General features: G+C 39.2%; 1 protein-coding gene across 1 annotated transcript; it reads right to left on the bottom strand.

Annotated features, from left to right (window-relative positions):
- Window positions 1-27,446: 27,446 nt before the first annotated feature.
- EPSTI1 (epithelial stromal interaction 1) lies at window positions 27,447-140,847 on the bottom strand. The gene is made up of 12 exons (XM_043995904.1): window positions 140,293-140,847; window positions 104,411-104,469; window positions 100,319-100,402; window positions 96,868-96,941; window positions 96,075-96,158; window positions 84,633-84,706; window positions 68,131-68,227; window positions 64,149-64,181; window positions 63,414-63,497; window positions 39,109-39,182; window positions 32,903-33,002; window positions 27,447-28,000 (listed from the first exon to the last, which is right to left on the bottom strand). Exons 1-12 carry the CDS (start codon window positions 140,523-140,525, stop codon window positions 27,992-27,994), a joined length of 1,005 nt encoding a protein of 334 aa, XP_043851839.1. The 5' UTR covers window positions 140,526-140,847; the 3' UTR covers window positions 27,447-27,991.
- Between the last annotated feature and the right edge of the window lie 3,332 nt (window positions 140,848-144,179).

The raw sequence follows: 144,179 nt of genomic DNA, 5'->3' as shown, positions 1-144,179 counted from the left end.
CATAACCTACATTCCCTAATATATTTCTTTCTTTTTTCCCTCCCAAACAGTCATTTCTTATAACAAAGGAAAAAAGTGGGGGAGGAACAGTTTGTCAAAATTAACCAACATATTAACCAAATAGGATGCATATGCAGTGGTCCATATCCCTAATCTCCCATCTCTACAAAGAAAGGAGGAAAGGTAAATCTCATATTTCTTCTTTCTCACCAGTTTAGGTCACTATAAATTCATAGCATTCCATTTTCGTTGTTGGGCCTATGTGCATTAGATTTACATTGTTTTAGGTATTATGTATTGTTTTTCCCTAGTTCTGTTTATTTCACTTTGCTAATATTGGTTCATGTAAATCTTCTCAGATGCCTTTGTATGTTTATATCCATTGTTCCTTACAGGCTAGTACATTTTTATTTTATTCACATGCTACATTTTATTTAACTAGTCTCCAATCAATGTACATCCATTTGGTTCATTAGCATAATTTTTTAGCAAAATATATGTACATGACGATGGAAGTAATCCTAGAGAGAATTTAGTACATGCCCAAAATTTAGTAGATGAGGAAACAACACACACACATCACACACACATACATGCATGCATGCATACATGAAAGATGGAAAGAAAGGGGAGGAGGGGGCAGCTAGGTGGTGCAGTGGATAAGGCACCAGCCTTGGATTCAGGAGGACCTGAGTTCAAACCCAGCCTCAGACACTTACTAGCTGTGTGACCCTGGGCAAGTCACTTAACCCCCATTGCCCTGCAAAAAAAAAAAAAAGAAAGAAAGAAAGAAAGGGGAGAAAGGAGAGAGGGAGGGAGGGAGGGAGAGAGGAAGATCAAATTGCCAACATTTGCTGGATTATGGAGAAAACAAGGGAGTTCCATAAAAACACCTTCTTCTGCTTCATTGACTACACTAAAGCCTTTGACTTTGTGTTTAATCTCTTTTCAGTCATGTCTGACTCTTTGTGACCTTATTTGGGGTTTTCTTGGCAAAGATATCAGAGTGGTTTGCTATTTCCTTCTTCGGATCATTTTATAGATGAGGAATCTGAGACAAACAGGTTTAAATGACTTGCCTAGGGTCATACAGCTATTCAGTGTCTGAGGCCAGATTTGAACTCATGAAGATAAATCTTTTTGATTCCCAGCCCAGTGCTCTAACCGCTGCACTGTACCTAGCAGCTTTTTGACAGTGTGGATCACAACAAAATGTGACAATTCCTCAAAAAGATGGGAATACCAAGATCATCTTACTTTTCTCCTGAGGAGACTACATGCGGTTCAAGAAGCAACAACCAATTGGTTTAAAATGGGGGAGGGGAGGGGTGGAGAGCACAAGGTTATATGTTGTCATCTCATTTATTTAGCTTATGTGCTGAGTGCCTCATGCAAAATGCAAGGCCAAACGAATCAAAAGCTGGAATTAAAGTTGCTGGGAGAATATCAACAATCTCAGATATGCAAATGATATCACTCTGCTGGCAGAAAGTGAAAAAGACTTAAGAAGCGTCTTGATGAGGGTGAAAGAGGAAAGTGTAAAAAAAGTAGCTTGAAGCGAAGCATCAAAAAAAGCTAAGATCTTAGCAACTGGTTCCATCACTCCCTGGAAGATAGAGAAGAAATGGAAGCAGTGTCAGATTTTATATTCTTGGGCTCAAAGATCACTGCAGACAGCAAATGCAGCCATGAAATTAAAAGATGTTTGCTCCTTGGAAGGCAAGCTATGACAAATCTGGACAGCATACTAAAAAGCAGAGACATCTTGCCAACAAAGGTACTTATAGTCAAAGTTATGGTTTCTCCAGTAGCAATGTATGTCTATGAGAGTTGAATTGTAAGGGAAACTGAACATTGCAGAATTGATGCTTTCAAGCTGTGGTGCTGGAAAAGACTTTTTTTGGATGGAAAAGACTTTTGAGAGTCCCTTTTGACAGCAAGAAGATGAAATCAGTCAATACTTAAGAGAAGTTCATTCTGATTATTCATTGGAAGGTCAAATACTAAAGCTGAAGATGAAATACTTTGGTCACATAATGAAAAGACAGGATTCATTGGAAATGACCCTGATATCAGGAAAGATTGGAGGCATAAGGAGAAGGGGACAGCAGAGGATAAGATGGATAGATAGTGTCATGGAAGCAATGACCATGAGCTTGGACAGACTTCAGAAGATAGTGAAGAGTAGAAGGGTCTGACATACTATAGTCCATGGGGTCATGAAAAGTGAAACATGACTGAACAACAACAACAGAGAGATAGAGATAGGTCAATAAGCAGATATGTTGCATTGTGCCCGTTTATAGTATGTCAGTAATACAATCCCTATTTTATATACTGAGCTATTAAAGCTCTTCATTATTAAATAACTCATACAATCATGTAGTTATGGTGGCAGAAATCAGCATCTGCTCCCCACCTACTTGATTCCCCTCACTACGATGACATTTACAATAGTAACAGAAATTATAATATGCAGTACTGTTCCTTCTAGTCCAGCTGTATTTAGCACTCTCCAAACCTGTTCTCTTCTTCCTGCCTCCTTGACTTTTCTCATGTCTTTTTATAATTTATATCTCTATCCATTGCTATCCTTCCATTCTTCAAAGCCAAACTCATGGGTTTCCTCTTCCATGAAGTCTTGTGCTTCTAATCTTATCTCCACTTCCCCCAAGAAACACTTGATCTCTAAGCTCTCTCACAATTCTTTGCTTATACCTGACCTTGCATTTGCTCCTAAATTTTAATTTGTATCACTGCTGTGCTGAAATTGTATCTCACTCTGTTCCTCCTGACCTCCCTTCTACTTAGTATAGTAATTAAGTTTATAAGTAGCCAGTATAAAGGAACAATAGCAGGAAGTAAGATTACAAAGTGGAAGCCAGAAGTCACTTATAGACTGTCCTACAGATCAAAGGAACACAACAGTTACTTGCAAACTGTCTCATAAATTAACTAAAGTCACATCCTGAAATTATGTGCCAAATCAAAGGAAGTCAGGTAGGCCTTACTAAAGGGCTCTTTGGTCTTGCTAACTGCTTATGGTTTGTAAATCTCAGAGAAGCTCCAGACATCTGCAGTAAGACCAGAAGAACCCCAAATGTTGCTGATAACTTTAAGATGATGTGAGTATGTTAATGAACTAACTTTAAGATGGCATGGATAAGAGTTAGTTTATCCCCCACCAAAACCCATAAAAAGGAATCTCCAAATTCCTGCCCCCACCCCAGCATTGTCTGATCTTCATCGGGGTCCATGCTGCCTGAGTGCTCCTAATTCCAATCCATTATTATGTTAAATGCCTCTCCTCATCCCCATTCTCTTCAGTATGCTGCCTGCCTTCCTCCACAACCCCATCTCCATTCCCATCATGTCTAGCTCTGTATCCCTCACCACCACCATACCATTTGCCTGTGTACTTTCTGTGCCTTATTAAAGTAGCATTGAAGCCTTACTCCCCATTTGCTGCTATTATGGTCTTTCCCAGTGAATATCTAAAGAATCATGTATGCCTATAACCCCCATTACTCAACTCAGAGGAATCCCCTTCTGGTTTCATTCTATGTCATAAATTAATTAGCAATTCAACATGCCATTTGTGTTCCTTTCTTATCTCATCAGAGCACTAGCCCTGAAGTTAGGAGGACCTGAGTTCAAATCTCACCTTAGACACTTAATAGTTGTGTGACCCTGGGGAAGTCACTTAATCCCAATTGCCTTAAACATCCAGGGCCATCTCTTGTCCTGATAGATATCTTGCCACTGAACACAGACGGCTCTCGAGGAGAGAGTGAGGTTGATGACCTTGCACAGCCCTCCCTCACTTAAAATCCAATTCAGTACAAGTCATGACATGACCCCAATGCCATGGTCCTCTTATCAAATGAAGGACAAACAACAACAACAACAACCTCAAGCTCTCTGAGGGTAGGGACACAGTCTTATTTTATCTTTTTACCCCAGTATGAGATGTTTGCTTAATGTTTGCTGAATTGAATGGAATTGAGTGATGGCAGAGGTGAAGGGGAAAGACAACCATGAGATTCTACTAAGATGCAAATTCAGCAGGATGAGAAACATGTTATTTCAGGAGGCGCAAACTGCAGCTTGCACATACAAAGAGATTATTTCCTGGTAGATTTTAAGCAATAATTTATACATTGCAATTTAATTGATTCAACATACAGCCAAAAGGGTGAGAAAAGAACCACCTTGCTCAAAAGTGGCAAAATACCCCCAGAAGAATTGTCCTGGGTATGCTCCATCCTAAAGCCTATTAAAGCCACTTGAACAACTATATCCTAGGCATGAGTTTTCCATTTAATTTTAATAAAATGTTACTGAAGAAAAGTTGGGAGACACTGGCAATGAAGTATGTGCCCAGCTAGATGTGACATTTCATTCCATTTCTGGACACCTTTGGAGATAAATGTACTAATCCTAGCGCCTGTGAAATTTGGTCCCTGGTTATCCCAAAAATGAAATGTCATGTATAGCAACTTATTCTTTATTGCTTAATTTCTTCCTGCATGGCCAACAAATCAGAGTGACAAAGACAACAGCTATTTGGGAATGGAATGCCACATGCATTAAATAAAATGCAGTTTATTGGAAACTTCAGCCCTGCTCTTGACTAGAGATCAATGAAAATGTAGACTTGAAAACATTCCTCATTACTCCCTGAACAAGCATGATTATGGGTCTTTAATTTGGTTTTGACTGAAATAATAAAGCAAAATAGGGAAGTCACCATGAATATATTGCACTGTTGCAGCCTCACAGTCTGTGTAAACAATACATATCTCCCAGCAAACCTTTTATAGCCTAAATAAGTCTATAAGACAATGAGAATGGGAAGTTAGATTTAAAAGCTGGGTAGTGATCAGCAGAATAAGGAAATCAGCTCATGCAAGAGAGCTCATTCTTTTCATGATTGAGAACATCAGTGATTATTTTCCAATCTTAAACTCAAAAGATCTTCACGTACTCTGAAGCTTTCTAAGAAATTTGGTAATGTGTATGATGCATTGACTATCCTGCTTTTTCGAGTCATAATGGGAAAAGAAATGGAATTGGAATCAGAGAATTTGGGTTCAAATATCACTTCTGATAGTTGCTACCTGTGTGATCTTGGGCAAGTCATCTATCTTCTCTGAACCTCGCAGTTCATCTGTAACATAAGGGACTTGGACTAGATGTCTGTTTATATCCCTTCCAACTCCTAATCTATGATGCTTTCTCAAAAGTAGCTGTAGATTCTGACCAATTCTATCCTTAACTCCAAATCCCAAGGCCAAGAGAAAACTTCCCTTTTCTTCTTGAACGGCAGACAACAACTTCTGAGATTATTGTTGGAAATGAAGTCAGTCAGAGATTGTCATGTGTGGGAGGATATGCATATACGATCCATAGGCCATCTTCATCCCCCAAAGGAGATAGAAGGCAGTATTTACAAAGCCTATAGAAGATAAGATTACAGTATTGCTCTTGGTCCCCTCCTTCTCTGCTTTTTTTCCATTTAGCAGGGTTATTCAAAACCACCTCATATAAAGATCTAGTTTCTAGCAGAACTAAAGCTTACACTCTGTTGTTGCTGCTACTCCCCACTTTAGGGGGCTTCACACAACCTCATTTGATGCCTAGTCTTCTTTTTGTACTTGACTGGGATCTGTACAGAGACACACACCAGATTATATAATAGCAATTAACATTAAGGCAATGTTTATAGTTGTGAAATGTTTTACTTTACAGGCAATGTAGATGGTACAAGGATAGAGTACTGTATTTGGAGTCGGAGGCTCTGTTTCAGAGGACATGGTTTCAAATCTTAGTTCTACTATTTATTACCTCTGTGATTTTAGATTAGTCTCTCTGTCTCTGTCTCTCTCTCCCTCTCTTTCTCTCTGTCTCTCTGTCTGCCTCTGTCTCTGTCTCTGTCTCTCTCTCCCTCTCTTTCTCTCTGTCTCTGTCTCTCTCCCTCTTTCTCTCTGTCTCTGTCTCTTTTTCTCTCTCACTGTCTCTGTCTCTGTTTCTGTCTCTCTGCCTGTCTCTGTCTCTCTGTCTGCCTCTGTCTCTGTCTCTGTCTCTCTCTCCCTCTCTTTCTCTCTGTCTCTCTGTCTCTGTCTCTCTCCCTCTCTTTCTCTCTGTCTCTCTGTCTCTGTCTTTTTCTCTCTCACTGTCTCTGTCTCTGTTTCTGTCTCTCTGCCTGTCTCTGTCTCTCTGTCTGCCTCTGTCTCTGTCTCTGTCTCTTTCACTCACTCTCTCTCTGTCTCTCTGTCTCTGTCTCTCTCCCTCTCTTTCTCTCTGTCTCTTTTTCTCTCTCACTGTCTCTGTCTCTGTTTCTGTCTCCCTGCCTGTCTCTGTCTCTCTGTCTGCCTCTGTCTCTGTCTCTGTCTCTGTCTCTGTCTCTCTCACTCACTCTCTCTCTCTCTGCTGAAAGGTAGATAATAGAGCAAGATCTACTTAGAGATACTATTCTCTGTCTTCTTTATCTTTCTCTGTCTCTCTGGTAAAATGAAAGGTTGGGAGCAAATGACCTCTACAATCTCTTCTAGCTCCAAACCCCATGATTTTGTAGCATGGTCCACATAACATAGTAAATTGGATCTGTGAAAACACATTTTAGGTGTTACATTACAGGAAGCACTTAATTTCATAGGAACAGTAAAACACATTACTAGGTGAGACAATAATACTTCGTTCCATAGGAAAAAAAGTTATAATATGAAGTACCTTCATAGCTGACCAAAATTCAGAAGATGAACGCTTAAATTAGGCCTTAACAAAGACCGTTTTTGTATTATTTTAAAACCAATTTATTCAAAAGTCTTTATTTATATTCTAAATTTTTATAGGTATATTTCTATGCTATTGAGTTACTGGTTTTCTCATTGTTCTTGTTCTTAATTTCAGTTAGGATAATTGTTGTAAACATCTATTTTTTTGGAATCTCTCCAAATCATTTGCTTTAGGTTCTTTGTTGTATTTATTGTGAGATTTATCCTTCAGCATCTTTTTTTTTGTTTTCCCCTTCTTATTTTTTATCTTCATCATCTTATTCCTTAGATTTGAATTCAGATTTGAAAAAGCAAACTTTTCATTTAGACCAGAAAATTCAGATTTTTTTTTTCATTTTTACTTTCAGAACTTTAGTCATCTTTTCATTCAGGGGTTTTAAAAAATAATATTTCCTTTTTTCACCAGTTACATGTAAAGACAATGTTTACCTTCATTTTTATAAATTTTTGAGTTCCTAATTTTCTCTCTCCTTCCCTCACCTCCTCTTCCTTAGAACAATAAGCAATTTGATGTAAGTTATATATGTTTAATCATGCAAAACATATTACCATATTAGTGTTGTAAAAGAAGATACAGACCCAAAGGGGGAAAAAAACATAAGAAAAACACAGAAAGTGAAAAACAGCATGCTTCAGTCTGTGTTCAATCAATATCAGTTTTTTCTCTGAAAGTAGATAGCATTTTTAATCATGAGTTCTTTGGAATTGTCCTGGATCATTGTATTGCTGAGAAGAACTAAGTAATTCACAGTTGATCATCAGTTGCTGATTATGGTGTACAATGTTCTTTTTCTGCACACTTTGTTTTGCATCAGTTCATATAAGTCTTTCCAGGTTTTTATAAAATCTGCCTGCTCATCTTTTTTTTTTTTAGAGCAATGAGGGTTAAGTGACTTGCCCAGGGTCACACAGCTAATAAGTGTCAAGTTGTCAAGTGCCTGAGGCCAGATTTGAACTCAGGTCCTCCTGAATCCAGAGCTGGTGCTTTATCCACTGTGCCACCTAGATGCCCCCTCATCATTTCTTATAGCACAGTAATATCAGGGACTTAATGACTGCTTTATTGTTACTTTCCACATCTTCTTAAAATTTATAGTATGATTGTTTATGGACTTCCTAATATAGTGCCTCTAAAAGAAAAAGGAGAGGAGCAGTCAGCTACTTCAATAACATCCAAGATCTCCACAGGAACCAAATCTTGTAAAAATTGAGGTACATTTATTTATTTGAAGGTTCTACCCAACCCTTGAGAGAAGTTGCTACATCTCAGAGTTTGCATCTACAATGGGGAAGGGGGGAGAAGGTGGGGTCATGAGGCAAATCTCATTCTACTACATTCTCCAGGAGCCTGTGTGTGATTTCAGCAACTTCTAGTATGCTCAATTTAAAAAGGATAATAGAAATCTCATGGGAAGGAGAAAGATATAGGAGTGTAGACATGGAAAGAGAAGCTTTGAAAGAGGTGCTTTGAAAAAGGAAACTGGGGCTGCACTGGGGGAATCTGAGACATGGAAATCTCAGCCTAGTTCTGATTTTAGAGTTGTAGTAGCTGAAAGGGTGACACACACTAACTGCTATTGCAGTTCTGAAAGGTAGATAATGGAGCAAGCTCTACTTAGAGATACTCTGTCTCCTTAATATCCAGCCATAAGTTTAGATGAACTGTGACAATCTCTGGAAGGGTTATGATGCCTGGGGGCTACAATTGTATTGGATTGTGATTGTACCAAGTTTGCTTGGGGGTAGGATGTAGCATCTCTATGAGTATGAAATACCCAGTATACTAGCTATCTGTATCATGCTCTTATAATTTATTTAGCTTCATAATTTTAGTAAATATTTTTACTCATATATGTTGCTTAAGTTCAACACTTGTATGACCATCAATCTAGTTATTTTTTGGCAATTGAATATAACATTACGATATATTATGTCAATCAACTATATCAATATACCATGAACCTAGGAAGCAGTAAGTGGTTTGAGAACCATGGGGGCAGGATGGGGAAGAAGGATCCATATCATAGTATTCTTTTTCCTCTTTTTCTCAGATACTGGCTTAGCTTCTTGAGCATCAATTTCCATGTTTTCCTCTTTGATGTCATAGACTGATCATGTCAAAACATCCAAAGAAGTTGGGAAATGAGAAACTAATTGGAACTCTTTATTGTATAGCTTGACAAAGAAGAAAATTAGCCATTTTTTCAGTGTTTAGGACCATTTTTATTAGATGAAAGATTTTTTTTTTAAGTGAGGCAACTGGGGTTAAGTGACTTGCCCAGGGTCACACAGCTAGTAAGTGTTAAGTATCTAAGGCCGGATTTGAACGCAGGTACTCCTGACTCCAGGGCCGGTGCTCTATCCACTGCGCCACCTAGCTGCCCTGATGAAAGATTTTTTTGCAGGGTGATGAAGGTTAAGTGACTTGCCCAGGGTCACACAGCTATTTTATCCACTTTATCCACTGTCATCTAGCTGCCCCAAGACCATTTTTATAATATAAATATGGTCAACAACACTCCTCCCTTCACTTATCCCGTCCCCAACTTACCTAGGATTTCTCATTTGTAAGGAAGAGCCAGGGAAAATGAAATCTATCTGACATATTCCTTTCCATCCCATACCTGCAGTGAACCTGAGGGAAGAAAGATGACAAAGAGGCATTCTCAATTAGGATCTCAGGGTCCACAGTAAAACTTCACTCCTTCCAAAACTAGCTCCTGGAAAAGACAATAGCCAAAGACAATTCCAAAGGACTCATGATAAAAAATGCTATGTGAGGGGCAGTTAGGTGGCGCAGTAGATAGAGCACCGGCCCTGGAGTCAGGAGGACTTGAGTTCAAATCCGGCCTCAGACACTTAACACTTATTAGCTGTGTGACCCTAGGCAAGTTGCTTAACCCCAATTGCCTCACAAAAAAGAAAAAAAAAAGAAAAGATAAGAAAAATGCTATGTGCCTCCAGAGAAAGAACTGATGGAGTTTGAATGCATTCTAAAGCATGCTATTTTTACTTTATTTTTATTTTTTAGTTTGAGTTTTCTTCCCCAAAATGACTAATGTGGAAATATGTTTTACGTGACTGCACACAAGGGACAGCTAGGTGGTGCAATGCATAAAGCACCGGCCCTGGATTCAGGAGGACCTGAGTTCAAATCTGACCTCAGACACTTAACACTTACTAGCTGTGTGACCCTGGGCAAGTCACTTAACCCCAATTGCCCCACAAAAATAAATAAATGAAATACATGACTGCACATGTAGAACCTATATCAGATTGTTTACTTTCTCAGAGATGGGAGAGGGGAGGGAGGAAAATAATTTGGAACTCAAAATTTAAAAAAACAACAAATGTTGAGTATTGTTTTTACATGTAACTGAGGGAAAATAAAATATTATTTTAAAAAAAGAAAAGACAACACCATGATTGCAGAGTACAAGCAGCAACCCAGCTGAACTCTCCCAATGTTCCTCTCCAAACAACTTTAAAATAACTCCTCAAATCAAATTTAGGAGGAGCAGAGCCAACAAAATGTCATAGTGAAACATGTTTCTACCCTAAGACAACTTAGGAGTTTGACATGAGAGGTCTGTGACACCAGGGTGGGAGCCTCTTGGTACCCACCAGGAGCACTGGCTGTGGGCCTGTGAGGCAGCATTTCTGGGTCACTGTGAGGCTGGAGAAGTGTGATTGTGATCTGTCACAAAGGCCCATGGGCCCTAGTCACAGTACCAAGGCCAAGAGGACTGCTAGCACTTATGACTGCAGGGGAGCAGGGGTCCTTCCTGGGACAAGATCAGGAGAACAATGAGCACATATCTCCTTAGATCACACTACCTTGTAAACACTGAAAATTTGAAGAACCCCAGAACTAGCTCTGAAAACAGCAGCATGAAAAAGGCTGAAGCTTGAGACACTGTCTCCTCACCCCCAGGTGAGCAGAGTTCAATTTTAACATAAAGTTCTATGTCAACAAATAGGATAGAAAAATAAGTAAACAACAAAAAAGGAATTTAACCATAAAAAGCTACTATGGATGGGGCAGTTAGGTGGTACAGCAGATACAGCACCAGCCCTAGAGTCAGGAGGACCTGAGTTCAAATCTGGCCTCAGACACTTAACACTTATTAGCTGTGTGATACTGGGCAAGTCACTTAACCCTGATTGCCTTAAAAAAAAAACTACTATGGTGGCAGGGAAAACAAAGATATAACATCAGAAGAAGATAACAATGTTATAATAGCTACAAAAAATCCTCAAAAAATTCTAATTGGACCCAAGCCTAACAAAAATTCCTGGAAGAGTTCAAGAAAGAGAGATGAGTGTTAGAGGAAAAATTCGGGGGGAAATGAGAGTGATGAAAGAAAATTATGAAAAGAGAATTAACAACTTGGTAAAAGAGACACAAAAAATACTGAAGAAAATACCTTAAAAAACAGAAATAGTCTAATGACAAAAGAGGCACCAAAATTCCCTGAAGAAAATAATTCCTTAAAAAGCACAGTAAATCAAATAGAAAGGGAGGTACAAAAATTTATTGAAGAAAAGAATTCCTTAAATATTAGAATTGGACAAGTAGAAACTAATGATTTTATAGGACATCAAGAATCAATTTTTTTTAAAGTCAAAAGAATGAGAAAAATAGAAAAATGTGAAATAGCTCACTGGGAAAACAACTGACTTGAAAAATAGATGAAGGAGAGATAATTTTAAAATTATTGGACTACATGAGAGTCATGGTCAAAAAAAAAGACCCTAGATATCATATTTCAAGAAATTATCAGGGAAAAGTGACCCTAATATATTAGATCCACAATATAGGTTCCACAAATCACCTTCTAAAAGAGATACTAAATAAAAACTCCTAGGAATATCATTTCCAAATTTCAGAGCTCCCAGGTCAAGAAGAAAATATTGCAAGCATCCAGAAAGAAACAATTCAAATATAGTGGAGCCACAGTCAGAATCACACAAGATTTTGTAGTTTCCATGTTGAAGGAACAAAGGGATTAGAACATAATGTTCCAGAAGACCTTTGTATGGAATTATCCTAGACAGTAATCCTAGGAGCTAGGATTAAAACCAAGAATTATCTACCCAGAAAAATGAGTATAATCCTTCAGGAGGAAAAAAAAATGGGTATTTATAAAATAGAGGATTTTCAAGCATTCCTGAAAAACAAAAACAGAGCTGAATAGAAAATTTGACATTCAAACAGAAGACTCAAGAGCAGCATTACAATGGTAAACATTAAGGAGTAATCATACATTAAACTGCTTCCATTCCTACGTGGGAAGATGATACATGTAATTTCTATGAACTTTATGATTATTATGACAGAAGGAGTCTACATAGACAGAGAGCATGAGTATAAGTCAGTTATGTTGGGGTGATCTAAAAAATGAATGGGTGAGAAAAAGGGATCTGCTAGAAGAAGGGGAAGGGAGAAGTAGAATGAGGGAATTTTTCTCACATAAAAGAGGCTTGCAATTAAGAGCTTTTATAGTGGAAGGGGGAAATGGGGTGGTGGTGGTAGGCAATGCTTGAGCCTCACTCTCATCAGAATTGGTTCAAAGAGGGAAGAATATATATATACAGACTCAATTGGGTATAGAAATCTGTTACCCAATAGAGAAATAGGAGGAGAAAGGGATAAGAGATATGGGTTGGGGATAACTACAAAAGGGAGGGGAGATTCAGGGAGACAGTGGTCAGAAACAAAACAGACTTTTGATGAGAGACAGGATAAAAAGAAAGAATGGGATAAACAGAAGAAAATTGGATATAGGGAAATATATAGTTAATAATCATAACTGTTGGGGGCAGCTAGGTGGCACAGTAGATAGAGCACCAGCCCTGGAGTCAGGAGTACCTGGGTTCAAATCCAGCCTCAGACACTTAACACTTACTAGCTGTGTGACCCTGGGCAAGTCACTTAATCCCAATTGCCTCACTAAAAAAAATTAATAATAATAATAACAATAATAATAATAACTGTGAATGTGAGTGGGATGTACTCACCCATAAAACAGAATTCGATAGCAGAATGGATTAGAAACTAGAATCCACCAATATGTTGTTTACAAGGGACACACTTGAAACAGAAAGTCATACCGAATTGCAATAAAGGGCTAGAGCAGAATGCATTATGTGTCAGTAGAAGTTAAAAAGACAGAGGTCTTGATCTCATGATCTCAGACAAGCAAAAGCAAAAATAGACCTAATTAAAAAAGATAATCCAGGAAACTACATTTTGCTTTCTTCCTCTGAAAACTGCCTCTTTATATCTTTTGATGATTAGGGCATGACTTACTTTTATAAATTTGACTCCATTTCCCATATATTTGAGAAATGAGGCCTTTATCAGAGAAATTTGGTGAAAAGTTTTTGATATATTATATGTATACACACATATAAATTATTTGATATATATTACTTCATTGTCTATGGTACTTTTTTCGCAAAATGAAGTTCCCCTAATTATCTCTTCTAATTAGGTCTATTTTTGCTTTTGCTTTGTCTGAGATCATGATCGCTACCCCTGCCTTTTTTTAAACTTCAGCTGAAGCATAATAGATTCTGTTCCAGCCCTTAATTTTAATTCTGTGTGTCGTTGTGTTATAAATGTGTCTCTTGTAAACAATATATTGGACTAGAGAAATGTAAACTAAAACAAATCTGAATTACCACCTCAAGCTTATCAGGAATAACAAATGTCTAGTCTCCAAAATAAGAACTCATTATTTGCTAAAAACTGCTAGGAAAACTGGAAAATAGTATAGCAGAAACTAGGTATAGACCAACATCTTACAGTGTATGCCAAAGTAAAGTCAAAATGGATACATGATCTAGACATAAAGGATGATACCATAGGCAAATTTGAAAAGAAATGAATAGTTTACTTGTCAGATCTATGGAGAGGAGAAGAATTTATGGCCAAAGATGAGAAAGAGAACACTAAGAAATGCAAAATGGATCATTTTGATCACATTAAAGAGTTTTTGCACAAACAAAACCAATGCAATGAAAATTAGAAGGAAAGCAGAAATCTGGGAAACAGTTTTTATAGCTAGTGTTTCTGATAAAAGCCTCATTTCTCAAATATATAAAGAACTGAATCAAATTTATAAGAATACAAGTCATTCCCCAATTGAGAAATGGTCAAAGGATATGAACAGGCAATTTTCCAATGAAAAAATTAAAGCTATCTATAGTCATATTTTTAAATATTCTCAATCACTATTAATTAGAGAAATGGAAATTTAAAATACTCTGAGGTGCAACCTCATACCTGTCCATTGGCTAATATGACAAAAAATGGAAATGATAAATGTTGGAGAAGATGTGGGAAAACTGGAACACTAATGCACTGTTGGTGGAGCTGTGAACTGATCCAACCATTCTGGAGAGCAATTTAGAACCATACCATAAAACTATGCATACCCTTTGACCCAGCAATACCACTACAAGGTCTATATCCCAAAGAGATCATAAAAAAGGAAAAAAAGGCCCACATGTACAAGAATATCTATAGCTGCTCTTTTTATGGTGGCAAAGAATTGGAAATCGAGGAGATGCCTATCAATTGGGAATTGGCTAAACAAATTGTGATATGTGAATGGAATGGAATACTATTGTGCAGTAAGAAATGATGAGCAGGCAGATTTCAGAAAAACCTGGAAAGACTTAACGAATTGATGCTGAGTGAAATGAGCAGAACCAAGAGAACATGGTACACAGTATCAACAACATTGTGTGATGATCAACTGTGATAAGACCTAGCTCTTCTCAGCAATACAATGATCCAAGGTAATGCCAAAAGCCTCATAATGGAGAAGCTCTCCACATCCAGAAAAAGAACTATGGGGTATGAATGCAGAGTGAAGCATACTATTTTCACATTTGTTGTTTGTTTGTTTCTTCATTCTTGTGTTCTTTTCCTTTTGTTCTGATTCTTCTCTCACAAGGTAGAAATATGTTTAACATGATTGTAATGTATAACCTATATCAGATTGCTTGCTGATTTCAGGAGGGAGGAGGTAAGGGAGGGAGGGAGAAAAATTTGGAACTCAAAATCTTATTTTAAAAAATGTTGAAAACTATATTTATATGTAATTGGAAAAATAAAATAAAATACTATTTGTAAAAAGAAACTGTATTACAGTTAATAGTCATCTTTGTAAAAAAGAAACAAGAAATTCTAGAGGGGATGAGGAAAAATAGATACAATGCTAAACTGTTGCTGGGGTTGTGAACTGGTCCGTTCATTATGGAGAATAATTTGGAACTATGCTCAAAAGGCTCTAAAACTGTAAATACCCTTTGACCCAGAAATACCACTACTAGGTCTATGCCCCTAAGAGATCAAAGAAAAAGGGAAAGGACCTATATATACAAAAAATATTTTGGGCAGCTCTTTCTGTGGTGGTAAAGAATTGTGGAAATTTAGGGGATGCTCATCAATTGGTAAATGAATGAACAAATTGTGGCACATGATTATGATGGAGTACTATTATGCTATAAGAAATTATTAGGGATAGTTTCAGGGGGAAAAAAACATGACAAGACCTCTATGAACTGATGCAAAGTGAAGTGAGAAGAACTGGGAGATCATTGTGCATGTTAGGTAATAGCAATGAGAGTAATGATGATCAACCATGAAAGACCTGTCCACTATGATCAGTATAGTGATCCAAGTCAGTGCCAAAGGAATCGTGATGAAAAAATGCTCTCTATCTCCAGAGAGAGAACTGATGAACTCTGAGTTCAAACTGAAGTATAATTTTCTTAACTTTTTTTGCTTTTTTTTCTGATATGACTAACATAGAAATATGTTTTGCATGATTTTGCATATATAATTAATTGATATGCTTTTGCTTGTCTTCTCATTGGGTTGGTGAAAGGTGGGAGGTAGGGAAAGAAATTTGAATTCAAAATTTTAAGAGAAGAGAATATTAAAAATAATAAACTTGTTAAGAAAAAAAGATTGTAGCCAATGGCACTGACATACTCTCTCTCCATTTCAGATAGCATTCCATAGGGTAAGAGACAGGGTCCTCTTGTGATTTGTTGGCATGAACCCAAAGCAACCTAACAACCATTTTCTGATTGGCTTTCAATTCCTAGGTGGGCTATTCTGAATTCTCACCATAGGTGAGAAGGAATTTGTACCTATAGGGATTACTCACTATTACATCAAAAGTTTGCTACAGGGACAGCTAGGTGGCAAAGTGGATAGAGCACTGGCCCTGGAGTCAGGAGTACCTGAGTTCAAATCCACCCTCGGACACTTAACACTTACTAGCTGTGTGACCCTGGGCAAGTCACTTAACCCCAAATGCCCCACTTAAAAAAAAAGTTTGCTACATTATGATCCAATTTGGTTATAATATGTTTATGAGTCAATCATGAAATGGTGTTGAGTAAAACAACTGCATACAGAGTATTTGATTATGGTATTTGATTACCATAATAATAGCCAGGTGAGGAAGACATTAGTTTGCCTCATTTTACAGGTGAGAAAGCTAAGCAGCTTGTCTTGAATTCCACACCAAGTAAGGAACTGAGGCAGGGTTCAAACAAAGGTCTTCCCACTCCCAGTCAAGTGCTTCTCCCCCCCACCCCCACCCCATCATATTGGATTGATAAAAGTAGCAGGTTAATAGAAAGGTTCTTTATAGAAACATAAAATGCTAACACTGGAAGAAACCTTACCCTTCCAGACTAATCCCAACCATACATGTGACCGATGAGGAAACCAGCACCCTTTGAAGTTTATGATTTCCCAAAGGTTGCACAAAAAACTAATCACAGAGCTAAAATCATAGCTTAATTAAATTGTAAGCTCCAAAAGGGCAGAGGGTAATTGATTCATATCCCTAGCACCGAGCCCGGTGCTCTGCACACAGTAGGCATTTGGTCAACGTGATGTTTTTTCCAAGTAAAGTTCTACTGTACCTACCTTTCTTCCTGTTCTGTGACCGCATTCGCCAGGCATGACAGTGATTAAAAAATGAAGTCCATTCATCTCCCTTGAACTCACAACCCTGCTGTTTTAGTTAATAATGAAAAGAAACATCCCATCATCCCTCTGGTAATCAGGCCACTTCTCCATGATGCTCTTTTGGCATGAGTGTCTCATTTGGATCAACTTTGGCTCCTGTATGCTCTTTGCTGGGATTGGTAGGGATGAGTTTCTATTCTCTATGGTTGTTTTGAAAAATTCTCTACTCGTAGCCCTAGGAAGAATGAGGCTGGGGTATGGAATGAGAGTCAAGTTATTAGACAGCCAAAGTATAAACCCAGAAAAGGAAATGGTGTGTTACTAGCTGGCAGCCAGATCAGCTACATGACTAGTACAGAAAAGCAGGTGAGGGAATAAAAAGGAGGAAAATGAGAGGCATTGAAGTAAAAGAGAGAAAAATGTAGGGCGCTGATGTGCCACAAAGTGGGCATTAACAATTATTCACCAGAGGCACATATTATTTTGATGTTTTGATTTAAAAAAAAACTAAGTTTAAATCCAAATAAATTGATGCAAAAGACTTTTGGAAAGAATAGCCTCACAGCTGTTGAACAACATCACTTCTCCCTCTCTGGCAACTATGGGAAATCTTACATTGGCCTATGGATATTCCACCTAAAAGAAACTAAGTAAGTTTGGTCCCTCCTCTATACCACCTTCTCTTGGGATCGACATGTGAATTTCTGTTCATGGGGAGTCCTTGGCCTAAATAGATGAGAGTAGTCAGTGGAAGTGGCTACAGGGGCTGATAAATGTAGTTAATACTCACGGAAATGAATCATAGGATCACAGACTTTTATAGCCAGAAGAGACCTAAATGCCAGGGTACTTTTTTTCCAATCTTAAAATGAGATTGTTAAAAGCCTTGACCCAAAAGACACATTATGGATTACTATGAATACAACTACAAAACACACCATAAATTAAGAAATTCTTAAATAATAGGGGAGCCATTCAATAGTCACAGCTGGGTCATGGTAATAAAAAAATATTGTCTAAACTAATAAACATATTTTGTGCTATCCCTATTGAGTTGCCAAGAGGATACTGATTTTATACCATTTTAAAACTCATATGCTTTTCAAAATTTTTTTTGTTTTTATATTACCTTTCTCCCTCTCTCTCTCTCTCTCTCTCTCTCTCTCTCTCTCTCTCTCTCTCTCTCTCTCTCTCTCTCTCTCTCTCTCTCTCTCTCTCTCTCTCTCTCCTTACTACCCCCCAGAGAGCTGTTCACTATAAAACAAAAGGAAAAAGAGAAGGGATCAAAATAGTTGAACAAAACTAAAACTAACCAATGCATCAACTAAGTCATACCTCATCTGCTATGGTCCATACCTATGGTAAGAGTAGTATCTCCAATGAAGGCTAGATTAATTTTTCAAGAAATGGAACTAAAATGTTCTTGAGACTTAATTGGCCCCAACAACTAAGGCTTAGGCTGTTGATACAGTTTCTTGGTGGCTTAAATACAAAAGCTGGTCCATGAGGAGGCAGGAATTGTTGTTCCTCAGGATTCATAGAAGCAGAGAAGCTGTACTCAACTGAATGAATGTCAAATCCTTGCTAAGTATCTTTTCCATACTACAGAGAGGTAAACCTTCCTTTTTAAACTATTAGATTGCCTGCATCTCACAATTCCGAACTTGAAGTGCCAGACCAAATTGAATAAAGCCCAGCCTAAAATATCACCCATACTCCTTATCTCTGCAAACAAAAGGAGATGAAGGCCAACTTATTTCTTCACTGGGACCAAGACAGGTAATTAATTAATTAACTAATTAATTACTTAATTATAATTTTGGTGAGGCAATTGGGGTTAAGTGACTTGCCCAGGGTCACATAGCTTAGTAAGTGTCAAGTGTCTGAGGCCGGATTTGAACTCAGGTCCTCCTGAATCCAGGGCTGGTGCTCTATCCACTGTGCCACCTAGCTGCCCCTACAGGTCATTAATTTTGCAGTATTCATTTTTTTTTTTAGTGAGGCAATGGGGGTTAAGTGACTTGCCCAGGGTCACACAGCTAGTAAGTGTTAAGTGCAGTATTCATTTTTTATTTTTTTGTTTGTGTTATTTTCATTTACATCATTGTAGTCATGGTACATACTCTTTTCCTAGTTCTGCTTACTTGACTTTGTATCAGTTCATGTAAGTCTTTCCATCAAAGGAACACCCATCAATTGGGGAATGGCTAAACAAACTGTGGTACATGATTGCAATGGAATATTATTGTGCTATAAGAAATGACAAGCAAGATGATTTCAGAAAGGCCTGGAAAGACTTGTATGAACTGATGTATAGTGAAGTGAGCAGAACCAAGAGAACATTGTGCACAGAGACAGCTATATTGTTTGAAGAACTGTGGTCTTAACTATTCTTAACAATAAAATGATCCAAGACAATCCCAAAGGACTATTCATAAAACATACTATCCACCTCCAAAGAAAGAACTGATATTGATAGAACACAGACTGAAGCATGCTATTTTCACTTTCTTTCATTTTTTTCTTTTATTCAAGTTTTCTTGTACAAAATGACTAATATGATAATATTTTACATAATCATACATGTATAACCCATATCCGATTGCTTACTGTCTCAGGGATAGGGGAAAAGGAGGTAAGAAGGAATAAAAATTGGAAATCAAAACTATAAATAAAAATGTTTATTAGTTTAAAACAAATAAATATCAAATTTTTTAAAAACAAAAATATGTCTTTGCATGTTTCTCTGCTGTCATCAAATGCATAGCGTCATATAGTACAATGATAGGTAGACAGACAGACAAATAGATAGATGATAGATAGATAGATTCATATACACATATATATCTAATATAGACAGAAGATATAGATACATTGAAAAAGATGAATTGGAGGCAGCTTGGTGGCCCAGTGAATAAAGCACCGGTCCTGGATTCAAGAGGACCTGAGTTCAAATCTGGCCTCAGACACTTGACACTTATTAGCTATGTGACCCTGGGCAAGTCACTTCCCCCTCATTGCCCAGGCAAAAAACAAACAAATCCAAAAGGGGCAGCTAGGTGGCGCAGTGGATAGAGCACTGGCCCTGGAGTCAGGAGTACCTGAGTTCAAATCTGGCCTCAGACACTTGACACTTACGAGCTGTGTGACCCTGGGCAAGTCACTTAACCCCCACTGCCCTGCAAACAAACAAACAAACAAACAAATCCTACAGAAATTATAAGACCACAGATTTGGAGCTGGAAGGGACCTCAGAGCTTATCTAGTCCATCACTGTCCTTTTGCAAATGAGGAGTGAGGCCCAGAGACTTGCCCAAGGTCACACATTTAGGAAATATCAGAGGCGAGATTTTGTCCTGGGGTCCAGCACATTCCCCCTCCCCCATGTCACATCCTCACTAGAACCCCTCTCTCTGATGCTTTTTCCACATTGTTCTTTCTCTTTCAGGACGCTGCGGCTAATGGGATTATTAACCACTGCACAGTAGAGATGACATACATCACCAACAGCCTTTTCCAACAAGGAGCTTGTCCTCGGGTTTGTAGCTGCAGCTGTTCCTGGTAAAGCCTGGGAATCAGAACTCTCAAATGAATTAATGTATGCAAAGTGATCTGTAAACCTTAATGCTCCATATAAATAGCATCTATTCTAACTCTGGCTGCCATATTTACTCTAAAGGAGTCAACCTATCTGATTACTACACCCAAAACTGATCAGTAGCTATCTATATGAGATATTTTTGTTCGCTTGTTTCAGTTGTGTCTCTTTGTGATCTCATTTGTGGTTTTCTTGGCAAAGATACTGGAGTGGTTTACTATTTTCTGACAGATGAGGAAACTGAAGCAAACAAAGTTAAGTGACTTGTCCAGGGTCACACAGCTAGTAAGTATCTGAGGCCAGATTTGAACTCAGGAAGATAAGTCTTACGGATTCCAGGCCCACCACCTAGCTGTTCCCATGAGGAGCTAGGAAACTTTATTTGCAATTGCTTTGCCAAATAATCACATACTGCCTTGGGACATATCTTTCATTTCTGTTTTGGGCTTATTTAGGATCACTTTGCTAGTGATAGGTGGGCATGTGTGGTCACTTAGGTCAACACCCTTATTCTACAGATGAGGAATAAGAGGTCTGAGGCCTGCCCAAGATTACACAGAAGAGCTAAGAATAGAAATCAGTCCCTTTGAGCCATCCAATCTACTCATTTAAATTTTCACTTGTTTATCTCTCTACTTAGACTTTTTGACAGATTAGCATCAGACTGACCAGCAGCCCAGCTATTGACCACCACAGGGTGGAATTAGGGGCCCTGCCCCTCAACCCCTACAAAATGCATTTTCAGAAACCTGGAATCCTGCTTTCATGGGCTCTGGCCCTAAACACCTTCACTGATCTGACTCCCCATCTGCTTGCTTTCACAGATCATTCCTTTGGCTAAAGTGCCAAGTTATTCTGCCTTGGTCTCCTCCCTCCTACAGTACCTCAGCTCTGAGGTGAGAAGATAGTTTTACGCCCCCTGAGCACAGGGCCATATGCTCGCCCACACACAGTCTTTAGAATGGCACCTTCACTCAATAAAGGTTTGTTATTTGATTGCTGGGTCCTATGACTTTCACCCAATGAGGCCCTGTTTGGGGTATTTCTCTACCCCTAATCAATTCAGGTTTTTTTTTTTTCTGATATCATCAAGTCTATCTAGTTAGTAGTTTATGAAATCCCAAAGTGAACTTACAACCCAGTCCACTGCCTCCGTGCTTATCACTTGTGTAAGCTAAGCATGGAATTCACACCCACCAGTGGCAGAAGGGAACAATCCCTATGGCTCAGCTGTAATCAGAGCTTCAAGACAAATGAAAGAAGTAAAGAAAGGAGGGAGAGCACATAGCCCATGCTGCAGTGCGGATCAAAGTGGCACTGCCAAGGATATTAACTCATTGACATACACTCTTGTGTTACAAAGAGGTGTGGGCACTGCAGCCCAGGTCTCCTCAGCTCCTCTGCCCACAGCAGATGGTGAAACAACCGTAATGATATCATAAATATAATTGAGCTTTCCCCTCCATTTGCCTTTAGCTGCCTTTTTAGAAAATCCTCAATTTGTTACCATTTCATTCAGGGAACAAAGCAACATTTTCTCTTAACCCTTCTGTTCTGAATCTTTTTAAAACTCAGCTATTAAATACAGTGATGTTTGATTTGCAGCATGGAAAAGGATTCCTGCTTATTTAACGTAAGAACAGTTTAGTCTTACCTAGTCCCTTTGCTACTCTCCCATATGCAAAATAAAACACTCTCCTTTACCCATATAAATTTACTATTATGCTTTATTAATCGTAATTGCATTTAATGCTTAGGCAGCAATGTGGCTCTCATACTGGATTTGAAGTGCCATGGCTTGGATTCAAATCCTGCCTCCCCTGTTTTCTACCTTTGTGACCATGAGCAAATCACATCATCTTTGAGGTTGAATTTCTTCACCTTTAAAATGAGGGTTTTGAACGAGGTAATTTTTATGGTCCCTCCTAGTTCTAAATTTATTATCCAATGATAGTTCATGGTACACACACACACACACACACACACACACACACACACACACACACACATTCCTACTCCTTTCCTGCAGATATGCCCCAGCCTTCAAACTCCCAAAACAAATACCACCACCAGATCACAGGTCCCATCTGTTTTATATCCTAGAAGTTCATATTAAGCTTGTAGGGAGGACTTTCTGGTCCATTTTGGCACCATCCCTATGTGATAATTTGCTTTCGAAAATCAATTAAAACCCTTCAGCTGGAGTCAGTCACAAACATCCTCATTTTAACTCAAACTTCTCATTTTGTGAGACACATTTTCATTAATACCAGATGGAGGGGGAGGGGAATTAAGTCTAAATTTTCTATAACTTCAACTTATTTCCTAAATACACTAACAGCAGTTAAATCGTTTTTGAACAAAACTATTCGTAAAATGTTCCCAAAGACACTTCCTTAGATTTCTATTCAACCGAGAAGATGGGAAGTCCAAAAGCACTATTTTGACATGTACTGGGAAAAATAAACCACATTATGCGTTCATGTGTACTTAATAACTCAGCAGTGATCTGGGAGGTCCTTTACACCTTGACATCCAGTGATCTTGTCCAACACTGCCTACAGCAATGTGAGGTAGCGTATCAAATGTGCAGAGAACGTGTTCCCCTATTTTATTTTGCCAGATCGAGGTGATGGGTTGCTTTGCAATGCCAAGTGGCATTTTTAGAATCATGACACATACTTTGGGATTTCTCAACCAGAATTCATAGCAGGACAATTTGAAATCACTCCAGCAGGACAGATTAGAAAGAACTTAGAAAAGTGGCGGATCCCACCATGGACTTCCCTATTACTCCTTCTTTGGGTCTCTGCTTTTTTGTAGACACACAGAACGGCAAAAAGGAATTTAGCACCCTATGATACATACCGTATTTGCACACCTCTTAAAGTCAGTGTGTGCTATGGTATGCTTGAAAAACAGCATTCTTTGTAATAAAATAAAATGTCTGAATGAAAGCTTGCCAATTTATGATATATGTTGAAAAGTAGGGAAAGAAAAAAAATAATAAAATTTTTTAATTTTTTTTTAAAGTAGGGGAAGACCAAGTTTTCTGAAAGGCTCCAAAAGGCCTATGATTCTACTAAATAGCAGGCTGAGACAGATACGTTCTAACTCTACATCTACTACTTCCCTCCCAGGATTATTGTGAGGATCAAATGAAATAATATTTGTTAAGTGCTTAGCATAGTGCCTGGCACATAGTAGGTGCTATAAAAATACTCTTGTTACTGCTGTTGTTAGCCAGTGATAGTTAATGGAATTTAAGCATGCATGCCTGCAAACACAGATACCCTTTTCTCTTCCAGTCTCCACACCATAACCCCCTGATTATAGGGGAAACTGATTGTCAAGCATCGAGAAGCATAGAGGGCAAAGCAATGGAACAAGGAGCAAGTTGGTGGCCAGACGTGGCAGTTGTCAAGCTAAGGTGGCTGCCTGCCACTAAAAAAAAAAAAGCTGGCATACAGAAACACATTTAGAGTCCGTCTGGCTGCTTTTGTAACCTAGCCAGAGGGATCCGGTTTTGACCAAATAAGGAAATGACAAGGATTCAAAGCGGACCCAACATCTTACATGAGACTCAGCAAAACCAATGCTGAAAGCCTCAATGGACCAACAAGAGCCAGAGAGAGAACAGCTGCATTATTTGCGCCAGGAGTTACTTTGGCACTGCCCTTTCCACTCTGCCTTTGTCCTGTCCCCATGTCCTCACATGATTGGTTAGACTTCATGTTTTGGGGCAGGAATTCATGCTATTTCTTTATGGGAAGAGATTTTTAAAAATAATAATTATTACTTCAACAGTAGCTGACATCATAGATCTCTTAAATTATTAATAGAATAGTATAAACTCAATCCAAATGTTTAAGCAGGGACGGCTATGAGCAAAGACTTGAAAAGCTCTTAACACATAAGATCTGACTTGATGCTTATAACTTATTTGTTTTGTTTTGTTTTGTTTTTTGCAGGACAATGAGGGTTAAGTGTCTTTCCCAGGGTCACACAGCTAGTTAAGTGTCAAGTGTCTGAGGCCAGATTTGAACTCAGGTACTCCTGAATCCAGGTCCGGTGCTTTATCCATTACGCCACCTAGCTGCCCCAGGACTCCCATTTTAAAGATGAGGACACCAAGGCTCAAAAGTTGGACAACCTGATAGTAAAGAACAGAACCAGGATTCTACCCCATGTCTGACTCCAGTGCTTTATCAAATCATTCCAACTCAACCACCAATGATTTATTATGCATGTATTTTGTGTCATGCATTGTCCTAGAGGGTGGGGATTTAAGAGAAATGAAACCAGATCTGCCCTCAAGAAGCTTACATTACTTGCTAGTAAAGTGAGTTACTCTTCCTATAAGATTTTGCTGTTATTCGGTAGTTTTGCAGTCGGGTCTGACTCTTCATGACCCTATTTGGGGTTTTCTTTGCAGAGATACTGAAGTGGCTTGCCATTTCCTTATTCATCTCATCTTACAGATGAGGGAAACTGAGGCAAACAGTTAAAGGACTTGACCAGAGTCACACAGCTAGGAAGTATCTGAGAACAGATTTCAACTTAGAAAGATGTTTTCCCGACTTCAAGCCTGCCATTCTATTCACTGTGCCACCTAGCTGCTCTCTACCCGCCCCCCAAGACTGGCATATACTATATTGCCTTGTCTAATCATCAATGTAGAGTATGGAAGAGGTTGTTTGTTGCTGTGTGGTGTATCTTTGATTTCAGTGGGAGAAGGGCAGCTAGGTGGCACAGTGGATAGAGCACTGGCCCTGGATTGAGGAAGACCTGAATTCAAATCTGGCCTCAGACACTTAATACTTACTAGCTGTGTGACCCTGGGCAAGTCACTTAACCCCACTTGCCTCATCAAAAAAAAAAAAAAAACCCCTCAAATGTCAAATGATTTCAGTGGGAGGAACTCCAGGTTTAAAATTCCTACCAGATGCCAGTGCCTATCAATAAAGTATAGTTTTAGGAAGCTTCCAGAAGCACTAAGAAGTTAAGTGACTTGCTCACAGTCATGCATCTGACATATATTGGAAGCAGGACCTGAAACCAGGTCTTCCTGATTCTCTATCCACTATACCAGACTGCCTATCATAGGAGATCTATGGAATACAAATGGAAGGCTCATCTACCCAAATCTCAGCAAACATTTGAGCAAAAGTCCAATATTTAAGAACTGACTGGGAGGGCTTCTCTGAGTTCATGACAATAAGTGTATGTAGGAGAGCATAAGAAAAACACACTAGGACCATCTACAAATCACACAGCTTCCGAAAGCTGCAGAAACAGAAGTCTTACATTAGATACTCTAGTCTGAAAATCAGATTTGATGAGAGGGGTTAGGGGCAGAATGGGCAATAGAACTACCAGCATTATCACTTAATATCGCTAAATCAAAATAGCAGCAAAAACAGGTGAGGATAAAAATTTTAGGTCAAATCTATGTCTCGCATGTAATGGTAGGGCATTGACTAAGCAAATCAATCAAGCCATCCATTTAAAGTGATAAGGTAACTTGGGACCTGAACCAGAAGAAATCAATCTTTAGCACTGACTTCACTTCAAATCAATTAACCATAAGTTTTAGACTAAATATAAAAAGTTCTTGGAAATGGAACAATGTATCGTGGGAATCATATTTGGAGAGATCGAAGAAACTTGGTCACACCCTAGGAGTCCCTCTCTAAAATTTCAAGCTAGTTGAGAAATTGAATTATTCTAGAATTCAGATTCCTGTAAGACTTGAACAGGCTGAGTTCATTCCAGGTAAACTTAGGAGGAGAGGAAAGAGGGTGGAGATTACATGCACTTCAGTCTCCTCTACTCCCCTTCCTCTTTTTGGCCCAAGAATGACTTTTCCAGTTTTTAAGTGTATGAAGAATTTGCAATTTCCCAAGTTCCTACAGGTATCTTAGAGGAGTTCCTAGGTCAGGTAATGGCAGTATCTATATTGGGATCCAACAAAAGACTGGATGTAGATTCATGATGCCACAAGAATCCTGGTAAAGAGACTATGCTATTCCTATGGAAGAACTTCATGAGCACCTGATGAAGAGATAAAAAAAGACTTCTAGCAACCAGGAGCTGAGTCTCCTCCTTACCACATGTGCTCTCTATAAGTCTTACACCCACTGTCCTCTGAGCTCTGTATGTATTGATGAGAGAGGGTGTAACAAATATTTGGGGAATATTTTGTTATGGGCCTGGAGTACCTCAGAAGTTTTCTGGGGGAACTCAGGAAACCTTCTCCTTAAGAAGCTAAACCAGAAAACAGACACAGACATACCTAAAGAAGCCAGTCTCCCCCACCCCTAGAGAAGATAATCCCAGTAGGCATGGCTACTGCCTGAGTGGCACCAAGGGGACAGAAATAACTCCAGAAGTCCTCTCATTCAAGCCTTCACTCAAGCTTTCCTCACCCTCAAAGGGAACTTTCCACAATCAGATGATCAGCCTATCAGTCCCTCCACCAGTCCTCTATAAAAGTTTTTGCCTTTCTCCTGTTCAGGGAGATAGGTATCTCAGAGAACCAAGTCTCTGACCCAACTCCCCATGAGAAAAGTTCTCTCTTGGTTTCCTTTCTCTAGCGCCTAAATAAAATATTATTTTATTCTAATTGGATTTGTGTGCAAGAGGGAGTAATTTTTTAAAGAGGAATTCCTAAGGACCCCCACCACACCCACCATTTCACCCACGACATTTTGTACCAACTATACTATGTTAATAGATACCCTTTTCTAAAAGATACTTTAGGCTGGCTGACTAAATTGGTCCACAACTGACAACCTTAATAAAAAGCACATTGATGAGGGCTCGCAAGATATAAAGCATTAGAAAATACAACCCCTTAGCCCCTCAGGGATAACTCAGTAGCCAAGGTTTTGGGGACTTGAATTCATTGATTTGAGAAGGAGCTGGCATAGTAGCTCTAGAGCAACAAACATTGCATTTAATCTAGATGACATTCATAAGATTATATAAAAAACCATTTTTTTCTTTAATTTACTTGTAAAGAAAAGGCATCAACAATTTAAAAAACTATTTCTGAGAGTTAAATTTTTATTAATGAATTTCAATAAAAGGACATTAAAATAGGCTTGATTTTCTATTGTATACTCGAGTTCTTTAGCTAAGAAAGAATGCATTATAAAATCCCACGGGTTCTAGGAGCTTCTATAAGCTGACCCCCAATTTGGATGAGTATATAAAAACCCCCACTCCCCTTGTGGCTTTAAGTGCTAGCAACAGGGTAAATATTTTCTTTCTTCTATTCTTCTAGATCACTAAGGTTGCTATAATTATACTTCTGACAAGAGGCAAAACAAATTACAAAAATAATGAAACATTTCACTGTCATTAAAGATTAAATATGAGCTCGCTAATCAACTGCTGAAAATACCCATACATAATGCAAGGGACAAACTGGTCATTGCAGATTGCTCACTGAAGTGGGGGTGATGCGGAAGCCAGGGTAAAAAAAAAAAAATCACAATGGAGCTGAACAAGACTGCATTAGAAGAAAAAAATATCCCCAGGGCTTTCTCAAGGTCAGTTGACTAAGGCTGAATGAAAGTGCAGAATGTCTCAAACACCCTGAAAGAAAAAAGAAAAGGAAAGAAAATTATCCACAAAACAAATTCACATTGTGGTCCAAGGTGAAGGAAGTCCATCCCAAATGAAATCGCCCAAATACTTCAGGTTTAAATGATTACTTTTAATTATGTAAAAGCACCAGTAAAAGGACTTAATTTTCTAGTCTAGTTGCATTTGATTCACCCAATGGTCTATCTGCAGTCATATTAATCGCTTGTTGAGTGACACCTAGCATGCTGTGTTCTCAGAGATAGTCAAACATGGTTCATAAATAACAGTGTGCCCAAACAAAAATTGTCATCCAGTGGCACAGTTACAGTGAGGACTTTGGCACACTTGGTGCAGAGCAGTAAAATTTAAATGAAAATAATGCTTGAATACATTAGGTAGTAATGATTAGGGTGGGGGGCCTGTGGGGGGGGTTCTTTTTAAAGAATATCAAAAGAAGGGAGCATTCTGAAATTTATTGGACAGATTGGGGGGCGAGGCTTTGAAAATTGCACCAGGTAAAGTGTAGGTATAGGACCTAGAAATAGAGGGATGGCCTTGAACAACCTTTCCAACCTCATGCTGCTACTCCCCTCGTGCTCTACAGGAATGGAGGGAGTTCAACTTAAATGTTTGTTGGGTTTCTACAATGTGTCAAGTATGGGGAGGGGTACAAATATAAAGAACATACAGAGGGGGCAGCTAGGTGGCTCAGTGGATAAAGCATTGGCCCTGGATTCAGGAGTACCTGAGTTCAAAATCAGGCCTCAGACACTTGACACATACTAGCTGTGTGACCCTGGGCAAGTCACTTAACCCTCATTGCCCCACCAAAAAAAAAAAAAAGAACACACAGACCTTGAACTTGATAAGCTTAGTTCAGTAGAGGTAATGAGACAAATAAATAATTTTTTCCCAGAGGGTTAGACCTGTGATTTTATTTGCAGGGAATTCCTGGTAGAAGAGAATTCCATATGCATGCACACAGGTAATTGGACTGCAACTTATAATGAGAGAGAAGGGGAAAATCATCATACACCTACTATGTGCTGGGCAATGTGCTAAGTGCTTCATAAATATTGTCTTATTTGATCCTTACAATAACAACTCTGAGAAGTAGATATAACACCCCTTTTACAAGTGTGGAAACTGAGGCAGAGAGAGGTGAAGAGATTGGCCTACAATCAGTGTTTGAGGTCAGATTTAACTCAGGTCTTCCTGACATCTAAGCCTCTATTTTCTGTGCTGCTCTCAGTTTAGAGTCTTAAGAGTATTAGGGGTAGAAGTGACTTACTCACCATCACCCAGGTGCTATATGGACAACTAGGTGGCAAAATGGACAGAGCGCTGATCCTGGCATCAGGAAGACCTGAGTTCAAATCCTACTAGATATGTGACTCTGATCAAGTCACTTATTGGCCTCAATTTCCTCATGTGCAAAACAGGGATTATATAAGTAGCCCCTACTGCCCAGAGTTATTGTGAAGACCAAATGAAATTAAGAATTGTAAAGTGCTTGGCAGCACAGTGCCTGGCACATGGTAAGCATTATATAAATGTTAGCTATTATTCTTGTTATCACCATCCTCATCATCATTATGTCAGCGACAGCCACTAAAGCCATCTGGGTCTTCCTGTCTGCAAGGCCAGCCTTTTCATAAAAGGACCATAGCATTCTAGATCCAGAGTTGGATGGGATCTTCCCTGGCTATTCAAGTCCAATGATCTAAGTTTACAGTTCAGGAACCAGACACAGGGTGATGGAGTGACTTGCCCAAGGTCACACAGCTAAGTGAGTATCTGATACAGAAATGGGAACCCAGATCTCCTGCCCCCAAGGAGAGCATTCTCCACCCAGCATGTCACACAGCCTTTAAAATAATAAGCACCAAAAACAATGATAGTCATGATATATTCCAAAGAAGGGTTCAAAGGGCTGTGATTATTAGAAGTAAGGAGAGATCATTTCTGGTTGAAGAAATCTAGGAGGGCTTCCTGGAGGAAGGATGCATCTAGGTTTGGAGGACAGATAGAATTCCAAGAGCCAGAGGCATGAGGAAGGGTAGAAAGGGGGCATTCCAAGGGGAGTGACACAATCAACTGCACTTTTCTTCATACAGCCTGTTTCCTCCAAATAGATTGAAAGCTCCTTAAGGAGAGATACTAGCTCTTAAATGCATATTTATTCTATTCTTACTTATCCATTGTACCATCTAGCTGCCCTAGAAATAGAATGCCCGACCCCTAATCAGGAAGACTCATCTCTCCGAGTTTAAATCTGGCCTCAGACAGTTAATAGCTGTGTGACCCTGGTCAAGTCACTTCACCCTTTGTGCCTCAGTTTCCTCATCTGTAAAATGAGCTGGAGAAGGAAATCAGAAACCACTCCAGTGTCTCTGCCAAGAAAACCCCAAATGGGGTCACAAAGAATTGGACTCAGCTGAACAACAACAAAACACCACACACAGTGCCTAGAACAGAATCCTACATATAACATATGCAATGCATTTGTATTGAATAAATGAAATTTCATATTTAATTATACTCATTTTCAAATATCTCACATTATGGGGGGAAAGTAGAGCTCAATAATTAGCTTGTGATTCTGTGCTATTTTTAAAGCTTAAAAAAAAAATCCACCAAACTGAAGATTAGTATAGCAGTAAAATGAACCATTGTGAAATAAATGAATTGGAATGGGAGTTGGGGGCTGGGGGTGGAGGAAGGATCTCTTTCAGACAGCTAATAAAATGTATCTGAAATGCTGCTGGATTTGGGTTTTAAATTATTGGCATTCAGCAACATTGAATAGAAAGTCTCGGTAATCTTTCTCCTGACATCAGCATAGGAAGGAGTGACCTTCATTTGGAATTCCTGGGGTTAGAGATCTAAATGCTCTACAAAAGAGTCTCACTTTTTATTTACTCTTCATTACTCACCATAATAATAGTGCTGTGATAAATAGCATTAAAAAAAAAACAACTAAGTTAAGTTGCTTTTCTGCCATTTGAGGAATTTACTAAGTACTAAAAGAATAGTAGGAATTGGGGCAGCTAGGTGGCGCAGTGGATAAGGCACCAGCCTTGGATTCAGGAGGACCCGAGTTCAAATATGGCCTCAGACACTTGACACATACTAGCTATGTGACCCTGGGCAAGTCACTTTACCCACATTGCCCCGAACAAAAAAAAAAAAAAAAAGTAGTGCCAAGTGCTAGGGTGACAGAGACAAAAAATAACTCACTTCAATTCTACACTCACCAAAAATATACAAAACTGGACTGTCATCGGGGACTTGCATTTTAATGATACCAAGTCATTTGCTTCCATGATCCAGTGATGCATCTAGACAGAGGAGGTCTTCTACAATAACAATTGCTTCTCTGTCAGCATTTTTTTTATTTTTGCAAAGTAGCCTCCATGGATTTATACTGCACCTTTCCTAGAAATGATGTTTGCTCATTCCTCTCATGCACGTTACCCTGGTGAGATAGAGAGACATCTTCCTTCATTTTAGCATGAAGACCCCCAAACTCATGGTTCTTCATGATAATGGTTTTATTTTATTAGCTCGAACTGCCTTTCTTGGCAATCCCAGACAGCCCTAAGTATTCCCTGATTTTTCCCCTTGGAACTAGGAGCTAGAGGAAGAAGACAGAAAATACAACTTAACAAAGGGAAGCGGCTTTCGGATCTCTGTTGACCAATCCAAATACCATAGTGAGGGGCAGCTAGGTGGCACAGTAGATAAAGCACCAGCCCTGGATTGAGGAGGACCTGAGTTCAAATTTGGCCTCAGACATTTGACACTTACTAGCTGTGTGACCCTGGGCAAGTCACTTAACCCCAATTGCCTCACCAAAAAAACAAACAAAAAAAACCCAAAGACCATAGTGAGGTGTAACACATGAAAATCTTCTCATATTCATATGTTTTTATGGACTAAGACATACAAATAACAAGCGAAATGTAGAAACTATTTTGCTTACCTGAATTCTCCCTAAATCAGCATCCTTCTCACATAATCCATAAGCTTATTAGGCCCATTTCTAATTTCTCCAAAGTACCATTCACCTCTAATAGATGAAGTGGTCTCAAAACAGTGACTGTCCTCCTTAACTTTGATTTTCCAGTTCATCTAACTCTACAACAATTTTATACCCTTTCGTCCTCTTTGCAGATTTCTATTTGAGCAAATACATTTGTTAAGTTAGGGGTTCATTTAAAATTTCAGAGCTGATCCATGTACGTTTGGGCCCATGTGTGAGGTACTAACAAGATTCACATTCACTCCCAAGCTTTAGACATTGGGGCTTCGGTGTCTTCATTCCTCATGACACCTAAATATGACACACATAGTGACAAAGACTCCAGACTTTTCTTTTCCAAGATCTTTGAGAACATTTTTTTAAAGTTGCACAGGGTAGGAAGTTTCTCGATAGTGATTTGTTGCAAAAAAAAAAAAATTGGAATAACTATTCCCTCAAATGTTCATTTTCCCCAAAAGACTATGTTCCTAGATCATTCTGTCTGGCCAGTTTTCTTGGATGAAAATCTTCTGGAACATCCTTTAAAACATTCATTTATTTTTGTTTTACTTCTGGACAGTGAGTGACAGAAGAAAAAAAAATCTGTATTCAAGGCAATCAAGCTGAGAATGAAGGGCAGGTGTCATTTTTCATTCTGATAAACCAGTGCTGAAATCAGACCCTTTTATCCACCCCTATTTTCCCTCAGAAGCTATTGTGGAATTTATAGTGATCACACTTCATATTGGCTGACTGCCCATCACAGAATGCAGAGTAATATCTAGGGAGAAGGCTATATTTTTTTAAACAAATTCGCATTGTTTTAACTCTGAAAGATGATTGGATGTGGGGGGGGGAGGGGGAAGAGAGAATAAAAAGAAACTCACCCATCCTTTACCGTAATTCATATTTCCAAAGCCTCCAAATTGGTGGAGGCCACTTGGCTGACTTTTGCCTTGTATCCGGTCCAGAAAAGCATTATTTACCCTTAAAAACAATGAAAAATGCAAGTTAGTGGAAAGCCTGCTGCAGGCTTGGGAGATTTTGGAGAACCTAATGTGCTATGTGAACTGACCGTACAGATTGCTTTTTTCCCCCTAGCTTAGGAGAAATCTGTGGCAACCTTTTTTCCACATAAACCATCCTGACATGCTGATAACAGACCCATACACTGGAACTGGTGCCAAGCTTGGCTCGGAGCACCAGGGCACAAATGCTGAGTTTTATGCTCCAGCCAGCTTGTGGCATCCCCCACCCCCAACTCCAGCACAGCAATAATACTGCAGAGACAGCTACACTCACCCCTCGGGGGAGGTTGCATTGCCAAGTGGGAACCCCAGGGGCTGTCCAAGGACAGGAGGCAACACACGAGGGCATCCTTGGTTTTGGCAGGGACCAAAAATTGGAAAGGCAGTGGAAGCTGAGTGGAGAAGAACTCAACAGAACAGCTTCGGGGGGGGGGGTGTCTCAGAACAGGGACAGAGACACACTCCTCCTTTGGTACCAAGTCAGGGACGTTTTCAGGAAAGGAGGGCTCTGATGAGAGATAGGAAAGGAAGCCTAAGAAGGAAGAGGGGAATCCTGGGAATGGCTGTAGAACAAAGAGGCATCGACTTTCCCAGCTGTTTCTCCCCAGACTACATGAGACATCTCAGAACTTAATGCCAATATCAAACTATGCCTTATTCAAGTAATGCATGGGACCAAGTGAATGAAAGAAAGCAGTCTGCAGGACCTTAATATTCTTTAGCATGATCTTCTGTAATAGGGGGCTTTTAATTGATACAAGACAGTGAGTAAGGTGGCAAAAGTACAGAAAATTCTGGCTTATACGAATGAAACCCGAGTTTGAATCCTGCCTCAGACAGTGGCTAGCTGTGTGACCCTGGGCATTTCACTTAACTTCTGTGTGTCGGTTTCCTCATCTAAAAAATGGGTATAATAATAGTACCTACATATCCCTACAAATGAGATAACATACCAAAGCACTTTACAGACTTCAAAGTGTATAAATACTAGTTATGGTGGTAGTCACTGTTGTTCTTATTAATTATTATTATGAAATTCTCAAGTCAGACACTGGAAATGGAACAATTCTATGGTATGATCATCAAGAAATCAGGACTTTGTCACCTCTAATGCATAGGGCTGTTACAAATACTTCAATTACATAAATTCTTCAACTTCAGTGTTATAAATATACTTAAATGTGTAGGTTTTTTTTTCTTTTAAAAAGCTAATGGCGGGGGGGGGTGGCAGCTAGGTGGCACAGTGGATAAAGCACTGGCCCTGGATTCAGGAGGACCTGAGTTCAAATCCAGCCTCAAACACTTGACACTTACTGTGTGACCCTGGGCAAGTCACTTAACTAGTCCATTTTTAAAGTTTTTTCTATCAAAAAAAAAGTCTAACTTTACTCAATTTTATTTCCTTGTTTGCAAAAGAAATTTTATTTAAAAAAAAATTAAGCACATGATAGGAACAGATCATTTTGAAAGTACCCCTTTCAAAGTAGGATCATCTTTAACTCTTAGTATGCCAGAATTTTATGTCACCAACCACTTAATAGTCATTTTCTTTTCTTTTCTTTTTTTTTTTTTGGTGAGGCAATTGGGGTTAAGTGACTTGCCCAGGGTCACACAGCTAGTAAGTGTTAAGTGTCTGAGGCTGGATTTGAACTCAGGTACTCCTGAATCCAGGGCCGGTGCTCTTTCTACTGCACCACCTAGCTGCCCTTAATAGTCATTTTCAGTTCTCATGTCTATTGGAGCCCTTTTGAAGGAACTTTATGTTACCATTTTGTTCACAGTACCATAGTAATTTCAAAAAGGAAATAATTTGGGCTATTTCTGGATTATAGTTTTATAGCCAAGTAAAGATGAGGAAGGGAGAAAGGGGAAGGCCAACACTGACTTTAAAAAGGCATTTTTAATGGGGATCTGATGATACAAAAGTCTCAGGGGTAAAGTCAACAAAGGCAACCAGTCACCAACATCATTCTCAAACATGTAAGGCAGGCAGGCAGCTGGGAGGTAGAATGGAGGATTGAAGTCAGAAAGATCTGAGTTCAAATCCAGGCTCAGACACTTAGCTGTCCACCTCAAAAATGGGAATACTAACATCACCTAAATAATCGTAGGGTTGTTGTGAGGTTCAAATGAGATGACAAAATGTAAAGTGCTTGGCAAATTTAAAAGCTTTTATGTGTGTGTGTGTGTGTGTGTGTGTGTGTGTGTGTGTGTGTGTGTGTGTGCGCGCATATGTGTGTGTGTGCGCATGTGTGTGTATGTGTGTTTCTGTATATATATATATACGCATACATAAATATATAGATATATAAAGATATAGCGAGACATAAAAATTTATGTATTTGCCTATATATACATACAGACATATATACACACATCGGATATATCATATATACTATATTATGTAGATATCATATACCATATATTGTTTATACACAATATATTGTGTCTATATATACATTATGTGTGTGTGTGTGTGTGTGTGTGTATGTGTGTGTGTTGTATGCATTGTACTCATGTCAGTCAGTTCTTTTAAGTGAAATGTTTGTCAACATCGATGACGATGACAATGCCTCAGTGAAGATTTGGGAACTTTGAGTCAAATGATTTTATGGTGGCTAAATCAATGTCCAAGTTATTTTTCAGAGGACTGAAGGTCCTACTGAAGAAAAGAAGGTCAGAGCTGTGCTGGCCGGTCCCTGAACCATAGTTTGTTTGCAAGCAGTTCTTTTCTCTCTGGATTACAGCTATCCCTTCCATAATACAAGGGTGACTTGGATTCTTTGCATTAGAAAACTCATACTTTTGAAACCTCCTAAAACTAACTCACTTTAGTGAGTATAATTTAGTTAAAACAGTCAGTATTTAAGTAATCTGTCACAATTCTCCTCCCGCCTCCCATAGGGAAGGAGTGAGCAACACAGTACTAGATAAGACGAGAGGCTTAGGGGAATGACAAAAGGCACATCCATCTCTTCAGGAACCAAAGTTGATATTTTATAGTTAATGATATTCAGATCTCATACTTAGGTGGGTTTTTTTTTTTGTCATTTTATTCCAATCCCAGCCCCACCCCAAGCTGCACAATCACTCATAGTCTAGTCTGGCCTCTAACAAGCAACATGCATCAGAAGAATATGATTTGGGGGGTAAGGACTCATCTATATGGCAGGACTCGTAGGATTGTAGATTTTGACCTATAGAGACTTTAGAGATCACCTAGTCCTACCTCCTTGATTTTATAGAGGGCGGAAACTCAGGCAGAGAGGTAGTAAGCAGCTGAGTTGGGGCTCAAACTCAGGTCCCCTGGTTTCAAATATAACACTCTTTTTCAGGACATATTTCCTCTTTTCTAAATGCATTCTTCTCAAACTACAAAAAACACACTACCCTGGCCACCCAGAGACAGTAGTCCATCTACAATTATCACTTTGGAGAATTAAGTACAAAAAAAAAGACTAAGAAAGTATGTTCTTTAAGAGGAAGAATTGTCTAGTAAGGGCTTAAAATACTTGATAATTAGGAACCTGGATTCTCCTTGTAATTACAGAATCTTTCTCTGGATGGTAAGGACAAGCAGTTCCCCCTGCTCAGTACAAGACAATGGATCGATGAACAAGTATTCATTAAGCACCTACTATGTGCCAAGGACTGTGCTAGGCACAGGAGATATTAAAGACAAAAATAAAACAGCCCCTGACCTCAAGAAGCCTTCTTTCTTCTCTGTTCTATCAGGCAAGATAGTATGTATTACTATATATGGAAAACATACAAAATAAATCATAAATGCAAGAAAAATGAATCTCAAACTTCATCAGGGATTTGAACCGAGTACATCATTGGACCCAGGAAATATATTGACATTTCTTTTTTTTTTTTTTTTAGTGAGGCAATGGGGGTTAAGTGACTTGGCCAGGGTCACACAGCTAGTAAGGGTCAAGTGTCTGAGGTCAGATTTGAACTCGGGTCCTCCTGAATCCATGGCCGGTGCTTTATAGGGGCAGCTAGGTGGCACAGTGGATAAAGCACTGGCCATGGATTCAGGAGGACCCGAGTTCAAATCTGACCTCAGACACTTGACCCTTACTAGCTGTGTGACCCTGGCCAAGTCACTTAACCCCCATTGCCCAGCCCCCCCCAAAAAAATGGTATTCAAAAATATATAAGCACAATCAGTTCACATTGGTTTCCTAATTTTTTTATATAGTTGAGTAAAAAAACCTAATCTTTGGGTACTTTTGAAGATTTAGAAAATTAAATTTCACATTGGTACCTAGTTGGCTCCATTTGAGTCTTTTCTCTATGGTACTCCACTCCCTCTGAATCACAGTGTCACAGAGTGTCAGGCTCCCATGTCAGATGAGCTCATTATGGAATTCATTCTAAAAGGGTCTGGAGAAGCCCCTGGAGGTGTCTATCCTGGAACTCAGGTCTAAGGTTTCTTCTGTGTCAGCATCTAACAGGGAGACAGCCACTGTCCTTTTTGACTCTAATACAATTATACCCCAGGAGAAAACCTCCCTTGGGTCCTCCTCAGATAGACCACATCCAGCTCTTGCTAGAGCACTAAAGAGTGGAGATGCAGTAATTTCTTAAGCTACAGTAATGAGGCCCAGTGGCATGAATCATACTTTAATGACGGGATCAGCTGTTTAGAAAACTGATGGCTGGGTTTGTTATTCTGGGGGATTTCCTTGTGGATTAAATGTGGATGTAGGATTTAATTATAACCAGTGCAAAGAGAAGAATGGAGGGGCCAGAGAAATTTACTTTCAGACCCAACAGGCAGAGGATTCAGCAACACAGAAAATGAATTCAAAGAACCAAAGGCAGGGTTACCAAAATACACAGATGCACCTTCCCACCAGTGATAAGGCATTTCATTTTTTTTTTTTAAGTAAGGTGTCTGTTTGAAGGCCAGGTCCATAGAAATGGAGACTACCTGCTAAAAACTTGACCACTCTCTCTCTCTCTCTCTCTCTCTCTCTCTCTCTCTCTCTCTCTCTCTCTCTCTCTCTCTCTCTCTCTCTAAGGAGCTTAAAGGCCCCTCAGGCACAATCCAATTAATCCTCAGAGCATCCAGGAGAAATATAGGAGCTTGCTATCAGAAACTGGTTTGTAAAAAATACAATAATGGGTTTCCCAATAGAAAGTACTTTTGCAAGAAAATGAAATATAGCTAAGAGAAATTTGACTGGACTGACTTGAAATGTCCAGTTTTGGGCTAAGTGGCAGTCCATTGCATCGGTCCATCTTATGAAATAAAGTAACAGGACCTTGGTGCCAATATGACAATATCCATTTATCCTTAGATTAAACAACATGCCTTTTATTTTTTTTAACAGTTTTCACATTTGAGAGACCTTTAGTCTCATGGAAAGACTATGAGAAGGGGCAGCTAGGTGGCGCAGTAGATAAAGCACTGGCCCTGGATTCAGGGAGGACCTGAATTCAAATCCAGCCTCAGACACTTGACACTTACTAGCTGTGTGACCCTGGGCAAGTCACTTAACCCTCAATGCCCCGCAAAAACAAACAAAACAAAACAAAAAATTGATGGCATATCTATTTCATAAGAAATAAAAATAACAACTTAAGTGGATATCTCACATTCCAACAAGTCTTTTTTTTTTTTGATCTTTGTCAAAGGAGGAACTAGTGGGCTTTATTTATCACTGCAATTTGGAGACCCCATATTCTGAGGTTAAAGCAATCCTACTGAAGTAGAATGTGTAACAGTGGGAACTGCTATTTCCCAAAAGGCTTCAAAAGCATTCCAGTGAAATGTTACAGGGATACACACACACACACACACACACACACACACACTCCTCTTCAGGGTTCAGCTCAGGCTACCTACCTTGGAAAATTGACAATGGCCCATAACCCCAATAGCTGGCAGATGGTATTACCACACATACAAAAATCAATAATGTAGAATATGAAAAGCAAAGACAAAGTCCCTAAATGTGCTCCATCCTATTGTGGTATTTTCCTAAAGCATTAAGGAAACTTTATAGGCAGTTAATTTTAGCAAGAAGGCCTACTTTATTAGCCAATTATACCTCCTCTGTTCACGTTGCAGAGCTTTTGTTCTTTCCTCCTCTTGCTGCTGTCGTTTAAGTTCTAGTAATTCACCCTGGGAACAATAAAGTTGGGGGGAGAGGGGGAGAAACAAACAAATGGTTTTTAATTAACATAGTTGTTCAGGAGACAACCAAATTAATTACATATTTAACCTTAACTGGTGCAATATTTCATTTCAGAAAGTTTTACTTAACTTCAGTTTCTGTGAGAAATTAATTTCTTACATAATAAAGCAGCAGCCAAAATAATTACGGTTCAGTCAAAATAGCACCACTCTGTGACTTCCAAAATGTGAGATATAAAGCTAATGACTACTGTTGAAGAAATCAAGACACTGGGGCACAAGGTGCCACATACACAGAAAGCAACATCTGCAACATAAACTAGAGTCAGTTGTTTCTCATCTCAGAGAATGACTGTAAGGGACATACATCATCAGAGGCTTACAGAGCTTAATTAACCTCTCCAGGTGTGACCCCCAAATAACTTCACTTTGCATTTTTGTTTCACCTTTCTCCTGATGAACTCATACCAGCCTACAAACGTTAGGCCCGATTTCATAGTGAACCGAGGTGAGTAAAATATATTCCCCTTTGAAAATAAGGGCTCACCTATTTCAGGTAAGACACTTCTTTCAGACAGACCTCTAGGCTCCCTGGAGAGGTAATTTGTTGCAAATATGGCAAAACTTGACTAGAACTAAATTACTTGCTCTGGGCAGCTTGGTTGACTTCTTGGAAGTAGCAATTTATCTTATACAGGTGAACATTTCACTTCCAAGAGAAGTATTTCACTTACCTTATTCCACCCTAGAACTAGGTCTAAGATCTTATTAATCCCCACAGCAATTCTGTGAGGAGGGCATTGAGCATTATCCTCCTTTCATAGGAGGGAAGGATCCAGAAAATGATTTGGACAAAGTTGTGCACCAAGTCAGTGGCAGGGTAAGGTAGCTTCTCTGTTAGAAAGAATGCTAAAGAGTCAAATGATAAACATGATCTTGTGATCCAAAGGCACATGGGATGATTTTGATGAAAGGCATATTTCTTCAAGAAATTCTAGGATAGGAAGAGAAGAGGGACTAGTCAAGTGCTGAGGCAGAAGGAGAAATGCCAGGAGAAATGAAAATGGTTCCAGCACGGTGGTTGGACTATCCTTAATGGGACATGGCCAAGAGTCACATGGGATAGGCAGACATGCACGGATGATGTCTGAATCACTTGAGGGAACTTCCAAATTGACAAGAAAGACTAGACTCAAGAGGATTCTTAAACTCTTTAGCATCATGGACCCCCTGTGCATCCCTTATCAGAATGTTTCATAATTCATCAAATAAAATACAAAGGAAGCATTGTATCAAGAGAGTTTTCAAACTATCTTTTTTTGTTAAAATAAGTTGATGGAAGGGCAGCCAGGTGGCATAGTGGATAAAGCACCAGAACTGGATTCAGGAGGACCTGAGTTCAAATCCAGCCTCAGACACTTGACACTTATTATCTGTGTGACCCTGGGCAAGTCACTTAACGCTCATTGCCCCACCCAAAAAAAGAAAAAAGAAAGTGACTTTCCCAAGGCCGCACAGGGGGGTAAGAAGCAGAGACCAGATTTGAACCCAGGTCCAAATCCAGCACTTTTCCACTATAAACATAAGACTACAAAGATAGCACTAACATAAAACACTGCATGAGAACAGAGAGGGGAAGGGAGGGAGGGAAGAAGCACATTCCTCCTATTACAGAGACAAGAGAGCAGAGATAACAAAGCACAGAGAGAGAGAGAAGAGAGGAGAAACTAATGAGGCATCTCAATACAGGACTCCATAGGGCACAGGGGGCAGAAAGCAAGGCTTTGTGCATGGATGCTCTCCAGATGATTATTCGATAACCAGAAAAGTGTGTTTACTAGGAAAAGCCTGGTTTCCCTGTGGTACCTGAGAGCACGCCTGCAACAAATTAATCTGTCCTGCTGCACTGATGCCTGTTTCAGACAGCAGCATCCGCCATACGCCTGATGAGCCGCGCCTACCAGCCCCATGCTGCTAAAACACACAGACATGCAGCATCGATTTGGCCAGATATATAATAGGGTCCTTTGTTCAAAAGCTTACGCTTTAAAGAGGAAAAAAAAAGTAAATGCCCAGGAGGGATGGTAAACATAGGCATTTGAGGTCCCTGCAATATTGTCAGATGTTCTCTAACATCTAACACAAGAGAGGGAGGCTGCAAAAGTTTCTGACTATAGAAAGTTTAAAATTGTTTCTATGGACACAATTCTGAATCTTTTATAAGCTTCATGCATCTCATCACAGCATGCAGTACAGTACTCTGCACAGAGGACCAGAGCTCTTATAATTAAAATATCACCTTTGAGATAATTTAGTGGAAAACTTTTTAATTTGCTGCAAACACTGAATTCCATTCAAATATTCATTAATGTCGAACTATGTCGAAGAATATTTTGTTAGGTAGTGGGTGAGAGTGGAAACACCAAGATAAAAAAGACACACTCTTTGTCCTTACCAATCTCACATTCCACAAGGGAAAGGCATACAAGTGATTTCTTAAACTGTAATATACATTTATAAGTGTTTAAGACTTGCAAAGCCTTTTTGGTCCCAAAAGTATGATTCAGTGGGCAATTTGAGTGGAGTACATTGAGATGTATGATGGCTCTTCCCCAACTTTAGAGCAGATACAGATATCCTTTGGCTGCTTCTAATCAGCCATATAGCTGTGTCCATCCCTAATCATAGATGCTCAGCTGGACCTGAATATACTAAAGGGACAATTTCTGCCCCTCAGGCTTCTTCTTTTTGATAGTCTAGAGGCATAAAGACAGACACTAGAATTGTTAGGGAGGATGCCCTTTCTTCCTCTATTCTACTCCCACCAGGCTGCCCCAGCCTTGAGCTCATAGTTTGCCTGGGGCAACCAAATATCTAGAATAGAGCTACCTCAATCTCCGTGTCTCCTTTCCATTGGTACAGGACCTTGTTAGATCTCAAAAGGTCATTGGTGTCTCCCCCTTTCTAGTCACCCAAGCAGCGGGCTCCTGAAGCAGCAACAGCGAAAGCAGAGGTGGCAGCAAAATGCACAAAGGAAAAGAATCACTCACAGAGAGAAAAACCACCAGAAGGAAGAGTCCACTTGGCACTTACAGGGACTTACTCAGTATGGGTATACTGTAAAACAATTAATGAGCAGTCTTACTGCAAATGTCTCAACATGCCTACATCCTAGTTCCTCAACTGATTGATCATCCTGTGATTCTTTATCACTTAGTTTCCCCCTTTCTTTGTAGAAATAAGGCAGCTTGCTCCACACCTAATTCATGTTTGCACTCTAAGTAATATTTTACTTCCTCCTCCTTTTCCCCCCTCAGAGTAGAGCCCAAAATAGAAAATGGTAGATGAAATTGAATCGCTGAGTCTAGTTCCCTTATTGATAAGGTGGGCAATGAACCTAGGATAAAGAGTAAGGACAGATAAAATTTGGGTATAGGTAATGGTCACCAGCTCCTGTGGCTTCAGTTTAGCAATCCTCACCTAGCCAGGTATTCTCTCTCCACTTTGCCAATGAAAAAATGAAGTACAGACATTAAATAACTTGCCCCTAGTCAGAGAGTTACAAGGTGTCAGACCTCAAATTTGAACCCAGATCTCCAAAATTCAGTGTTATTTACACACTACAGACCACCTTATTTCTAAAAGACTATCATATAAACCTGAACACAACCAGGACAAGGTCTGTGTCATGATCATTTTAAATTAATCCAATTGAAGTTTGACCAAAAGAAAAGGCATTTGAGCTGGGACTTGAGGGAGTCTCTCAAGAAAGACATGAGAACAATGGTATTCTGAGCACGAGCGAAGGCACCAGGCATCCACAGATGATTTCTTTTAGACAAATAGCTTAGAATATTATATGTTCAAATGATTTAGCTCCTTCCAAGAAATCACCTAAGTTGTACTATTTGCTCATTCCCGTCGATCCTACCATTGCTAAAAATATCTTAGAAGCTCTTCTTTGGGAATTCCTTTCACAGCATCCAGTAAAATCTTTTTATTATCCTCAATGATAAACATTTGAGGAGAGATTTGATTCCTAAAACAGTCAATAGTTATTCAGAACTGTTTGTGAAATAATTCAATTTAACTCAACAACTATTTATTAAGTCAGTACTATATGCTAGGCATTGTGCAAGGTGCTGAGGATCAGACAAAAAATAAAAATAATTCCAGCCCCTACGAACCTTACATTCTTTTATTTTTCTTTCCTTCTTTTTTCTTTTTTTTTTTTTTTTAAGACTGGTTCTCCCTATTTCATCCAACCCTGGAAGTGTAGCAGCCACTGACATGCCCAAATCCAATTAACAGAGAAACTTTAGCCTGCTCCATTTTTCAATTAAATCCTCCTTGACTGCCTGGTAGTCTTTCCATCTTAGAAGCTCAACATAGGGGCAGCTAGGTGGCGCAGTGGATAGAGCACCAGCCCTGGAGTCAGGAGTACCTGATTTCAAATCCAGCCTCAGACACTTAACACTTACTAGCTGTGTGACCCTGGGAAAGTCACTTAACCCCAAATGCCTCACTTAAAAAAAAAAAGAAGCTCAACATATCTGTGCCAGACAGTACTGATACCTGCTTGGTTTCAACCCCACTGCAGCTCACAACTCCTGGACTCATGTGATCCACCAGCCTCGGCCTCCCCAGCAGCAGGGACTATAGGTATGGTCACTACACTGGCAATGACCTTAAAGGAATTCTGAGAGTGGGAGACACACTAACAATTTCCTAGCACCTGGAAACACTTTGGAAACACTGTTTAGTCAAGAGTTCTATTAGTGTTTGGACAAAGTCATGGGCTGGCATGGTAGTTTCTATTGGCACAGTCCTTGTAATGGGTATGACCACACAGCCCTAAAAGTTACACCTGTATCCACCTTGCTATTACTTCCCAGAGGTGGATGGTTTGATTGTGTGGAAGGTTCTATCCACTAATTAGGCTACAGTAGGGCAAAGAAATCCCAGTCTGACAAGACTGGAGAGGTCATGCCAGGGCTGCATCCTATCATGAGCATCAGAGGGCATACACTTCTGCTTTCTGCTACTGACAGTGACAAACACAGTTTCTTGGCATGCCAGTATACAGAGATATGACCAAAAAAAAAAAAAACCAAGAGAGTCCATGTATCCACAGACAGGAACATTTGAAGACTCAATGTCTCTGGTGCATGGCTAACCTCAAAATAGTAATCCAACAAGGACAAAGTTTTAAATACTCTAATTGAAAACATCAGCTTACAGCATTTAAAAATTATGTTTGAATCTCCAAGGTACACAGTGAAATGTGGCTTAGCTTGATTGATTGATTTAATGAAGATAGCCATCTGACAAGGGACAAGTTTGGAAATAAAGAAGTAATTGGTTCTTGTAGGGGGTATTTGCATGCAGAGAGGGGCACAGCGAATAGGGTTCCCCTCAAAGCCAAGAAAACCTGGGTTCAGATCTTGCTTCTGGCTGGCTGGGTGAATCAAGACAAGTCACATAATCTCTAGGTCTGTGGTATCCAACTCAAATAGAAACAGGAACTATAAATCTGCATATGAGAATCCCTTCAGGTTTACTAACAATTTTAAAATGTGATATTTTCTATGTTTTATTATATTTTTATTTACTTTGTTAAATATTTCCCAATTACATTTTTTTTAGTGAGGCAATTGGGGTTAAGTGACTTGCCCAGGGTCACACAGCTAGTAAGTATTAAGTGTCTGAGGCCGGATTTGAACTCAGGTACTCCTGACTCCAGGGCCGGTGCTCTATCCACTGCGCCACCTAGCTGCCCCCCTACATTTTAATCTGTGCCCACTCAAGAGTTTTGTGAGCCAAGTGTCAGCTGCAGGGCTCATGTTTGACATATCTACCTAGCATCTCAGCACAAATCCCTAAGACTATAAGTTACAGAAAAGATAGACTTGCATTGCTAGACAGTCCCCCCCCACCAAGGGTTCTCTATACTAATGAAATCACAGATCCGATACCTATTCCTAGGATGTCATTAAACTCTAGTGGAAGATTAAAAAATAAGAATAAACTACCAAGAGAAGATTTCTTCATGGGAGGTTTCTCAGACATTGCTTCAGAGTAATTCCTCAAACATCTGTGAATCCCTGCTGCTAACTCCCATGCTCTGATGGCTAGAACAGTCCTTGGTTATCCAGGAAAAGAGGGAAAATCACTCAAAAATAATTTTAAGATGTAATAAAGAACTCAGGCATTTACCTTTTGGTGTCAATTGTTTTATAATTATTAACAATAACTTGGGGCAGCTAGGTGGCACAGTGGATAAAGCACTGGCCCTGTATTCAGGAGGACCTGAGTTCAAATGCAGCCTCAGACACTTGACACTTACTAGCTGTGTGACCCTGGCCAAGTCACTTAACCCCAATTGCCTCACCAAAAAAAAAGGATAAGAACTGAAAAAAAAAACTATTAAAAAAACAAACAAATAATAACTTATATTTCTACAGCACTTGAGGGTTTTTTTAGTACTTTAATACTTTACATACATTATCTCATGTAATCTTCCAAATAATCTTGGAAGGTATGTGTATGATATTATTATCCTGCTTTATAGATGAGGAAACTGAGACCCAGAAAAATTAAGAAACTTGATCAGAGTGGATAAAGCACCAGCCCTGGATTCAGGAAGACCTTAGTTCAAATCCGGCCTCAGACACTTGACACTTACTAGCTGTGTGACCCTGGCTAAGTCACTTAACCTTCATTGCCCCACCAAAAAAAAATTAAAAAGAAAGAAACTTGACCAAAGACAAACCACCAAAAAATGGCAACTGTAGCACTTGTACCTATGTCTTTATGACTTAATTCTGTAATGCCCTTAGTAATTCTGTCCTTCCCATCCCATTAGAAGTAATGGACTTAGAGCAGCAAAACCATCTTTTTTTCATTTTTTATAAAAAATAAAAGATCATATCTTTTATCCAGGCCTCATCTCTACCAAGTTTATATTACCAGGTTTTCAGGGTGAGAAGCAAGCTTTCCTCTTCTCCTCACAGGAACCGTTTCTTTCTGTAAACATCTTTGTTTTGTGTCCTGTCTGAACACTATTTAGACAGTGTTCCACTTTCCCTGGGCATTATCTGTGTCAAATCAAAGGAGGAATAGATAAAGGTTTCTGATCTTATGAGAATAAGTAATGGGTAAGCGTTATGCTGCACCCAGCACTAGCCTGATGGGCATAATGAGTCTTCTTTGGCATGTCTAAAGAATGACCTTTCAGGAGCAGCTAGATGGTACAGTGGATAGAGCACCAGCCCTGGAGTCAGAAGTACCTGAGTTCAAATCCAGCCTCAGACACTTAACGCTTACTAGCTGTGTGACCCTGGGCAAGTCACTTAACCCCAATTGCCTCACTAAAAAAAAAAATTAAGAAAAAAATGACCTTTCAAAAAAAAATGGGAAAAAAAGGGGCAGCTAGGTGGCTCAGTGGATAGAGCACCAGTCCTGGATTCAGGAGGACCTGAGTTCAAATCTGATCTCAGACACTTACTAGCTGTGTGACCCTGGGCAAGTCACTTAACCTCAAATGTCTCACCAAAAAAAAAAAAAAAGAAGATGGAAGAATGACCTTTCACACACTCAAACAGTGATTAAGGGCTTTCTGTGGGAAGGTACCGTGGAATGGCTCTGGAATGGGGTTTAGAAGAAGAGGGTAAAGAGATGGGGGTCAATAAGGCGTACTCCCTAACCCCATGACCTTTACAATCTAGAAATTTGTCAAGAATCTGCTGGACATTCTTCACATTCCTACCGCCTTTTTGGATGTCAGCTTATAAAAAAGCTAAATCAAATTAAAGTCACATCATAGGCACTAACCTAATGCTAAATTGCCCTCCTTTTTTCAGGTGGTAAAGTGGAGAGAGTGCTGGCTGGCCTGAGGTCAAGAAGACATCTCCCTAAGTTCAAATTCAGACACACACACACACACACACACACACACACACACACACTCGCTAGCTGTGTGACCCTGGGCAAGTCATATAACCCTGTGTGCCTCAGTTTCTTCATCTGTAAAATGAGCTGGAGAAGGAAATGGCAAACCACTTAAGTGTATTTGCCAAGAAAACCCTAGATGGGGTCACAAAGAATCAGACATGACTGAAGTGACTGAATAACAATAACAAAACCCATAAAATACAGTTTGATAAGCCTTGCTTTTGTCATGCCTGGCTGAATTGGTAGCTTATAAGAGTCCCACGCTGCCATTATTTTCTCAAGGGAGGAGCCCAGAATTATGTGTTATGTAATATCGTCAATCCCCCTCTATTTCCTCACTATAAGACAAAGAAAAGTAAGAATAAAAATTAAAAATAGGAATAGAACATTCAAATTCATAAGGACCAAACATAAACACAAGGTCAATCCTGACCTGTATGAATAACCAGGTAAAGAAGCTCATAAGGCTAAAACTCAGGAGGCTTTTTTGATCCATTGTAAAATGAAAAAGTAGGAGACAGTGGGAAATAGGAGGCTAAAATTAGAAAATGGGTACTTAAGAGGTACTTAGGTACTTAGCTGGTAAGAGAAACCCAATTTAAAGGGACAGCACATGGGAAATAGGGGGAAAATCCTTACCCAACTGGAAGATCAGAAGATTTGCAGGGTTCAGCATTCTCCTTATGGTCGCCAAACTGTAAGGTCTAAAATTCTAGCTGTGGTGTCTAAAATCTAATGTAATGTCTAAAATCTAAATTAGAAGCTTTAGCAAGAATTTAGCCTTTTAAGTATTTATTAAAGTGTATTAAAAGTTAGTGAAGAGAGAGAGAGAGAGAGAGAGAGAGAGAGAGAGAGAGAGAAGGCGGGGTAAAACAGCCTTCATCTACCTATCTAAGAGCCAGCATCCATCTTCCCGCCAAGCCCCAAGTCTGGCTTCTCCCAAAAGCCTCCTGTGAAACAGGAAACAGGGCCATCCACACACAGCTCCAAGCTAATTGGTTGGTAGCTCTGATTGACATGACCCACAGACAGCAGACATCATTTCCTGACGCCAATCTGACCTTTAAAACCTCAAGAGGTCACCTCACACTTTCTCCTCATGGCGAAGCTTCCCTGTAATATCTTTCTCATCAGGTTAGTAGTGCTCTGATTCTCACAAAAGGCAAGTTCTCCTCGAAGGTAAGATTCATCTTGGGCAAACCCGAGCCAGGCCAATAAAGGAATCTTGGTTAGAGACAGATCCTTTTGTCTAAATAGTTTAAAGACTTAATTGATGAGATTAAACCACAGTTAGGTGGAAACTATTCTGAGTGAGGGGTTCACATTCCTTCTCTGATGTCCTCTTAACCAAGATCTGCATGACCTGAGTCACAATCCCCGAATTCATTTGAATATAACACACCTCCAAATCATGTCAATCAATTAGATTTGATTACTACATGATGGACTTCATACACTTAGAAGAGTATATAAACTGAGACTCCACTACCATTAAGGGTGTTTGGTCTGAGAGAGGTGGCCAAATGATCATCCCTTTATTAATAATCTATTAATAATTCAATTAAATTGCCCAGAAACTATGTCTCTCATATTTTTAATCATCACAGAGACAAAGATCTATGACAAACAATTACAGGATAAAATCCATTATAGAACAAACTCAGTCATTTGTAAATAGGATCAATAAATTATATAGGATCAATTTTTGTCTTCTTGAAGAATTTTTGTGAGGATCAAATGGAATAATAATTGTGAAGTGCTTAGCACAGTGCCTGGTACATAGTAAGTGCTATATAAATATTAACTATTTTTATCATCTTCATCATTATTATTACCATCAAAAATAAACCAGATAAGGTAGATGGGGCCAGCATGCACAAAGCCTTGAATGCCAAGTTAAAGAATATGAACTTTAGTTGACAAGAGGGAACCACTGATGAACTGCGTAGGAAAAACAACTACGAAAGTACAAGAAGGATAGGAAGGAAAGACAGCTAGAGAGCCATTCCTGTGAAGAAATACTTAGGGAAAGGATGACAACAGAAAGACCCTATATGCACTAAAACATTCAAGCAACACCTTTTGTGGTAGTAAAGAACTGGAAACAAAAAACAAGTGTTGATCAATTAGGGAATGGTGGAACAAATAAATGGAAATATTGAACCACAAGAAAAAAGGAACAGGAATTTGGAGAGCCTGGGAAGACTTAAATGAACTGATGCAGAGCAAAGTAAACAGAACCAGGAGAAGTATATAAATGGCAACAATATAACTGGTAAGAACAGAGAAACAAAAAAATAAATTAAAATTCTTAAATTGCAATGACCACATAATTGGACTAGTGAAGCATTCAGAAAACATGTCCGCTTTTCCTTCATGGCAGAGGTATGGAACGAGAAAACTGCTTGTACTGTCAGACATAGTTAATTGCTGTTTGGTTTTATCAGCTTTTTTCCCCCTTTTAAAAAAAAATTCTTTGTTTAAAAAGGGACAACTTTCATTGAAGTGTTGAAAATTCATAAATAAATGTGTTCTAAAACCAAAATGTATCAATAAAAAATGAAATTTTAAAAAGACTTGGGGGATTTCAGTTGACTAAAAGCTCAGATGAATCAATGATATGATGTGACTACCAGAAAAGATAATGATGGGGCAGCTAGGTGGTGCAGTGGATAAAGCACCGGCCCTGGATTCAGGAGGACCTGAGTTCAAATCTGGCCTCAGACACTTGACATTTACTAGCTGTGTGACCCTGGGCACATCACTTAACCTTCATTGCCCCTCTCCAAAAAAAAAAAAAATAATAATAAGATCTTAATCTGCAACTTTGCATAGAGTCAAAAGTTGAAGTCATGAAGATAGAGGAGAATCCTAAAGGAATAAATATTTAAAGACTGAAATTACCAAACCTAGGAGAATTACCTATGTTTTGATGTCAGAAAGAATAGGAGGTAGCGAAGGAGACAACAAAAAGACTATAGAAAAATCATGAAAACCAGAATAATATAGATCCTAGAAAAGGAGGGAGAAGAAAGTTTTAAGGAGCGAATGCTCAGTGCCAAATGCTGTAGGGAATGAAGGGACATGAGGATTAAGAAAAAGTCCCTCATTTGTCAACTGGGAGGCAAGAGGTTATCTTTAAAGGGGCAATTTAGTCATGTGATAGAGACAGCTAGGTGGTGCAGTGGATAGAGTGTCAGGCCTCTGGTGAGGAAAACTCATCTTCCTGACTTCAAATCCACTCTCAGACACTTACTAGCTATGGGACCCTGGGCAAGTAACTTAACCCTGTTTGCCTCAGTTTCCTCATAAGTAAAATGAGCTGTGGAAGGAAGTGGCAAACCACTCCAGTATCTTTGCCAGGAAAACCCCAAATGGGGTCACAAAGAGTCAGATACGACTGAACAAACTGAACCCAAGGCTTCTAGGAATCAATAAGCAGATGATAAGGTAGAGACCATAGACCAAACTTGGAGGAAATTTTGCAGTGAAGTGAAAGTTAGAATGCTAAACTGGTGAGTTATCAAGGTCAAAAGAAGGATGCTTTACTCTTTGACCTAGCAATACCACTACTAGGTCAGTATCCTAAAAGAGATTTTTTTTTTAAAGTTGAATTCAAAATTAGGGTGATGCCCATCAACTGGGGAAAGGCTGAACAAATTGTGGGATGACATTAGGATGGAGCACTATTGTGCTGTAAAGAAATGATGAGCAGGATGCTATCAGAAAGACTTATGAAAAATGAAACCCATCTACAGAGAAAGAACTGATGGTATCTGAATACAGATTGAAGTATAATTTTTTTTTAGTTCCTCTTTCTAAAGTTTTTTGTCTGTTTTTTTTCACAACCTAATGTGGAAATGTTTTGCATGACTGCACATGTATAACTTATATCGAATTGCTTGAGTTATTAAGGGGAAGTGGGGAGGGAGGGAGGAAGAGAATTTGGAATACAAAGTTTTAAAAATGGATGTAAAGGGGGCAGCTAGGTGGCGCAGTGGATAGAGCACCGGCCCTGGAGTCAGGAGTACCTGAGTTCAAATCCGGCATCAGACACTTACTAGCTGTGTGACCCTGGGCAAGTCACTTAACCCTAATTGCCTCACTAAAAAAAAAAAAATGGATGTAAAAATTTCATATATATAACTTGGAGAAAATTCTAAATCAATCGATTATTTTTTTAAAAGAAAGAAGGATGCTTTTTTCTTTGTTTTTGGATAGAAGAGACATGAGCATGTTTTCATGAGTCTTTGAGGAAAGAGTCATTGACTGAGAGATAGGAAATGTAAGAGATTAATGGCCCAAGGTCTTAAAGGATTTGGATAGGTTTAATCTAAAAAAAGGATTCAAAATACTTCTTCCTCAGAGGTAGAAGGAAACAGGAGAAAATGCAGACACAGAGATATTAGCTACAATTAGAGAACTTCAGATTCAGAAGGAAACACTGTGACTATCTAAACCAAACAATATACCACCACCCCCGCCAGCTTCCCCCCACCAAAAAAAGACAGAAAGAAAAGAATTTTCTCTACCACCAATCTGAACATAGGCCATCTACCCTTTGCTTCCCTCTCTTGAGGAGGAACCCCTTAATTCCAAAGGCTATCCAATACACTTAGGGCGCTAATTGTTAGGAAGTCATGTTTGTCTATTTTTCTCCTTTTTTTCCTCCCTCTACTAACACAAATTACAACTGCTTTGCAGTTCATATTCACTCTAGGTTAAGTATGACTTACCCAAGGTCACAAAAGCTACTGTTTCTCAGAGGCAATGCTTTACCCAGGTCTTCCTACCTCTGAGGCCTGTTCTGTATCCATGACACCATGCTGCCTGCCTCTAATGTATTTAAATACAGAATATTCCCAAAATCTTAGAATAGTTTTAAGCTTTACTAGCTTTTGGAATACCCTGTATGTACAAAATGAATACAAGGTCTTTTCTTCTGGTGGGGAAAAGGCACTAGCATCTGGGGATCACAAGGAGAGGAGTCAGAGAGGGCTAATATAGAAGGTGGCATCTGAACTGAGTTTTAAAGGAAATTAGGGATTCTGAAAGGTCAGTAATGAAGAGGGAGTTCATTCCAAGCATTGGGAAGAAGCAATACAGAAGCATGAAGGTCAAAAACAGAACATTTTATGTAAGGAACAGAAGGAAGGCCAAGACTGGCTAAACCAACACGATGGGGTGTGTGATATGACACAAAGGACAAGTTTAGAAGGTGTGTACACTATAATAAGACAGGAAGGACAAGTTAAAGCTGTCATGGAAGATTCTAAATGCCAAACTGAGGAATTTGTATTTGATCACGGAAATAATGGAGAGCCTCTGGAGCCGAGTGAGTAGAGGATTCACCATCGGACCTCTGCTTTAGGTAAATCACTTTGGCAGCTGTCTCAAGGATGAATTAGAGAAGCAGAGAGACAAATTAGGAAGCTGTTGCAATACTCCAATGAGAAGGGTCTGGTACATGTATGACTCAAGAGAAGGGGCTGGATATGAGCCCCAAGTGCTCTAACTAGACATAATACAAGGGGGAAAAGATGACTGTTACCTCCTCATGCCCAGATACAGACTGAGTATTATATTAATGTAGCCTAAAATCTGATTGTCTTTCTTGAGGCAGTCACAATGTTGACTGAACTTGCAGTCCATTAACCACCCCCAGGCCTTTTTCATGGGGGCTGCTTTGTTTCCAACCTCTTATATATCTATATCTATCTACACACATACACACATATATGTATATATGTGTGTGTGTACATATCTGTATCTGTAATGTTGGGAATATATTTTTGTACTCATGTTCAGTATGGCCTTACATATGTTTTTAGGGTTAAAAGCTATGGATATTACTGAGTGGCAATTAACCTGACCCTTATTAAGGGAGCTCTTGGCAGCTTGGATTGCATCCTTGTTAAATATAATCAGTTTTAATATTCCATATGCTTAAGGTGATAGGTATTAAATACTGAAAACAGAAGCAGAAAATATTAAGGAGAATAAGAATGAGTAGCAATCCCTTCATATTTTCCAGGTCAATTGAAGACCACTGATGATAAATTGCCTGAAAAGCAGTGTTTCAGTAACTAAAGACTCTACAAAATGAAATAAACTAACCAGTTTATGTGTATGGCTATGTAATAAATAATATGTTCAATCAATAACTGGAAAATATGTATGTATCAATATTTGTCTAGCCTCAGAAGGAAAAAAAAACAAGATTTATTAAGAAATAAAAAGCTTAATTTCACTGTTTTAAATAACTGCTCAACCTGAAAATTAAAACCCAGTATCTGATTTTCTAATCTGTTGAGCCTTCTCTTTGTGAAATGTTCTACTTTTAATGGCTTTCATTAAACCTCAGCAATAACTAGATCTTCTAAATATGTACACCAAACTGTATAAAATGCTGTACTTAAAATCCCCTGGAAATGGGTTTAAATCAAAAATCATATCACAGACTATTCAGTATGGATTCTGTTTTTCCTCAATGTCTAAGTTATTACTTACCTCACTGCCTCTTATTAAGTTGGGCCTATAGGGAAGTATATTAACTCTTTCAGGATACTTAATTGTCTTAATTGACAAAACCCATAAGTGTACTATTAGATGGCACATATTTGATTTAATTTCTACACAATAAATACTAGAGTTTCATTAGAACAGAACTAAATGAAATTAAACATAAAGGTGAGTTTGTTATAAAAAATAGAAGTGTTAGTAAGGAAAAATAACTCCTGACTCCCCACATCCAAGAATATAGGCCAAAATTTCTTACTCTTACTAGAATTTAGTGTCCTTCATAAACCAGTCCCAATCTACCTTATTATTCATTCATTCCAGACACGTCAGAAACCATGAGGATATTGAACACTTAATGAGTATTTCTACTTACACGCTAAAATGACCCCACCTCCACTATTCCTATCCAACAGGTATGATTTGTTCTAGTCCCATAGGATCACAGATATAGAGCTAGATGAGAATTCAAAGGTCCCCTAGTCCAAAATCTAAATTTTACATTGAGAAACTGAGGCCCAGAATAATTAAGTGCCTAGTCCAAGTAGTAGGATTTGAAATCAGGTACTCTGACTCAAGAACCAGTGCATTTTCTAATGTACTACAATGCTTCTTCAGACATCTTTTCTGTAAAGTCCTTCCTGAACAGTTAAGCCCAAAGTCATCTCTTGATCCTCTATGTTCCATTGCATCCATATCTCAAATTCTAATTGTCTTGTTTGTCATAAGTTTATATCATATTATATCTTGTAACTAGGCATCATGTGTTCTTCTCTCAATATAGTAGGTACTCAAATATTAATTCATTGTCATTGATTGGCATTAAAGAACCTCATTACTAAATTGATTCACCTAAAGAATCAGCGTGGACCCCAAAATCATGCAATACTAAAGCTACCAGTATATTCAATGAAGATCAATTATTTGGGGGCTTCTGCTAAAATGGCTTGAGACAAGATTAGGCCTAAATATAGCCCTCCCCTCCACTGCCTAAAAGTAGCAATAAATGCACCAATAAAGAAGATAACCAATAAAGCAGGAAAAGAATGGACTCATTACAAGAAATAGTAGTACACAAGCTTTAAAAATTAAATAATGAAAAGAAGATTCCATATACTGAATAAATGCTATGGAGTAAAACAAATTTAAATTTAAAATCAAATAGATGGGAAAACACCACCACTATAAAAATTATAAATGAACAACTGCAAGAATCTCTAGAATAGTTCAAAAGATCAATAAAAGAAATAAAGATGGAAATTTGTGCTTTCAGAGAAGTAAAAAGGATTTTTTTGAGGTGAGGCAATGAGGGTTAAGTGACTTGCCCTGGGTCACACAGCTAGTAAGTGTCAAGTGTCTGAGGTCAAATTTGTGCTCCAGCACAATAGAATCAGAACAGGAAGTAATTTCAAAGGCCATCTCATCTTACCCTCTCTTTTATAGTTCAGGAACTAAAGCTCAGGAAGAATAAATTATTTTTCCATTGTCACACAGGTACTAAGTTTAATGTTGAAGGCAAGATTTGAATTCAGTTCTTCTGACTACAGATACAGTGTTTTTTCCATTGTGTCATGTTGCCTTCCTCAAGAGATTGGCCTATTGAAACTCAAAAAATGAAGAAGGGGTGAAGGAATGTCACAGATTGCTATGAAAAAAAAAGAAGAAGAAAAATGCTGGAAAAACACCCAATATCTCTAAAAAGATGGTTACTTACCTTTTAAGTTAGAATGCACCAAACATTATGAGAATTATTGATCTCCCAGGGGAAAAAAAGGAAACTAAAATCCCAAATACCATATCTCTCAAAATCATACAAGAAAATTGACCACAAGTTAAAGTTAAGCTAGAATTTATAGATCATTAACTGAGAAACTCCAAGTTTAACTCACCCAGAAATCTTAGGGCCAAGCTCTAGAACTTCAACATTAAGCAATTCCTACAAATCTCCAGGAAGAAATCTTTTACAAACCAATTACAAAAGAGTAAAAATCTTAGAAAAGTATTCCTTTTCCAGAAGGAATGAAAGAATATATTAGAATAGGATAGTCCAAAAAGCAAAGAGTCAGTTTTTAAACATAAATAATATATCTTGAGAAGTGAAGCTTAATAGCAATGAAAAAAGATGAACTTTCAGAAAATGGGAGAAATTTGAATAATTTCTTCTAAATAAATCAGAGATGACATGCAAATCCATTAATTTTTAAAAACATCTTAGGGTGGGGCAGCTAGATGGCGCAGTGGATAAAGCCCTGGCCCTGGATTCAGGAGTACCTGAGTTCAAATCCGGCCTCGGACACTTAACACTTACTAGCTTTGTGACCCTGGGCAAGTCACTTAACCCCAATTGCCTCACCAAAAAAAAAAAAATTTAAAAAAAAAACATCTTAGGGTAAATAAATGCATCAAGCAAGATTAAATTGTTAAGTCAGGGGGCAGCTAGATGGCGCAGTGGTTAAAGCACCGGCCCTAGATTCAGGAATACCCGAGTTCAAATCCGGCCTCAGACACTTGACACTTAGTAGCTGTGTGACCCTGGGCAAGCCACTTAACCCCCATTGCCTACAAAACAAAACAAAACAAAAAAAAATTGTTAAGTCAATATAAATCTACACACACAGATACATACATAAATGTTAACCTTTTCTGGGACCCAGAGAGATAAAAATGAGAGGGCATGAGTGGAATTCACTAAAGGCTTGAGAAGAGGAGGGGGACATTTTTAAAAGTGTCTAAGAGGAAAGAAGAAAAAGTATAGGAAAAAGGGTTAAATTTTTATTTCTTTTAACTGTTCAAGACAAAGGAGACCCAAACAAATAGGTGAAGAAATGGGGAGGGGGGGGAGAAGTATGGGGAATCCAGAAATACTGCTAAAGACAAGTAAAGAACAAGACAGGTGTGTGTGTGCTTTTTTAATTAGCTAAAACTTTTTAAAAAATAATTGCTATTGCTATACTATTGGTTTTGGTTAAGCATATTATTATTTATTAATATTATATGCCAGCAAAGAATTGACCATGTGGTAGAGAAAACAAGGAGAGAGCTTCAGCATGACATTTAGCAAAAACCTAAGAAAGGACCCAGAAAACCCATGCTGTCTCTTATAGAGATAGCACGTGATCTCAAGGAGATCCTAAGGAGTTCACAAGACCTACACTGTCCTAAGAGGGAGAGCCAATAGTGCACCCAAGAGAGAGTTCTTGGCCTCTTCCAAGAATTTTATCCTCTTTTGATACAGGTGTGTCATTGTACATTGATCAAAGCTAATTGGATAGCATCATTCAATTCCATTGGTTGACATGACTTGAGGGTGGTCTACATTAAAATGAAATCTACAGATGACATCAGGAAGAAGAATGTAAAGACCCTCACTGGTCAAAGGTCAAAGACAAAGTCCATTATCTAGGTGTCCTTCACTGAGCTAGACAAAAGAATCTATCTCCATTTCTTTTGTTCTCTTGAGTTTGTCCCAGATCAAGGAGAACAGGACTTTCTGGAGTGGGAGAGAAAGCACTGAGAAACTGATCTCTGCCCCACCCCCAGAAATCCATTATGAATAATTATTTTCTCACACAATGGAATTCACATTTATAAGTCTCACCTTATCTGAGAACAAAGAGATCATTTATGGGTAAGGCTAATGAAGCTGAAATAAGAATCATCTTTGAGAATAAATAAGACTTGGATGAGAGTAAAAGTCAATAGGCTCATTGACATGGAGAAGAACATTGGAGATTGTCTGGAACAAAAATGTTATTTTTCCAATGGGTAATTTGAGATCCAGAGTGACAGGATACACAGAAAGTGAAAAGTAGAGGTTAGATTTAGCACAGAACCACTGACCCCAAATCCAGCACTCTTTCCATAAACCCGTATTACCTAATTTGTAAATGAGCATTATTTCTAGGAGTAACCACATGAGATCTTTTGAAATAAAGAGATAGGACATAGGAACTGGAGGGATCTGGAAATATGCCTCAAACTGAACTGAGCAAATACAATTGGAGCAGGGTTAGAGATCTTATTTTGGATGTATTATTTTTTCTGGGCAAAGCAGGGAGAGAAAATTTGGGAGTAAAGTCTTATGGGGGAATGGGCATCATATTATACCTGTGAACAGAGGATGACCTAGGGGTTTTATAGTAGATTTCATCTTGGGAGAAAGAGAAGAGAGGCCATTCTTCTCTTGGAAGGAGATAAACTTCTTAAACCAATTCCTGCTCCAGAAAAATGGAGACTGTTTCTAAAGACATCTGGCTCAAAGGTCATCTGAAGGTAGTTGAAGGAAGCTTAAGATGTGGAGGGATGATATCTGACCCCATGATGTACAGGTGATGAATAGAAGGTTCTAAATTTTTCCTGGGTCCCCCCAATTGTGGATAGAAAGCTCCATCTCCTTCATGAATATTTCAGAGCATGGAGATCTGCAGAAGAAAGTCCTTTAAACAGAGATGCCTAAGAAAATATTTGGAGCAATTCATAATCATACAAAAGTTCTTATCTGGTCCTAGAAATTTAAGGCATGTCTTCCATGAAACTTCACTTTTTTGAGGGTCAAACAAGAGAATAAAGAAAGAACACAAGCTCAAAGCCCATAAATGAGACGTTAGACTCAAATGTAAAGCATATCAATAGCAAAAGCAAAATAATAATATCATTAGGTACAGAAAAAGTCTTTGAGAAAATAATGCACCACTTTATGTCTAAAAATATAATAATAAAAACCCTAGGCATACATAAAGATTTGATGAAAGAATCCACAAACTTAATTATAAACTTTAATACAAATGTCCTAAATTTGCCAACAAAACGAAAAATAGCAAAATAGATAAGAAAACAGAAGCCAAAATTTTCCACATATTAGAAATACATTTTTTAAAAAAAGAAAGTGAATATGAGGAGTTGGCCTTTTTTTTAAAAGTATGCTTCCAGCAATTACCAAAAAAGCAGATGTCCCTATTATGATTTTGGATAAGGCAATATTAAAAATAGATACCATCAAAAAATAAAAATGGAAACTATGTTATGCTTAAAAGAACCCTAGAAAATGAAAATATTGTTAAATAGATCCTATATTATTCCAAAGAAAAACTAATTAAGATGCAAAAATGACATTGACAGTAAGACCATAATTGTAGTGACTAACTTTTTTCTTTTATGCCTTTAGAAATGTAACAGAAAGAAAAGGAAAATATAGATCTGAAAAGATTTTTTTAAATTAGGTTTTAAATGCCCATAGCAATTTCTGAATGAGACCATTATATGTATACATATTATATATGTATATATATTTGTATGCATATATTATACATATATGGATATGGATATATATGCATATATTCAGCATCACATGATGTCTTTACCAAAATTGATCATGTGTTAAGACACAAAGAAATCCTCAATAAATTTAGAAAGGCAACAATATCAAATATTTTTACAGATCATAACACAATAAAAATTAGAAGCCATAAAGGAAATATAAACAATCTAAATGGAAACCAAAGAAAGTTTGAATAATGAATGGGTCAAGAAAAAAATATAAACAAATTTTAAATAGAATCATAACAATGAGAAAAGATCCAAAATAAATAGGATTTAGCTAAACAGTCCTCAGAGAGAAATTTATCTTTCTGAAAACATTAATGAAATAAAAATAGAAGCCTAAGAAATTCACCATGCATTTTTTAAAATAGAAAAATCAATTAACCTCAAAATAAGCACAAAAGAAAAAATTTGAAAATAAAGAATAAAATTGAACATAAAATCTACTGAATTATGCAAGAAAAATTATTAAAATGTTCAAACCCGTTAACTGAATGAATGATCTCACTGCTGAATTTATATCCTTAAGGATGTCAATAAATGATAGAAATGTCCCGTTAATACCAAAATATTTAAAGCAAAACTATTTCCTGGAAACAAAATGTGTGTCTACTTACTGAGGAATGACTATGGTATATAAATGAAATAGAATATTCTTATGCCATGTTTAAATATAAAGAATATTAAGAAATCAGGGAAATATGGTAAAAATAAATGAAGTGGTACAGAGTAAAGAAAGAAGAACCAAAAGAACTTATACATATATATATATATATATATATATATATATATATATATATATATACACATACACACACACATATATATATACACATACATACACACATATATATACATATACCCATATATGAACACACATATATGTATATATGTATGTGTATGTATGTATATTATATATGTATAAAATAGTGTGTATATATATAAGTGTGAATAAATATATATTATATATATACAGCATCGCATGATATATATATTTTATATAATATATAATATATCCATATATATTATATATGTTTGTATATATAGTGTAAATATATATATAAAATAGTGTAAATAAAAACAACACTAAGGGGGCAGTTAGGTGGTACAGTGGATAAAGCACCAGCCCTGAATTCAGGAGGACCAGAGTTCAAATCACTTACTAGCTGTGTGACCCTGGGCAAGTTACTTAACCCCCAATGCCCCACAAAAAACAACACTAAAATATACCAGAGATTTAAGGTCCAATGTAATGGCCAATGACCAAATAGGTGGCACAATGGATAGAGTGCTGGTCCTGGAGTTAGGAAGTCCTGAATTCAAATCCAGCTTCAGACTACTAGCTATATGACTCTGAGCAAGTCACTTAACCTTGTTTGACTCAGTTCCTCATCTGTAAAATAAACTGGAGAAGGACATGGCAAACCACTCCAGTATCTTTGCCAAGAAAACCCCAAATGGAGTCATGAAGCATTAGACATGAGTGAAACAATTTAACAACAACAAATAATGGCCAATGTTGGCTCCAAATACCCTAGTTAAAACATTTTCTTCCTTTCTGTTAAGAAATGGAAAATTATAAAGACAAAGTTTTTCAGTCTCTCAATCCTTTTGTTGTTATTGTTGTTGTTGTTTTGGGGTTGTTTTGCAGGGCAATGAGGGTTGAGTTACTTGCCCAGGGTCACACAGCTAGTAAGTGTCAAGTGTCTGAGGCTGGATTTGAACTCAGGTCCTCCTGAATCTAGGGCCTGTGCTTTATCCACTTTATCCACCTAGCTGCCCCCTTTCAATCCTTTCAATCACAGCTGCTACATTAGATAGTTTTACTTAACTGTTTTTGTTATGGGAACCAAGGTGCCTATTTATGACTAATTCATGTGTTAAAATAAAATATATCAATAAAAATAGAATACTTGTGAAAGGAAAGTAAAATTCAAATAAAATTCTACTTTAATTATTCATAATGTTATAGCAATAACCCTAGGTTCTCAAAAGCTGCCAACATTGCAATAAACTGATGAAATCTGTCAAACTGGAAGAAATGAGTCCTGATAACTGTCACCTTCTTGTTCAAGGACCTGCTTAAGTACATCCAGGTTCATGACCAGGAAACTGGCCACAAGGTGTTGGATTCTTTAAAATTCTATTCTGATATCTCTCTGTAGGGGAATACTCGTCTGGAGTATTTAGAGAGCATGCTGGCAGAGTACAATTTCTGGTGCTTCCTACCGATCTGGAAAGGGTTGTGTATGGAACTGGTGAAGAACTATTATCCAAGGAACAGCCTAGTTTAAGTGCAGAGAAGACTTCTTCTCAAGACTTATTTTATTCATTCATTTGTTTGCTTGTTTAGTGCCTTAGCATCTCACTAAGCCATTTACTAAAATGTGGAAGAATTCTATCTGCATGAGAAAAGTACTTGAAATAATGACTTGCTTCTTTTGAAATTCATAGGAGGATTTCAATTGCAATGTTATAGCCAACACTAAGAATCTCTCTCCTGAGCCCTAAGAAATTTTTAGAAAATCACCAATAGGAGTAGCTAGGTGGAGCAATGAGTAAAGCACCGGCCCTGGATTCAGGAGGACCTGAGTTCAAATTCGGCCTCAGAAACTTGACACTAGCTGTGTGACCCTGGGCAAGTCACTTAACCCCAATTGCCTCACCAAGAAAGGAACGAAGGGAGGAAGGGAAAGAAAAAGAAACAAAGAAAGAAAGATTGCCAATAATTGAAATGAAGGGTTAGAGGTATTCAGTAACTTCACAAAGAACTATGCAAATGTGGAAACAGAAACAAAACTGACTTTCTTCATGGCACTTAAAGGATAATTTTCTATGTAGGGACCTTTTGGTAAATATAACCTATAGAGGGATTATTATTTTTTTTAATTTCATGTAGAGGCTGGTGTGTAGCACCACTACACACGGGTACAGGAATAAAGTTAGTAGAAATAAATGGGAGAGCTCAATAATTGAATTTCTTTCTGAAAGAGGACAGATAATGAATGAGCAAGGAACAAGTGAGCAAGGAAACATTAAAAGAAAGATCATCCAAGACTATGAAGGGAGGATGCTTTGCCCAGATTGAAGAGAAAGACAATATGCCATGGGAAAGATCCACATAACAGCTTTTAGACACCTGATTATAGAGGCAGTACGGAGAAGCCAGGTTGAAACCAAGCAAATTCAGCAAGGATAAAGCTTTGAGAAAACAAGATTTAGGTTACTACAGGAGAGAGAGGTGGATAAAGGAAAGGGAAAGGGAAAGGGGAAAGAAAGGTAGGAGATGAAGGGCAGGGAAGAAGCATTGATATAGTACCAGGCACTGTGTTAAATGCTTTTTCATTTGCTCCTCGCAGCAACTGCGAAGTAGCTTTCATTATTATCTCTTTTTTACAATTCAGGAAACCAAGGTAGTCGGAGGTTAAGTGACTGGCCCAAGTCACACAGTTAAGTCAGCATCTGAGACTGGATTTGAATGTGGGTCTTCTCAGCTCTAGACTTAGCACTCAGGATACTATGGCACCACCTAGCGGCCTCAAGGAAGGCAGAAGGACAGCTGTTCCAATGCCACCTTTGGGAGGCCCTTGATGCTCTTTTTTGTTTTGGTTTTGTTTTATGTTCTATTTTCCAATAATGACTATATAATGCATGATGATTTTTGTGGACAGGGCCTCTTTCAGCTGAGTTGTCCTGGGGTTTCATCTGTTGGTAATCTTCCCCAGAATTAGGGTTTCAAAATAAGATCTCAAGAAGGAACTCAGATGTCATGGAGGAGGTCTTAATAGGATTTGTCGATGAAGATGGCAAGAGGAAGACATGTAGTAAAACAATTACAATCTGGGAGACAGTAGGTATTTTTCCACTCAACAAGACTGGTCAAGTAATTCGTCATCTGTGTCTGTGAAGAAGCTGATCTGAATGGTTTGCCCGTCATCAACCTTTGGCTAACATTATCATTTCTGTACCAGAGCTTGGAATTTTTATTCCTAAGGCAAGTATCACAAACTATGTTTGGGGGAAATGGCATGAAATCACCATCAACTGGAGAAGAGGGAGTAGAGGAGACCCAAAACACAGTGCTGTTACAAGGAGTCAGACCTCCCAGGACCACCATAATGGCACTGCTGTGGAAGGAGATTTCATTCCCAATGTGGGAACTTCCTATTTTAATTCATTATTCTTGCTAAAAATTAAGTTCTGTTATGTCTATGCTGCAGAAGGATCACAAGTACTATCAGTGTCTTGGGGCAAAGCCCCTTGGCTACTCCCATCCAAGTCAGAGCTCTGCCTGTACTAGAGAATTTCTATCCCTGTTCACCAACAAGTAACAAATTTGATTTTAAAAAAGAATATCATCTAATCCTTCAGTCATCTGTAAGATCAAGCCTATCTACATCAGCCTTTCCCCACTACTTGTATATATACCTTCTTGCGTTGTTCATCCTTCATCTTTTGAAGTTTCTGGTTTTCTTCCTCTTTAAAGGTGTTCTTAAGCACTCTGTTTTTGGACTGCAATGTGTAAAGTAGAACATTAGTATCACATGCTAAACATAGCAGTAAGCACTGAGCAGTCAGAATTGTGAACATGGTAGACTCTTAATCAATGCTCTTTGATTACTGGATCAGCACATGAACAGACAAAAGATGCCCTTTTGGAAATGTTAAGAAAGGACAACATTGTACATGAACTTACACAGCCTTGTTTCAATGGGCAATTTTAGAGTTGATTTAATTAAGCTTTAAAAACATCCTCTCGGAGATAAATCGATATTTATTCATTCTACACATAAAAAAATCAGAGGCATAGAAAGGTTGAGCACGTTGCTCATGAACCCCTAACCTGTGGACCAGTCAATATCAGAGAGAGGCAAGCAGTGATGAAAATGGTGGATGTTTCCTTGAGGAGCTGACTATTCTGTCATTTGTGTCCAGTAAAGTGGTTTGTCCATTGGAGATGCTATAAAGTAGGCCAATTTAGCTAGGACATGGGGTATGGGAAGGGAAGTCACGGGGAAATCAGTCCAGAGGGATAGTTTCACTGCCTCAATAAGATGATACTCATAAGTAAATCATATTTTATGTGGTTCCACAAGCAATTATACAATTTGAAGATTGTCCTAGCTTTATGGAAAACCATATGTAATTCCAATGTTCGCTTACCAAGCTGTGGTCCTTAGGCAGAGCAGGGAGTTTCTGTACAAAAATAAGTAGGGAAAAAACTTTTAAATTCTCCCTCAGACCTAAGCCCTAGAAACATAACACCAATAAATTTACTCACTTGCACTCCCATTAAACAGTAACATGGAAACAAAGCCAAAACAAACAAACAAAAAACCATGGAAACAAAGCCTGAAAATCTTATATTCAAACATAATGTCTTAATTTCCTTCCATTTCTTACTTCTCCCTGCCTCTTCCCCATTCCCCAAAATGGAAGAATTTTAGATTACCATTCTTTTCACATCCAAAGAAATAACATGTGGAGACCAGCACACATTTATTGGCATCACTTACAACCCAGTCTTTTTGCACAGCACCTAGCACTTCCTACGTCCCACTACGACTGTCACTATTAACATATATCATTCGTTGATATGTGACATATTCATCACACACACACACACACCCCAGTGATACATTATAAACACATTGTAAAGACAGCTTTTCTCTTGGGAAAATTGTACTGGATAGTTGGAGTCAAGGCTAAATACTTCTAAGCTTTAGAAGCAACTCATCTTATTCCCCATGTAACAACCTACCCAATAATACTCAATCTCTACATCTTTAATCTATAAGTTACCATTTCTGCTTTCAGTAAAACACAGAGGACATCAAGGAAATAGAGTAGACATTTACTACACATAGCAGATACTCTGCTGAAGTATGCAAAATAGTCCAGGAGAGCACTCTCAGAGGTGTATCATGCATATGGATTAGACAAAACCAATGCAGTAAAATATAGATACACAGTCCGTTAACATGATTGAGCACAAACTAATTATTAATGGTTTAGAGGCAAGATGAAGCTCATAAGAAGCCAGCCTGGGCCTCATACAAGCCCATGGTTTCTATTTACAACTTGGAACATCGTGCAGCTCATACACTAATCAGCCTGCCACTAGAAATGCAGTTCTGGGAAGGTCTGCTAATACTTTAGAAGACAGGATTAAAATGCAGGATGATCTCATTAAATTCGAGGAATGAGCCAAAATGAATAGAGCAAGAACATATCAAATGGCCAGGTGTGCCAAGTGGTAGGGAAGAGGAAAGAGACCCCAACATAAAACTAGTACTACATGGGGCAGCTAGGTGGCCCAGTGGATAGAGCACCAGTCCTGGATTCAGAAGGACCTGAGTTCAAATCTGGCCTCAGACACTTGACATTTACTAGCTGTATGGGGGCAAGTCACTTAACCCCCATTGTCTCACACACACACACACACACACACACAACCTAGTACTATATGCCTCAACTATCTTCACAGCTGCCCCAAACCCCAAATAGTAATCTCTTGAGCTCCTGCTCTCTTACTCCTATGCCCAGGGCTATAGGGTCATTGAGAAAGATCTCAGTAGAAGGTTTATGCCATTGATTTCCTACTATTACCCCTCATTTACCAAACCCTTTCCCCCAAAGACCTCTAGGTAAGGAAGATTAAAAAAAAAAGTTGAGCTGGTGAGTCACTGGAGACATTTACATGGACAATTCATATTTGGGAGCTGAATAATTGTCCTGGGGCCTACTGAAGGTGAAAGATGACCCTCCTTCTACAGGAGATTCCAACTGACCTTGCACTCAACTTGAACATTATAGTAGGAGCCCTAGCCGCCATGCAAGTAAGGCTGATTTTTCCGTAAAGGGTATTGAAACTTGGGCAGCTAGGTGGCACAGTGGATAAAGCACCAGCCATAGATTCAGGAGGACCTGAGTTCAAATATGGCCTCGGACACTTGACACTTACTAGCTGTGTGACCCTGGGCAAGTCACTTAACCCTCATTGCCCTGCAAAAAAAAAAAAAAAAAAGGATTGAAACCATCCTTGAGACTTGATTGGCTCAGAGGACTAAAGGCTCCAGCTATTGACATCATTAATTTTTTTTTAACCCAGGTACAAAACAAGCACACTGAGCTACAAGCACTCTGATGCTTAGCTCATGAAGCACAATGGGCCACTCAGGCAAGGGAGTTTGGCTCAGCTGAATCAACTATCTATCTGACATTCAATCTATATCTTTGTTGGCTATCCTTTTTCTGCTATTGCTAAGCAAATTTCCTTTGTTAGCCAGGAGTCTCATTTCTTTCAAATATTAAACTTAAACTACCAGGAGTCAGGCCCAGACCAGAATAACTATGCTGGCTTAAAAATAAAAATCAGAAATGAACATAGTAATATGAAGAGAATACACTTCTGGGAGCTCATTCCCAAAGAGGGAGTTGGTGAGGAGGGAAGAAGAGAAGGAGGGAAGGAAAGATGGAAAGAAGGAGGAAAGGAGGGAAAGAAGGAGGGAAGGAGGAAAAGGATAGAAGGAAGAAAAGGAGAGAGAAAGGAAGGGAAGGAAGGAGGGAAGGGAGGCAGGGAGGGAGGAGAGAAAGAAGGGGAGGGAAGGAAGGAAGGAAGGAAGGAAGGAAGGAAGGAAGGAAGGAAGGAAGGAAGGAAGGAAGGAAGGAAGGAAGGAAGGAAGGAAGGAAGGAAGGAAGGAAGGAAGGAAGGAAGGAAGGAAGGAAGGAAAGCTTTGGGCTTTTTTTCCTGCTCAAGTTATTATCCTTTAAATTTTTACTATGACCATCTATTACATAGAGGATATTTAGAAAATAATTTTTTTCCTTAGCTCCTAAAGTTCAGTCAGCCAAGAAGAAAAAAAGAAAAAGAACTAAGCAATCCTGTGGCTTAATGTTTGGAAGAAGTCTTTTATGTACTCATAAAGGTCCAAGTCTATAAATAATCCCCCTGAAAATGAATAAATCTCCAAATATGTACCCAGGTAGTTTTTACCCTCATTCTCCCCCTCAAAAAAAAAATCTCTTAAAATTCTTCCCTCTTAGAAATTCTTCAATTAATAGCCCAAGTTCACTTTAAAGATACAGGAGATGTCATTAGACTGAGGTTGACCTTTTTCCATCACTCAGAATCAGTGCTCATAAAGGGCTCATTCAGCTTCTGGCTGATTGAAATCAGCTTCTCCTCTAGAGGAAGTGCAAGTTACGTGGGTAACTGAGCTCTAACTGAGCTTGAAACTATGTGATATAACTTCCAAGCTTTCAAAACTGCCCACGGGACAGGAGCCACGACAACCCGGAGACCACCACCATCTCCACCATCATCAAGCCTCCAACAACTAGCCCTACAAGCCACGTGAGGGGAGAAATACAGACACACTCCAAGTATTAGCTTGGCAACAGTAAATCTCAAGTGTCTCTCATCTTTGGTCTCTAAGCTACTGGACAGGCCTGCTGCTAAAATCATGTCTCTCTGGATAGACAAGCCAGTCTCATCCACGGCCATGGAACAGTCAATAGCAACTGTGTGATCAGATCTCAGAAGTGCTTTCTTCGGGGCCCTAGCACCAATGAGGCTGGTACCTGAAGTGAATCACGGCCAAGATAAAGTGACAGGTCAGAAGGCCACCAAACCAGGAAATTGATTCTCCAAAACATTGGTTCACTCTCCAGTTATGAGGGTGTCATTCTGGGAGTCAGTTATTGACCTGCCACTTAAGAGTCACATGAAACAAAAAACCATTTCTGAAGAGTCAACTTAAGATACTTTACAATCACTACAACCTGGTCACAAACATCAGTGAGGGAAGTAGGAGGCATTTTTAAGTACAATCTATAAGGGAAGAAACAGAGAGCATGCAACTCCCTGAGGGTCACAGTTTAAGACCTTTTAGTCCTATGTCCTACATAAGTCAAGACTAATCATTCTGCATCTCCAAGGTATAGCCATGGAATGATTCCTAATCAGTACACACTTGCAAAAACATGCTACCTGGGGCAGCTAGGTGGCACAGTGGATAAAGCACCAGCCCTGGAATCAGGAGGACCTGAGTTCAAATCCGGCCTCAGATACTTGACACTAGCTGTGTGACCCTGGGCAAGTCACTTAACCCCAATTGTCTCACCACAAAAAAAAAAATGCTACCTGTGATGCCGCGTACTGCATGTCAGGATAAGAAGTTTGACGGGAGCTTCTGGTAGGGACCCTTGGTTCCAGGTCACTCAACAATTCAGAGGATTTGCTGACAATATAAATAGATTTGTTAGTTCTTTTAAGGGAAGGGAAAGAGAGAAAACACCACCACATTTTTATCGCACCTTTGGATCTCAGCCTGAACTTTTGAGCGATGACTAAAACGCAAAACAAACAAACAAAAAAAAACCATAGGTAGAACAAAAGGTTATGCTGAGAACAGAGCAAAGTAGAAAGTCAAAACGCAGTGCTATTGTGATTATAAGTTGTTCTTGTGGACTGTTTAGTTTAACATTTTCAATGCTTGTTTAGTGATGGGTAACCCATGATTATTCTAATCTTTTCTACTTTGTGTTGCTGATGTAGAGATTAATGCTCTTTCTGGCTTCTCCTAGTACTGGCACCTAATTTCCTATATGGACACTTAAACCCAGACACTCAGACTTCCATATCATCTGGAGAGATAGATCAAGCTACTAATGCAGCTCAGGTTTTCTATTCAGCATCATTTTACCTACCTGGGGCCACTTTTCTCTCTGTACTGTTATTTCCCCTCTGCTTCTCAGCATTGCAAAAAACTTCACAGGTAAGAATCCAACCTCTACCCAGGAACAGGTAGCTCTGTTGTCAGGACATACATGATTGTCCTACAGATCTACCTACTTGCCTTTGCAAGAAAGCATGATTTTCAGTCTTTAATATGTTCACCTTAAATATATCCTCAAGGTTAATAAGCTCTTTACTATACTCTCTCTTCTCAAATTACCATACACGTCCACTTGCTTGTTAACAAATTGTATTTTTCCCACTCCCTCCTCCTAAAATATACAGTCCTTGAGGGCAGGGACTGTTGTCTCATAATTTCGTATTTCTAGCACCCTGCCTTTGACTTGGCAGGCTAGAGGTTAGGAACTTGTGTGTTCAAAGACACATTTAGGGGCAGCTAGGTGGTGCAGTGGATAGAACACTGGCCCTGGATTCAGGAGGACCTGAGTTCAAATCCAGCCTCAGACACTTAACACTTACTGGCTGTGTGACCCTGGGCAAGTCACTTAACCCCAATTGCCTTACAAAAAAAAAACCAAAAAACCACATTTGTACCTTCTTAATTTACAATCCTATAGAATCGCCAAGTGACTTGCCCAAGGTTGCTTCAGAAGTGAAAATTTAATTCAAGTCTTCCTGATTCTGAGGCTGACTCCCTCTCTCTCTCTCTCTCTCTCTCTCTCTATCCTCCATACCAAAAGGCCTCTGCACTGAGGAGGCATTGAAATGTTTGTTGGATTGGATTACAATTGGATTGCAAGACCTCCACTCTCTCTCCACATTCATTGCCTCTTCACTCTCTCATCTCCCTTATTTTGTCAAGTCAACAATGAAATGGGCTTCTAATGATTACTTCAGGCTCCTGCTTCCACTCCCTTAGATGACAGAGTCGGTAAGAACACTGACCTCGAATTAGGAAGACCAAGGTGTTCAAATCCCACACCTCTGATACTCATTAACAATGTGATCCTGCAAAAATCATTTAAACTCTGTCAACATCAGTTTCTTCATCTATAAAATGGTGGAAATGGTACTTATTTCACAGGGTTGTTATGAGAATTAAATGAAATAACACATGTAAACTTTATAACCCTCAAAGCACTATAGAAATGACAGCTATTACTATAATCAACATCTCGCTATTATCATTCTTCTTTTTACCACTACTAAAAAGAAAGACAGAAGCAGAAGAACATACTGTCTATGGATTCGCCCCATTCTTCCATTCCTATATCCAGGCATTCTTCATCTTGTGCTCAAGCTGCTCAAGCCTGTTTCTTATCAGCTCCATTATCCTCTATTTTCTCTTTAATGTTACAGACTAATATACAGGTCTTACCCTCCCAAGTGATAAAAGAAAAAAAAATCCAAAGAACAAGCACACAATATCTTGTCAAAAGCAAACAAGAAGTTAGAAATAAAACAAGGTGCCAGCACCATTTCAAATAATCACTTTAAAAGGAAAATGGAATTCAAACAAGGTAAAAGGACTGAGCTATGAGAAGAACTAAAAGTTAAAAAGAAGAACATGACTCCAAAGAATACAAGGATAAGTCAGCTGAGACCAGCAGCCTTTCCATTTGTCTACCATTACTTATCTCGTCCAGGATAGACAAGGAGACGAATGGAGTTGCCAAGTCAGGAAGCTGCCCGACTGTCTGAAGCTTTATGAAGTCATCAGTCAAAAGCTTTTTTGTGGGGATTTTTTCCAAAGAGCTACCAGAAGTTTGAAATGAGATTGCTCACTGACTATCCTTAGTTGGGCACAGACCAAGAGAGAAAATAATAGGGAAGAAATTCAATGATAATCAAGGAAGGAACCCCAGACAAAGTCAAACCTCCCAGAAGTCCCCTGGGACCAGGGGGTTTTTTGCTACTGAGAAGCAACTAAAAAAGAACCTTTAGTATTTGTTCTAATGACACTGCTCTGGGCCTGCTGAATTTTGAGACTGGCTGTAATAACCATGAGAAACACTGCAACATGGGTAAAAGTTAGAACCTGTGAGACTGGAGGAAAATTACATAGGTGGGTTAGTTGGTGCAATGGTCTCAAAAAGTGTCCCATTTTCTCTGGAGATCAGGAGCTACAAAAGGTGGGTGGGGTCACAAATAGATAAACGATCAAAGGATAGGAAGAAATAATTTTCAAAGGAAGAAATCTAAGTAATCAATAACCACACGGAAAATGTTCCAAATAACCATTAGTGAAACATCAATTAAAGCAACTCTAAGGTTCCACCTTGTACCAATCTGATTGGCAAAGATAAAAGAAGAAAATGACAAGCATCAGAGGGGTTGTGGGAAAACAGGTGCATTAGTGCATTATTAGTGAGGTTGTGAATCGGCTCAGTCATTTTGGAAAGCGATTTGAAACTATGCTTCAAAAGTCACTACATTCTTCATACTCTTTGATCCAATAATATTACTAGTGGGGTCTATATCCTCAAAGAGATCAAAGAAAAAGGAAAACAAACATTTTCTTAGCAGCTCTAGTCCAGTAGAAAAAAAAATTGTAAACCAAGGGGATGCTCACCTATTGGGGAATGGCTAAACAAATCATGGTATATGAATGGAGTGGAATATTATTGCACCATAAGAAATGGTAAAAATGGACAGATCCAGAGGAAAATGAGAAGACCTCCATGAGCTGATGCAGAGTGAAGTGAGAATAAGTAGGAAAGCAATTCATACAACAAAACATGGAACAAAACAACTTTGAAAGACTAGAACGCTGATCAATGCACTGATAAGCATGATTCCAGATTTCTAAAAGTAGAATGTGATTACCACATCCTGCCTTAAGTGATTGATTTAACATGCATAATGATATGTGAAAGTGTGGATTTTAAAAAAATTCTATCTATTTTTATGAAGGTTTTCTTTTTTTATTGTACAATGAGGAAGAGGAAGCAAGGTGGGAGGGAAAAAAAGGCATGCTTGCTAATTTCATGTGAATGCTTTTTGTTGTTAATGTTATTGTCATGCCCTACTCTTCATGACCCCATTTGGGGGTTTTCTGGACAGAGACACTGGAGTGGTTTGCCATTTCTTTCTCTAACTCATTTTACAGGGGCAGAAACTGAGGCAAACAAGGGTAAGTAAGTTGCCCAAGGCCACATAGATAATAAGTGCTGGATTTGAACTCAGGAAGATGAGTCTTCCTGACTCCAGACCTGGCACTTAATCCACTGTGTCACCTAGGTACCCTTAAAGCTGATGCTAAAAGTAAACAAATTAAAAAGAAAATGGAGATGGGGAAAGAAATTCCACATGATTCTCACTCCCTCCTTAACAAATCTTGGGAAATAGAGACTAGAGGTCTTTTAATTCAAAAGATGCCTGTTAACAGACGGGGAAATCCCTCTTCCACTCTTCTTGAGGCACTTGGAACCTAAAGAGTTCCCCTTGATTCCATTCTATTCTTTACCTACAACCTCAGACCCACCCTGGAATCTAATGGGCTTTGGTTCTTTTCTCTCGGGAATCAGAAGGTGGCACACAAGAGATGAACCCAGTACTAGAGGAGCAATGGACTCCTCAATGAACACTACACAATGAGGCCAATAGCGATCAGTGGAAGAACATTCCCAATGAGAAACCATCCCAGGAAGAGCAGAAGATGGAATATCAGGTCCTATAGCACGGAAGGTATGAGTTGACCCTACACATGTATTCTCCAAGAGTGCACACCTCCACCCTCCCTCCCATGCTAGGTCCCTCTCCTCCCTGATGATGGGAATATCTGTGGATAAATGTGTCAGAGGGTTTATGGGGAGAATGTCATATAGCAAATCTATTTCCTATTTCAACAAATGACTTTGCTTTGTACTATCAAGAAGGTCTGAGTTAAATCAAGCCTCTGTCTGATGAGGAAGAAAACAAACAAGTCACTGGGGTTCTGTGAGCTATTGTTTTGAGCGTAGGGGGTAAGAAGACCTTGAAAATGAGGTTGCTATTTTAGGGGGCACAGGTGCTATCCAAGGTAGCAACACCATGAGCCCTGAAGAAACATGTGCATTCTGCTCATTTCACACACAGGAACAGTAGCTATAAGTAACACCTTTACATGCTCAAAGGTAGGGTCTTTTCCTAAATTAGCATGTGATTTAGGAGTGCCTAATATAGCAGATATGTCCTCAGAGAGCAGCGAGGTGGCATAGTGCAAACAGTGGCAGGAAGACTCATCTTCCTGAGTTCAAATCCAGCCTCAGACACTTAAGAGCCATGTGACCCTGGGCAAGTCAACCTCAGTTTGCCTCAGTTTCCTCATCTGTAAAATGAGCGGGAGAGGGAAATGGCAAACCACTCCAGTATCTTTGCCAAGAAAATCCCAAATGGGGTCATGAAGAGTCTGAAACGATTGAACAACAAAATGTCCTTCTAAGAGTTCTTGAGAAAACAACTTGGACATCGAGAAAAAAAATAATCTGAAAGATGACCTTAATACCAGAATAGGAATGATTTTTTTTTAATATTTCACTTGAAATTTGTTTGAGCCTTTTTCGTGGTTTGGTTTTGGGCTAGACCTAGGATTTCAGGAGAGTGGGGAATTTCCAATGTGGAAACACATTTCATCAATTCAGATCACCAACTTCAGGTGCTTGACTTGCCCACAGTCACAGAGTTTGTGTGTGTGCATGCATGTGTATACCCAAGGCTTGACATGAACCTGGGTCTTCCTGATAGGCTAGCTCTTTTTTTTTCCCCACTATGTCACCATGCCTCAATTGAGATAAATCAACAGAAAAAAAATTCAGCTGTAGGAAAAAAAAATACTTGTGAAAGACATACCCCTGAAGCCCAAGGACAAGATGCTTGCTCGGTCAAGCAGCACAGAACTCCAAACAGAAACTTAATATTTGCTATTTGACAAAAAAGACAGAACACTGGACCTTGGATTTAAAGGTATTGAAGGAGGCATTATTAAGTGTAAAACAGTACTTGGAAGCATGGTGACTAATAGAGCCCTCACTACATCCTAGATTCTTTTTTTTTAATTTTTGTTTTTTGGTGAGGCGATTGGGGTTAAGTGACTTGCCAAGGATCACACAGCTATTAAGTGTCAAGGGTCTGAGGCTGGATTTTAATTCAGGTCCTCCTGAATCCAGGACAGGTGCTCTATCCGCTGCACCACCTAGCTGCCCTACATCCTAGATTCTTTGAGATAGGAGGAAACCAAGAGGTCTAGTCCAACCTTGCCCTTTTTATTTTTACAGAGGAGTAAACTGAGGCTCAGAGAGTTGACATGACTTGACCAAAGTTGCCCAGGTAGTAAATGAGAATGGAGTTTGAACCCAATGAGATTGTAATCCTCTGACTTCCAACCCAGTGTTCTTTCTATACTACCCCTCAGACAAGTTCACTAGATGATAGGCAGTCCACATCTGAATATCCACAATGGTCATTTTTTAAGCCGAAAGAAGGTTCTTGTGATGTCATTTTAAAACATACTTTCTTCAAATATAGGATCCAACATTGCTTAGCTCTTCTGCTTTCCAACAAATCCACAAGTCAAACATAAACATCATTCATTCATCAAAAATAATATATCAAAAAACCTGGCATATGACCATGCCTACATTCAAGGTAAAAGTCCTATTTATTCCCTTAGCTACTGACAAAGGGCCTCACTAAGGCAGCTATCCCTGAAGGAATGACACTTTCCAAGAGACATATTATTCTTTTTTTTTTCTTTTTTCAGTACATCTTTTTTTTTTTTTTTTGGTGGGGCAATGAGGGTTAAGTGACTTGCCCAGCATCACACAACTAGTAAGTGTCAAGTGTGAGACCACATTTGAACTCAGGTCCTCCTGAATCGAGGGGCCAGTGCTTTATCCACTGCGCCACCTAGTTGCCCCCATGCAGTACATCTTTAAAAGCAAGAGGAAGGGCATACAGATAAACTGCTACCAAGGCAAAGAATGTTCCCTGACAAGAACACTTAAGAGTACCCTGTGAGGGCAGCTAGGTGGCACAGTGGACAGAGCACCGACCCTGGATTCAGGAGGACCCGAGTTCAAATCCTGTGAAGAGTACCCTGTGAAATGGCCCCTGTCCTCTAGAGCTTATAGTCTTGCCTCCCTAACTAGAAGAAAAAGACCTGCATTAACAGTACAAGGAAGACATTATGAAGTGGGGCTGACCCAAAATGTTAAAACAGTATTGAGGGGCAGCTAGGTGGCACAGTGGATAGAGCACTGGCCCTGGATTCAGGAGTACCTGAGTTCAAATCCCGCCTCAGACACTTAACACTTACTAGCTGTGTGACCCTGGGCAAGTCACTTAACCCCAATTGCCTCACTAAAAAAAAAAAAAAAAGAACAAACAAAAAAACCCAGTATTGATATCATTGAAGGGTAAAGTGGTCAAGGAAGACCTCATGGTTGTTGTCCTTTATTCCTGAAGAGGACCAAAATAACATCACTATATTGGGATCAAGGTACAGGACATATGACTGCAGCTAACCGGGACCAATATGAGCACTGAAGGCTCTCTCTACCACCGTTTGGAAACAAATAGTCCACTTGATTATTTGGATATTTTCCTTATTAGCCATCAACAACAGCTCAAGCAAGTCTTTCTATGGGGAAAAAAAACAAAAACAAAAAACTTTCCCAACACCCTTAGTTGCTAGTGTCATTTCCTTTAAGGAATTATCTTAGACTTATTCATTTCTATAAATCTTGAAACTTCCCACAAATACTGTGAGTTCCTTGAGAGTAGGCATTGCTTTTCGTTTTATCATTTTATTCATAATGTCCAACATAGTGCTTTAAATATTGTAAGTTCTTCATAATTATTAAGTTGAACTATATTACATTATACATAAAATGAAAATACAAATTTAATAATGAAAATTCTAAAATTCAAGGTAAAAAAAAGGAAGACCTCATGGAGAAGGGAGAGACTGGAGTGGGGGACCTGAAGGATGGCTGGGTTTTGCTTAGGGAAACTGTGTGTTATAATGGAAGTACCACCTGTCTGAGCCAGATGACCCGGGTTCAAGTCTCCATTCTGACACTCTGGATTATCAGAGTGTATTTACCCTCACCTATAAAATGGGAATGATTATATTTATTCCATCTGCTCACAGGGTGGTTGTGAAGAAATCTTTCTCCAATCTTTAAGGAGCTACACTATATACATGAAGGGTATTGTTATTGATCAAGAGAAGGAGAAAAGGTTTATTCCAGGTAAGAGGGAACAATGGAAGCAAAAGCTTAGTGTCGTTGTTGTCCATTTATGTCCAACTCTTCATGACCCTCTTTGGGGTTTTCTTGGCAAAGACACTGGAGTGGTTTGCCTTCCTTCTCCAGTTCATTTTACAGATGAGGAAACTGAGGCAAAAAGGCTTAAGTGACTTGCTCAGGATCACACAACTAATAAGTGTCTGAGGCCAGATTTGAACTCAGGAAGATAAGTCTTCCTGACTTCAGAAGCAGCACTCTATCCACTGCATTACCCAGCAGCCCCAAAAAGGCTTAGTAGAGTGGGGTTGTAAAACAGACTACCAATAAAGACAAACTACATAAGGTTGCAGATTGCTCCAAGAGCTGGGAACATTCTAGGTAGGGAAGGGAGGAAAAGAATAATTAGCATTAATTAGAAAAGGTATAGACATGAGGGTGCAGAAGTTGTGTTTCAGGGAAGAAGATTTCTTTGGCTGATTCAGAAGATTTATGCTCACAATACAAAGAGACAAGATAATGTGGGGTCTGATAGTTGAAAGGCCTTGTAAGCCACCTTGAGAACTCTGACCTTCACTATGGAGGACTTTGAAAGGTAGACCTAGATGATTATCACTTATAAGCAATGGGAAACCACTGAAGGTCTCTGTACTGAAAATGAAAAGTGCCACTTTAGGAAGATGATTGGGCAGATTCTGGAGGCAGCAAGCTCAGAAAGGAAGCCCTGCCCAAAGTACTGACCAAGAATATAGACTTCCTTAGGACAGTAGTTGTGTTTTTGTAACACAAGGCCCTGAAGATGGGATAGGCTTAAGACATTAAAAAATCGAATTACTGTACTAATCCATGTAGGAGGTGATAAGAACCAATACTAGGGGGACGGCAGTGGGGATGTAAACATTCAAGGGACCTTTAGAAGGCAGAATTGGCAAGGAGGGACAATTTGGCTAAGGCCATCAATGTGTCAACACGCAGGCTGCTGGGACTGAGATTTAAGTCCCTTGGCCCACTTTTCTTATGGGAGGTACAGAGGTGTTCTCAATAAAACCACTCTGAGTGAAACATAAAAGAGGTCAGTGGTTTCATTAGCAGAGGAGAGAAAGTTATAAATAGTCTGACTTTCTATTCACCTCATATCCTGAGAATTATAAAATGTGAGATTGGATTCAAGCTTAACATATGGATAAGGGATCAATTTAGCCCTTAAGTACTTTGCAGAAGCTCCCATGAAGGGTAATATAAGTTTTGTGCTCATATCTGAAGACAAAATTTGGCAACCAGTGTGCATATTCAGCAGAACTTGCTGGACTCAGAGTTCAAGGAAACCAGAATAGATGAGAACCTGATCTGAACAAATCATCTAATTATTCAAATGGAAATAAAGGGGACTCATGCAGTAAAAGCCGCTGAAATGGAGAAAATTTTAGCAAGTGTTATTAACATACATGAGCAGTGTCCGGTTGTAGAAGGAAGCCTTGTTTGAGGGTTTAAACGATTCAATACCCCTAACACAACAACCTCCATGCCAGGAAAATGCCAGTAATCCTACACTTGCAATACTAATAACTTTTTTTTTACCATTGATATATGGCATGGCAAAAGCAATGGGGGCTAACCTTGGGCTTAGAAAGACCTGGGTTCAAGCCTTGTTTCTGACATACACTAGCAGTGTGACCAGACAAATCAGTCTGTGCCCCTAAAGTCAGTTTCAGTGCCCCTAAACAATTCTCTAAGACCCGAAGTTACAGATGAGTTTCCATTCTATGATGGCGGCAGCAGGTTTCACATGGGGAGTTCCCTACAATGATAAAAACACTGGTCCAGATAAAATAAAAATAATACCCAAATGGACCCAGGAACTCATTGATACAGATGCTTCTGCCAATAGTACATATCCATCCATTCCTGCCTCTCCTGTGCTACCCATACCTTCTCATGACCTCATCATAACAGATCTATCCATGGTGCTGACAAGCCTTCCTTACTTTCCCTTTTCATTTTGAAGATACCAGTACATGGGTAAGCCAGTAGTCTTGCTCTTATCCCATAGGCAGTCCATCTTTTGTGTTGATACATTCCTTTGACAACATCCTTCCTTTGTTCTAATTTTCCTTAATAATTATTTCTTTGGTAAGCATGGCAGCCTGCCCACAGCTGCCAAACCACTCCCCATTGCTTTCTGAGTCATATGTATTGGAAAAAGAAGGATGAGTCTTTATTTAGGACTCTTTTCTGTCTATTAAAAAAAAACTTTTAGGAAACTCTTGTTTACACCCATAAGTTCTACATATGCATTGAAAGCATCCTTCATGAGGGTATTAGTGGGAACAGAACCACATCTTTACCGTCACATAATTGACCAAAAAGGAAAATCGAGATCCCAAATGAACTGATTTACTTGAAACAAAAATTGCATTGATTAAATAGAGCAAAAAATCACTTGAAAGTACCTCTACCAACAACATTTCTCCCACATATATGGCAAAATTATTCAAGATTCCTTGAAAGTTATAATGGAAATAATGGGGTTTTTTCCAGTGATCATTAATAACGGGTAAGCAATAAAACTCAGATCTATGTTCCCCAAAGGTATTCACCACTGTAATGGGGGAAATCCACTATAGGATTGAAGTTGAAGAGGGATTATCTCTTGACCTTGAGGTCCTCCAGATGTTCTCATTTTGGGACAACATCATGCTGATTAGATCAAGCCCCCAGACACTATAGAACCCCCTGAAAAAGACTTATAACCCCTCAATAGAGCTTGGCCTAACCATTTACACAGGAAAAACCAACTCAGATTATGACATAGTTAGATAGATAACTGAGAGATCTCATCCTTCAGCGTGTGGGTGTATGAGTGTTTGTTTCAGATATTATTAGCCCCATTTTACAGGCTCAGAGGAGTTAAGTGATAACAGCTAGCAGTCACACAGCTAGTGATATTTAAGGCAGTATTTCAATTCAGATCAGCCTCACACCCAAGTCCAATAGTGTGTTCCAAAAATTTATTTGTATATCAGTTGTTGGGGACTCAACACATTTTTTTCCACAAGAAAAAAAATGTTATAAATGGCACATTAAATGCTGCAGTATTTATTTTATATCCATTTATGATTATTTCACTCTATCCACCATACCATGTGACCAGTTTATCATTAACTGAAAATATTGAGAATATAAAATACTATAATATATATTTGTTGATAATAGAAAAGCATTTGCTCCAGGAGAAGAAAATGCCACGTTTCTCATCCATATATAAACTCATTCAATATTCCTTAGAAAATATGACAGAAATAACCCTGTTCAATGACCCTGATAGCAGACATCACACAAGCCATAAAATAAGGAGACGTATGCTCACCAAAGGCATGTGCCACTGTGATGGAAGAGAACCCACACAGCGTCCAAGTCCAAGTGGAGAGGTCCTCCACATGTTCTTGTTTGCAGACGGCATTGTAAACAGATTGCATCAGCCCCAAAATGTGACAGAGCCTCCTGCAAGAATCTCACATTATTCAAAGGAGTCTTGCCTGTCCATCCACACCAGAAATAGCAGCTTCTTTTATCCCTAACCCATCATCACACATGCTCTCTTGTTTAGAGATGACAAGGCTTCTTAGAGACAACATGGCTATACATAAAAGACACATGAAATGAAGCAGCAGAATCAGTGTCCCTCTTCACAAACTCACTGTGCAACATTATTCCATTTCCCACCTTTGCACAGGTGTTCCCATTATGTCTGGAATGCTCTTTTTCCTCACTTCTGCCTCATTCAATCCCTAGCTTCTTTCAAAGCACAGGTCAGGGTTCACTTCCACTGTATCATTTGTTCTTCCTATTCGAGTGATCAATGCAGGGATTACTTCGTGACTGCAAAGCATGCAACTCTTTAGCACCAAGTCATACGTGTTCCTGGAGTCTCCAGAAGTTACATGGGGAACTAAGGATGCTAACTAAGCTCCCTGGGGAGGCTCCTACAGACCTATTCTCATGAATGCTCCAACTCTTTCTACATGTATATCTGGGACAAACAGTACAGATGGCATTGAGTTGGGTCCAGAGGTGAATAGGAGGAGGAAAACAGGCTGGAAGGCTTCAGGGAAATTGCAAGGTTCCTTTACTAACAATAAGCTTCTCAAAAACTAACATTCTACCAGAGCTGGTATAAGGCAACAAAACAAAGAATACAATCGCCACCACAGGATTAAAAAAATTCACAGAGGGCAACAGATAGGTGCATGGTAGATATGAGGAAGCAATGAAGAAGAGAAGATGTACTTATAATATGCCACGAACAAACAATGTCAGGTCAAAGTGCTCCACTGATCCCCTTGAAATATCAGGAAAAAGAGGCAGCTAGGTGGCACAGTGGATAAAGCACTAGCCTTGGATTCAGGAGGACCTGAGTTCAAATCCAGCCTCAGACACTTGATACTTAACTAGCTGTGTGACTCTGGGCAAGTCACTTAACCCTCATTGCTCTGCAAAAAGAAAAAGAAATATCAGGAGAAAGTAAGCAAGTCCTCTAGAAGATTGGAAAGACCTCTTGTTGCAAACTTGGGGGAAGATATGAACAAGAATAACCCAGGATAAGCAGACAATGTCAGCTGATCTGTGTCATTATAGGGAACTCCCAAATCACTGAGATCCATTTGAATATCCACTATGCCACCTCTCTCCAAGTTCCTGACTGATGAAATCACAAGTCTACAGTGTCCACTACCACCAAAAAAAACTTCCCTAAGTATTCCCCATTATCTTTTATCTAGGATAGATTAATAAAATGAAGGGAGAAATTAATCTTACCTGTGTGACTTTCTTTCCTATTTAGCCACAGAATTAAGTCCAGGCTTACCTGGGCAAACGGTCATTTGTTACTCAATAAGAGGATTTCTCCCGAATAATTACACTGCTCAGTGCCTGCATGAGAAGTTATTAGAGACCACCAAAACTATTCTAAATTGATAAACAAGTTCTCAACCCTTGCTGGGTGTCCTATAGTCAGTCATGGTCACCTTACCTTTTCCTAAAAGGGGATTGAAAACGATCCACAGATGGATGATTAGGCTATTTATATGCTGTCAGATTTCCATTATCTGTGATTTCACAACACTCTAGCTCACAACCCAGGTAGGACCTCCCCACCTGCCTGCAAATAAGCTAGACACAGACTGTATTTGCTACATCATACAAGAGAAAAGATTGCAAGAATTAAGATTATCTAGACGAAAGGATATTTGACATTTGAAGGATACTAAAAACCCAATAAATCCCTGTTAGCATACTCCCAAAATAAGGGTTACTGATTACAAGTAACATTTAATCATTAAAAAAAATAACTAATACTTCCATACACTTATATAGAAGAGGGAATGTGGTGAGAAGATAAAGAGAGCTGACCTTAATCTCAGGAAGATCTCAGTTCAGGTCCTGACTGACACATATTAGTTGGGTAAACATGAACAAGTTGCTTAATCTCTTATGGCCTCTAGAAAATTCTCTAAGAATAAATTATACGTGAGTCAGGGATCTTTATCAGCAAAGGGAGTTTCCACACCAATTAAATCACAGGTTTAGATAGGGGGAGGGGAAAAAACGATTTTGATGGCACTTTAGTTTATAAAGGGTACTTTTGCTTCTCCTGATTCATTTGATGATTCCATCAATCCTGTGGAGGTGAGAAGAATAATCATTATCGTTCTATGATGAGGAAATTAAGACTCAGGGAAGTTGCACAGTAAGTGGCATATAGAGATCTTGGGCATGAGTCTTATGACTTGTAGACCAGCGGGTGTTCCATTTCTTTAGGTTGCCAATTCTCAATCATCTATAAGAAGTGTTTAATTTGTATACACATATATATACACATGCACATATATAAGCATATTACATGTTAAAACAATTTTTTTAACATTTGAGTGTGTTTTTTTTAATTTTCGAGCTCCAAATTTTATTCCTTTCTCCCTCCCTCTTTTCACCCTTCCTGAAGTAGTAAGAAATCACATATAGGGGCAGCTGGGTGGCACAGTGGATAGAGTACGGGCCCTGGAGTCAGGAGGACCTGAGTTCAAATATGGCCTCATACACTTGACACTTACTAGCTGTGTGACCCTGAGCAAGTCACTTAACCTCAATTGCCTCACAAAAAAAAAAAACAAAGAAATCACATATAGGTTATTCTTGTGCAATCATATAAAACATTTTCATATTAGTAATTTTGTAAAAGAAGACTCAATTATAAGAAAAAAAATTTTAAGTGAAAAACTTCAGTCTGTATTCAAATAATATCAATTCTTTCTCTGGAGGTAGATAGTATGCCTCATAATGAGTCCTTTGGGATTGTCTAGGATCATTGTATTGCTGAGAATAATTAAATCATTCACAGTTCTTCACTGAACAATATTGCTGTTACTGTGTACAACATTCTTCTGGTTCTGTTCACTTCACTATACATCAGTTCATATAAATCTTTCCAGGTTTTTCTGAAGTCATCCTGCTTATTATTTCTTATAACACAATAATATTCCACTACAATTTTATACTACAGCTTCTTTAGTCATTCCCCAATTGATGGGTATCCCTTCCATTTCTAATTCTTAGCCACCACAAAAAGAGCTACTATAAATAGATTTGTACAAATAGATTGGGGGGGAGGGGGGGTTGGTTTTTTTGTTTGTTTTTTTCAGGGCAATGAGGGTTAAGTGACTTGCCCAGGGCTACACAGCTAGTATGTGCCAAGTGTCTGAGGCCAGATTTGAATTCAGGTCCTCCTGAATCCAGGGCCAGTGTTTTATCTACTGCGCCACTTAGCTGCCCCCAACAAATAGGTTCTTTTGCCTTTTTTTTTTTTTTTGGATGTCTTTGGGATATTAACCTAGCACTTTTATTGCTGGATCAAAAGGTATACACAGTTAAATAGCCCTTTGGGCATAGTTGCAAATGTTTAAATAAAAAATAGTCCCTCCCTGGGACAAACAGGTTGCTGGACTTATTTCACTGTTCCCATGTTAAGAATTTGAAGCTAGTTTTAAACACTTGCCTAGGGAAATGTTAAGTGTATATACACACACACACACACACACACACGGGTGGGTGTGTAAATATATGCATATATGTGAAAATAGATAATTTGCATGTGTACCTTCAAAGATCCACAATACACTTAAGATAAAACATGTTATACTCACTAGTTTCAATAATCTAAATTGCTTCTTCCCCTTTCGAAGGGATATTAAGACACTATTGATATTTCGTGCAGTAGTCTCCCCTCAGTGAAATTCACTGCTACATAAAACTATCCTGAAAGGATCACAATTGGACTTGAAAAGGGCTGGGATGATTTAGAGACTAAATATAATCTTCAGAAGTACCAAGACTGGGTTTACATCTGTTGCCTGCCATGCCTCTCGATCTTCATGTCACTGCTCAGCATCCTAAAACCAAGTAACTCTCCATGGTGAGATTTAAGGTCTGTCCCCAACCAAGAAAGGGCTCTAAGCTTGACAGATCATAAGCCTGGCCTGCTCCCAACCTCCCATTGAAAGTGTTGCTGCCATCCACTTTTCAGTTGTTTTTAACAGAAACGGCCATACTGCAGAAGTGCATTCCAGAGGTCTTTTCATAAAAGCCATCCTGTGTGCTCCATCTGCATGTGCAATCTGCTTGTGTATTTTCAGCCAGCTTGCATGGGCAGATTAATGTGTACCATTAGAAAGCAACCTCACAGGCATTCAATAAACTGCCTCTGTTATTACACTCAGGAGAGTCCCTTTGGATGTCAATAAAAGCCTAGTTTTCTGCCTGTTAGCTAAATAATTGACAACTCTAAAAATAATCAGAAGCAAATGAACAAAGTTGGGAACACGGTATCAAGAGTGCATAGACGAGGATTCACGGATATGGCCCCATTTGGTACCATGAATATTTTCTTAAGCCAATGCAGGGTTGGGGATGCCTTTCCCTAAAGAAAAAGGCAGTGTGTTACTGACTTGCTGTGAAGCCACATATCATAGCATGCTGAGTAGTGGCACTGCCATCGACCAGTCTTTTTTAAAAAATTGGTTTGCGTTTATTTTGCTTTTCTCCATCTGACAGTTTCAGAGAAATCTACTCGAGTTAAGAGCAAACAGATTCACAGCTTCTAGATTGATTCTGATGGAAAGGACCTTTAGAGATCATTTAATCCAACACCCTCATTTTGCAGATGAGGCTAAAGTCCAGAGTATTTGTCATTTGCCTTATAATAGACTATATATACCTATGACGAGGGTCATCTCTGAGTTTGTGCAAAGTTGTCCATTCAACCACATGGATGGACCTAGTCCTAAGGGAGTTTGGTCTTTTGTGATAAGGTTGTCTCTCTATTAGCTAAAAGGAGGACTCTCTTCCCTTTCTGCTGCGTATCATGTCAGGAAAATTTTGAGTCACTTCCCAAGAGTGACTTCCCAGCTGCCAAGTGGCCACGAACACATAGCAGATAAAACTGCATGTCCCAACTAGACCAGAATAAGTTTGAGGCCACCTCCTGTGTCTTTTCTTTTCAAATCTTAGACAAACAAGTATCTCTCCCAAGATGGACAGACCTAGATTTGATGATACCTTTGTATGTTTGAGAGGTCCAGAGATCCTAGGTCTTTTTGATCAGAGCTGATTGACTGAAAAAGCAATTGCATGTTTTTGTAAATTCTTTGCAAATACTCAACTTTAACTTACTAGGGAGGTCGATCATTAAATGCTTCTCTCCTTTGCTTCTCCTGAAGTCTTCTTTTTTCCTCCAATTTATTGCTCTGCAGATACATCCAAAATCAATCTATTAGGCATACGTTAAACAACAAAAAAAGAATAATTGTACAATTATCTAAGATATAACATATAGATAGATCTTTGGAACCCAATTTATTTTAAATAGGGTGTCTCAAAACACATCCTAGAATGGAATATTTCTCAGAACTGAGCAAAACTATCATACCTCATGCCTGGCACTACAAGCCAAATATCCTGTAGTCACTTCACAGCTTCACTTTCTTTACTTTGGGTAAATCACAGACTGCTTCAGGATTGTTCCAGCTTTAAGATGGAAATGCTAATACTACTATTTTCCACTAAGCAAGTTATTTCTAAAACCCTCAAGTTGGAAATATAAGGTTTTCTTTTGAGGCAAGTTAAATAATTTCTAGTGAACGTACTAGGAAATCTTCCATACAAAATTAAAATAGTTTGGTCTTACAAGGAAAAACAGATGGATAAATAATGGGTTTTTTTTGTCCATCTTATATGTAATTGAAGCCATAGAGCTTGTCTATTAGTACACACACACCACATGACAGACCATACAAAGCTTAACCCAGAACTCAAAGAGGAGATCAGGCTATATCACTTTTGGAAATGTTTGTTCTGTGTGGGTGTGGTTTTTTTTAATGTCCCCAAAATTCTTCCTGGAAAAAAAATGGTTTTTAATACCATCATCTCAAAGGCAAAAGAAAGGTACATAGCGTGTGTTGGAAGGCTAAAACACATTACGAATCAGGAATTGTTCAGAGGTAGATGGTAGATAATTAGAAAACAAAGATAGGCCTCCCACATGGCAAGAGCAAGGGATGACCAATGACTATGGCATAAGTTCTATTGGTGGCTACAAAAATGTCAAAAAAGCTCAAGGAAGCAACAAGAAGCCTTCCCCCAGCACAGTCAATGGACTCCTCATAGTGGATTTAGAAAAGAAAATGAACAAAAGTGACATAGGATGGGCAATCATGTATGGGGTGGGATCCACAGAGTTGGGGGGGGAAGAATTCACATCATTGATATTAAGATGTGCTACCTTGTTTCCCTTTCCTCGGTGGCCCTTTCATTTCATGTAGCCAAGGAACTGAAAAGGAAATCACACCTAGAAAGAAGCAGTGACTTCCAAAAACAAGCCTTTGACCTATGTCTTAAAACCTAACACTTACAGAAGTTAGAAACTTAACAGAGCACACCATAAAACAAGTTATTAACTTGTATACACACACACACACACAAAAACCCTTGTTTGTTTTTTAAGAATTAGTTACAAGGACGGCCCAGAGATAAAAGAACTCAAGTCCGGTCATTATATAGTATGGATCTGGCCAATTCTAAACCCAACAGAGGACGGACAAGGGTAATACTGTCCAACCATGGGGGCAGCTAGGTGGTGCAGTGGATAAAGCAGTGGCCCTGGATTCAGGAGGACCTGAGTTCAAATCCAGCCTCAGATACTTGACACATACAAGCTGTGTGACCTTGGGCAAGTCACTTAACCCTCATTGTCCCACTAAAAAAAATAAAATTAAAAATACTGTCCAACCATCACACTTTGGAAACTTTCTTATGCAAGGCAAATACAATGCTTAGGGAAGAAATACAAAAAACAGTTACAAAAAAAACAAAAACAAACAAAAAAGGGGGCAGCTAGGTGGTGCCATGGATAAAGCACTGGCCCTGGATTCAGGAGGACCTGAGTTCAAATCTGGCCTCAGACACTTGACACTTACTAGCTGTGTGACCCTGGGCAAGTCACTTAACCCCATTGCCCCATAAAAACAAAACAAAAAAAAAGTTCTTCAAGACAAGACAGACAGGAAGTTTTAACTAAATAGCAATAACAAAGTGTGTGGTAATGTTTGCTGTATTGTGGAGTCCTGGATTTGCCCAGCAGGGAAGTCAGTGAGAGGAGAATAAACAAAAATACAATTTCTGACAGTAATCTGGCTACGGCTTTCCAATAGGAGAGAAAAGAGAAGCCAGAAAAGGAGGAGTAAACTAACAATACCTCTACTCATAGACACTAAAGAGGCCAGTGTGATAGAATGGACAGAACAGTCAACTAGGAATCAGGACCTTTGAATTCTAATCCTTACCCTGTAACTTACTAGTCATGTGAATGTGGTAAAGTCACTCACTGTCTCTGAACCTCAGCTTTCTCATCTGTACAATGGGACTAGTACTGCTTCTGCTCCAAATAATCACAGAGTTGGGAAGACATAATTGTGTATAAGTTGTAAAGCACTATGAAATGTGAGCTACTAACTTCCCCTCTTGTTAATATATTTTTCTAATTGTAGTTGTTTTTTCAGTTAGTCATCTCTAACTCTATGACTCCATGGACTTCGTCCATTGGGTTTTCTTGGCAAAGATACTGGGGTAGTTTGCCATTTCCTTAGGGTGTTCCCATTTTAGAGATGAGGAACTGAGGCAAATATAGATTAAGTGATTTGCCCTGGATCACACAGTTAATAAGTATCTGAAACTGGATTTGAACTCAGATATTCCTGACTCCAGGACCAATGCTCTAACCAATGCACCACCCAGCTGCCCCATAAAATTTTTTTGTTTGGTCAGTTAGTTCTGACTTTGGGGGGTTTTCGTGGCAATGATGCTGGAGTGGTTTGCCATATCCTTCTCCAGTTCATTTTACAAATGGGGAAATGGAGGCAAACAAGGTTAAGTGACTTACCCAGGGTCACACAGCTAGTAAGTGTCTGAGGTCAGATTTGAACTTAAGTCCTTCTGACTCCAGGCCCAGAATTTTATCTACTGCTCCATCTAGCTGCCCATTATTTTAATATTCAACTCTAAAACACCATATAGTAAATTTTTTTTATCAAATGATCTAATAATAGCTCAAGAAGTGCAATGTCCTTGTAGTACTGAGAAATCTCAATCATCCTTGCCAAAATAATTCCAGGCCTTAATTAATTTCTTGTCACTCATAAAAAGAGCCAATTGCCCTACTACTTTTAAAAGGAACTTGAAAAAAATATTGCCTACAATTATTAAGTCATAGACAAGAACATAGAGATCATAGACCATGGAGACACAGAGTATGTTTTATTCTCTGTTGAAGATAAGGGTTAAGGAAAATTAATTAATAAGTGGACAGCTGGTTAAGTATATGGTATATAAAGACAGTGTTTTGGTCTCCTTGACCATTGCTTAAAATATAAGGACAATAGATTCCTGGCCCAAGATGGAATATGCCTAACAAGCTTTGGTAAGAATGTATTTGTCAAGCAGGACATGATTGATGGTCATACACAAGAGATCAAGAAGAATCCATCTGGTAGGAATTAGTAAAATAGTGCCCTGACAATTTTCAAGAAAACCTGGAAAGGAAAGCAGTCTACCATAGAAGTATCAAAGCCATGGCTCCCAAGTGCTACTGAACTGAATTAAAATGCAATTCGAAAATATCTGACAAAATAAAGTAAAATGCAGTAGGCAAAAAAAGAATATTCATCAGGTGTCTTGAGAAGCTAATCACAACTTTAAACAGTACCAAGGAGAGAGAAGACTGCCTGTGTACTATCTGCCAAGCTTGATACCATAAAGAATGGATACAATGAATAGCAGTTGACATATATAGAAAAATCACAGTAGATAAAATCTAAAGAGAAGCCAGTAGTAAAAGCCTATGGCATCAAGTATCTATATACAAATGCCCAAAGTTTAGGTAATAGACAAGGGGAAGGGGGTGGCTAGGTGGCACAGTGGATAAAGCACTGGCCTTGGATTCAGGAGGACTTGAGTTCAAAGCCAGCCTCAGACACTCGACACTTAAATAGCTGTGTGACCCTGGGCAAGTCACTTAACCCCCATTGCCCTGCAAAAAATCAAACAAACAAACAGACAAGGGGAAATAGTGATGCTAAGGCAAGGAGGGAAATTTGATCTCATAGGTAAGGATGAAATTTGTGTCTGAACTATGTCTCTGGATATGTATACCTTAATCAAAACAAATAGGATAGGGAAAAGATCAGAGAGGGTGGGATAGGATTGTATATTAACAAAAGGGAAGAAACCAGAGTCAGTCAAAAATATTTATTAAATACCTCCTATGTGCTAAGCACAAAGTGGGAAAGCATAATAGAGTGATTGAGTCAGAGTATCTGGATGAAAAGATGAAATAAGAAATTTCAGAAATAGAAACCTGGAAGAGGAGTGAAGATCAAAATATCTGCTAGAGGGGCAGCTAGGTGGCACAGTGGATAGAGCACCAGCCCTGGATTCAGGAGGACCGGAGTTCAAATGTGGCCTCAGACACTTAACACTTACTAGCTGTGTGACCCTGGGCAAGTCACTTAACCCCAATTGCCTCACCAAAAAAAAAAATAATCTGCTAGATCTTCCTCTCACTGCCAAAAGAAGAACAGCTTATAACTTCTTCACTTGTCTTAAGAATAATTTCATCCTTTATAGGGTAGAGGAACCAAGGAAGAAAAATTCTAATATGGAGCTGATTCTCACTAACAAGAAGGAGTTGATTCCTGGGATGCAGATAAAAACCAACAAATTGAAATTTTAGAAAAGTAAAAGAAAAAAGATGAACAAAAACTCAAGACACAGTCTTGTCCAAATGGCGCTGGGAGTGCTAATGTTCAGAATTAGCTTGAGACTGGCAAGAGAATGCTAAGGACAACAAAGGCGAGGGGCGGGGGGGCGTCCAGTCTGTTTTTTACTTATATTTGGAGAAAGAAGAGGATCAATGAAGGGACAAGACCTTTGTTTGGAATGAATGGCACAACCAATGGAGAAAAAATAGAGGTGTTTAATTCTGATTTTACTTCTGTCTTCTATGCAAAGGAAAATTACCTTTGCACTGGAAAAGACCAAAAGGGAATCCTTAAAGAATCTATAAACAGGATAAGTAAGGGGATAGTTGCCCAAGATCAATAACAGGCACCTACTGTGTACTGGGCACTATGGCAGGTACTAGGGATACGGATACAGAATAAAACAATCCCTATTCACAAAGACCTTGCATTCTAATGGGAAAGACCACAAGTAGATAGGTAAGTATACATGGAATAAATATAAAGAGAAAAAATAAAAAGTAGTCAAATACTAGGTAGTTTGGGAAGGAGGAATGAGAATTAGGAGATGGGAGCAGGGAGCAGAAACCAACAAAGCTTTCATGAAGAAGATGGAGCTTAAGGTGTAACTTATCAAGTTATTAATGACTTTGTAAAGCATAGGTGACATGCTCATCAACAAAGCTTGTAGGGATAAATGACACAGTAGACAAATAGGCAAGTATGTGGTACAATGAATAGAGCACTGGGCCTGGAGTCAGGAAGATAGGAGTTTAAAGCCAGTCTCGGACATTTAGTAGCTGCGTGACCCTCATCGAGTCACTTAACCCAATATACCTCAATATCCTCATCTGTAAAATGAGCTGGAGAAGGAAGTGGAAAACCACTCCAGTATCTTTGCCAAGAAAATCTCAAATGCGGTCACAAAGAATCAGACACAAGTGAACAACAACAATTATTACCGGGCAGCTAGGTCACATCGTAGAGTACTGGTAAAAACCAGGAGCAATGGGAGGAATTTGCCAAGAGACCAAATTAAGATCCATGTTAGGATAAATTTCCTAACATAGGGCTATCCAGAAATGGAATAGGCTGCCTTGAGAAGTGGGGGAAGAGTGTTTCTTTGGAGGTCTTCAAACAATGGTTAGATGACTTTTGGGGGGGACATGTTATAAGGGGAATGATTTTCATGCCTAGATAGAGGTTGAGGTCCCCTTTAACTCAAATTCTGCAATTCTTCAAAAAAATTCTACTCCTAAACCTACAAGAAATCTCTAAGGGGCAAGAAGCATTCAAATACAATAGGAATCCATCAAAATACTAGGACCAGGGAAGAACACCAGTCATCCATGATTGGAGTATTTGTCTGTATTCTTTGCTATTAGCATCTGCAGGGATCCTACTCCATGCCCATGCCAGTGGCGATCCAGAGTTTTAATGTCTCATATATCACATTTTTACAAAGGGGATATAATTTGACCCAGTGTTCCACTGATGGGGAACATACCATAACCTTACTCGTGAAATTGAAGGTTTTTTACTCCGTTTCAGGCGTGAAGAAATTATTTTATAAACATTTAGCAATGTCCAGTTGGAACTTACAGTTCCAACCAAAATGTAAAAAGCTTGTTTGCATCCAAATGTGTTTCCTTCTTTAATTGAATTTGGAATAAAGTCTTGAGGTTTAAAAGGAATTTCTGAAAATGGGCCTCATTATTCTGAAACAGAGAAGAGTATTAAGGTTATTTGCATCCACTAATATTGGACAGTGTGCCTTTTTGCCTTCTCCTTTCAATCTGAAGCTTTAATATCTTAGTCAAATTTTCTCTGCTTTAGAGAGCAGCACCACATGTAGGAAATGTTAACTCACCATTATTACACTATGGGTAATCATCTGTTTTTAATGAAAGAGCAGATAAACAGATACTATTCCAAAACTGATAATGGGGCTTTGTTCTTTTATAGGCTTAATCTTTCTGAGGTTTTGGAATGGGGAGCAGAGGGGGAGGGGGGATTAGAGAATTCCCCCAGTCCCCTCCTTGGGGCTTGTCATCAGGAAAACTAATGGTTAGAGAAATCTAAATGTAAAATGGACTGCTGGTGGTAGGTCATCTCCTCTCCTTGGAAGAAACTAAGCAGAGGCTGGATAAGACTGATCTAGATGGATACTAGAGAAGAGATTCATGATCAGGGACAAGTTGGCATAAATGGCCTCTGACGTTACTTCTGATTCTGATTTAGGATTACACTTCTCTGTTTGTGATTCAGTCATTTCAATCATGTTTGACTCTCCATGACCCCATCTAGGGTTTTTGTGGCAAAGATACTGGAGTGATTTGCCATTTCTTTCTCTAGCTCATTTTGCAGATGAGAAAACTGAGGCAAACCGGGTTAAGTGACTTGCCCAAGGTCACACAAGTAGTGTCTGAGGCCAGATTTGAACTCAGGTCTTTCTGACTCCAGGCCCAGTGCTCTATCTGCTGTACCACCTAGATGCCCCCTACACCTCTCCACTACTTACATTAGTTCTTGTAGTTCAAATTCGCATTTGAATTAAATTGCCTTCTGCTCTAAGATCATGTTCTTTGGCTAAAGTTTGCCAAGGCTTAATTTCATCTCCTCCTAGGCCCTGCAACAGATATTCAGGATTGGTATATTTCTCCTCCTCAACCTACATCTATATAGACAAGGACATTAAGAACGAGGGGGATCTAGCCACCTTCACAGTTTCCTGATAATTAAATGTTCACCAGAAATCAATCTCCCAGCTTTCTGCATCAAGTACCAGAGGATAACTAATAACATTGGGCTGGTGGCCTCTGGTGATAGCCCTCTAACATAGGAAACTGAAAGAGAGGATGTGATTAAGGAGATCTTAGTTCACTGAAGGAGTGAAATGATATCCTTTTTTGCTGCTCTGCAGAGGCAGTCACGGATGGCAGCCCAGGGCCTGACCTGCTTGGGTTTTATTTGGTTTCTGGCCAAACAGAAGGATGGTCAACTCCTCTCTGGTTTAGTAGATTCTGCACACCAACACTGGTGCACATCTATGTCCATCTTGCATTTAAAAGGATGAGTGCTCTATAAGTACAGCCATTAGGACCCGATGCAGACATATTCAAACTGGCAAAACAAAACCCCTCATTTACAGGAGTCATTTTAACACTTGGCATGTCAGTTGTTCTCCAATCTGTCACAACCCACCCACATATTTACCCATTTCTATTACTTGTGATTTTTTTTTAAAGCCACAAATGTCTACCAAAAAGGAATGGATATGGGGCAGTCCTAATGATCCCTTGGGTCAATATGTGTGTGTATTATATATTATATACATTACATATACACACACACATATGTTATTCATTATATAATATATAATTTATAATATTATATAATATATATAAAACCAGGAGAGAGAGATATCTCCTGGTTTTAAATTAATTTGCAAGGGGAGAAGAAGTACAGTTTTCCCTCTGAGTGAAGAAAAGCCTAATTCCAAGTTATCCAATCCCCATTCCTAGCCAGCCTGTAGCAGTGGTCACCCTCAGAACCGAAGGTAGAAATTAATTGATAATAGCCGTGTACATACTGAGGGCTATGGTACATGAAAGGGGTGGAAAAGAAGGAAGAAAAGCCCCTTCCCATTTTGTATTTACTATAAACATTAAACTTAAAACGGCTTCAGAGGCTCATGCTGCTATGTGACAGCTCCGGAAGAAACAGTCTAATAGTGGACAAGAGTGTGGTTAATTATAGGTGTTCAGTGCTAATTAAATTGACTCTACGGGAAAAGAGATGGTGACTCTCTATCTGACCACAGAGTACATAGGGCTTGGATGGGGGTCTTGCTGGCTTTCTTTGACAAAATTAACAAGCAGCGTCCAAAAGGACACCTAGTGAGTCAAGCGTTCCTGAAGGCACCAAGCCCACCTGCCAATAACATGAGAGTTAGGCAGGTATGCCCTCCTCTTCAAAAAGGAAAAAGGAAATAAGGATAAACGAAGAAAGAATTTTAGAACTCTCGTTAAAATAATTTAACTGAATGCACCGTGACCAACATCAAATGGAAATTGACTCATTGAAACTAAAAATATTTAGAAAACAAAGCACAAATATCTTATGGATATTTTATAGGTACCACAAGCAATTAGTCTAGGTTTAGGCTACATTTACATTTTTCTATAAAAACATATCTGTTGCTTGGTAGCCAGGCCTAGATTCTGGCCAGAAATAAATTACTTAAAATGAAAAAAAAAAAAAGGAGGGGGAGGGAAAGAAAGTCATCCTCTGAGAGTAAAATCTTGTTTTCTTCTCAATCTAAATCTCCAGCAGGTGTCATATACAGCTGCTCTGGCAGTCAGGGACAGCCAGGCAGGGAGAGAAAGCCAAATTGGAAAATATGTCCTATGGCTTGTGGACAAGGACATACCAGAGATCTATGTTTCTACCACCACCACGATAGGGTCTTCCAAGATCTCTTCCCCAAACACACAAAGTCGGCCAGCACAATTCATGCTAAAGAGTAAGAAATAACAGTGTTTGGGGGCGGGAAGGGGTTGTCATTGTTGTTGTAACAAAGACCTGGAAACAAAGGAGATGCCCATCAGCTGAGGAAATTGCTGAACAGATTGTGGCATATGAATGTAGCAATATTACTGAACTGTAAAAATAATGATGGGGGCAGCTAGGTGGCACAGTAGATAAAACACCGGCCCTGGATTCAGGAGGACCAAGTTCAAATCTGGTTTCAAACACTTGACATTTTACTAGCTGTGTGACCTGGGGCAAGTCACTTAACCCTCATTGCCCCGCAAAACAAACAAATAAATAAATAGATAAATAAATGTGTGAATGAACGAATAAATAATGAATATTTAAAATTCTGAGAAACTTAGATTCATGAACTTGGAGAGTAAAATGAGTAGAATCAATAGAATACAATAGAGAGGGGAAAAAAATTTGAAAGGCTTCAGAATTCTCACTAACAGAGTGACCAACCATGATTTTAGAACACTGAGACCAGAAGTGCAGAATGAGACATGATACAGCCTCCTATATGGCCAACACGCAAATTTAACTTGTTTGAGTATAATTAATTGTTCTGAGGGAGAAGTTATTGAAAGGTGATAAGAGATGCAAAAAAAAGAAAAGAATATAGATATATATACATATATGTGTGTATAAAAAAATCAGTATAGGGGCAGCTAGGTGGCACAGTGGATAGAGCACTGGCCCCGGAGTCAGGAGGACCTGAGTTCAAATCCGACCTCAGACACTTAACACTTACTAGCTCTGTGACCTTGGGCAAGTCACTTAACCCCAATTGCATCACCTCCCCCCCAAAAATTAATAAAAATTTAAAAAATTTAAAATCAGTATAACCAACAAAATCACATGGCAAAACCAAAACAAAACAAAGATTCAGAGGGGGCACACAGGCAAAGCAATAGTTACATGTAACAAATAGTGCCTTCCTACAGGAAGTGCTGTTCACTACTGTCAAAAACTGCAGAGAGGACTGAGAAAATGACATTGGCTTAATTAAAAAGTCATTGGTTGGGGCAGCTAGGTGACGCAGTGGATAGAGCACTGGCCCTGGAGTGAGGAGTACCCGAGTTCAAATCCGGCCTCAGACACTTAACACTTACTAGCTGTGTGACCTTGGGCAAGTCACTTAACCCCAATTGCCTCACTAAAAAAAAAAAAAGTCATAAGTCATTGGTCATAGAGCAATTTAAAGAGAGTAGTGGGAGCAAGAAGCTTGACTACAACAATGCGCTGTCCAAACAAAGTGCTATCCGTGATGTGTCAGGTACTATACCAAGCACTAGGAATAAAAAGAAAGGCAGAAGCCTGGTCCCTTCTATCAAGATGCTCCCATACAAATGTGTAAATAACTTGGTACCTACAAGATACAGTATGAGTGGGAAATAATCTCAGAGGGGACATTGCTAGCAGCTAGGGGGACTGGGAATGGTGTCTTGCAGAAGCGGGAATTTGATATGAAGGAAATGAGGGATTCCAAGACGCAGCAGTGAGGAAGGAAAATATTCCAAGGATAGAGTAAAGCCAATTCAAATGGATGGAGTCAGGAGATGGGGTATCAGGTAGGAGAAACACTGAATTGTAGAGTACGTGGAAGGGGGTAAAGCACAAAGAAAACTGGAAAGGTAGGAAGGGATCAGGTTATGAAGGGATTTCAAAAGCAAACAGTGGATTTTCTATTCGATTCTGTGGGCAACAACCAGGGAGTCACTGGAATTTATCAAGAAGGAGGGGTGACGCGTTCAGATGTATACTTTAGGAAGATCATTTGGCACCTGAGTGGAGGATGATGCACTGCAATGGAAAGACTTGCAGAAGGAAGATAATCCAAGGGTGAGACAATGAGGACCTGCACCTATCACTATTAGTCTTAAAACTACAATGTGTAGGTTAATGTCTTCTGGTTGTAATAACATTGATTTAAAACCAACAGACACCTCCTCATTTCATAGATGAGGAAGCTGAGGGGCAGGGCAGTTCAAGGACATACCCACATTCACATAAGCAGTAAAGCTTCATCTGAGGACTTTAAATTCAGGTCCTTTAAGCCCCAAATCTTTGTTTTTTCCAGGGCAATGAGGGTTAAGTGACTTGCCCAGGGTCACACAGCTACTAAATGTCAAGTGTCTGTGGTCACATTTGAACTCAGGTCCTCCTGAATCCAGGGTCAATGCTTTATCCACTGCACTACCTAGCTGCCCCTTAAGCCCCAAGTCTTACTCTCACCATTGTACCACACTGTCCTGCTTCATTCAATGTCAAAGCATCATCTCACCTTTTCTCTCTGAATTGCCTTTATTTCTTGGAGTTTAGCTTCTTCCACTTCCTTCTGGATTCTTATATATTCTTCTCTCTTTCGCTAAATCATATTGAGAAGACAGTTTCAAAAAGAAAAAGTGAGCATTTTTTTTAGTCAATCTCAAACACAGAATTGTGATGAAAGGCAAATTACTGTATTGTTTGTACTAACCCTCAACATGATCATGAAATTGTTGTTCGAATTTCCTTAGAAAGCAAAGAACATCTGGGACCTCTCTCTCAAACACTGACCATTTTACACAATTTCCTACTTCCTTAAAGTAATGCAGGATGAAATAGGCTTAGCTCGGTCTCTGGACCAGAGGCATTTTTTTCTTTTTTTGGTGAGGCAATTGGGGTTAAGTGACTTGCACAGGGTCACACAGCTAGTAATTGTTAAGTGTCTGGGGCCAGATTTGAACTCAGGTCCTCCTGAATCCAGGGCCGGTGCTTTATGCATTGCACCACCTAGCTGCCCCCCTGACCAGAGGCATTTTAAAGTAGAATCAAGGCTGCCTTTTAAGGGTCTGGCCAAGGCAATATTCCCAGAATGTAATATCACATAGACTTCTATTCAAATTGGAAAGGTATATTTGTTGACATTCCGTTTTTTAATGCTTTCCCTTTGATTTGTAAATAGTTTGAAACTTCATGACACTGATCAAGCGAATGTGTTTTTTTTCATCATTCATTAAAAGCACTGATACTCAAATATGCAAAAAAAAAAAGTCCTTGATAAAATTAACTAGATAGAATGGATTCTTTCTGACCTTTTCCTGGTATTTAGACTGTAACAGTTGATATTGTTGTTTCTTCCTAGCTTCAGCTTCTGACTGGTTTCCACCTTATAAAAAATGAGAGTTAGAGACAAGGAACCAATACATAACACTTGAATATTTAACTGAAATGTCACCCATCAAAGAGGCATTAAGACATAGCGTGAAAGAGGGTTTTACTTATTAATGGTTTAATGCTCATGGACATTAAATAAAACTGAATTCCTTAGTAAGACATTAAAGAATCAGGGTTTCTATGTGTTTTAAAAGATTCCTTACTAAGCTATTCTACTTACATAGATTTCTAACATTTTGCTCTACTTTTAATTATTCACAGTTTCTAGCTTCTATCCACTGTCAATTGATATTTGAGTGCCCACACTCAATAATAAATAAATTCAGTTCCTCTCTTCTAGAAGCTAAACACCTCTGTCTCCTAGACTTTTCTTTCTGCAACCAAACACATCTTTGTTCTCTCTTTTGACTTTCTTGCTGCCCTTCATTAGAATAGGAAACTCCCAAAGCCCAAAGTTCAATCTATACTATGTGGATATAAATAAATGCAATGGAAATTTTCTGGCAAGATTTGTTCCTTATAAACCCAAATGATTTGATGTTATTTCACCTCTTATTCAAGAAACATGGATCTTGGGCCATTTAGTAGTTCTTAGCTGTGCACAAAAATAATTTACCACCAGAAATTCTGACTGCCCAACATCATCTAAGAACTGTCATTTGGAGATTTTTTTCAACATTTATTCAAGCTTAGTATGCCTATTATGTTGTTTTTATTCAGTCTTTTCAGTCATGTCCAACTCTTGGTGACCCCATTTTGGGTTTTCTTGGAAAAGATATGGAAGTGGTCTGCCATTTCCTTCTCTAATTCATTTTATAGTGGAAGAAACTGAGACAAACAGGGTTAAGTGACCTGCCTAGAGTCAGGCCAGATTTGAATTCATGAAGATGAAATCTTCCTGACTCCAGACCCAGGACTCCATTCACTGTGCCATCTAGCTGCCCCATGAATATTATAAAAGCTTCCATTGAGAGAATCCCTTGGTCACTAAATGTCAGTTCCTCAAAAGATTCACTCTCACAGAAAAGGCATTAAAACAATTAATATTCTGGGTAGGTTTTATAACTGAATCACTAAAGATATCATTTCTGCTGCTTTTGGAGGGGGAGGAGGGGAAGGTGGGAGAAGAGAGATGATAGAGGAGAAGTAGTAATTTCAAAGATTCTGATCTAAAGTTGCTACCATTTTATGGAAAGGGGAAAATCTATTCTTATACAATGGGGAAGACGGGTCCAGGTTCAGTATTAGTGAGGGTTTTTTCCCCAAAACTTTCCCAAAGTCTAATTTTACATATTATAATCATTTCTTTCTTATGCTTGGTCTAACAACTTTGACAGTGGAATCATAAGTTGTCTCATTTATTGACTATTTCATTAACTTTCTTATGCAATCTTCAAATCATGTCTACATACAACTATTTTTTTCCAAAATAGGTTTATCTTCAACCATACATCCTGGGGGGGAGGGGGGGCAGGGTGGAAAGAAGAGGATATTTCTCCAAAGCTGCCACTTTAATTAGAAGTTTAATCCCCCTAGATTCCTCTGTATTAACAAAGTCAAAGACAATTGTGTGCATCCCCTCCTTTATGTTCTCGCACTAAATGGGAAGAAAAGATGATTTAAAAGATTCCCATTAAGTGGCCTCCCTTTTGAATGATTCAAGCACTCAGAAGAGCTGGGACAAGGCAATTCATCACCCTGGCAGCATCTCCTCTTGAGGCTCAAAGGTCTCTCTCCTTAAAAATGAAAACATAGATGACATTTCTCTTCACACCTACCAATGTGTCCCTGGCTCACCTTCACCTCATATTCAGAATCTTCTCTGCCTTCATTTACACACAGATTAGCATTCCCCTCCTGTGATTAAAATGCTCAAAGAGTCTTTCACTCACAACTTGACATGTACTACCAAGGAGTCATTCTATTCCCTGGGTATGCTCTTTTCTTCAGAGTACAATCATTCATGGAGAGGTCTAAATGCTTTGACGATTAAGCCTTCATCCCATTCCCTGGCAACTTAAAAGTACCCTGGCATTCATTAGACGACCACTGTGTCATTCATTTGATGCTTTGGGTAAAAGTAACTGGGAGATTTCTACAGAAACAGGAAATGTGTTTACTTAAAAACATACTCCAAGGGGCAGCTAGATGGCGCAGTGGATAGAGCACTGGCCTTGGAGTCAGGAGTACCTGAGTTCAAATCCAGCCTCAGACACTTAACACTTACTAGCTGTGTGACCCTGGGCAAGTCACTTAACCCCTATTGCCTCACTAAAAAAAAAAATTAAAAATAAATAAAAAAATAAAAACATACTCCATCCCAACCTGCTACAACAATGAGACTCCCCACAGTGAGTTATCCAAAAGGAGACGAACAAAAGGTACTTAGCTAGGAAAACTCATAACTTCCATTGCTCAGGGTTACAACCCTGGTCATTTTCATCCCTCAACTCCCACTTCAAGTGCCATGTAGTACACAAAGCCTACCCTGATTCCCTCAGGAAAAAAGTTATTACTCCCTCTTTGAATCTTTAACAGGTGTTTTTTCCCCCCACCTCTTTGTACGATTCTCAGCTTCTCTATTGTAATGTACATATTTGTCTACTTTATCTCTTTTAATAAACCAGAGATTCTTAACTGGGTAGTTCTTAACTGTGCACAAAAATAATTTACCACCTCTGGACCCTCTGGGGGTCCAGAGACTCCCCAAGGGAATCTATGGATAGATTTCAAGGGGTCTCAGAACCCAATGATGGGAAAAAGATTACATCTTTATTTTCACTAACCTCTAACTGAAATTTAGCATCTCCTTCAATTATAGTCTTCATCAGATTATCAAAGGGGCCTCTCTCTGCACCCCCCCCCCTCTCTCTCTCTCTCTCTCTCACACACACACACACACACACACACACACACACGTTTAAGGACCCCTGCACTAAACAGTCCCCACCTTCAAGGTGATTACAGTGTTATTTCATTTTTGTATCCTTTACAGTAAGACAAGAACCATACTCTGCACATAGTTAAAGAATTAACTGAAATCAATGTAAAGACCACCTCTGGAATATAATGGAAAAAGATTCCTAAGTCCTTACTACATGGGGCTGTAGTAAGCAATAGGAATATGCCTATTCTCAGAAAGTTCACATTCTAAATAGGGGAGGCCACAAACATAGGAAAGTTGAGATGAGGAGGATACAGAAAGACCTTAGAGCTAAGTTGCAGGGCCAATGGAAAGATCCAGAAATCCTCAGGAGACACTGTTAGGAAAGGGGAGCCTGGTGGTCTTTCAGTGAGCAGGGTTTCAGCTGGGGCCACTGGAGGAAGAATTCTTCTTTTCCCCCCATTTTAACTGTTCTATTTTCTTACCTAGTTTATTTGGCTTCATGTGGATTGTCCTGGAACGTTGTTGCTGTTTCCATTTCTCCAAATCTTCTAATTCTTTCTCAGCAACTAAGCCAGATGGGAAAGACGAAACAAATTGATGAAAGTTAAAGGAAGGAAAAGTTATTTATAAACACCAAGAAAAGAGATTAAAGGCAGTGATTTCTAAGTGTATGAGCTAGTAAGGAATATTACAAGGGAGGGACTGTGACATCTGAATCTTACTCATGTCCAGGATTGAACCTGAAAAATCAGTCACCCTGGCATCATAGTTTCAACATGAGCCCCATGGTAAGAAGAGTAAATTAAATAACCACATTTTGCTTCATTAACAAACAGGAACTTAGTCAATTACAGAATCAATAGAAAAAAATTAAGAGAATCATATTTTTAATGCATACATTCCAAATAGACTTAAATGTGGTTTTTAAAATACTGAGAGTATTTAAATCTTGCTAGAGACTGGGAGGTTTGGTTTTTTTTTTAATTTTAGCCCAATTTCTTTTTTAATTATTTCTTCCTGGGAGTTTTCAGTGGTTTACAAAACTGTGCTCTGATGTCTCAGTGAATTGCAGAAATATTTCTGGGTTCCTGAAGGCTCAATCAGTAGAGCACCTCTGGCAGGTACTACCACACCAGAAAGACCAAGGATGGACTCAGACTGAGGGCTGGACTAGCTAAGTACAGAGAGATGGATCACTTTCAGGCTAACAAATTCCTTGGGCATGGCAACAGATAAATTAAAAAATACAAAATGGCCCTTGGTCCTGTGAAGTCCCATTGTGCTTCTTTAGTGATGGTGGCAGAGGTTGCCAAGAATCACAGTCTAGTTCATATGTATATATTAACTTGGCTTCCAGCATTCTAAATAGGATAGCCTTGTCCAATGACCAACCAGTAGAAATACTACTGGAGGGGCAGCTAGGTGGCACAGTGGATAGAGCACCAGCCCTGGAGTCAGGAGGACCCAAGTTCAAATCCAGCCTCAGATACTTAACAATTACTGTGTGACCCTAGGCAAGTCACTTAACCCCAATTGCCTCACCAAAAAAAAAAAAATTATGCAGGTGGTTTAGGGTATCATAAGATCAATTTATGTTATTTGGACGCTTGGCTCAATCCCCTCACCCACAATTTCCTCGTAGTCAACAATGTATTGTGGTAGGCAAAAAAAAAAAAAAAAAAAGGAAATACTACTGGAAAAACTGAATCATGATTTTATATTCTTGCTGCAAATGAAGCCAGCAGACAAATGGAAGTAGCATTTAAATACGAAGGTGACACACAGACTCTTCATGAAGAGGCAAATAAAGGAGTTAAAGTTGGTTTTATTGTGCATACAGAAGCAACAAAAGACATTTCATAGAATTTTTGGTTATTCTATATTGCAGAACCTGAAACAAGAAATTGCAAACAAACCATGATAAAGATAATTGCAACCTAGGTACCAAGATTTGTTATACGGGTTGAAGAGGTAGAGCAGGGCTGAGAAGAATTTAAGGCTTTCCAAATTAAATCACATGTACTATGCCACTTTGTGGCTTTAATACAAAAGTAGAAATGGGGGAAATGAAAGGGGGAAAAAAAAGATGTTGAATAATGTAATTCAGAAGTAAGGAATGAGAGATCAAAGGCTTGTAAACCAGATGTCAAACATATAGCCCACTAAGGCTGCAACACTCCCAAATACAGTGGCGACCAGATTAAAATGTAATTGGGAAATATTTAACAATAAATAAAAAGAGAAGATAGACAATGTTAATATGTAAGTTTCTAAGTCAATATGCAACCTGCAGGGATTCTTATGTATGGTTTACTGGTTATCTCCAGTTTCCATTTGAGTTTGACAGCATTGTTGTAAACTATACAGAAGCCTCATGCCGAAATTTCCTAAAGATTTTATTTCTGTATAAAATATAAAGAAGTTCTAGGACATTAATGATACCAAATAACATTACATACCCCCCAAAAATCTATTCTATTTTAAAGAAAGAGATATAATTGGTTACCAATGACAGAGTAATTTCTGAATCAGCTGCCTGTGTAGAGTTAGGGCAAATTATTAGAAAAGAGATCAAAATTAGAACCAAATTAGAAGAATAAAAATAAGGAGATATAGCGTGCAATTAAGGCAATTATAATCTGACCTACGAAAAAAAGCTATTAGTGCTAAAAAAAAAAAAAAGGTGAGAACTGCATTTTTATAAAACTCAGATGTCACAAAAAAGTCACCATTTTCTAAATTTAACAGATTTAAATCAATCACTACAACAAAGAAATTGAGAAGCTTGCTCTCCATGCAAGTTGAAAAAAATAAATATACTGGTTTGTAATATCAGCTCATTTGTCAAATCTTAGAGAAAAAATGGTGTGAGATTATAATCTTGCAGAGTTATGATGGATTTGTGAGGCTAGCCTCCCCCTAAAAAAACAACAAGAACTGGGGGGGGGGGAGGGCGAACAAGAAGCCTTGGTAAGAGACTCAAGTCAGCTCACCCAAAGAGCATTTAATAATAAATCTGGAAAACAATAAAAATGGAAATGATCTCTTAAGGTTTCTATAATGAACTCTTCCTCTATCAATGTTAGTCAAGTCACCAAGCTTTGACTCTCATATTATAGTTCATGATTGACAGTACTGGATATCCAAAGTGATACTTAAGAAAACAAAGATGGGAAGAGGGGTTAAACCAGGCAAAGTACACACAGAAGAGATCTATGCAAAAGGCAACTCACCTTGGGAAATGAATCCTCAAGATACTTGCAAAAGAGAAGAGTGTCAGAGGTTTAGAAAAGTGTATAGACAATATTCAAGAAAAAAAAGTGCCTGAGAAAATATTAGTAATTAGCAGACCATGTCTTTTTTCCATCTCTATAAAATTTGCATGAGAATGATCTTCATATGCATACCTGAATGAAATTATAAAAAGAAACAAACTTTTCACAAATAGCACTCTATGGCAGCTCAAATCTTTACAAGTCACCCAATTCACTAGACTTGAAGTCAGGAAGACCTTAATTCAAATTATCCTTCAGACACTTATTAGCTATGTGACCCTGGGAGAGTCACTTTTATCAGGCAAAATTTCCTTATCTCCTAAGAGGGGATAATAACAACACCTACCTCCTAGGGTTGTTATATGGATCAGAAGAGATAACCTATGTAAAGCACTTTGCAAACCCTAAAGTGCTATATAAATTCTAGCTATACTATAATTATACTAAAGATTCACAGAATACCTAATGCCATTGATCTTTATTATTATTATTATTATTATTATAAATTTTATCTGATTTAGTAGAGCCAAATGCCCCCTTAAAGATTATTTTTCAATAAGGTGTGTCCCATGTACATGTTAAAATCATAAAATTCCTTGAAGGATGAAATCGGATTTGAACAGCCCTCCCATTACAACAACCATGGAGAAGTATGCCTGCTGAAATTGGCCATCGACATGGAAAAAGTCCAATGAAAAGACAAGTTCTTCATATGCTCCTGTTGGCAAATTACATGAAGCCCTGAATCTCGGTAGAGCTTTCTAAATGATATCCATCATTATTCTAAAGGAGTTAGCCTAACCAAATAAAAAAAAAAGTCAATCAACAGGTATTTATTGATTAAGCCATTTCTATGGGAGAGACATGATGGGAAGCACTAGGGATATAAAGGCAATCCCTTCCTTCAAGGAGCTCACAGTCTAATGGGGAAACAATAGACATTTGCACTTATGTAAAAACATCAGCAGACACTCTCAACTCCATGAAGCTTTTGGGGGGGTGGGGGATTGGCAGTGTTTTAACTGGTGGTATACATAAAACCATTTCAGTCTTAAAGGAATTCTAGATTATGACTAGGTTATAAATACATATTAACAGCTTGGCTTTTAATATAGACCAATTATTTACAACTATTCATAGAACATTTTTTTAAAGAAATGGTTAAAAACAATAAAAGCATCAAAAGCCAGTGATAGTCATTAGATCTACAAAGTGTGTGTGACACACACACACACACACACACACACACACACAGTATCAAAGTTAAGCAAAGAGCATAGAATTATTGAATATACATACTCCATGTTATCTTGTCTCTTCGGATTTGATCTGGAGCTATCACGGTAAACCCAGCCATGCTAAAATCGGGGGAAAAAACATGATTTAGGGACTCACTTCCTGGGATAGCCTCCATTACATTGTCATGCAAAAGTAATCATAATCATTTATTATAACAATCATTTGTAATTGTTTCCTCTTGTGTAATTTAAATTTCTAAAGGTAGGTTCTAATCTGTCCCCCCAGTTTTGGGGGAAACTGACTAAAAACACTGATAAACGACTTTAGGTTTTTATGGGTTTATTGAAAGATAGTAAAAGAAAGAGAAAGATTGAGAACAGAATTCCTACAACCTGGCAATCCTAGCTTTCCCTAACTCCTCTGTGAAGTCCTCTGCCACCACCGAGATGTCAGGAACCAAAAGAGAGCAAGCTACCTGTGCAGGCTCAGTTTCTTCCTTCCTGTTCCCTCCCAGAAATGGGAGGTTTTTCAAGCTGATTGGTTGACTGGGCCAGAAGGTAGTCAAAGTTCAAAGTTCTTAGCTTCTGAGAACCACGCTTTCTTAAGTACTCTTAAGTACCAGCCAGTTGTGCTTACAATCTAGTTAATTAGGAGTCAATAATTCAGTCTGCAGCCTTATCCAATTCAATCAGTTTAAATCTCCAGGTGGGTCCCTGAGTATCTGCTAAAGCCAGTTTAAAAAAAAAAAAGGGGGGGGGGGGGTTATTGAAACCTATTGTTTGGTTTATCAATGAACATATTGAATATTGAATATTGAATCTTGCTGAGTGGATGTTGAGTCTTATTTCTTTTTGATAAATTGATTACCACTTTAAGTATCTGTTACTATTATACTCGATAGAGAATTCATGTATAAGATGATGTGGTTTACTTACTAAAAGAAGATTATGTAATAATGTCTAATATAATCAGCTATTTACATTCATTTATCATTTATATGTCATTATACTCTAGGTATGGTTTGGAATTATTGTATATATTACAAGTATATCCTCAGTTATGCAGCATAACATGCATTTATGTCATCATACTGTCTTTGGTGAAATTAATATAAGATTTATGACTTATGGAAACTTACCATTTCTGAGACTAATTGCTCTTACAATAAGCCAGATGTGCTTACAATCTAGTTAACTAGGAGTCAATAATCCAGGCAACTGCCTTACCCAATTTAATCAGTTTAAATCTCCAGGTAGGTCCCTGAGTATCTACTAAATCCATTATCTTAACACACTCTTGAGAAATGAAGTCCATCACTGTGATCAACAATATTCATTGGGTAGCTTCTATGCACACTTTACTACAATATTTAAAGGGAAGCAAGGAGTATACAACTTGGCCCATAACCACAAGTGTGTAAACTGGCTGCCTGAGGAGACTGGACATACATACATGAAAAGGCGACAGTATATGATGATTGTTAAAGGTGTGGTACCTGCTTATAGCTATGTCAGCTCAAAGGCAAAAGAAATGGGCTGGACTTTGCAGAGAAGAAGGATTTAAGATGGCTTCTTGACCGAAATAGTCAGTAGAGTAAATGCTTTGAGTTATTTTATCTATCAACTACTATGTATGGCAAATTATAAGAATTAGCAAGTATGGCAGAGAGAAAGCCAGACTTGAAACCAGGAAGACCTAGGTTCTAGTTCTGCTTTAGATTTTTTTTTTTATTTAACTAGCTCTATAACCATGAACAAGACATTTAATTGCTCAGTGCCCCAGGGGGAAACTCTGAGGCAAATGGGTTAGGATCTGTATCAGTTTAAAAAAAAAAAATCTATCCTCACTGAGACTTCCAAATACTAAATAAATCACAAGTCTAGGGTTAAAAAAAAATAGAAAATAAAAACAACCCCCAAAAGAAATACACGCTTGAGAAACAGAATGAGAAGAAAGAAAAGAATATTGTAAAAAACAACCACCAACTTTGAAAAAGACTTAAGAACTCTGATCAATGCAATAACCACTCACAACTGCACAGGACTGAACATGAAGAATGTTACCCACCACCTGACAAGGAAGATGGATTCAGTATGCAGAATGAGACATACATCTTTGACATGGCCAATGTTGGAATGTGTCTCCCTTGACTGTACACATTTGTTACAGAGGCTTTGTTTTTCTTATTTTTTTTTCCTTTCTCAGTGGGGATGGAGGAAGAAAAAAAGATTTCTTGTTAATGGATTAAAAATTTCAGACTTGTTTATGAAGACCTTTGCAGAACACTAGAAGAATCTAAGCACTTGACACCAAGCAGAGCTGAGATAAAGCCCAGAAACAGATTTCAGCTTGTGAGTAGGTGGGCTACAAGAGAAAATATGGTGGATAAACACAATCAAGGTTTGCACATATAGATTTTTAAACCACTAATTATTCTTTAGACAACTCCTTATTCAACAAGGAAATGTGTAACTTCAAAGAACAAATTAGCAAAGGTTGAACAGCAGAGGCCGAAAGGGCTGATTAACAGAAGCCATTTCTTCCTTATCTCATTACTTACCTAGCAGCAAGGTTTCAGCCAACTTCAAACCAGCCTGTAATTTTAGGCATGTGAATGTTAGGTAGGCAACCACTGTTGCATGCAAATTGGGCTGCTGGAGACCCAATTACCCAACATATATCAGCAGAAGATGCACATGAAGCCCAGTGTGTACCCAGGGTTATGAATACAAAATTAGGAAGCTGTTGCTGAAAATTAATCCCTTGTCCATTACAATCTTTGTTCACTGGAAGGAAGATTTTTCCTTCCTCAATTGCCATGACTTCAGAAGATCTTCGTTGCTGCGATTCTGACTGGAATATGACTGGAATGTAGTTCAACACCACAGGACCCAAGCAGACAAAGATGCAGGTTGTGGTCTGAAGAGTCAAGAAATGGCAGGTCCATTCCTAACCCTAAATACTGCATGACCTTCCAAATTCAGTAAAGTCAGAAAGGATTTTCAAGCAGTTATTATGAGCTAGGTAGTCTGCTATATGCCCAAGTAATTCAATGTCACAGATTGAGAGAATCTGTAAGGTAGAAGAGACGTCAGAAAAACTCTAACTCCGACATAACAAGATGTCGGGAGAGAGGGGCAGCCAGGAAGGTAATAGGCATTTATGTAGTACCTACTATATGCCAGGTACTGTGTTAAGAACTTTATAAATATAATCTCATTTTATCCTCACAAGAGATGAGAAAACTGAGACAAACAGGGTTAAGTGACTTGCCAAGGGTCACGCAGCTAGTTATAGTCTGAGGCTGGATTTGAACTTAGGTCTTCCTGACTCCAGGCCATAAGCTGTCTCAATAACATACTGACAAGTGGCCATCCAACTTTCAGGGGAAGATATCTACTGAGGAGAAAGCCAAAATGCTCTAAAGTAGCCCATTCCTCTGACCACGTTGCCAGTAGCTAAGTCATTCAAATTCCACTTTCTGGGACCAGCCAGTCTCATCTTCACTTTGGCCTAAGATCCTACCATCACTTCTATACAACTTATACACACTACACAACACACGCTTCCCCCACCTCTGAAAAGGTTGTGTTTAAAGAACTGCTTTGAACTTCCCAGTCCATAACTCCCATCCTTGGCCACCGTTCATAGGTATTGTGGAGATTAGGACTAGAGATACACACATTCACATGCATATAATATAGTCTCCTGCATTAAAATGTTAACTCCCTGAGGGCACAGACTATCCCACTTTTGTATTTATACCCCCACCACTTAGCCTAGAATTTGGCACTTGGCAAATGTCAAATAAATGCTAGAAAAGGTTCTCCCAACTTTCCAAAAAAGAATAAAGTCTGCAAAGTATAGACCAGCCAATTTGACTTTGATTCCTGATAAATTCTAGACTCTTAATAAAAAAGAAACATTGATTATAAGGAGCCAACTCGGCTTTATCAACAATGATGTCTTTTTTTTCATAACATTCATTATAGCATCCTGTTGACCCATGTTGAATTTGTGTTGCCCTAAAACTCCCTTTTTCAGACAAACTGCAACCTGGCCCTACCTACTCCCTCTTGTACCTGCTTTTTTGTTTTGTTTTGTTTTGTTTTTTGTTTTTGCGGGGCAATGTGGGTTAAGTGACTTGCTCAGGGGTCACACAGCTAGAAAGTGTCAACTGTCTGAGGCTGGATTTGAACTCAGGTCCTCCTGAATCCAGAGCTGGTGCTCTATCCACTGCACCACCCAGCTGCCCCATGTACCTGTTTTTTTAAAAACCTAAATTTATTGCTTTCTTTTTATCCCTTTAAATTATCTTATTAGATTCAGCCTAACATATAAGCTTGTCAAGATCTTTTGATACCTGCTCTCCAACATCTGATAAACATGTCATCAGCTATGCTTTTATATAAAGCATTCAACAACATGTGGACACACACAGATCCCTAGCACACTTCAATGGAACCCTCTTTCTAAATGTAAATTGAATGACTATTGGGTATAATGAGTATAACATGGAAACATAATATTGCTCTGCTAAAATATAGGTGAACTATATCAAATATTCCCCTGATGCACCACTCAAGTAACTTTGTCCCTTAAAAATATATAAACATAATGTTAGTTTGCATGACATATTCTTGATGAAGCCAAGTTGTCTCATTTTTTTTCTAGAAATTCACTAACCATCTCTTTTATTAATAATTTCTAGAATTTATCAGGAATCAAAGTCAAATTTGCTGGTCTATATTTTGCAGACTCTACTTTCTTCTCCTTTTTGGAGATTTGGATGAACCTTTTCTAGTCCCAGGATACCTGTCCCTCTTCTCCACAATTTTTTAAAGAATATCAACAGAAGTTCAGTGATCAACATCCACAAGTCCTTTCAGGATCCAAGAAATTAGTCCATCTGGGCCAGGTGAACTCCTTAAGAGCAGTTATCTCTGCATTTCTTTTCGGTACCAACTCCCTCCAAGTTATTTTTGTTTCTGTCTCTCTAAATGTAAATGTTATTTTCCCTGGCAGAGAAAACAAAAGTAAAATCAGACTTGAGTACCTCTACCTTCTCTCCCTTGTCCATTATTGGCCTGTCAAACAAAGCAGCAGTCCTATCTTTCTTTGATCACCTTTTTTCCAATGGAGAAAGGGAAAGAGAAAAGGAAGGAGAGGGGAAAAGGAGGCAGTAAAATAAGGAATGAAGGGAGAAGGGAAGGGAAAATAAAGGAAGAAAGAAACCTTCTTCCCTGGCTTAATGACTGTCAGCCTAAGCTCATTCTGAACTTTTGTTCTCTTGCCATTATTCTCATAGGGCCTCAATGGAATTTTGTATTTAGTCTCCTTCACCTGTCTTTGCTTTCATTTTGTGTACTTTTTTAAAGTTCATGTACATCAACATTCATTTCTTTAGATACCTCATCTTTTTCCTGGTCCTCATTATTTTCTTGTGTGTCTTCAGAATTTCCATTCTTGAGAGTTTCCCATTCTCCTTAGTCTTGATTTCCCCTGAAGAGTTTTAGTCTATGAGGTTCTAACTGAACAATTAAAATGTGCTATCCCAAAACCTAGGGTCCATGTTGGACTATACTCAGCTTTCTTCTCCTCCATCACAAATGCTAACAAGGAATAGTCATCTTCCCCAATCCCACCAAGAGAATTAGACCTAGAAGTTGCCCAAATTGATTCTTGTATATTTTGATGGATGAAGTAATGAAACTGTTAACTGCTCTATTTGGAGAAGGGAGAAAACTCCACCAGATATCAAGAAGATTGAAGTCAATAGCATATCATGAGTCCTTACAGAGTTTATGATCTGTTTCTCAAATGCTTCCTCATCTAGTTCTTCCTTCGGTGGTGGCAGCAGCAGCTGCTGCTATTGTTGTTGTTGTTGTTTAATAATTTTCAATCACATCAGACTTTTCATGACCCCATTTGGTGTTTTCTTGGCAAAGATACCAGAGTGGTTTGCCATTTCCTTCTCCAGTTCATTTCACAGATGATGAAACTGAGGTAAACAGGATTAAGTGACGTGCCCAACACAGCTAATAGGAGTCTTCCTGAATCCAGTCCCAGCACTTTATCTACTATGCCACCTAGCTGCCTAATGGGTGGTCCATAGTATACCCTAATGGATTGCTTCTGTTTTAGCCTCTATTGCTTAACCCAAATACTCTCTACCATTGCTGCCCTTCTCTCATCTCTATCCCCCATTCATGGATTTTTTCAAAAGGTTTTATCTTAAAATATAATGCTACTCTATACCAGCTTCTACCTTTGACTATCTGTTTATTTTGAAAGCGGTATACCCTTTCAGAATAATATTGCAATGGGGCAGCTAGGTGGTGCAGTGGATAGAGGTCTGGCCCTGGATTCGGGAGGACCCGAGTTCAAATCCAGCCTCAGACACTTGACACTAGCTGTGTGACCCTGGGCAAATCACTTAACCCTCATTGCCCCTCCAAAAAAAAAAAAGAATATTTCAGTCATGGGTCCTTATTGTATTTTTTTTTTTAGTGAGGCAATTGGGGTTAAGTGACTTGCCCAGGGTCACACAGCTAGTAAGTGTTAAGTGTCTGAGGCCGGATTTGAACTCAGGTACTCCTGACTCCAGGGCCGGTGCACTATCCACTGCGCCACCTAGCTGCCCCGGACCTTATTGTATTAAGTTTTCAATACCAGCTATTCTTCCTTGCATTAAGTCTTTCAAGTCCATCCTGCTCATTACCCATATATTAGCTATATGTATATGTATGTATATACACATATGTCTGTGTATATGCACATGTGTGTTTATGTTTGTCATGTATACACTCAAGGTGTGTAGGAAAGTGAATAAATATCAGTGGGAAATATTGGCAGATATAAATCCCAGCTCGATGGAGAGACAAAGAATATTCTCCTTCCTCCTTCCTTCCCACTTTAAACCCCTTAGAATTAGATTTGCAATACAGGGCAAATACATTTTTTACCAGCCCTTGTGAGGTACACTCCATCACAGGCAAGGAGTCCATCATCCTTACATACTGAGCTGCAGCTCAGAAATCCAAATTCCCTTATCAGACACTCATCTTCTAATGAGTGTTTCATCTCCTTCTTCTGTCTGACAAGTTTGAGGAGGTTCTCTGTCCTGCATATATGCACCCTGGGAAGACAGTTCTTTATTACCGAGCCCACAAATTGATGCTTCAGTTGTAACCCAACCACCATCCTCTTCTCTCCCTGACCCTAACAAGGGGATCTGTCATCTGAAGGCACTTGTGAATCCACATCATCATTCTCTGAAGGACACATTTAGCTGCTTCCCTCTCGAAGGGTTCTATTCTTGCCTCTTGAGGAAGAAACTCATCCTGTATCTGTGACTTAGGTCCAAGTATTCAATCATCCTTATTCCCTTTTCGCCTGTGTGTGACAATTTTCCCACCTCCTAAAACAGTACAAGTTTCCCCTCTGCCTCTTCACGTCATTTTTCTTCTGTTTTGACATTACAGACTTTTTCTTGGTGGATTTTTTTTTTGGTATGTTTATTTTTAGGCAATATATTCCTTTCTGGCAGAAGGGAAACAGCTAAGTGACAACAGCAGATAGAGCACAGGACCTGGAATCAAGAAGACCCTGAGTTTAAATGTGGCCTCAGTGCAGCTAGGTGGTGCAGTGAATAAAGCACCAGCCCTGGATTCAGGAAGACCCAAGTTCAAATCCGGGCTCAGACACTTGTCATTTACTAGCTGTGTGACCCTGGGCAAGTTACTTAATCGTCATTGCCCCGCAAAAAAAAATAAAAATAAAAATAAATGTGGGGGCAGCTAGGTGGCGCAGTGAATAGAGCACCAGCCCTGGAGTCAGAAGAACCTGAGTTCAAATCCGGCCTCAGACACTTGACACTTACTAGCTGTGTGACCCTGGGCAAGTCACTTAACCCCAATTGCCTCACCAAAAAAAAAAAAAGAAAGAAAGAAATCAAAAATAAATGTGGCCTCAGACACTTATTAGCTGTGAGACCCTGGGGAAATCATATAACCTCAGTCTGCCTTAGTTTCCTCAGATGTAAAATGGGGATAATAATAGCATCTATTTCCCAGGGTTATTAAGAGGATCAAATGAGATTATATTTGTAAATCGCTTAGCACAGTGTCTGATACCCAGTAGGAACTCAATTAAAGTTGTTTCCTTTCTTCTTTCTTTATAACCTGGGGAGTAGGTAACTACATGCTACTCAAAGCCTTTTCTTCAGGGAGGAAGACCAGCCTACACTGTATGCATAGCTTATGATGACTAGGCATGTCAGAAAGACAAATTTCATGCACTTTGAGGTCATTGAAAAATTCTCTCTGCACTCCAGACTCCCTAGAAATGAGAACTTTAGTCTTCTGCCCTACTGGATAGTTCTTATGGCCAATTCCCCTGAAGCACTGCTATGGCATTATACTGGGGATCATCTCATTTCCTTGGCACATAGTGATTTATATTGAAGCTTTCACTGAAATAGGAAAACCTAAAAAAAAAAAAGGAAAACCCCCTCTATGAGTATGATTTTTGTCCTTCAACTCCAGCATATGAAAGGAGGCTAATCAACCCTACACATTTGTATATCATCACCTCAGCCCAAAGCTGTCTACTCTAAGAAATGTGGTTCAGTCATTTCAGTCACATCCAACTCTTTGTGATCCTATTTGGGCCTTTCTTGGCAAAGATACTAGAGTGGCTTTCTGCAATTCATTTTACAGATGAGATAACTGAGGCAACCAAAGTTAAGTGACTTGCTCAGGGACACGCAGGAGTAAGTGTCTAGGAAATATAAAAGCATGACAATCTCTGCTCTCCAGGAGCTCATGACTGAGGCTTGACCTGCAGCTTTTCCTCTGAAGTATCTCTTATATCATCCCTTCCTTTCTTTTTCTTTTTCTTTTTTTTTTTTTTTTTGGTGGGGCAATGAGGGTTAAGTGACTTGCCCAGGGCCACACAGCTAGTAAGTGTCAAGTATCTGAGGCCAGATTTGAACTCAGGTACTCCTGAATCCAGGGCAGGTGCTCTATCCACTGCGCCACCTAGCGGCCCATCCCTTCCTTTCTTCATCTACTTCTACCACTACACTCTGAATTGGAAAAGGAGGGAGACTAAAGGCAGGCATACAAGGAAGTAAAAGCTGCCCCTAGTCTATCCCATCTTCAAAATCATCCTTGATAATAGAGTCAAAGTAATCCAGTGCATGTGTAGGTCTTGCTCATGTCCTTCCTGTCACTAAGAGAAAAAAAAAGGGGGGGAGGGCAGCTAGGTGGCACAGTAGATAAAGCATTGGCCCTGGATTCAGGAGAACCTGAGTTCAAATCCTGCCTCAGACACTTGACTTAGCTATGTGACCCTGGGCAAGTCACTTAACCCTCATTGCCCCCCCCCAAAAAAAGAGAAAAAACCCTCAGTGGCACTGCATTTCCCACCAAAATGAAAACTCTAGACTGAAATTTGAGATCCTCCACAACCAAGTTTCAATCTACTTTTCCAATCTTATTCCACCAGATTCTCCTCTGTGTATTCCATGTTTGAGCTAACCTGGGCTACTCATCATTTTTTGGTCTCATCTTATTGTTGTTCAGTTGTTCCCAACTTTTTGTGACTCCGTGGACTATGGCAAACCAGGTCCTCCTGTCCTCCACCAGCTCCCAAAGTTTGTTCAGACATTTTGCCTTTAGTCTTTCCCAAAACCAGGGTCTTTTCCAGTGAGTCCTGTCTTCTCATTATGTGGCCAAAAGATTTTAAACTTCAACTTCAGTATTCTTTATGTCATCTTAGCCTTTCCTGTCTCCATTCCTTTCTTTATACATGCCCCTCCCTCCTTCTCCCATGCCTGGGACTGCTTTCATCAGCTCCCCATCTCCATCCAATATCCTTCCTCTCTAAGACCCAGATCAAACATTACCACATCCCTGTTACCGTTGCTGATACCCCCACCTAGATAGAGGTGATGCTTCCCTCAATGCTCCCCACCCAGCTATTCTGCTTTACCTTTCCTATATACTTAAACACCTCCTACCTTACAGCATAAATTTTTTGCATTTGGGTCTCATTATCTTATTACATTGCATGCTCTTTAAAAGTAGGAATAGTGGGGGGCAGCTAGGTGGTGCAGTAGATAAAAAACCAGCCCTGGATTCAGTTCAAATCTGAGTTCAAATCCAGTCTCAGACACTTGACATTTACTAGCTGTGTGACCCTGGGCAAGTCATTTAACTCTCATTGCCCTGCAAAACAAAACAAAACAAAAAATGAAAAAAAAAAAAACAGGAGGAATAGTGCTTAGCACAATGACTTCCACATAGTAGGCACTGTTTGTTTGTTGTCTTGGATAGACAGAAATATTAACAGAATACTCCTGCCAGAACTTCTTTTACCATGCATAGTCTACGATTCAAGACAAGCATGACCCAAACAAGTCTTTCTTATGGTCCTATATTAGCCATGCTTCAAAACTATACCATGGGGCTGCCATTCATGAATTTTCAAGAACATGGATGCATTTGGACTCAGATTCTAAAACAGGAATGCACCTATTCTCCAATTTCATTGTAGGCTTCTGATTTACACAGGCAGGAGCTTGAGAGACAGCCTGGTATAGTGAAAAGATCCCTGGTTCTGAAGTCAGAGCATCTGGGCTTAAATCCTCAATGCCTGTGTGACCTAAGGTGAGCCACTTAACTCATCTAGGGTTCAGTTTCTTCATCTGTCAAATGATGGAACTGACTTTACTAATCTCTAAGGCTTTTTCTAGCTCTAAATTCCATGACAGATAAAGATTTTTTTTTTTTGCGGGGCAATGGGGGTTAAGTAACTTGCCCAGGGTCACACAGCTAGTAAGTGTCAAGTGTCTGAGGCCATATTTGAACTCAGGTACTCCTGAATACAGGGCCGGTGCTTTATCCACTGCACCACTTAGCTGCCCCCCAGTTAATGAATTTTTTAAAAGGGTCAGTGATTACATTTACCATTTTTGAAAGCTATTGCTTAAATTGTGGCCAAAGACTTATAAAACTGTGTATGTCCTCTGACCCAACAATACCCCTATTAGGTCAGTTTCCCAAGGTGATCAGAAAAAAAGAAAAAAAACCTAAATGTTCTAAAATATTTATAGCAGCTCTCTTTGTGGTGACAAAGAACTAGAAAGTGAAAGAATGCCTATCAGTTGGAGAATGGATGAATGAATAAGTTGTGGTATATGATTATAATAAAATATTATTCTACCATAAGAAATGGCAAGCAGGTTGGTTTTAGAAAAACATGAAAAGACTTTCATGAAATAACGCAGAGTGAAACCAGCAGAACCAAAAGAACATTATATACAGTAACAGCAATATTGTTCAAAGAGTAACTGTGAATGGGTAAGTTCTTTTGAGTTTTATGATCATTCAAATCAACTGTGAAGGACTTATGAATGAAAATACTATCCACCTCCACAGAAAGAGCTGATATATGGAAGGGGCAAGGGGGCAAGGGGGCAGGGGGGTGAAAACTCGGTCCTGGAATCTTTTAAAATGTAACAACTAATCATTTCTGGGGACTCAATTGCAAGCATTGTTAATCTCTAGAATCAGGGATGGGGAAGGGGGAGTCAATCATCAGCAATATTATATTATAGGTTTGGAAATTCAAGGGGCAACAATCATTAGCAATATTTTATCATGTATAAGAACCAAATGAGATATTCCATGTGATCTGGAAGAAAACATGCTTCTAAGTAATTCAGTTTCTATTCTTCTAGCCTGCTCTAAGAGAATAATTTAAATCTAAGGAGCTGTTTTCCATTTCTAACAATATCATGCAGCATACAGTATAATGTCCCCTCTATTTGAATATCCACCTCTTCTATCCTGGCTTTCTCTTGACATGAATACCAATGTTACTTATTCATGCTTTTCAGCCAATTAGTTCTTACCCACAGTTAAGTGGCCTCTGTTGTTTTAACCCACATATCATCCATTTCAACAACCTCTCACAAAGCTTCTGATCCTGAAAAACCCAATCTAGCAACACTTAGCATTCCAGTCAGTTTCCTGATTAAGCAAAATCCAAGCTACTGAAATAAATGTGTATCTTTGAAAATGAGTTTCCTTAATTACCTCATTGAAATTTAATGAAATATCCCAATTTGGGAGATTATTTTAACTTCCCAATAGCACACATCAATGAAATTACTAAGGGAGAGTTTATGAAAGGAGACAAGATTTCTGTTCAAAGTTTCTCTCTCCCCAAAAGAATTCCACCTTCCCTACCCCAAAATAAAGATTTTCATTTTTAATATACTCTTCTGAGGTCTCCCCGGGCCATGGAGATTGGTTTCCTTCAGAGAAATTTTTGTATGATTTTCAGAACTTGTCATCCATAGGGTGTCTAGGAAAATTTTCTGTGGCAATGGTGAAAAACATCTTGACAAGCTCCAAGTATTACATAAACATATTCCCCTGTGTGAGCATGCTGTACCAGATGCTATTTAAATTCCTAATTAGGAAAAACACTGGCCTGACTATCAAAAGCAAATATCCAAACAAAATAAGAGAGAGAAGGATTAAATATTCATCTGTAGAAAAGAAGAATTTCAAAAGAATAGGTATAATACATTCAGTCTCAATTTCATTTAAAAAATAGTTTGGGACCCGAGGTGCAGAAACAGGCGTACATTTTTGGATATGGCAAATGCGTAGGTTTGTTTTGCTTGTCTCTGCTTATTCGTTACAAGGATTGTGTTTCTCCCTTTTTTTGTGTGGAGAAAAGAGAAAAGAGTGGTATTTATAATGTTGCAAAAATTAAAAAAAAGTTTAAGAGGATAATTGGAGCTATGTGCCGCAGTGGATAGAGCTCCAGGCCTAGAGTTGGGAAGACTCATCTTCCTGGGTTCAAATCCAGCCTCAGTCACTTACCAGCTGTGTAACCCTGGGCAAGTCGCTTCACCCTGTTTGCTTCAGTTTCCTCATCTACAAAATGAGCTGGAGAAGGAAACGGCAAAGCGTTTCCAGTAGGTTTGCCAAAAAAAACCCAAATGGGGTCACAAAGAGTAAGACATGGGTGACTTCCAGGGCGGAGCCAAAATGGCGGAGGAAAGGCAGTGAGCTCCCGAACTCATGACACGACTGCTCAAAAAAACATCCAAATAAGGCCATAGGAAAATGCATGGAGCAGCAAAACTCACAGAAGAATGTGCTGAAATCATCTTCTAACCAAGAACGGCTTGGAAGGTCAGAAGGAGGGAGCTGCTGTGCTGATACAGGAGTCGGGCCCAACCCCACAGTCACCCTGACACAGATCCAGTCTCAGGAAGTCCTCACCAGAGAAGGAGCCCCCAGAGCCTCTGAATCAGCTGAAGCGCCAGTGTTGTCTGGAACTAAGCTCACAGTCTGGTGAGTGGGCTGAGCCCTGGGCAGGGGAGAGACTACAGGGGTCTATGCTGGTGCTAAGGCAGAACTTGGATTTTACACCCCTGCTGAGAACCAGGAGGTAGGCTCAAGTAGGAGTGGCCCAGGTGGGGGAGGGGCACAGGCTCGTTGAAGCTAACAACCACAACACACAAAGCTGGTTGATCGGCAAGTTGGTCTGGGGTCATCTAGGACCAGGAAACAGGCCAGGCGAGGGAAGAACCTGATTCTCCTTAAATCATACCACCTGGGACTTCTTAAGCTTGGGATACTGCAGCCTGGAAACAGTGCCCCACTTTAAGGAGCTAAAAGTCTAGTAAAAGAAAGGCAAGATAAGCTGACAGAGAGAGGTGAGGACCATAGAAAGTTTCTTCAGTAACAATGAAGACCAAGGGGCACCCTCAGAGGAAGATGTCAACATCAGGGCCCCTATATCTAAAGCTTCCAAGAAAAACACGAATTGGTCTCAGGCCATAGAGGTGTTCAGAAAGGATTTTGAAGATAAAATAAGAGAGGTAGAGGAAAAAATGGAAAGAGAAATGAGGGTGATGCAGGAAAGACATGAGAAAAAAGGATTGAACAAATGGAAGCCAGTGACTTTATGAGAAACCAAGACACAATAAAGCAAATCCAAATGAATAAAAAAATAGAGGGCAATGTGAAATATCTTCTGGGAAAAACTGCTGACCTGGAAAATAGGTCCAGGAGAGATCATTTGAAAATTATTAGTCTCCCTGAAAACCATGATCAAGGAAAGAGCTTAGACACCATCTTCCAAGATGTTCTCAGGTAAAATTGCCCTGAAATTCTAGAAGCAGAAGCTAAAATAGAAATTGAAAAAATCCACCGATCACCTCCAGAAAGAGATCCCAAAAGGAAAACTCCTAGGAATATTATAGCCAAATTCCAGAGCTCTCAGGTCAAGGAGAAAATATGGCAAGCTGCCAAAAAGAAAGAATTCAAGTACTGTGGAGCCCCAGTCAGGATAGCACAAGATCTAGCAGCTTCTACATTAAAGGACCGGAGGGCATGGAATATGATATTCCAAAGGGCAAAGGAAATGGGATTACAACCAAGAATCACCTACCCAGCAAAACTCAGCATTATCTTTCAGCGGAAAAAATGGGACTTTAATGAAAAAGAAGACTTTCAGATATTTGTGATGAAAAGACCTGAACCGAATGGCAAATTTGACTTTCAAATACAAGACCTTAGAGAACCATAAAAAAATTGGAGCTGGGGGACATACCTGGGGTCATACAGTAGGCGACTGTCTTGTGTCTGAGGTTTTGGCTGGGATCCCCCTGGGTGCAGGGGTGATGATTTGTCCACTGTGTCACTTAGCTAGATGATAACATCTTTAGGGTTAAATTGAGGGGTAAAGGGAATTCACTGGGGGAGGGGGAAGGGCAGAAGTGAAATCCTACATGAAAATAACAGGAAAAGGCTTATGGCGGGGGGGAAGAGATGGGAGAGGAGCAGGGCAGTAAATGAATTTTACACTCATCAGAAAAGCCTCAAAGATCTTAACCTCATCAGAGCTGCCTCAAGGAGGGACTAACAGAGACACCGAACTGGGTGGAGTAATCTATTTAATCTGGGCAGTAAATGAGCCTAACACTCATCAGAATTGGCTCAAAGACCTCAATTTCATTAGAATTGGCTCAAATAGGGAATAATGTACACACTCAATTGGGTGGAGTAATCTCTCTAACCCTGCAGGAAAATAGGAGGGGAAGGGGATAAAGAGAGAGAGGCAAAAGAAGGAAGGGCAGAGTGGGGGAGGGGATAGACAGAAGCAAATCCCTTTTGAAGAGTGATAGGATGAAAGAAGATGGATAATAGAATAAATATGGGGAAGGGAATAGGATGAAAGGGAAACAGTTAACAATAGTAATCATGAAAAACAGAAAAGGGGGAAAAATTGTACAAAAAATATTTATAGCAACTCTTGGTGGAGGCTAAGAATTGAGAATCAAGGGAATGTCCATCAATTGAGGAATGATGGAAAAAGCTGTGCTATATGATTGTAGTGGAATGGACTTGTGCTACAGGAAATGACAAACAGGATGATCCCCGAAAAACCTGGAAAGACTAATGAACATCAATGTATAGTGAAGTGAGCAGAGCTGAGAGGACATTGTACGTAGTGACAGCAGTATCGTTCAATGAGCAATTGTGAATGACTTAACTACTCTCAGCAGTACAATGATCCAAGACAATCCCAAGGAACTAATAAGGAAGCATACTATGCACCCCTATAGAAAGAACTGATAAAAAGAACACTTGTGGAATGTACATATATAACCTGGTTATGATCATGTGGAGGGGGGAGGAAAGGGAGGGAGGGAGGGAGAATAATTTGGAACTCTAAATCTTATGAAAATGAATGTTGAAAACTACCCTTACATATAAATGGAAAATAAAATAAATGTTTGTTGCTAAAAAACAAAAACAAAGAGTAAGACATGACTGAAAACAAACCACAATATGGCAGCATCTTACAAATGCACAGAAGGGAACAGGAGGGAAACAGACAAGCAGGATAGCTTTGAAAATAACATTGAATTTATTATATGCTCTGAAAAAGCAAGCTGTACATTCACAATCTTCATTTTTTGTTTTACTTTCTATGTAGAAAGTTTCTCTTTTTTTAAGCATTCATTCCATTTAGAATAAAAGAAAATTCAGGGGGCGGCTAGGTGGCGCAGTGGATAAAGCACCGGCCCTGGATTCAGGAGTACCTGAGTTCAAATCCGGCCTCAGACACTTGACACTTAACTAGCTGTATGACCCTGGGCAAGTCACTTAACCCCCATTGCCCCACAAAAAAAAAAAAAGAATAAAAGAAAATTCAAATAGTTTGAGGCTCTTAGTATCCTAGGAAATTCTTCCCCTGGGTGGGAATTTAGTTCTTAGAATCTCAGTACTGGAGGGGATGTCAAATAAAACCTAGATCAGCCCACTCCTGAAGCAGTAATCCTCTCCAAAACATTCTTGACACATATCCATCCAAACTCCATTTGAAAATCACTGATGGGAGACTCACTACCACCCAGAGAAGACCGTCTTATCTTTAGACTGCTCTGTTGTGACATTTTTTCCTTATATAAAGCAAAATGTACCTCGACAACTTGCATCAGCTGCTCCTAGGTCTGCCCTCTGGGGCCAAACAGGAAAAAAAAAATCTAACCTCTCTTAGAGATAAAAGCATTTCAAATGTTTAAAGACAGCTATCATATCTCCTTTCTGAGACCTTCGGGTCTTCCAGGCTAAATACCTCTAGCATCTTTAACCTACTGGTGTGCACATGGCATAATCCTAAAGCCCTTCATCACGTAGCCCCCCCCCCCCCTTTCTAAACACTGTCTAGCTAACTACCATTTTTGGTAAAATGTGGTACCCAGAACTAAATGTACTATTGAAGATGCAGTCTGACCAGGGCAGAGTATCTTAGACCCTATCCTGCTCTTAACGAAGCCTACAGCCACACAAATCAGTCACTGTTGACTCCTAAAGAGCACTCAGGGGCAGCTAGGTGGCGCAGTAGATAGAGCACCGGCCCTGGAGTCAGGAGTACCTGAGTTCAAATTCGACCTCAGACACTTAACACTTACTAGCTGTGTGACCCTGGGCAAGTCACTTAACCCCAACTGCCTCACTTTAAAAAAAAAAAAAAAGAGCACTCAGGCCTATTAACACTACCCCTTCCCCCCAAGCCAGATCCTTTTCAGAAGGGCTTCTGTCTACCCAACAGTCTCCCCATTTGGACTTGCAAAGTTGACTTTTTAAACCCCAAACCAAAGGCCTTACAGTTATCCCTACCCAATTTCTTTTTAATGAATTTGGCTTATCATTCAAGGCTGGTGAGATCTTATTAGGACTTAATTCTATGATTATTTGACAGGTTAGCTAGCCCTCCCAATTCTGTCTTATTTGCAGATTTGATAAGTATGCCTTCACACATATTACTGATAAATATAAGTATATATAAGAGAACTTGGCCAAATGCAGTTCCCTAGGAGACCTGCCTGTAGGCTGATAGTAATCTATTAATATCCTTTGGGTCTGATCATTTGGCTAGTTCTGATTCTACCTAAATCTATTCTCATCTACGACATATATCTCCAACTAATATCTTGAGAGTCTTTTTGTCAAGTGCCTTCTGATGCCCTGGCATACTCTGTCTAGAGCATTCCACTGAATTGCCAATCTATTAACCTTGACAATAAAGGAAATGGGGCTCTTCTCACTTGACATTCTAGAAACACATAGGCTCTCAGCCTAGTGAGATAGCGTGGGATAGCAAAAAGCTCCCTGACTTAAAGGTTCAGTGACCCATAGTCATACACTTAGCAATTGCAAAGGCAAGATTTTCCACTTGGATTTCTCATGAATGAACCTAAGTTTCAGTTTATAGTTTTCTGTGGCATGGAGGTCATAATTGCACTCCATGCCTCAGTGGAAGATGGGAAGTGCTTCACAATTCCTAAAGCATTACATAAAATGTAAGTTATCAGTACTCACAAACCATTATTTAATAGTATGTTCTAGTATTTTCTTAGGGCCAAGGTTAGGTTCACAGGCCTATCTTTTATAGAATCTGCCCTCTTCTCTTATTTAAAAATCAGAATATTTATTTATCTTCATTCCTATGGAGTTTCTCCTATTCTCTACAATTTATCAAAGATCATTGACTACATGGCAATTCTACAACTAACTTACCACATCCAACTTACAGCTCCACTACCCTAGGATGGAATGTGACTGGGCTTGAGGAAGTCTGGACACCATTAACCATCTTTGTCCTTTCCTTCCCAGTCTGAATATCTTGTTCAGAAACTAAAGAAAGATGTAAGTAAGTAGTTCTGCCTTATCTCTATTGATCTCTTGTCTCTATGATGTCTAAACATCTATCTGCCCAAAAGTAAGGTTCCAACCCTTATCTAATCTTGCTCTTGTGCCCCTCAAGTTTTATAAAAGTTCTTTGTTGGAGCCCTCAGAACATATTGCCATCTTTAGCCAATTCTGAGTTTCAATGTCCCTGACACTCTCTTGACAAAGTCACTCCTTGCATTCATCTCTGGTAACCTCATTGCTTCCATATTGCAGAAGGGATTTTTTTTCTTTTTTATTTAATCTAAATTGGTTGCTAAAGTCCCCTGTGCATTCACATCAGTCTCATACAGATATGTTGGAAAGAGCACACATTGGACTTGTGATCAGTGGGACTGAGAACATTCATCTTTATGCAGACTTAGGGGAAACTCCATAATAGTTATTAGAAAACTTTTATGTAGAAAAGGGATTAAACTCATCTTACTTGGACCCCAGTGACATAAGTAAGAACAATGGATGGAATTGCAGAGAAGCAGATTTCTTTCAGATGCAAGGAAAAGCTTCCCAACTAATTTGGGACTGGACAGAAGGGGAAGGGGCTACTTCAGGAGATGGTTGAGTTCCCACTCATTTCAGGTCTTCAAGCAAAGGCTGAACAACCACTTGTTGGAGGATGTTGTAGAAGGAGAGCATTCTCAGTCAGATACACAGGACATCCCCAAAGTCTTAATGTAATTTCAAGTTAGGCTTAAAACTACACTCAGATGGGACAGCTAGGTGGTGCAGTAGATAGAGCACTGGCCCTGGAGTCAGGAGGACCCGAGTTCAAATCCAGCCTCAGACATTTGACACTTACTAGCTGTGTGACCCTGGGCAAGTCACTTAACCCCAATTGCCTCACAAAAAAAAAACTACACTAAGATGTTGGGGGACACTCCAAACACCCTGGAGTAGCTGACTTCTGAGGTCCCTTCCAACTCTAACATTCTGGTGCGAATTCTGGCTCTAACATGACGATGACACCAACAGTAATAATGTTGTTAAGTCATTTTTCAGTACTCTCTGACTTTCCATGATTCCATTTGGGCTTCTCTCGGCAAAGATACTGGAGTGGTTTGCTTTCTCCTTCTCCAGCTCATTTTACAGATGAGCAAACTGAGGCAAATAGGATTAAGTGACTTGCCCAGGGTCACACAGCTAGTAAGTATCTGAGGCCAGATTTGAACTCAGGAAGATGAGTCTTCCTAACTCCAGGCCTAACACTCTATCTACTGTACCACCTAATAATAATAATAATAGTAACATTTATATGTAGCCTACTATCTGCAAGGCACTATGATGAGAATTTTACAGATCTCCAATGATCCTCACAAAAACCCTGCAAGGTAGGTGGTATTATTATCCCCTTTTTACAGATAAGGAAACTGAGACTGACAGATGTTACAAGTGACTTGCTCAGGGTCACACAGCTAGTATGTGGCTGAAACCATATCTGAACTCAGGTCTTCCTGACTCCAGATCCCACATTCTATCCACTACACACCTACCTCTCCCAAGCAAGTTACTAAAACTTTCTAAATTTCAATCTCATCTGTAAAATTGGGGTAACGTTGCACTATTACCTCAGATATTATGTGGAAAAATATACTGTGAACCTTAAAATACCATGTCCACATGAGATTTATTGGTCCTCACCAAAATCATTTGTGTTTTTAACATTAGAATTTCATTCCTGAAAGTATCTCTTTTTTTCCTTTTTTTTTCTTTTTCTTTTCTTTCTTTCTTTCTTTTTTTTTTTTTTTTTGCAGGGCAATGAGGGTTAAGTGACTTGCCCAGGGTCACACAGCTAGGAAGTGACAAGTGTCTGAGGCCGAATTTGAACTCAGGTCCTCCTGAATCCAGGGCTGGTGCTTTATCCACTGTGCCACCTAGCTGCCCCCTGAAAGTATCTCAATCTTAAACTAACTTCCCTGTAAGAATTTAGGCCTTTCACCTTTCTGAACCCATGGAAATCTTCTTTCCCTGAACCCAAGACATACAGAAGTCTATGACTATCTTTCTCCTCCCTATCTAAAATGTAATATTTACTGTATCCCAAGTTTTAATCAGTCTCCTTTAACAAGTAGTTCCTCTTTACTGATTTCAATGGCATCCAAGATAATTGATCATGCCTCATGTCTGGGTTGGTGATCAATTTCCCCCAACTCATTACCCAATTTAAATCATTATCATTTTCTACAGGGGTTTTCATGACATGTGCCAAGCAACTAGCACTTGCAGACATTTTAATAAATGTTTGTTGACTCTACAGCAAAACCCTCTTCTGAACTTCCTAAGTTCTGTCAATGGTACCATGATCATTCCAATCACCTTCGTTCATCCTTGGCATAATCGTCCAACCCTCAACCTCACCCCACATCACCACTCAGCTGCCTGCCACAACGTCTCTCACATAGATCCTTTTCTCTCCAAGTACACAGCCATCAGACCTTCATCTCCTCTGACTTTAACTATTCAGTAGCCTCCTAATTGATCTCCCCACCTCAAGACTCTCCAAATCATTTTGTCTAAACCTTTATATTTACGTGTCTACAGAGTTCAACTGTAAGTGCCCCAAGGGCAAGGACTGATTTCATCCTTGTCTTCTTATCCTGGCACATAAAAATGCTCTTTGGCTGAAGAAGAAAAAAAGAATAATTATCCTATCATAGTCCATATTCAACTACAGGGGGCTAAGATGGGTGAATGGGCAGCTAGGTGGCACAGTGGATAGAGTATAAGGCCCTTAGTGAGGAGGACTCATCTTCCTGAATTCAAATCTAGTCTCAGACACTTACAAATTGTGTGACCCTGGGCAAGTCACTTCACCCTGTTTGCCTCCGTTTCTTCATCTATAAAATGAGCTAGAGAAGAAAATGGCAAACCATTCTAGTATCTTTGCCAAGAAAACCCCAAATGGGGTCATGGAGAGTTGGACATGACTGAAAACCAACTGAACAACAACAAAAGGATGGGTGAGGACTTGGCAAAGGTTTAAAACTATCAAGTTGCTTGCTTCCCTAAATCTTTTTTGACAGTAAAGGCATAGATCTCAAACAAGCAGGTCATTCAACTGAAGTAAACCATTTTAAGAAGTCTGTGCAACTCTTTTTAAGGACATGGTCAACACTAGAATTGATACCCTTCTCAAGAATGGTTTTAGATGAAAAGGAAAACAATACAGTTACGATCATTGTTCATCTTTATAGAACCATTTAAAATTTACATACTGGTGGGAGCTAGGTAGCACAGTGGATAAAGCACTGGCCTTGGATTCAGGAGGACCTGAGTTCAAATCCAGCCTCAGACACTTGACACTTAACTAGCTATGTGACCCTGGGCAAGTCACTTAAATCTCATTGCCCTGCAAATAAACAAACAAACAAACGAATGAATGAATTGTGACAACTGGAATGACGCCACCTGCTGGAGACTTACTGTAGGAAAGCTCCATCATGAGGAGAAGGCCTCTAAGGGCAAGGCCATGCAGCTTTTCTTTGGCGTCAGGAAGTGACTCTTGGTGGAGGCTAAGAATTGAAAATCAAGGGAATGTCCATCAATTGAGGAATGATGGAAAAAGCTGTGCTATATGATTGTACTGTAATGGTCTTGTGCTACAGGAAATGACAAACAGGATGATCCCCGAAAAACCTGGAAAGACTAATGAACATCAATGTATAGTGAAGTGAGCAGAGCTGAGAGGACATTGTACGTAGTGACAGCAGTATTATTCAATGAGCAATTGTGAATGACTTAACTACTCTCAGCAGTACAATGATCCAAGACAATCCCAAGGAACTAATGAGGAAGCTTACTATGCACCCCCATAGAAAGAACTGATAAAAAGAACACTTGTGTATTGCACATATATAACCTGGTTGCGATCTTGTGGAGGGGGGAGGAAAGGGAGGGAGAATAATTTGGAACTCTAAATCTTATGAAAATGAATGTTGAAAACTACCCTTACATGTAACTGGAAAAAATAAAATAAATGTTTGTTGCTAAAATAAAAAAAAAAAGAGAGAGAAGTAGAAAGTGATTCATTTCTGCAACTAACATTTTTTTGACAGACTGAAGATCATTGTGGTTCTTTACACTTTCCTATTTATTCTGAAGAGACAGTAAGATGTACAAATAAACTACACCTAACAAAAAAAAAATAAGCCTTCTGAATGCAATCTGCTAAGACATTTCCTTTCCAAATTGGATAGCCTAGGATTTTAGTTTCCATCTGTAACATGGTATAGAGTAACTTTGTCCTTGAATTTTTATGGTTATAAATTTCTACAATCATACCACAGGACTGTCTATTAAAGTCTCTTAATCCCTCTCAAATTAAAATTAAAAAACAAGAGCTCCAGACTGAACAAAGCATCCATTGGAGGCGATTCCCAGATAGAACCAGTGCCTTCACTCTCAGCCTGCTCCTTTTGATTTTTTTTTCCTACTTTAATCTCTTGTTTCAGATTCAAATACATTCTGAATAGATGCAATTAACCTTAACAATGCATATAACCTTACAGTACTCTACAGACTTTGCAGTAAGTAACCTCACTATGTAATTGAACTAAGTTTTTCCCCCTCTTAGTTCTGCTAGGCCTCAACTGATTATTATAGGTATTAAGTGTTTTCAAGCTTTCATCATTCCAGTGATTTATTGTTTTACCGTTTCAGCTGTCACTGACTTCTCAAAAAATAAAGTGCCCACTCATTTTCTTTGATATTGTATTTGAACTGAAATGATTGCTCCTGGATTCTTGGCAGAGCACAATTGTGAGCCCTACCAAGGAAATGAAATGTCGGGAAATGTTGAAAGCTCACTCCATATGGGAACGAAATTCTCCCCCTTCCCTAATTTGGGGCTTACTGGTTTAATAGAATATAATAGAAAGCTACTTGATAATGCTCCCATCTCAGAATTCTGTCCATTAGTCCCTTTGGCTATTAAGGCTATTCAGAACTAAGGACAACAAGAATGCACCAAACAGCCTGTCCACCATATTCATAAGTGGATTCTCAACAAAAAGAACCTTGGCCATATTGTTCTAGAAAAATAATTTGAGTAATAACTCCTCAGGGTTATTTTTTTAATTAAGCCACATAAATACACATCACATAGAGTGTGAATAGGTGTTCTGAGACGTGTCAATAGCAGTAATACTTTCTTCTTTCAGAATCACCTATTTCATTCTATTGTAGGATTTTTACCTTCTCAAATGACAGAAAAAAAATCAGCAAGCCCATTCGCCTATTTTGAATCCCCAAGGAATATGGCTTAGGATCACATACTGAAACTGGAAAGAAATGTAAAGGTCACTTTGTCCAGTGCCATCATTTTTCAGATAAGGAAACTGAATCCCAGAAACGTTGAGCGATTTGTACAAGGTAGACCTAAGATTTAGTAATGGTTCACTCCAACTCCAAACCCAGCCCTCTTCCCAGGTTACCTGCTGCCCCCTAGGACCACACTATTAACTAATCTATTTCACCAAGTAAAGTCCTACTCATTTGCCCTCATCTCATTAGTTTGCTTTATCAATGTCCTCATATAAAGAATGGAGCAGGGGGCAGCTAGGTGGAGCAGTGGATAAAGCACCGGCCCTGGATTCAGTAGGATCTGAGGTCAAATCCGGTGTGACCCTGGTCAACTCACTAACTCTCATTGCCCCCCACACACACACACACAAAAAAAAAGAATACAGCAGATAAGGAGTCTTGTTTCATTCATACAATAATAACAATAATTAATAATAATAGCAGCTAGCATTTACATGGCATTTCAAGGTTTGCAAAATGTTTGACATGTCATCTTATTTGATCCTCACCCTAACCCTGGGAGGTGAATGCTATTATCCACATTTTACAGGTGATGAAACTGAGGCCAAAAAAAGAGGTTTAAATGACTTGCATAGTTAATAAATGTCCAAGGGGGAGGCGGCTAGGTGGCACCGTGGATAAAGCACCGGCCCTGGATTCAGGAGTACCTGAGTTCAAATATGGCCTCAGACACTTGACACTTCCTAGCTGTGTGACCCTGGGCAAGTCACTTAACCTCCATTGCCCCGCAAAAAAAATAAAATAAAATAAAATAAATGTCCAAGGCAAGATTCAAGTCTTCCTGATTCCAAGTCCAGAACTCTACAAACTATGCCACCTAGCCAATTTAAGAATAATATCAGGACAGCTAGGTGGCACAGTAGATAAAGCACTGGCCCTGGATTCAGGAGGACCTGAATTCAAATCTGGCCACAGACACTTGACACTTACTAGCTGTGTGACCCTGGGCAAGTCACTTAACCCTCATTGCCCTTCAAAAAAAAAAAAGTAATCTCAGTACTCTGAGTTCTTTTAACTCATTGAATCCCCCAACTTAGCTGTTAAATGTAAAGAACCTTTTTACTGATCCTGCAGAAAGGAAGTCTAAGGTATAGGGTGGTGGTTTTTTTTTTTTTTTTGAACAAGAGTCAGTTAAAGGATTAGGGTTCACCTAATTACTAATGCACTCTAGCAACACCCCCTTCCCCACACAAAAAGAAAAAAAAAAGTCTCTATTCTTTCAGGACATTGAGATACTCTTTCAGAGAACTGACAAGGACCTCAGAATGATCCGACTTCCCCCTGCAGACAACTGACTAGTCCACTCATGCCATTCAATATTTATAAACAGGCTAAGTCAGGAATAATTTTTTTCAATTTCCTATTCCTCCTTCTGTCTATTAGAAGACACCTCCCTACCCCTCATCTGTATTTAAGAGGTTCCAAGATTTAAACTAAGAGTCAGTCATAAAACTTAATAACCAGGCCATCAGTTGGGGCACATTCTACCCCTCCCCCCAGCACAGTGTTTTCCCAGTGTTCATTTTTCCTGAAGTACCTTTGTCACATATTAGGGACTGGTAATCTTTTGTAAATGCTGAACCACGTCTTCATTTATTCGCTTCTATGAGGGCACAGGAGAAGGGGTGGGGCAATAAAGAAGTTGCCATAGTCACCTTCCCCCTACCCAACAGACGTTGCCATGGGATGCCAGGATCTTTTAAGGCAAGAGGCAAAATACTCTGGGGTCTAAGCTATGATTGGGAATACCCTAGAAAAATCTTCTATAAAAACTTAGCACACTCTAGGATCTGAATACAAGTTTTATGAAAAAAATGTTAATGCTTATATTTTCTCCTCTAAAAATATAATGTGAAATAATTAGTATAAAATTTATGAATATGTGTACCTAAAATGATGGTGAATTTTCAGTTTCAAAAATAGGCTTAATTTCTTGCATGTTGCTACAAGATTCCCCATATTCAGTAATGCCTCTTACAAAAGTAGCACATTTATGGGGTCTACAAATGTATTTCAAGGCCAAAATGCTTAAATTAGATTGTGGTTAAATTTGATAAAGTAATATTCATCCATGTGTAGATATTCCTCCCAGATTTTAAGTCTTTGGGCACTCCCAGGTTGGAAATAAATAGCTAAAAGGGAAGGTGAGAGGATGGTTTTTGTCCTTCAGTTTATAGGCACGTGTGCTTCTCTGGAAACCCTGCAAATCATATTAACTTATCTTTTGTCAGTGGTACCTTTCACCCCTGATCACAGAGTTCATTCCTAAAAGTCTATTAACAAGGCTAAATTAAGAAGAAGAAAATTAGTTATTTCTTATGAGGTTTAAATTCTCTTTAAATTCATTCTGTTAAGTATAGGTAGAACTGCTAGGTGGCACCACAGTGCACAGTGCTGGGCTTGGAGTCAGGTAGAGTCATCTTCCTGAGTTCAAATCCAGCTTCAGACACTTACTAGCTTTGTGACCCTGGGCAAGTCATTTCATCCTGTTTGCCTCAGTTCTTAATTTGTAAAATGAGCATGAGAAGAAAATAGAAAACCACTCCAGCATCTTTGCCATGTAAACCCCAAATAGGGTCACAAAGAGGGAGAGGACTCAACAAAAAGTACTGGTAGCAGGATACAAAAATATACAAATCATCCACATTTCTAGATAGCAATAGCAAAAATCAGAAAGAAATCATACAAAAAGATACCACATTCAAGATAACCACGAAATGCACAAAATATGTTGAGATCATTCTAACTAAAGCAAGAGCATAACTTATAAGAATACAATTACGAAACAATCTTTTTGTTTGTTTAATCATAACAGTATTCTATTTTTTTCAGTTACATGTAAAATAGTTTTCAACATTTGTTTTCATAAGATTTTAAGTTCCAAATTTTTCTCCCTCCCCCTTCCCCAAGACAGAAAGCAATCTGATATAGCAAAACAATCTTTAGATAAATAAAGGAAGACAAATAATTAGAGGGAAATTATTGTTCGTGATGTTTCTAGCTGGGTCTCACAATAAAATACTTACCCAAGTTATTTTATGGATTTAATGCCAGGCAAAATTACCAAGAGAGAGTTTTGTAAGTCAGGATGATGACTGAACTTGTGTGACTTCACTGATACGGAAAGCTCTCAGATGAGAAAATTCGCTAATGCAGGTCACTTTCTCCACAATTTATAGTCTTAGAGAAAGGTCTGATGCACTAAAAGGTTAGTGATTTGCTTAGAGGTATATGACCAATTTATGTCACAGCAGGATTTGAACCCAGATCATCCTGGCTCTGAGGACAGCTCTATCTCTGCTTCATAGAGTTAGCCAAAATAATAACTTTTTTTTTTGTATGGAAGAACAAAAGGTCTAAAATTTCAAAGGGAATTATGGGGAAAATAGGGATAAAAGTAAGATAATATTGCTAGATATCAAATTATAAATCAGTAATCACCAAAGCTTTTTTAGTACTCATTTAAAAAAAAGAGAGAAAAAGTAAAAAACAAAAAAACAGAAAAAGACAGTAGAACCAACTAGATAGGCAAGAATCAGAAAATAAATAAAACCAAGAACTACTTGGAGAAGAACTTTTTGACAAAGGCAGATGGAAAAACTGAAAGGCAGCAAATAGACTTAGATCCATCACTTACACTACACTACAATGAGTTCCAAATGGATACCTTGACTTAAACATAGCAGTCACGTTAAAAAATTGGAGGGAAATGGATGAAACTTTCACAATTATGACTGGTTAAACAAAGAATAGAGAACACAAACAATAAAGCAAAAAGTAGCCTGGAGAAGGGAAGATTAACTGGGACCTCTCTAGAAGATGATAGAGTAGAAATGAATGACCCTAACTCTATAATATCCCTTCAAAAACTGCAGCAAATGTGTTAAAAATAAAAGAATAAAGAACAAAAACATATATTCACATGGAAAATAATCATGCGGAAAAAGACAGAAGCAATTCATCAAAAAAGACTCAAATACAAACACAATAAATATATGTGGTAATAAAAATTATAGTACAGACATGAAAAGGAAGGGGAAGGGTGTAGAAGTTTCACAAGCAAAACTGGACCAAAAGATTTACTGGCAAAGCATCCAATAAGACCAACAAGAAGAATTAAGAACTAGTAGCTATTAAATTATAACTGAATAGTAATGGTTGAGTTTACCTACAAATAAAAAGGTTACAAAATATGTAGCGATAAGGCCCCATATTTTCTTTACAGGAAATACAGCTAAGAAAGGAAGATATTTATAGGACCAAAATGAGAAGTTGGAAGAAAAAGTATGCTTTGCTTGATTCCAGAAAATTAGGAGTTGAGATCATGATTCTAGATAAGATAAATGTCAAAGTAGACTTTAAACTATTAAGGGAGATAATTCAATTCAACAATAAGTATTTATTAAGTACCTATTATATGCCAGAACCTCTTTTAGGGTGCTGGAAATTGAAAGACAAAAATGAAAGTTGCTACCTCAGTATCTACTGGAGAGAAACACCTACATAGAAAACCAAATTTAAAAATCTGAATAATGTATTTTCTGAGGAGAGGTCAGCAAATCAAGATAGACTTTCTATGGGAGGTAGAACATGATTTGAACTTTTAAGGAAGTTAGGGGGCAGCTGGGTGGTGCAGTGAATGGAGCACCGGTCCTGGAATCAGGAGGACCTAAGTTTAAATTCGACTTCAGATACTTACTAGCTGTGTGACCCTGGGCAAGTCACTTAACCCCGTTTGCCTCAAAACACACACACACACACACACACACACACACCCATAATTAAAGAAGTTATGAATTCTATGAGATGAAGAGAGAGAGTACATATCCAATAGGGAGTACAGCTTGAGAAAAGGCTCACAGAAGGGAAATAGAGGGTCCTATCACAAACAAGCTGGCCTAGAAAGCAATAAGCCAGCAAAGATAACCTGGAGACAGAACAGGGACTGGCTTTTAAGTGCAAAGAGGAAACCGGTTTCTCGAACAAACAAGCGGTGTAGCCATAACTGTGTTTTCATAGAATTAGTTTGATAAGCTTTATGGAGGATGGATTGGTGGCTAAAAGACATTGTAGACTCAAGGCAAGGGCTGATAACCATCTGAACTGGGGTAGTAGCCATATGAATAAAATGGATTGACATGGAACAAAGCATAGAAAGAAATGTGACAAAATCTGGCAAAATCTGAAGGAATAAGAGTGAGATGTTGAGGATAACACCAAGGTTGTGAACCTGGGCAACTGGAAGGATGGTTGGTGTCCTCCACAGAGACAGAGAATTTAGAAAAAGAGGAAGGTTTGGGGGGGGGGGGGAACAATGAGTTCTGTTTCACATCATGCCGAGTTTGAGATGCCCATGGGACATCTTCTTGCTGGAGATGTTCACTATACAGTCAAGGTAGACCTAGAGTTCAAGATTAGAGGAAAAAATAAAGGAACAAGTAATCCCAATGACGTGTAAACTGTTCAAAAATAAAGCTCACACTCTACAAAATTTTCTGAGACAAGTATAGTTCTGAACCTCAAACCAAGATCACTGGTTGGGGAGGGGGGGGTGCTGTCAGAAGATCTGGGTTTGCATCTTGGCCTAACTGTTTATGATTAGTTAAGTGACCCTAGAATAATCATTTAGATTCTCTAGACTCAAGGTCCCTCATCTGTGAAATGGGGGGGGGGAGGGTCAGGCTAAATTTCTGATGTTCCTTCCAGGTGTAAATTTACAATCCTATGGCAAAGAAAGAGCTATAGGCCAGTAATGATTGTTCATGTTAACGATACACTGGTGGGGGGAGAAAAGGGGAGGAGGAAAGAGGGGAAGGAGGAAAGGGCAGATTGGGAGAGAGAGCAGTAAAAAGCAAAACACTTTCAAGGAAGATGAAGATGTTCTGCATTACTGCACCAGTATACCATATTGAATTGCTTGATCTCATAGGGAGGGTTGAGGAGGGAGGGAGGAAGAACAATTTAGAACACAGAATTAACTCAGGGACCCTGATCTCATTGGAGTGGGCTCATGGAGGGAATAGCTTTCATACCCAATTGGGATGAGCAATCTATTTAACCCTGCAGGAAAAAAGGAGGGGAAGAAGATAAGGAAGGAAGGGTGAAAAAAGGGAGTGCAGAGCGAGGGAGAGGATAGTCAGAAGTAAAACACTTCTGAGGAGGAATAGGTAAAAAGAAGAGAGAGTAAATGTCATGGGAAGGGAGTGAGATGGAGGGAAATAGTTATGATGATTGATTATAATGGCAAGACATATGGTACCTACTTTGCTGGGCTTTTATGAAGAAAATTCTCTGTCAAGCTTAAGGTACTATATACAGGTTATCATGAACAGGATACTATCAAAAAAACCTGGAAAGACCTACATGAACTGAAGCAAAGTGAAATGTGCTGTATACAAAATAAAAGCAATAGTGGGGGATGATCTGCTGGGAAGCATGTGGTTATTTTTAGCAAGGCAATGATCCAATATAACCCTGAAGGATTTATGAAGATTGCAGCCCATCTGCAGAGAAAAAACTGATAGTATCTGAAAACAGATGGAAACACATTTAAAATTTTTTTCTTTTCCTATTTGACAATTGCTTAATCTAAAATTTTGGGGGTTTTTTACTGTTTTCTCTTATAACTAGCTAATATGGGAATTTTTCCATGACTACTCATGTATAACTTATTTTGAATTGCTTGAGTTCTTGTGGGTGGGGAGTGTGAATGGAGTGGGGGAAGAGAAGTTGGAACAGGAAGTTTTTAAAAAATTGATGTTAAAATTTTGTTTTTACATATATTTTGGAAAACAAAATTCTATTCAAAAACATGTAAAAAAATAATAATATACTGGCAAATAATATACAGCAATAGGTTGAAAAGTTACAATCAAGGGGGGAAACTAAGAATGCAAAGGTAATTCAATATTAGGGGGGAAAAGCTACCATTTTAAAAGTCATATTAATTATAAAAGCAGAAGTCATGCTCTCATAGAGACACCAAAAAAGGGATGATTTTTAAAATAGTAATTTGTGTTATAAAAAAGCAAAGAATGGGAAGGAGTGTTCCTTAACTTAAATGCAAGAGCTGATACTAAGTGTGATGGAAAAAACTAAGACCCTTCCCCCTTTGAACAATACTTAAACATGGATAAATGTAGGATTTCTAGAAGGTAAAAGGAACTGATACAAATATGTGATAGCCATTCTCCAAATGATAAGTGGTTAAGAATGGCAGCTTTGCCCCAGCCACATTTTCCCCTATATTTGTTATCCTTTCAACCTGGGCTTGTGATGTAAATCTTTTCATAGAGGCACCTAGGTAGCACAGAAGAGGGAGTCTGAAGATCCAATATCAGACACTTGCAGAACCTCTGCCTCAGTTTCACTTCCCAAGGTGGTTGTGAGGATTAAGTTAAATTAAATGTCAAGTGCTGTGCTAATCTTTTTTTTTTTTTTTTTTTTTTTTTTTTGCAGAGCAACGTGGGTTAAATGACTTGCCCAGGGTCACACAAGTAGTAACTGGCAAGTGTCTGAGGTCAGATTTGAATTCAGGTCCTCCTGAATCCAGGGACAGTGCTTTATCCATTTTGCCACCTAGCTGCCCCTGCTGTGCTAATCTTTAAGTACACTCTAAATGTCAGATCCCCTGGTCATATATGCTCTCTATGCATATGACTTCTAAGCATGTCTCCTGGTTATATGTATTCTCTGAAAATGTACCCTTTCCCAATAGTAGCATGTTAACCTGGGAGGGCATATATCCCACATGTGTGTGAAGTCTCTTGTCATTTTATTTGCTATAGTGTTTCTAGTGTTAAATTAATTGCTTTTCTGGCTGACTGGTAAAAGTAAACACCAGGGGGAGGAATGGATGCTAACTCAAAGTGTCTTGAAGTTAGGATATCTTTTATGGGGCTCCACCAACCCCCATAAAAAGATAATACTTCCCCAATTAATTCTGGGTTTGATTATGCAGATCAAAAGTCAGTGACATATTCCATAGAAATGGAAAAATAAAATGCATACTAAATTACAAAAGGTCAAGAATATCAAGGGAAATTAAGAAAAAGATGGAAAGGGAAACATTGCAGTTTGCCAAACCTAAAATTATAAAACACTCATTATTCCAAAATAACTGTTATAGGAGCTAGATAACACCCTGACAAATAATGGAAACAAATCAAGATAAGTTCCAAAGGGGTCAAAAATCTAGATCTATTAATATGCATTTATACCAAAAATGAATAATTTATTATCTTATACAATAGTGACGAGGGGACAAATTTCTTCCAAATCATAGTTATTGTTTGACCAAAGGAAATTGTAGGAGGTAAAAATAGAACAACAAAAAAGCACCCAGAATGAGGAAAGAAATTTGAAAAGTGGATTCTATTTGTCAGATAAAAGTCTGACATCTAAAAAATATAAGGAACTGACACAAACTTCAGCTTAAGAGCAATTACCTAATAGATAATTGGTTAAAGGATGGGTAATTCTTGATGAAATAGGCAAGTCTTAAAAGGTGGAAAACCAGTATGTGAAAAAAATCTAATTATCTGAGAAATAGATCTTAAAAATAATTGATTCCGAGGCAGCTAGGTGGCGCAGTGGATAAAGCACCGACCCTGGATTCAGGAGTACCTGAGTTCAAATCAGGCCTCAGACACTTGACACATACTAGCTGTGTGACCCTGGGCAAGTCACTTAACCCCCATTGCCCAGCAAAAAAACCCCAAAACAACAACAACAACAAAATTGATTCCACCCGACCAAATCCAACTGACAAAAATGATTTTAATAAACAAGCATTTAGTAAGCACTATGTGCCAGGTGGTAGGGATTCAGAAACAAGTGAAAAGTCCCTGCCCTCAAGAAGCTTATATACTTATAAATAGCACACATCTGCTATTGTTAAGTTGTTTTTCAGTCACGTCTGATTCTTCAGGACTCCATTTGGAGTTTTCTTGGTAAAGATAATGGAGTGATTTACTATTTCCCTCTACAGCTCATTTTACAGATGAGGAAACTGAGGCAAACAGAGTTAAGTGACTTCTCCTGGGTCACACTGGTAGTAAGTGTCTGAGGCCAGATTTGAACTTGGGAAGATGAGTCTTCCTGACTCCAAGCCCAGTGCTCTGTGCACTATGGTGCCACCTAGCAGCTCAAATATACATACATTCTATTAAAGAAAAACAGCATCCTCTGCTTATTTGGTTCGAGTCTGTCAAAGATAAATTTATTAAATTCTTTTTTTAAAAATTATCCAAGCTGACTGCAAACAAATCAGATAAATTATACAGATTAAAACATAACAGACAATATTCAAGGTCAATGCACTCTTCCATAGGGAGAAAAAGAGCTTAGTCATAAAAGTCCCCAGTGTCATCAAAAGGGAAATTCCCTGGAGTGTCTGGTGTGGTAAGCTGAGAATAAATCCATGATGGGGGTGTTGGGTCCTCAACATATCAACTTCTTCCCGGAGTCTCCCTCTCATCCTCCAAGGAATCTGGGATTATGGGGTCCTCTTTGAAAGCTAGAAGCTTTGGCTGAATTCTGTGAATGGGAGTGGGGAAAAGAAGCAAAGGGCATAGTTTCTTCTACTAACCAAAAATCCATCAGGACTTACATTTTTATAGCAGCCACAAACAAAAGGCCAAATTCCACAGAAAGGTAAACATAGAAGGTACAATGCTAGGGTTTCATTGGTAAAACATGGTCAAGCTCTTCTCTGCAGGACTTTCAGATAGGGACAAACCACCTGCCTACCTCTTCTCTAGGTGTCCCAAGTGGACAGTGAATCTAGTGCTACAACACTGTCAGACTTGATCTGATTCATAGCAGCACAGCAGACCAGACTGTTGTTATCCTTTGTACTTCCTTCTGGAAGGGGACCATGACATCAGGGTGATGTCAAGACTTGCACTAGATTGGATTTAACTGAGGGAGGGCTGTGCAAGGTCAGGCAATGAGGCATGTGTTGTCACAAATTATTGACTTTGAACTTTCTAATCAGCCAGTCTCACTCCGTACTTACTAATGGAAGTCAGAACGGATGACTTGAGTTCAACATGACACATATTCCCTATTACTTCATGATCAGCACCAGGAGAGGGGATGGAGCTTGAAAGGGTGGAGTGTCCACAAACATTAGTAGTCTGGAGTTGATAGGACCTTGGGTGTATGGGCATGTATTATCAGAGAAGAACCATTTACCCCATGGGGAAAGGGCATCAATTCTCCCCTCCCCCCAGTTGGAGTGGGCTTTGCAATTGCACGAAGTGTACTGCTCTCCTCGCTTTCCGAACAGTGGCAGTAATTAAAGGCCCTCACAAATAGCTTCCTTTTCACTTTCCCCTCTCATCAGAAACTTCTAGACACTTGAAAGCAGGAGACAGGTTGCTAAGAAACACACATGACCTGGTGCCCAGTAAACAGTCCGCTGGATTTCATCCTGTACCTTTTGAAGAAATTCACGCAGACCCGAACTTTGAAAATTACCCAGTTTAGGATTCCCTTTGAATAAGAAGGGTGATCTGGGTAATTTCAAATAGCGATTGCTGCGTTTCTCTTGTCCTCAGGATAATGGAAGTCATGCAACAGTAAGACCTCATTAATTTTCAGTAACCCACAAATCTAGAATCCTCAGCACTTACTCCTAACAGGTCGCAGGCCTATGGCTGAATATTCATTATATATACACATATTACATGTAATTTTTTGTCTAAAAAAAGCTCTCAGCCTTTCATTCAAGAACACCTAATAAGCATTAGCATTTAAATCCGCCCAGGTTTCTGCTTTTGATTAAATTGCACATCACCTCACTCAAAAGAGCTCATTTATCCCCTAGAGGAAAAGGGGGAGGGGGGGAATTAAAGACTGTGATTTCAGAGGCATAGAGAACTCCCCACTGAGGAAACTCCCTGCACCCATACAGGTAAACACCTTCTCCGTACCTTATAGTGTAAGAGAATTGCCTAGAACACAGGGAAGTTAAGTGACTTCCCCAGGGTCACATAGTCAATAAGGGTCAGGAGGGAAGGACAGAGCCCAGGTCTTCCAAGCTCCAAGGCTAGCTCTCTACCCACCACTCCACACTGCTGCCTCTTATATAGGGACAGAGAGGTCAAGATTGGGCAAAAAAAGAATCTGAGATTTTAAAATAATTGTCGTTTTCTCTAACCTGGTGAGTCACACTATTTTGTTACTACTAAGAGGTTCACTCATTTTATTTTATTTTATTTATTTTGTGGGGCTGTGGGGGTTAAGTGACTTGCCCAGGGTCACACAGCTAGTAAGTGTCAAGTGTCTGAGGCTGGATTTGAACTCAGGTACTCCTGAATCCAGGGTCGGTGCTTTATCCACTGCTCCACCTAGCTGCCCTAAGAAACTAGTTATGAAACCTCCCCGTGGACATCTCGAAGTTCAGGAATCTCAAAAACTCTTTCTAATTGTTGGTAGGTCCTACTTTCTATTCAGATGAAGACTGATTGGTTCCTTATAATTTCCATAGATTGCTCCTGGTTTTTCCCCCTGGGGCCACGCAAAAAAAAAAAGAAGAAGAAGAATGTAAACTCTTCCAAGCCAGCCCTTCTAATATTAGGAAGCCCATAACTTTACTTACTAGATGCAAGGCAATATAACTCAAAGTCCACTCCCAGAAAGGGGACAGTGAGATAAAAACGAAGGAGAAATAAGGGCTGTAAGAAATTTGAGGGATCATACGATTTTGTAGTCTTAGACCATCATATGCTATATTCCTTTCTTCTCTCCCTAAACCCCACCCTGGGGGGGGGGCAAACTCATAAAGTGCCTACTATGCACAAAGTACTTTGAAATGTTGCTAAGAAAAAGAAAAAATAAGTTTCGCTGTATTTACCCGGTCAGTTTAGTTTTCAGCTTTGGCTATGGCACATTACCTCTATTCATACAGAATATTTTTGATAGAGATGCTATCTACCTACACCCCTGTCTTTCACAGGTCGCTAGCTGTTCAACTGAGGTCAAGTTCAGGGCCTTTTTAAAGAACCGAGTTAGAGAGAAGGGATGCTCCTTCAATTGTAAAGAGGGTGGGGAGTGTAAAGAGAGTGTTGTGTGAAGTTTTATGATCCAGCAGGCACTTATAGCACCATAGATCATGAGCTGGGATCTCAGATGCCAACTCCCTCATTTTACAAAAGGGGAAACTGAGGCCCACGGAGGTTAAGTGGCTTGCAATGAATTCGTAACTCGGGATTCAAACAGGCGTTTTTAAAAGATTAAACTTTCCACATGAGGACAACCACCTATGAAGGTAAAACCTAATTGGGGGGAGGTGCCGCCTCCAGCGGGTGCGGTTCACTAAAGACTTACTGCTCTTGCATCTGGCGTCCAGGTCCCGAGCTCACCAGCGACGGGTCTTCATGGGAAGCCCCAGGACCCAGCATCGGGCGTTGCAGCAAGCCCTTCTCAGGCCGCCTCCCGTCTGAGTCCCAAGCAGCAGGAGAGGAGAAAGAAGGCAGTAAGGAAGGAACCCTAGTTCGGCTGTACATAGTCAGAGGGTCTCCGCGGAGTGCAGGGGCACAACGCTCCAGTCCGCAGCGCATGCAGCCGTCGGGGAACTGGGCTCAAAAGCAGCTGGCCGCTGGCTCTCGAGGGACTGTCCGGTCTCGAGGGGAAAACGAAAGCGGCCGGGGGAAGCCCACTTCTAAGTTTCGATTTCTCCACCGCCAGTCCACACCCCAAACGCTTATTCAGCCCTTCTGATTTCTTTCCTCACTCCGTACCAGTGGCGCTGCCCCCAGCACCCCGGACTCCCGACCCTCTCCAGGCAACCGCTGCCTCTGGCCCTGTCGTTCCAGATGTCAACCTACCCGAGGTTCTCTTTAGGGCTGCCTGTGGCAACTGGCTAACTAACCTCGAACAAGAGCAATTCCACCTGCGTTAAGTTGCCCCAGACTCTCTAGGCCCGCTCTAAAAAGAGCCTCACCACGCAGATCAGTTTCTCCAATGGTCATTGTTATTGTCAAAGCCATTCACCTGTAGAGTCAGTTAAAAACCCACATTGGCTGACAGCTTCACTCCCCAACCCCCGGCATCCGCGGGGTACACCGTGGTCATTAATAGGAGGAAGTAGGAAGAAGATTAATAGGGATGGGGGGGGGGGGTAGAAGGGGAAGAGAGAGCGTTTGGTCGGTCGGTCGGTCGGTCGGTCAGTGGACAGCCCAGTCCTAATTTTAGAAGTTCAGGCTACATACTGAAACACTGAAGCACAGAAAAGATAAACCTTTAAGAGAGAATCCTAGACCCTCAATTACAATCATTCAAATCCTGCCCTTATCTTCTATCCCTTCCCTTTTTTTAGTGCCTGCTTACTTAACAGGGCTCCTTTTTGAGCAAAAGCAGAAAAAAAAAATTCTATCAAAAATAAGAGGGAGGGGCAGCTAGGTGGCGCAGTGGATAGAGCACCAGCCCTGGAATAAGGAGTACCTGAGTTCAAATCCGACCTCAGACACTTAACATTTACTAGCTGTGTGACCCTGGGCAAGTCACTTAACCCTAATTGCCTCACTAAAAAAGAAAAAGGGGGGAAAAAATACTTGTAACAAATATGCATAGTCAGCAAAAACAAATTCCCGTTTTGGTCTTGTCGAAAACTATATATCTCATTGTGCACCCTGAGTCTGTCACTTCTCCATCTGGTAGTCGGTATCATTTTTTATCCTGGGACCTCTGGAATAATAGTCATTGTGCTGATCAGAGCTATTCAGCTCTAGACCACAGTGTAATTGAGCCATTTCCATGAACCATAAATGTGCTTGTGAATAATTTTGTATTATAGCTATCTGTATATGTTTCTCATCCTCAATATATGCAAAGCACTCAAGAGCAGGAACCCAGTCCCATCTCAGCCATATGGGGCTTAATAAGTGTCAATTAAATTAATAATACAATGAGGGGCAGCTAGGTGGCGCAGTGGATAGAGCACCGGCCCTGGAGTCAGGAGTACCCGAGTTCAAATCCGGCCTCAGACACTTAACACTTACTAGCTGTGTGACTCTGGGCAAGTCACTTAACCCCAATCGCCTCACTTAAAAAAAAATTTAAAAAAATAATAATAATACAATGAAAAAAATCTCAAAGTTGAAAGTTGGGGGTGGTGGTGTCTGTGTCTATAAGCTCAAATCCAAGTCTCTAAGGCTAGAAGGGAAATGACAGTTAAGGACCCCCAAGAGGAATTTGCCACAGCAGGTCTCCAAGGAGACCATCCTCAAGTTATCACAAAGACAGGGTGGGGCTGTAGAAAGGGAATTAGATTTGGACTCAGAGGACCTGGGTTAGAATGAAAGCTTTGCCTGTGTGGCTCTGGATGAGAGTAACTTAACCTTACGGGGAAAATACTTTATTCATTGGTATGGTTTGAACCTAGCTTTGTATGGCTGGATATAGATTGACTGGCAGTGTGAAGTATGGGTCATTTGAGCCTTAGGGACCCTCCAGGGAAGCTGGGGATCTCTGAGGGGGATGCTCAAACTCCACTGAGATCTTGTTTTGGGTCCACCCAGAGCATTTGTGTTTTTAGCTTCACCCAAGTTTTGTTGAAAGTTGAATGCAGGTACCTTTTTTCACCCCTCCAGGTTTACAACTTTCATGTGTCCTCTCCCACCATTAAAATGTAAGCTCCCTAGGGGCAGCTAGGTGGCACAGTGGATAAAGCACTGGCCTTGGATTCAGGAGGACCTGAATTCAAATCCAGCCTCAGACACTTGACGCTTACTAGTTGTGTGACCCTGGGCAAGTCACTTAACCCTCATTGCCTTGCAAAAACATTTTTTAAAAAAAGCATTAAAAAAAGATGTAAGCTCTCTGAGGTCAGGGACTGCCTCTCTTTTTGCTTTAGCACCACTCCTTAGCACACTGACTGAGTGAACTGAATGAACAATTATAATTACTCTAAAGTGGGCTTCCTTGGGAATTGCTGAGTTTCCCTTCACTGAAGTTCTTGGAACAGAGGTTGGGTGACTACTTGTTGGAAGTGTTGTGGTGAGATGCTTTTCCAGGTCCAGTTGAACAAGACGACCTCTGACCTCCCTTCCAAAGCTGACATTCTGTAATTCTGAGATCCTACTCTGAGTTTGTCCAGTTGAGACACTGGGCAGGCTTAGTGACAGCATTTTGAAAAGCCAGACAAATCCATCCAAGTCCTCGAGGTTATTTTAACCTTCGATCTCTGTAAGGGTTATTGGCAGATGGAGTTAAGTCTCAGAGCCAGACCACACTTGAGTTTATTGGAAAATAAAGCCTTAAGGAAGGTGGATTTGGAGTTTATCTAAGCATGCAATCTCTCCCATGTTTGGGACAGTCTGTTACAGAACTGGTGAGGTTACATAATATTCTATTTCAACCCTCTCTCATGGCCTATTTCAGTAACTTTCACTTTTTTAAAAAAACACCAAAGCTTATTAGTTACCCAGACATGGTATCACAACTCCTTCTCTAGGATGTAACCATTCAATACTTCCTTTATTTGGAAAAGCCCCCAAAACATATTAGTGGGATTTTTGTTTCAAAGAGGAAAACTCGAATCTTAGTGATGAGAAAGTTGGGGGAAAACCAATTCACTTCAGGTAATCATTTAAAAGTATTTTTAGCAGCAAACCTAATTTACGATGTAAATAGTATCTTGAATGTAGTAAATTCTTCATAAATGTTCTTGAATTTAGTTTTAGTAGCACTTCACCCTATAAATAAAGAAAAGGAACTAAGGCAACAACAATTAAAAACAAAATCTGTGCCCGTGATTGGTCTGGTCTTTAGCACCATTCGATTCTGATTTGGCTACCCATGCATAAGACTGTGAACGGGGGCAGCTAGATGGCACAGTGGATAGAGCACCAGCCCTGGAGTCAGGAGTACCTGAGTTCAAATCCGGCCTCAGACACTTTACACTTACTAGCTGTGTGACGCTGGGCAAGTCACTTAACCCCAATTGCCTCACTAAAAAAAAAAAAAAGACTGTGAACTCCATTTGTGGCCTTTCTTTTTCTCCCCAGTGCTTAGCATATTGCTTGGCATGAGGTAGGTACGTAATAAACTTGATTTGCTGTAGGAGATCATCGAAATCAACTCCAGAATCTTAAAGGGAGATGAGACCTTTGAGTTCATATAATTGCACCCAATGCAGGAATTCCCCTCTACGATATGCCTCATCTAGCCTTCATTTGAACACTCACTCCCAGAAACAGAGCTCACAGTCTTAC

This window comes from Dromiciops gliroides, chromosome 3 (assembly GCF_019393635.1).
Source record: "Dromiciops gliroides isolate mDroGli1 chromosome 3, mDroGli1.pri, whole genome shotgun sequence".
NCBI classification, from domain to species: domain Eukaryota; kingdom Metazoa; phylum Chordata; class Mammalia; order Microbiotheria; family Microbiotheriidae; genus Dromiciops; species Dromiciops gliroides.
Note: the sequence above shows the minus strand (reverse complement) of the source record. Positions and strands in the feature narration are given on the sequence as shown.

Coding starts and splice junctions, on each gene's coding strand:
- EPSTI1 (XM_043995904.1), bottom strand. CDS start 140,525: ATGCGCTGCGGACTGGAGCGTTGTGCCCCTGCACTCCGCGGAGACCCT. Junction 100,403..104,410: donor AAGAGACAAGATAACATGGA/GTATGTATATTC, acceptor CATCTGGCTTAG/TTGCTGAGAAAGAATTAGAA. Junction 96,159..96,867: donor AGTCTAAATACCAGGAAAAG/GTCAGAAAGAAT, acceptor AATATGATTTAG/CGAAAGAGAGAAGAATATAT.